The sequence below is a fragment of the Anolis sagrei genome, chromosome 3 (genome assembly GCF_037176765.1).
Source record: "Anolis sagrei isolate rAnoSag1 chromosome 3, rAnoSag1.mat, whole genome shotgun sequence".
In the NCBI taxonomy this organism is placed as follows: domain Eukaryota; kingdom Metazoa; phylum Chordata; class Lepidosauria; order Squamata; family Dactyloidae; genus Anolis; species Anolis sagrei.
In genome coordinates, this window is record NC_090023.1 from 202008153 (window position 1) to 202116558 (window position 108406).

Here is a 108406-nt window from a genome sequence, read left to right on the forward strand (position 1 = left end):
TGCAATAAACTATATCCAATATATTGTGAGCAATCTCCTACTCTCATAACACGACTTCCCCTTGCTCTTGGCATCTGTTTTGTGTTGTTACCCATCTTGAGAACAAGATGGGTGATAACACAAAACAAGATGGGACATCTTGAGAACACGATGGGAGGAAGACTCCATTTCATCAATAGCTTCCATTCTTCTGATACAAAAAAACAGCCAGATATAACCCCATGGTGAATAATGACAGGACCATGAGTTAATACTGTCAGTAACCAATTGATAGCATTCAGTTTTGTTGGCCACTATACCCTGTGCCAAGAATTAGTAAGCAAATAAATAGTTATTACTTCAACAAGCATTTGAGTTTCATTGGCAGAAGCAAGACAGCGATTGCTATCTTCGTCAGCCAAGGAAAAAAATATTTTAGCATAACATTAAAAACCCCTAATAGAATGAGAAAATAAGAAAGCATGGCCTTGTTTATATCTTGCACCCAGGAAGTCACTGTGGCTGACTCTCCCTTTTAAAAAGGTATTCTTATTGCCTGATGACAGATGCATGTCCTCAACCAAAGTGGAATCTGCAGGAGTTTATGGCTGGCGAGCTCATGCAAAAACTATGCAGACACATTTATATTGACATGACGGCTATACTACCAATGAAGGTGTAGAGCTTGGAATATAACCTTGCTGATTCTTAAAGTGAAACTAAAATAAATGACTCTGGTCTATGGAATGGCTTTCAGCTGTGACCACAAAGAAATTATTATAGTCCAAGGAACACTCCAAATCTTTTTTTACTCATTGTCTCACAAGCTAATAGACTGGACCCTCTTCAAGCTTGCCATGATAGGCGATGGCAGTGCTCTCAATGAGTGCTCTATTGGCATCTAATGGATTTCATGTCAAAGTGGTGAGTCCAGTCCATGTTGACAGACCTCACAACCTCTGAGGAAACCTCATAGATGCAGGCAAAACGTCAGGAGAGAATGCTTCTACAACATGGCCGTACAGCCCAAAACACTTTCCTCCAAAGTGTTTATTTATCCAGTTGCTTTAGGGTTGCATACAAGTATTCCTAATCCAAAACCAGATTTTTTTATTACGTTGTGTCAAATAATACTCATGGTGAGATACCAGGTTACTAGAGTGTCCATAGAAGAAAAAAATAAATGGGGACTTAATTTCTCCCATAAGCTTCATTCTCTCCTGAAAATGTCACCCAAGGCTTTTCCATCCAAACAAGCTTATAATGGAAGCATGCGGACAAAGAAAACGTGACATAAAACTGCTCTGCTGCCTCAAATATCCTTTCCACATAGTATCATGAGTGAAATATGTGCTTGGCAAGTCCACGTTTCCATCTTGATAGCAGGTTTGGCTCTTGGATCACATTTAATGTTATTGTTCAAAAGATCATTCTGTTCTCTTGATTTGCCGTACCCTCCTGAGCTCTTGGTGAAAGAAAGAAGGATTAGAAAGAGTATATGTTATGTAAAAGATTGTGTAACCATTCCTAAGCAAGAGAGACTTGGAGAAATCAGATAGTTGGTATTTCTGAAGTACTGCTGTATGAAATGAAGACTTCAGTTCTGATGGGATTATGCAGTCAGTAATGAAAACTTCTAATAACGTTAAAACTGTTGCCGAAGGTTTCATGGCTGGAATCACTGTGTTGCTTACAGAAACCCAAAGATAAAACTAACATTCCAATTTCAAGAATGTTTGCATTTTAAGCATATTTCTCCTAACTTGCATTATGGCACAGTTGAAATTATGATTTTGTTTCTACTTTGAACAGGAGAGGAAAAATTGGCTGATTAAATGCCTTATTTCTGTATTTTAATGTGCCCCATCATTTTATTATCCAACTACAAATAGACCATGTTCCTAGCAGGCTATACAGATACATCAAGATGGTCTGAATGTAAACTTGACATATTAAAGAACAAACCAACGACTGATTAGAAAGTATAAGTAAGTGGACATTTTAAAAAACCTAGTTAGAGCATTACAAAAAAAATTCTGATTTTCAAAATATATAATATTGGCTTGAAAAGACAGCTTTTGAGTTTATAAACCACACAGGTTCATCAGGTTTGTACAGAATTTTATTTTTTTCCCATTTAAAATATAGCACTAAAGTTCTCAACACATATAAATATATCTATATTTTCTCAACACGCTTTTTCAAGGCATTGTTACTTTAAAGTGCCTAACAGTAAAAATAATCTTTCCTTTCAAGAGTGTTTATTTTTTTTAAAAAAAATTAAATCCTGATGTGTTTAGGTAAAATGTTTTACATTAGTCAGTATACTTGCCAATATTAACCCAATTTCCACCTCCCCCTCCCCAAAGGGTTGACATCTATTTTTAATAAGATGATCTTTGGACCAACCCTGCGAGCAACAGATAGAATATACACTAAATGTATTTTCCTTCTGCCTCCACATTTCCCTCACCTGAGTGTTTACAGTGTCCCAAGCTGCTATGTTGATTAAAAACCAATTGGTGCAAAGCTCCTGAATGCATGCAAGTTAAAATTCACTTAACACACACTTAATTTAAAGAGTTCAAGGATTTTAATTTTTGCCTCTGGCTATGGTTCAGTTGCATATTCAGATTTGTTTGTTTCTTTGGCAAGATTGGTAACTACTCCTTCCTTGTTTCCAGGTTGATTCATTTCGACTTTGATTTGTTCCTTTGCATTCTCATTACTTATATCCTTAGGAAGGTTTTCCACCCTGGGATCCACATCCATTTTTTCCTGTGATGATGGAGTATTCTCAGGCAATTGTGAATGAAGTCCATCCCCTTGATTAGGCTCTGCAACATCTTCTGCTTTCTGTTCAAGTCTTTCCAAGATATTCTGGACTTTCCTTACGCCATCTCTCCTGGCCTGTCGAACATCGGGACGACCCTCAGGGTCCACAGAGTCCAAGGCTAGCAGCTCTTTGGTCAAATACTCTTCTATCATTAGATATTTTTTGCCATTCTTCTTACCTTGAAAAGAATCGACTTCCTGCTCCAGTAATTGTACTCTGTTTAGAACAGCTTCAACTTTCAAAAGTCCTGGATGTTTTGGAGGCTCTTCTGCCTCTGAAGTTTTCTGTGGTTCACTTTCTTGTGGGGAAGATATTTCTTCTACAGGAGCTGCTTTAGCAGGGCAAGGAATCTTTTTATCAACATTTTCTGCTGCGGGGGGTGGTTTTTGTGGGGGTGGCTTAGTATCTGCATCTGTACGGCTGACTTGAATGGGGATAGAAGCAGCAGGCATTGGGACTGCCTTGTTTTCAAACTTAGCATCAGGCGGTAAAGTCGGTGATGCTCTTTGGGTTGGCACTTGTTGCTGAGAAACCTGGAAAATGAGAACAATAGAGTGACTAATGGTAGCTGTGCACCAAGAAAACAATGACAAGGATTGCACCTTTACACAGTTACAAAACCAAGTTCAGTATGTCCAGATGCAAGGCATTTCTGGGATTCATCAGCCTTAAAAGTTCTATGACTATATAATGGTCAATAATGATAATAATACAAAGCTTCTGGCTATTAGCTGGTTGTACCAGAAATAATGATGATGATGATGATGATGATGATGATGATGATACCAGGTGACAGTCGCATTGAGGAAAAACAACAGGAAAACTCAGCCATTACTAGGGCCTCAAAATCCAACTGCAAAGGCTCTGGCATAAACCAGTACAGGCAGGCATGTAGCCGGGGGGAGGGAGCTTGAGGGGCTTCAGCCCCCCCTGAAATTCTCATGGTGGTCTGCGAGAAGGCCTTACTGGTACATTATTTAAACTGTTATGTTTATTCATATCATGATCTGATCACCATGCTTAATATATCCCATATGCATGGGGGTATTGCGGTAAAGGATACAAAAGGTTTGCTAGGGATGATCCTCTCTCACTCCCCCCCCCCCCCCCCCCGAATCAAAATCCTGGCTACGGGCCTGAGTACAGGTGGTCCCAGTGGTAATCGGCACACTGGGTGCCATGCAAAAAGATCTCGGCCAGCATTTGAAAACAATTAATATTGACAAAATCATGATCTGTCCACTGCAAAAGGCCACCTTACTTCGATCTGCACGCATCATTTGAAAATACATCACACAGTCCTAAACGCTTGAAAAGGGTTCGGCTTGTGATTTTATGATAGGAAATCCAGCATAGATATCTCATTTGCTGTGTCATACTGTGTTTTTGTGTCAGTATAATAATACTTTATTTATATTCCGCCCCTATCTCCCTGAAGGGACTCAGGGTGGATTCCAACAAACAAAAAAGGCAAACATTCAATGCCTCATTACAATAACAAATGTAGATATAATATCCTGGAATAACCCCACATGTGAAAAGAACATACAACGTGGCATGTAAAGAGTAAATAAAACGTAACCTATTAAAAATGTATCTAATGTATAACCTAAATATAAAACATCAACATAAATTCACAGGAGCCAACGAAGGTTCACACAGATATATGGGTTGGTTTCATGGCTGGTGATATTAATTGGTTAATGGTTCATACAACCCAAAACAGAGCACAGCATTGTTTCTGAAGGAGCATCTGCACTGACATTTTATTCAGAAAGGAAGGGGGTGGGGTCTGAATCAACTTGCTACACTGACACACACAACTGATTTGGATTAGAATGGCCTCAAACCATGTTAACAGAAATTGTGGGATACTCTGGAGCTTCTCCCAAAATCCAGAGTATATTGCAACTTCAGATCCATGCAAGCAGCTGTACGATTTCATATTAGGAAAGAATAAATGAAATGAAATAAAAATGGATGACTTATATGAAACTAGCTGGGCCCTGCCACGCGTTGCTGTGGCCTTTAGTAAGAGTTTTGAAGTCTCTGCCTGGCCTCTCTTCCTTCCTTCACTCGCCCTCTTTCCCTCTTTCTCTCTCTCACACTCCTTCCTTTCCCCTCTTTCTCTCTCTCTCTCTCTCTGGCATCCCTCCTTCCTCCCCCTTCTTTATGCTTGTGTGTAAACTTGAGTATCTTCTGTTGGTCATGGGGGTTCAGTGTGGCATGTTTGCCCCAATTCTGTCGTTGGTGGGGTTCAGGATGCTCTTTGAGTGTTGGTGAACTCTGAATCCCAGTGACTACAACTCCCAAATGTAAAGGTCTCCCTCAAACTCCATCTGTGTGGATATTTGGGCGTATTGAATGCTTTGGTCCGGATCCATCATTGTGTCTTCAAAGTCGCCCCCTCCCTTCTTCCCACCCCTTCCCTCCCTGAGTCACTCCTTCCCTCCTCCCACCCCCTCCGGAAAGACACGCCCCCTCCCTTCGCCCCACCCCTTCCCTCCCTGATTGACTCCTGGAAGGAAAGGGGTGGGGTGAAGGGAGGGGGCGTGTCTTTCCGGAGGGGGTGGGAGGAGGGAAGGAGTGACTCAGGGAGGGAAGGGGTGGGAAGAAGGGAGGGGGCGACTTTGAAGACACGCCCCCTCCCTTCGCCCCACCCCTTTCCTTCGTGACTCACTCCTTCCCTCCTCCCTCCCTCTCCGGTTAGACACGCCCCCTCCCTTCGCCCCATCCCTTTCCTTCCAGGAGTGTCTCAGGGAGGGAATGGGTGGGGCGAAGGGAGGGGGCATGTCTTTCCAGTGGGGATGCGGCACAGCGAGGCTTGGAGTGTGTGGAGCGGGGCTTGGAGGCAGCGTGGGAGGAGTAAGATGAAGGAGGGGGTGGAGGGAAGGGGGCGGGGGCAAGTTGCATTGTTTGTGTGTGTGTGTGTGTGCCGTGGGGAAGTGCGGTGACGTGTTTGCGCTGGGCGGGGTGAGGGAGGGAGGGAAGTGCGTTGGCCGTTCGGCCATGTGTGCACGTGCGCTGGGGACTTTGTGCCAGTGCGAATGCTCAGTTGTTTTGCCGTTTTTTCTGTGTGTGGTTGTGTTGTTTTGATTTCTGACTGGATTAGTTTGTACCTAGTGTGTTATCCTTGGGGCATGGCAATTTTGGTGGAGTTTTGTGGAGGGGTTTTAGAGTTTTGCTTCCCCGTTGGACGCCAGTAGGAAATTTATAGATATAGATGGGTTAAAAAAAGGGGAAGCCAACACAAGCATCTTACAGAAATGAAGAAAACTGTGCATGGTTAAAGATAATAGTAGAGAATAAATATGTGGCCAGAGCAAGGAATGAAGGGTGGGTAACATGGGTGGCTTTAATTTTTAAAAAATAGTTAAATGTTAATTTTTAAAAAGATGTATATAAGAAGACTTATGTTAACAGCCTACTGATTGAAAGTGGAATGTATCATACAACAAATGTACAACCACGAAGGTTGTAGTTCAAGTTCAAGTTCACTTTATTATGGTCATTGATCAGCTCACGAGAAGAGGGACACAGTCGGGAGATCGAAAACTTTAAAACAGGTGTAACATTATTAGGACATTATGACAATTAACTTAAGAATCTAGGCTAAAAGCCATATATATATCAACGCCCAATATAAATTATGGAATTAAAAGGAAGGGGGTCTGGGGTGCTCATGTGGCACAGGGAAGAGAAGTCCAGTCAAACAGAGAAGGGAGCAATGTTCATTAATTAAAATACTATAATCCCAATTTTCTGCTAGTACTAGCTTGTGCTATTAGACATTGACTGCCAGATTTTAATTGCTGCTGTGCAGAACTTGGTGACATTACAAGTTATAGCCAAATTAGTATTTGAAAGCAGCAGGGAGATGTAAAATTGTCCAGCGTGTCCTGGGTGTTTGTATAGCCATGGCGTAATGAGAAGGGATTGAATATCTCTATAGAAAAGGCACTGAAGAAGCACGTGTTCCATTGTCTCTATGTGTCCTGGTTAACAGGGGCACAGTCTCTCAGAGTTTGGGGTCTTCCAGTAATGCCCTTCCAATATGGCAGATGGGAGGGCATGGCAACATGCCAGAGTGAAGGTCCTCCGATGGCTGGAAACCTCCAGCATGGTTACATATTTCATAGAGGAGGTACAAAACCTATGGACTCCAACGATAATAAAGGATGGGGCATTGGCTAAGTTTAATTGGCGCTCAATGTCTGTTATTCGTTGTTTAATCAGAGATTTGGCTTGATCGTAGCCCATACTGGTTAACCGACCTGGAGAGAAGCCCAAGGATGAAATTTTGACTGCTATTGCTTTTTCTCATCTGGACTGAAAGTCATTCGGCATAGAAAGTGGTGCAAGGCCAGGAGGAGAGAAAAATGGTACCAGCCAAGAGTTCAGTATAACCACCCACACACTAAGGTTTTAACCACCCTTTGGTATTTTGTAGAACTGTGCATAATTACATAATACATCTCCAGGGGATGGCACCTACCTTGCCCTGTTGATCAGGTGTTTGCAGTACCCATGAGGCAAGAAATGATATTGGACAGTACTTGGTGCCTGCAAAGATGATATTCAGAGCGACAAGGCAATTGCAAAATGGAGGGGGAAAGGAAGGAATTGTTCCTTCCCCACATCCCCTACTGCTTTGTAGCTCTGGATATCATCACTTTGGGAGCTGAGTGGTATCCAGTACCATTTCTGGGGCCAGGGCACTGCAACTATTAGATCGCCCAGGGCGCTACAACCACCAGATCGATGGGAATAAGATAAGAGTTGTGGTTGAGCAGCGCTGAATCAATTCCGCTGCTGCTTGGCCATGCAGCTGCCAGGCCAGTTTGGGGTTGTGCAGTGCAGCTGCTATTCACCCCTTAAGCGGTTTGCGAGTATGCAGTACAGCCTGTAGCAAAGCCAACCTGGAGTACCCCTCCCCAGATGAGCATTGCCTTTTATGGCTGGTGAAGATGACCCCTAAGAATATGACCAGAATTAAGAAGTATCAAAAGTCAACAAAACACCATCACTAACCCTATCCTCTTTTAACTGTGAAAATCAAACATAAATGCTGGATCACTTATCTCACAGCTGTGCTACAACCTAGATATCAACAGTTTCAGTTTTAAAAAGGCAGAGGTATACTTTGCTGTCAGACATGAGGTTACTAGCCAGTTTATCATAACCAATTAATGGGATATCATTTTCAGTACATCTCTCTAAAACAAACCAAGGAATTAACTGAACAATCTCTAATGAAAATTAACTAGGTTCACCACACTCACTTGAGGTTTAACTGATTGTACTCTGATGGGAGTTGGAGACTGGACTCTGCCTGGTGAACTTTCACGACTTCCCGGGCCTCTCTGTGATGCTCTAAATGGGGACTGCGCCCTTTGTGGCTTCTGATCCACATTATCGACCTGAATTTGATGGTATACTGGTTGGTGAGCTTGGTAATCACTCTGCTGAGCTGGATAATGTGTCTTCTGTGCTTGATGATAGGCCTGTGATGGTTGTCTTGGAATATTTCCCTCATGGATGACAGGGATAGGAATATATCCACGAGGGAGCTGTTGGCCTCCTTGGCTAGGCCTTCCTGATAGCTGAGGAGAAATTGTTGGTGACTCAGAAGGTGCAGTTGATGGAGACTGCTGGAGTGGAAAGAAAGTGCTATTAGTATTCTATGTTCAGTTTCAAAAAAAGAAGTCAAAAGTGTTCAAACAGAGGTACCTGATGTTTCACAATTCTACCAAGTTCCAACAACAAAATTGAGAATGACAATAACCACGTGGTATACTACTGACTGACTAAGCAGATCTGCATAACTTGACCTAGATGCTAGAAATAACTTGTCTCAATATACTTTTTCAACTAATAGATCTCCCTTGGGGATTGAAGAGCTATCAAGGATCACAACAGGTTGAAGCAAGTATACTTAGTAACATCTTTTAATCCTAGGAAAACTCCCTCTGAGGATTTTCCCAGGCCCTTCCAAAACTGGGAAAACTCCAAAAACGATTACCATAAGACTATTTTTCAATTCTATGAGTTTCTGTTATTACTTTAAATAGTTTTAAAACAATTAAGTATAAAAGAAAATTAACAAAAAGTAATTCCAAAACCCTCAAGGAGACATGTAGCTCCTGAGCCAGTTAACACCACAAACAAGGAAGTGGTTTAACAATATGCATTGTCAGAACTGTGACTCTAAAGACTGTTCTGCTTTTTGTAAATGCAAAGTGAGACACTACTGTCTGCTACACACAGCCATCAAAGGACTGACAAGTGATGTCACTTGTGCAGAAGGTATACACTTGAGGTGCATTCTCTAATTTACAGCATGTTTTTCTGGCTATGTTAATACAAATCCAGTTAAAAGTGCGTGTTATGTGCATATGTTGACTAAACACTTAGATTCCTACTTGAGGAAAAATGAACACAGTATTCATGTTATGCTAGCTTAAGATACTCCCAATGCACATCCACTGCTTGGTATACACTGCAGCTACAATCAGAATCAGATGCAATGCACTCATAACATCATACTATTGCTATTGCTTTAAGCAGGCAGAATGTCGCACTACCATTGTTCCTATGTTTAGCAGTGGAAAAATGACAACTTAACAAGTACTTTTTAGTTTTAAAACTAATCAAACATAACAAAAAGGAAGGATACCAACAATCTGGAGTCAGAGCAGCTGTGTGACAAATCTCAAATATCATGTTATGCTGCCAGTGAGACAGCTATGACAATCTGGGGAAACTTGGATTTCTGTTTTGCAGTGCAAACAGGAAAGGAATCAGGTGGTGCCATTAAGACTTATTAATTTATTTTAGCATGAACATTTGTGGATTTCAGACAGAACCACTGATGAAATGCCATCTTTAAACTATATGTATTTAAATGACAGATAAACTTCCCTGTCATTTGATGGAAACATTCATAGCTGAATAAGCCTTGCAGCTTATATTTCAGCATTAAAAATTCCTCTTTTGAAAGGAAAGGTTTGCACCTAATGCAGCAGATACAGTTTCCCTTTACTGGTGCAATTGTGTACTGCAGTACTTGATGTACTTCAGTGAACAAAATACTCCTTTTTCTTGATTTTATAGATTTCAGAATGCTTTGGGAGAACAGATGTATTAGTAATTCAGTTGTACATGAAATTTCACTTGTAATCATATTGCTTTTCACTATCTGTCGCTAAAAACAGTAAATGCAGGCACAAATTTATTTATTTATTTACTATATTTATACCTTGCCCTCCTCACCCTGAATGGCTTATGGACTCAGAATGGCTTATAAGTAGGCAACAATTCAATGCCACATAAACAGACATACAAATAAAGCATATACATAAAAACCGAGGAATTTAAAACATCTAAACATTAAACTCAGTAATTAAAACCACACAATCCTAAATCATAGTCCAGGAGCCATTCCAGCAGCAAATGCACTTCTTCCATAACAACTTATGGCACTGAATTACTGTTCAAAGGCTTGGTCCCACAGCCACAGAAGGTCAGAAGGGAGGGAGCTGATCTAATTTCGCTGGGGAGGGAGTTCCACAGCTGAGGGGCCCCACTGAGAAGGCCCTGTCTCTCATTCCCACCAATCAGACCTGCAAAGGAGGTGGGACCGAAAACAAGGCCTCCCCAGAAGATCTTAATCTACAAGATGGTTTATAGAGGTGGTTCATACATTCGGACAGGTAAGCTGTGCCAGAACTGTTTACGGCTTTATAGGCTAAAGCCAGCACTTTGAATTGTGCTCAGTAGCAGACTGGCAACCAGTGGAGCTGACATAACATGTGAGTTCGTATGCTCCCTGTACGCTGCCCCAGTAGTATCTGAGTTACAACATCCAATTTACATATGACACCTAGTTACAAATGGGAACGAAACAATAGAAAGGGATATTCACTCCTGTACTATGATGGGAAAAAGGTGTTTCCACTGAAGCTTGATCACCAACTCTTGTTCCCACAACAACCCAAAATTTCAAAATCCAGTTGTTGTAAGGACAGAAAGTTTAAGATATGTTCTTAACTGAAGATTAAGTGAAATATTATGAACAGGGGCAAAGATAGCAAAATAAATGTTACAGGGGTGTAAACCCTTCCCTATGCAATTCAAAAATAAATAAATAAAAATTGGCAGGGGATACACTTAAAATATACCTGTTCTGACTTACATATGAATTCAATTAAGAACATATATTGTTTATAACTCAGGGACTGCCTGTATTAGTTCAGTTCTGTTTTAGATTTAGGACCATCTTTTTCAGAACTACTCAATATGCAGAAAAAGAACAATGTCTTGCATATCTACATATTCAATAAGTAACAATTTGTGTGCATTTACCTTTCTGCACAAACTGCTAGAGATAAAAAAAATGGTCTGCTGACTATCATCTCAGAACATATGGAAATGCCTGTACAAAATGAGTCATAATTTAAACAGCCAATTTTGTGACCAGTATAACTCAGTCCCATGCTATCATTTAGATCTTAAGCCTTGTAAAGATTCCAATGTAAAACATACCACAGTAGTTCTGTCAACTTACCTCAGATCCATGTGAGGAGGGAACTTGTGTTGGGGCAGCTGCTGTTGTCTGTCCACATTGTTTATCTGCCTGGCCAACTTCTGCCATTCCCATAGCTGGGGACTGTGAACGGGCAAAATTTCCCCTTAGAGGTGATGGGGCTCGCATTGTGGGAGGAATGGTTTCTGTCTTGACTCGTTGCACGCCAGGCTGATAGCCAGAATAATATGAATGTTGCTGCCTGTTGTCCAAACCTTCATGTATTACTGGAATGGGGATGTAACCAGCACGAAGCTTTGGGTATCCCATGTTTCCTTCTCTTGCTTGAGACAGGTTTGGGCTATTTCCAGATAGACCATTTGCTGATTGGTTTTCCTAGACAAACAGACATCACAGTACAGATAGAGAAGTTAGGATCTTTAGAATTCAGCAACAATGTCACATTTATGCATCAAGCTACACTCCTTGCTGTCTTATATGGACGCATTTAGATGATCATATTCTAATTATAAATAGGGTATCAATAGATGCAGATAAAATAAAATCTCATAAACCAGGGGAATTTTTTTATTAATATATATTTATTGATATTTCAAGGTTAAGTATTTGCAAACGTATTTTGAAGCATATGGAAATTACAGTGTGCCTTTATATGGTAAATTGCTAAGGATAGTCTTCTTCAACTAATTATTAGATGATACCAGTGGTTCCCAACCTTTGGGCCTTTAGGTGTTTTGGGCTTCAACTCCCAGTAATCCCAGCCAGCTTACCAACTGTTAGGAACTGTGGGAGCTGAAGTCCAAAATACCTGGTGGCCCAAAGGTTGGGAGCCACTGGATTACACAAACTGCAACAGCATTAGAAGCATGGCCCTCAATGTTAAGGGTAAGATATAGTGGCATCACTAGGGGGTTGCGAGCTGCTCAGACCACACAGGGAACATCATCAGAGAAGGTGACACTAAAATCACTGTATATGCAAATTTTGTGTGGAGTGCATCTTTCTCAGGCATAAAAGTATTTGATTATTGTCCATATGATGTGAAAAACACAAGGCTACATGTCTGCATTAACATAAGAAAGTTTCAGCAAGGCTCTGGAAAAGTACAGAGAAGATCCTTTCCTTCAGTAATAGAGATGCCAGCAATTTCCAGTACTGTATATCACAGAAATACTGAAAGCAGTTACACATCCCTGCTCTGGCTTTGCTGAGGGTGGGAGCCTTTACAGAGTCTCAAGCTCATAAGTTCCTCCCACTTTCCCTTCCTTTTCAGTTTTTATTCCATCGGTCTTTCTCTCCTTTTCTTCTTTCCAATGATGGGACATTTTTTCCCTTCTCTCTCCAGCAGCATCTGGATAAGTGAGATAGGCAGCAGGGTGGGGTTTTGTTTGCGTGGATCAAGAAAAGGCTCAACAGTCACCTATGTATCCACCGTCAAGACACTATACTTGGAATGCCATCATACTTGGACAACAAGGGATCGCTCAAGTTAGTAAGTAAAGTAAGTAGCATGATGTGCAGGAATAAAACCATCACTATTCCATTGCCACTTGCTATTGGTAGTTGCCTTGTCAATTTATGATTTTGGGGAAACTGGTTTGCTAGCTTGGTCAGATTGGAGTAATTATGTCAGAGAAGGAAAACATGGTGGAAGAATGAGAAGAGAAAGAAAAAGATGAAGCCAAGCGGTGTACTGACTGCAAAGAAGAGAAGACCAATAGGTATGCGAGGGGAAAAGCAATTGAAGGGGGAAAGCTGGGCAGGATGCAGGAGTGGGTATGTATCTATGGGTCAAAAAAAGGCAAGAATTCTCACCGCTAAGCCCCGTTTTCCTCTTAGCAAAGAAGATTTTACTTCAAATTTTGAGTCTCTTTTATATAACAATGCAAACAGCAGTAATACATGCATTCAATAGGTTAGGGACCAGAGAACTCCACAGTAATGTTCATAATGGTACCTAATGATTCTGGAGCTTGACTATTTCCACTTTTTTACAGTGCCCTGTAATATATATATATATATATATATATATATATATATATATAACCTCATTTCTACCTTGCCTATCTCGACCCCAAAGGGCTCAAGGTGGCTTACAAATCCTGCAACAATTCAGTGCCGCACAGGGAAACAATAAACCACATCTTCTCAAAATATAAAACAATCTAAACATACAAACAATTAAACCAGGTATCAATCAATCAAACAGATTAAAAACAATATAAAAAGTCATGATCTCCTAATAGCTGATTGACATATTTTTGACTATTTTAAGCTACAGTATTAGGGTATGATCTGGCATGGCAGTCACACCATGAATTATCATACGAAATGAACCAATCCTAGTGACTGTCACTGGCAGGATAGAATAATCACGTTCTCTCATTACTGTGGAAGCATATGGGCAGGGGTGGTGGTGGTGATGGTAGAAGTTATGTTTTGCAAATGGTCGATATGTTCTTTTCAAAACACCATGTCAGAGAGGTTGATTAATATTTAATAGGGGACTTTCAACAGTACGGCAAGTTTTGGTAAGAATTTTCCAACAGAGGTTGCTGAGTCAGGACTCATTTTCTTCATTTCTACAGCAGCCATATCTACTTACTCACTTTCTGGTTGAAAAAAAAAATCTCATAGGTTTAAAAATATTCCAAGGTCTCCCAAAACAAGACAAAGTTACCTTCAAGGCTTGGAGGATGTAAGAATGTCCACAGGGAGTTGCAGACAACCCAAAAATCATGTTTCCCCCCACTCCCAGTTATAGAAAGAACAAAAAGTATCATAGTTTATGGGGAAATTGGGACTAAAATAATTCAGTCAGCCCATCCAAAAAGCATTAAGTCACATGGGGGCGGGGGGGGGGGGGAGCTTGTGGTCTTGATTTGCTGACCAAGACTTGTCCCTATTTTAATAGACACAAACTGTACGGCCAGCAAGTGCATCCTGAGGATACAATTCATCCCAAAGGCACAGAGAGCCTACATTGTGCCAACGATCTTATAATACTTTTTGTTCTTTTTGTTCCTCTGTTGGTTTTCCTTTCCAAGTGTATCTGCAATGCAACCTTCTAGACGAGCATTAAAAACAAACAAACAGAAAACAGATTTATGCCACTTCCAGATGCCATTTTCGGTCACTTCTGTTGTTGTTTGAGGTGAAGGTGTTTTGAGACATGAGTGAAGATGTTTTGAGTTCACTATTTCAACTATGTTAATAAATCCTGACAGGGTTACAGCTTTTCAAAAAGTATTCTTTAGGGCTAACTACTTCCTAGCTAGCATGCCCCTCACCATCAACTGAAGAAACTATTGCATGTGCCTTCTTAATCAGTCCTATTGTTAGCAACTATGCTAGTCCCTTTGTACTTTCAAGGCAAAGAGATAAAAGGGAAATGACATAACACAAAGGTCCCATCTACACTGACCATTTAATACAGTTCAAAGCTAGCTTCAAACTGAGGTGACCAGACAACAAATGTCCACAAAAGTGAAAGAAAGACCAAATATGCACATGTGTTCTATGGTTTGTGTAATGACTATCCACATCTCAAACCCATTCCAGAATTTCATGGGTCATCTAGCCTAACTCCCTGCAATACAGAAAAACACAATCAAAACACCCACTACAGATGACCACCCAGCCTCTGCTTAAAAACCTCCAGAGAAGGGGACTCCACCACCCTGCAAGGCAGCATATTCAATTACCAAACAGCTCTTACCAGAAGTAACTTCTTCCTAATGTTTAGGTGGGGTCTCAGTTGCTGCATCACACTGTTGTCTTATATAAAGTTTGTGGTCTACTAAGACAACTAGATTCCTTTCACATGTACTGATTACAAGCCATCCTTAATCTGTGTGTTTCATTTTAATTGCCTAGATGTAGCACTGAACATTTCTCCCTGTTGAAATTAGTTTCGGCCCAGCTCCCTAATCTCTTAAGATCACTTTGGATTCTGATCCTGTCTTCTGGAGTATTTCCTATGCAATCATCTACATACCAAAACCAGTCTGAAACTGCATTTAATAGCCAGTGTAGGTGGGTCCAAAAACTGGGAAAGTATTGAAGAAATATGGAGGGGGGGGGGGGGGAGTGAGAGATAAAAAAAGTGAAAACCTGCCACCAGCAATGATTACCATGGTAATGCTCAGAATCTGAAGCACTCCAATGTATAAGGCCATGATAGTACTACCAGTGTTCATTTGTTTCCTGAGCTTTCTTCTTACTTAACTAAAATAAAATCTAATTTGATATACGGTACTTTCTCTAGACGCATCTACACTGACCACTTAGCACAAAGGGCACCTGAATCAAGCCCAGAAACTGCTACAACAAGGAGAATAGGAGGCGATGGTAAGTGTAGCCTTTTGATGGTGTCGAATGGGATTTGATGCCACTGGACAGTCCGAATTCCCACCTGCCTCTGCAGTAGTCAGGCAGTTGGGATGGTAGCAGTATAAACCATCCTAGAGCCAACTTTGGATCATCACTAATATAAGGATTCAGTGTAAATCTGTTCTGTTTGGTGTATTGAACTAGATTACCTTAAAAATCCCTTCTAATTCAATCATTCTGCAACTCAGAACAGAATCAATCTGAATAGTATTAGTAAAGGTAAAGATTTCCCCCCGACATTAAGTCCAGTTATGTCTGACTCTGGGGGTTGGTGCTCATCTCCATTTCAAAGCTGAAGAGCCGGCGTTATCTGTAGACACCTCCAAGGTCATGTAGCCAGCATGACTGCATGGAGCACCGTTATCTTCCCGCTAGAGTGGTACCTATTGATCTACTCACATTTGCATGTTTTCGAACTGCTAGGTTGACAGAAGCTGGAGCTAACAGTGGGTGCTCACGCCGCTCCTTGGATTCGAACTTGTGACTTTCCGGTTAGCAAGTTCAGCAGCTCAGTGTTTTAACCCACTCCGCCACCGGGGGCCGAATAGTAATTGACAACTACAATGTGGAATGGTAGGTAAAGGTAAAGGTAGTCCCCTGACATTAAGTCCAGTCATATCTGACTCTGGGGTGTGGTGCTCATCTCCATTTCTAAGCCGAAGAGCCAGCGTTGTCCGTAGACACCTCCAAGGTCATGTGGCCAGCATGACTGCATGGAGCTTCAGTTATATGGTAGTTTCAATTGCTCAGGCTCCATGCATCTATTCCAGTGAAAGACAAATCTGAAACTAAAGACACAGCACTTGCTGATAGCCATACACTATGCTTTCTCCATTCCTACTTTTCAAATTGGGGATTCCAAAGAACATATGGAGCAGTTCAACTTTGAGGAGAACCCCTCTATTGAAAGGATGAACTTCTGACCCCAAAATATCATAAGAATCACACTGGTGGACTTTGAAAATCTCTGGAGAGGACTTTTTTTTTCAGGCACTAATAAATTAAGCTGCCGATACCTGCCTTACAAATATAGGGGGCATACTGTACTAGTAAAGCTGAAACCTGTCAAGTTATGTAATGATGTGTCTAAAAGAAACCAACAATCGGCTAACAAAAGGAAATGCTTTTAACATTGTTTCCTAAATTGGCTTAAACTGAGAACTCTTAGCTTCTCCACATGCTCAATTCAATAAATGGAAGCCAGAGCCATGGCAATTCTTGTCTCTTAAGAATTAATTTTTAAAGTGGAATGGTATGTTTTCAACCTGTGCACATTCACACATCTGAAGATTAATTTAAAACCTAAACCAAAACGTATGCCCTTATAAAAGTCTGCATCATGTCCTTAGACACCAGCAGTTTATAGATCTGAAAGCCATAATAATAATAATCATCATCATCATCATCATCATCAGACAGTCCTAGACACTTGGGAAGTGTGATCTAATGCAATAGCCAGCAGAGTGATATTGTTTGCTGTGTACTAATCTTGTTGTGTTTCAAATAATAATAAAAATCATAATCATAATCATCTTTATTTGTATACTGTCCTATCTCCTCATGGGTATTCAGGTCGGTTTCCAACATGTAAGGCAAAACATTCAATTGCCGGACAGAAACCATACAGACAATTACTTCAACATAAGCACGTTTGATAATATAACAGACCTAATTAAACTTAACAGGCAAAGTAACAGCAAGTGAACTCCATAAAATACATGAGCTAACTCATTCAATTTTCTATACAATGACACAAGATAAGGGGTGGGGGAGCATTTTCCCCAGCTTACAAAAAATTCCTACATTTACTAATTTTAGGGATTTAAAAAAAATGGCAAAAACTTTTTTTAAAAGACACAACAGCGATACCATTGAATGTCTCTCATATTAATCAATAGAACTTCAATTTAGGCATTTCTTCCCAGCCAGAGATTTACTTACTAGTAGTATCAGTCAGTTCTTCTCTTTGTAGAGTCAACAATTTATTGGAACTCTAACTGGCTCCTGCTATGGAGGGACAAATCTTTCCCCTTATTCTGACTGGGGTTTTCTGATGGTGAGCAGAATTCTTAGAAATGTAGTTTAGGGCAAGGCCTTTTGAATTCTCTGGTACAGGATTCCTCACCTTCCCAAACTACATTTCCCAGAATCCTGTGCTTTCTCTGTCTTTTTCCCAGCGAACTCTGCTTTCTCCCTGTGAGAGACCATTAATTTAAAGAGGAATGGCAGCCTTTTTGGCTTGGCTTTGCTTGCTTGTGCTGAAAACAAAACTGACTTTGGGAGGCTTCCGAGGTTTACAAAATTCAAATGAAAAAGTATTGGGTAAGTTCTGATTCTTAAGTTTTTGTAGCGGGGTACGCACACATGTTGGATATGGCGTTGTAAATACAAATTTAATCCAACGAAAAACTTGCACAGTCCTAATGCAAATGGATCTACCTAAAATCAAATAAATATTTACCAGCTACAATAATGTGAGACTGAAGCTGTGGGAGAAAGGAAGGATGAGTAGGAAGATGAAAAGAAAATTATTGGGAGAGATGTAAGATAAAGGCTCTCATGCTTAAGTATGCTTGTAACATAACCCTAACACTCTACATTGGATAGAAATGGAATTTGTAGAAGAGATTCCCCCATTTAAGTCCTCTAATGAAGCTCTTCCTGCAGTGGTCTTTCTATTTTTGGACTACATTCTAGATGAATCTCCAAGTAAGATCAGGTAACAAATATTTCTGTTGCTTACAGGACAAATATCATTCAGTAGGGGCCAAACTACATGTGACAGTGAAAAACACACATCTTTAAAAGCAAATCTAGCTATTAATGTGATAATATGCTAAACCCTTCCTATGGAGTTTATTTTTCTGGATCTTCTCCCTACTTTCTGGTTTAGTTCTTACACTGGAATTAAGAGTGGAAGGAGAAAAGAAGCAGATGGGGTGTCTCTCATACATTTATATTGTACACAACTTTATACTGCACTTAAACTGAGTTTTATGTACAATTGAGCCAGACATGAATTTAAACTAACGTACCACCATCATGCACTCTGATTGTGCTTTTCCTGCATAGCAGGGGGTTAGACTAGATGCTCCATGTGGTCTCTTCCAACTCTATTATGCTATGATTCTATTGTTTGGTCCTATGTGAAGGCTCTAAGAAGAGTGCTATGCAGCCATATCTCAATTAACAAGGCAACTGAAAAATCATTTTATTTTCATAAAGTCTTTTAATACTCACTCATGCTCATGTTTACAATAGACAATGTAAATAGGGGACCCTTCTCCACTGACCCTTTAAGCAAGCTTGATCTAGCATCCCAGATGCTGGATCGAGGCCTCTGGCAACCCAAAAGGGACTCCCTGAGTCACCAATTTGGCGTTGCCGGACAAGGGCTCAAACTGCCCCCCCCCCCCCAAAATGAGAGCTATGTGTTCTACTTATACTAAAGCATAATTAGATTCTGGTCTTATTCCCCCCTCCCAGACAATTAAGAGGAATGACAGACACATTTCTGCTCATGTATGAATACTGAAAAAGTTCTCATACTAATGTACAAAGAATTGTACATGATACACCAGTGCTGTTTGTCAATGAAATTTGTGGAAAAAATAAATTTTAGGAATGATTTTTTTCTTTAAAAAAAAAAATAGGGTTAAACCCTTGTGCCGGCTGAACTGCTGACCTGAAAGTTGGCGGTTTGAATATTTTGCATCCTATACTATTAGCTAATTCTTTCCCCTACAAATCATGTTGATAACTTTAAAATGCAACAATAATATTAAAATGTTTCATAATATTTGTTTTCATAACAAAAAAAGAGACAACCATTCTCTCTTGTCTATATGAAAAATGAAACTGATAATTTTCCCCCATTTCATTCAAAGGAGCCATGGTGGCACAATGGTTAAACCCTTGTGCCAGATGAACTGCTGACCTGAAGGTCGGCGGTTCGAATCAACGAGATAGGGTGAGCTCTCATCTGTCAGCTCCAGCTTCCCATGTGGGGACATGAAAGAAGCCTTCCACAGGATGGTAAAACATCCGGACGTCCCCTGAGCAACGTCCTTGCAGATGACAAATTCTTTCACACCAGAAGCAACTTGCAGCTTCTCAAGTTGCTTCTGACACACACAAAAAATCAATAGGTTTATGACTCAAGCTTCTCAGAATCAATAATTCTCCTCCAAAGATTAACAAATTAACCATCAAAAATGTACCATATTTCAAATGTTTAATGTCTAAAGGCAGATCTTATACTTTCACATAAATTGAATAAAGCTTTTGATTCAACATTTAATAGGCTTTGAAATATTACAGGTAGGCCTGATGGTAGCATGACTTTAGTAAATTTTCTACAACAAATTATCATTTAAAACATGACAGTTGTTTCTAATATCCTACTCCCCCATATCTGTATCGGTGACTCATCTGAATTCTCTCCCCTGCAATACCTTTGGAACAAGGAAATAGCTACTGTGTTTGCTCTGAATGTGCTTTTCCTTCAATTATTATGTGTGCATATTTTCAATTTCAGAAATAAATGTAAATGTTACTGATATGCAAGCAAGAATCATTTGCCCTAAGTTTCTGCCAGGAGTAAAATCTGATTGGACCTTTAAATACTAAATACAGTATTTACCGGTATAATGGAAATGCTGACAACACATTGAAAGAACATCATAAACTCATTATTCTACTTGAATGGTACAACTACCAAATCTGCAATTGCACCATACAGATTTAAGTTTAATCACTGTATTTCTATACTTCACTATATTCTAAAAAAAGAATTAAATTGATACAACTTGTGAACAGCATTCATGAAATAATTGTCAAACAAAACACAGAATAAACAAGTCATGTTACATGCCCTTCCTTTCTCAACCTGTTGAAACAGAATTACTAGTATGCCTGGCCAACATATTAAAACTATGTTTGAAATTTAATAGTATATCTGAATCACTTTCTCTTACTTTCTTAAACCTAGCAAGCAGGATGAACTTCACCATATACCCCAATATCCTTAGAATCACTTTTGCAGAAAGGGAAATGGTTGATATTTTCATCTATTCTTTGCCAGTTCAATTCTCACAGTTATAATCACATTGTATTGTCAAAGGATTTCATGGCAGGAATCTTTTGGGGTGTTGTGTGATTTCCAACCTGTATGGTCCTGTTCTAGCAACATTTTCTCCTGCATCTGTGGCTGACATCTTCAGATCTTCAGATCCTCACAAGAATTAAAGGCACAGAAACCTCATGAATGTAGAAACACTGAACATATTTCTGGTGGCTGGACAAGGCTTCCTTATATAGTCAGCAGGTAGATGTGTGTGAATGCTGTAGTGCCTTCCTCAAAGCTGCGGGGGAGTGGAGTAGCAGGAATTTCACACACACAAACACTCCCTCCCCCCAAAGCAAAGTCTACAAACCATCAGACTTCACTCTCCAAGCTTTCCATATACAACTGAAAACATGACTTTTTCGACAAGCTTTTGACCATGTTTCGAAATCCTTAATGAAAGTATTGGGGGACCTAGAGATTATTTCACATTGCATTTTATAAGACTGATATTGATTGCAGTTGTTTTAGATCTGCAGCTATTGTTGCATTTTACTGATCTTAACAGGGTGTGGGGGGAGGGGTTGTGATGTTTATATTGGTTGTTACTGCTCTTGTGTTTTGTGTTTGCACCTTTGAGTGCTTTGTAAGCCGCCCCTAGTCCTTCTGTGAAAATGTGGTGGGATATAAATAAAGATGATGATGATTATTATTATTATTATTAAATGGGATGGGGTGGTGGATGATAACTAAAATCACTGCTGGTTCAGAGATTTCAATGGGATTGCAACTGAAATTGTCACTACTCCACTCCTTGAAACCTTGAGGACTGGAGCAGCAACCATTTGAGTCACCCGCCACCCTGTACTTAAGTCTACAAATCAGCAGCCTTCAAGGGGGGATGGATGGCAATGGAAATTGCCTCTACACTGCTCCTGTAGGTTCAGAAAGAGAAATAGCAGCAATGACTTAAATCGCCATTTACCCACCACCAAAGTTCATGAACCAGCAGACCTCGTTCTGGAGAGTGGACAAACATTTAAATCTGAGCTAAACACTGCTTGCAAGCTCCTCACTGCTACTTCTCTCTCTCTCATAACTTTGAGGAGAGGAGAGAAAGCAGCAATGCTTTTGACAACTGCCCCCTGAAGCCTACGCATCAGGAGACTTCGATGGGAGCAGCAAACACATGAATAATGAAAACTGTGAATGCCAAACCCACGAACATGAAGGGCCAACCATACTGCACATCAACCATACTTGAAACTATGTAAAAGCTGCTACACCAATAAAGTTGCATTAAAAGAAATAGATGCTATGTGGATTCTTTCCAGCCACTTTCCCATGCTTTGAAGTGATGAGTGGTAATAGAAGGATGCGTCAAGATATCCGGTTATTTACATGCCCATCTGTTCCTCTTGATTTTGATAAATATCCTTACCCTACACTATCTATTCTATTTGCCTGTCTTATCTTTGCTTTTCTGAATCATCTGGTAAAAGCAAAATGAGAGAAAAATATAGAAGGCAAAAGTAAGAGATTTCTTTCTCACATACCTTTTTGCAATTTAACACATAAATACGCATATCTATCTTTGTCCTTTCATTTCTTTTGCTGGAGGGGGGAACAGCTCAAAATGAAAAGAAAAATAGAAGAATGTACTTGGAAAAAAATACTTCTCATAGCTCTTTGCCACTTTCCTCTCCTTACACGTGTAAATTTATGTGAGAGATTTCATCTGCCAGGCCACTACATGCAGATGAAGGAATGGATGGCTAACTCTTTCAAGTACAAGATGCAATCAGAGGACACATCCTAGAGAGACAGAACATGAAACAAGAGTTGCTAGAGAAGAAGTGGAAGAACTGTCTTGTTAAAAAGGGTAGGGTTGCTTGCTAGTATAAGGTCATCAGTAGGATAAACAAAGGTGCAGCTGGCATGAATTGTGCAACCAGGAAAGGATAATGTTCAATCTTTGTATGTATGCTTCATATGACTTCTAAGGAAGATGGCATAGTAAGATATAAAAGAAAACCTGAGCCTTACTTGACACATCTAAGTCTGTTTTTTCAACAATTAAAACTAAATTAAAAGGGCCTTCTAAGTGGTGGCCCCTCAGCTATAGAACTCCTTCCTTAATGAAAACATATCAGCCCCCTCTGTCCTAACCTTCAGAAAAAGGCTAAAGACCTGGATGTGGGATCAAGCATTCGGTTAGTAACCCACTCGAGAATATGGAATATTGCAATGACAATTTGGAACTGCCATGGATTATGATTTTGGATAACATGATTTTAATAAGTGTTTTAAGGTTTGATATGTTTTAATGACTGTTTTAATGTATATGCTTATTTTACTATGTATTTATATTTACATGGAATGGAATCATTGCCTATATATGTAAGCACCTTGAGTCCCCTACAGGATTGAGAAAGACGGGTATAAGTGCAGTAAATAAATACATATAAAGAAGAGGAAAAGCTGACAAATTTGTTCATTTTAGACTAGTTTATTCATTTTAGAAGATGATATTTTAAGTTATTTGAAATATTTTTTTCCTACTGGTAAGGCAAACTTTGCTTGGGTTTCACCTGTTCGAATGTATCTTCCTCTATGATCCACCTCAGAGGCTAAGATAGTCTGAGGAGGCCCTGATCCTGGTCCCACCCAATTTGCAAGCATGACTGGTTGGGACGGTAGACAAGACCTTCTCAGTGGTGAACCCTCATCCGTGGAACTTTCTCGTCAGTGAAATTAGATCGCCCCCCTCCCTCTTGACCTTCAGGAAAAAACTAAAAACATGGCTTTGGAGCCAAGCTTTTGGTGAGTGAAGTGGAGCAATTCAATAAGAGATTACAATTATAATGATGACTTGGACCAACCTTGGAACAAGTCTTGGATTGTGTGATTTTAATTGTTTAATATTTGCTATTTTAATTGTTTTGGATTTTAATGCTTTGTTTATTTCTCGATATGTGTGTGTGTGTGTGTGTGGCATTGAATGGTTGCCTTTGTGAGGCTGCCCTGAGTCTCCTTTGGGGTGAAAAGGGCGGGGTACAAGTGCTGTAAATAAATAAATAAGTTCCTTATGTAGGCTGCATCAAGTGAAATTGTATATTAGTATGTGATTATTAATCTATGAATATGGTTCAAAGAAAGGAGATTTGCTGTTCCAGACAGTGCACCATGCAAATTTGAAAACATGTCTGAACTAGTAATTTGAAAATCAGAGCTTCCACAATGTTCCTTCCCAATACACAGCTAAACCCCCTTTTGCCTCACTCCATTGCCTCGTGTCTTAAATGATGTGTAATTTTCCTGGCTAGGACTGTGTTTGTATAAACAAACAGATCAGATAAGTAGAGCAGGATGAGGAAGGAAGAAAGGTCAAAGAGCTGCTGCAAAGATGAAACTGTAACCTACTTTCCTGTCCTTATGGTAGGTTATTGTCTCCCTTAAATTTTAGTCTAGAGTTTTCTTTCCTACTTGGCACCATTTCTCTATGATTTTCTTATTCATCACACTTATACTATACTTCTCTCATTAAATATGCCCAAGACACTGAGACCAATGATATTACAGACCTGTATTGTGCTACCAGAGATGCTTTACATTTATGTTTTTTTATTCAATACATTTTAAAGTATCTGGAAAAGCCAAAAGCAGGATTCTTAAACATTTATCAAGAATACTAATTTTAAAAGTTGACTCATTCATAATCTTTATTCACTTTTTTAGTAAATTCTATCACATGTGAGGTTTATACAATTCATACATATGCTAATTCAGTGGCCTTTGTGATTGTTTCCTGAATCAATATCACTGCAAACTTGCTGGCAAGAAAGGGGCAGGACCTTAGGCAGTTTAAAAGTTGCATATGTCTTATTTCATATTCTCGCTACAACAATAATAATACTTCATTTAAAACCCGCCCTCTCTTCCCAAAGTGACTCAGTCATCTACTAAACTCTAATAGTCAAAACAAAATGATTTGCTCTGGATTAAGATGTGCCCTCACTGATAACAAGGCGCTGTATTTCCTAGACCATACGAAGTCATTCATCCCACATGCCTATAAATGGAAGCAGAGCTTAAAGACTCCACCAGAAGGTGATGAAATAAAAGTTGCATAAAGAGAGCTTCCATCATTTATGCACTGTAGACCTTAAAGCAAATATTAAATTAAGGCGCCTTAAAAAGGGCTTTACAGTCCTTGTTGAAGAAGAGGAAGGCACACATGTTCTAGCAAGATGTTTACCATGCATGTGCCTCAAAGGCAGAACAGTGGACCTATAATTTTCATACTCACTGAAGCAGAGTAACACGCTTGCAATGAAACAATGGAAAAACAATAAGAAGAAATAATTCTAGCATGAAAATTAATTATGGAGCTTTCAAAATATTAATCAGGGCCTGCTAGGACAGCATAAATGAAGGGAGTGAAAATCCTTGATTCAGGGCCTGTGTAGAGAAAAAGAGAGAATGTAAATAGGATTTACACAAAAGGAAAGCTAATTTGGAAGCTGTCTGGTATTAGAGGCACCATTGTATATGTTGGGAAAAGACTGAAATATGGGAAGAAGTCGCTTTCTGTAATGAAGAAAATACTTATTCATATACCGGTAATTACTATTTATGCAAAGGAAGCGCATGTGTTTGTTATACTGATTTTCCTAACTCCAGAAACAATTAGTTTACCTGCACCCTGCAAAGACAACATAAAATAAAATCAAACTGTTAGCTGATATCATTCTTGTCTCAACCATGGATTTACAGAGATGACAGAAATGTGATGTTTAGGGTGCTTTTAAGGCTCTCTCAATAAAGGACCTCAATAAAGTAAAGGCAAAACAATGAACCGAAAAATTCCTCATTTGTTCCCTAGCAGTTCTAATCAACATATCAATGTGCGGGGCAAACAGTTACTATTAGTCATGGCCCAGTATCTGTATAATTTGTTTAATTCGTGTTTTTGTTTCGTTCCATTCATTCCATTCATTTGGCCCCTTATGGGACTACAATAAACTTGATACGATAGGTGGGCAGGAGTGGGTACCGGTTTCAAGCCTGCTTTGCAGATTGATTGCCGTGCCTGGGCCTGCCAGGGCCTGCAACCGAATACCAAGTAAACGGCGCTGCTAACTCAGTGCTCAGGTGCAGACCCTTGCAGGCCCAGGCACTTTGGGCCTATACACCTGGGCCTGCAGCTGAGTGCCAAGCAAGCAGCATTGCTTACTCGATGCTCAGGTGCACGCACTGGCAGGCCGGGCGCTTTGGGCCAATATGCCCGGGCCTACCAGGGCCTGCTCCTTGCTCAGCACTTGCGTGTTGGCCCTTGCAGATCCAGGCAAGTAAGCTTTGGGCCTTTGGCCTTGGTTTTTGGAGCAAGACCACTGGCAGCAAAAGTGATGGGTTTCAGCTCCAGCCAGGGAGCCCTTCGGGGAGCCCCAGATGAAGGTGAGGCAAACCCCATCCGAAAGTGCACACTGGGAAGAAGAGCCTGGGTGAGAAGCCTCCCTGCCCCAATTATGGGTCTCAAGAAAACAAGTATTTCAGCACCAAAAAATCAAAAACAAATATCTGCCCTCTTGATTTTGAGGAAGTACTCAGTAGAAATGAATTGGGGGCCTCATCAAAAGCTGGAACATGGAACGAATCTGGTTTATCCCGAATGTACATGACTAGTTACTATGTTAATCCTCTTGAATTTAGTGGAATGCATGTGCATTTTTTTAAAAGTTTCACTTCTTTGCAAAGTCAAATACATTTAAATCAAGTGATGGGCAACTGTGGTTCTCCAGATATTTCAGATTTCAATTCCTATCAATCCTGGTCATCATAGACAAGAATGAGGGATTATGGGAGATGCAGTTAAAAACTATTTCTGCTTGAAACCATCACTCCAACATGGCTGTGGCCTAACTTCAAAAAGAGAAGGTGATAAACAACTTGTTATTACTGCTGAGTCAAGCTTGCCTACTTTATTGACCCAATCATTTCCTATGATTGCTATATACACAGCGTCTTTCCTCTTTTTATTGACCTAATGAATTCCCACTCTCAATCTAATCTGACACATTGGACAGCTTGTACTTTGGTTATTCTGGTTCAATAGTCCCTAAAATATTTTTAAGCAGTACAATAAACATAAGCATACAAAATGATAGCGATTTCATGGCATATTCTACCATTTGCCTTAAATTGGTGAATTAATTTCATTTATATGAGTATTTGCTTCTGTAAAGTATAATCAGTGGTCTCAAAGGGAATTGCTGCCACATGCTATTAGAATATGTACGTCCCATCCTATATCTAAAGCAGCATATGATAAAACCAATGCAGCATGTGATAAAACATATTAAGGAATTTCAAACAATCAAAAGAATAAGAATAATTTAAAAGACTAAAAGCATTTTAAAATTACAGTATCTTCATGAGCGATTTGGATGAAATCAATTGGACTCTAAAATACTATCTGTCTGTCTATCTTATAGGTTCTTTTTAGTTGACCATATTCCCTTGTACGAACCTGCCCAGGCCCTGAAATCTTCAGGAGATGCCCTTCTCTCGGTCCCACCTCCATCTCAAGTTCAGTCGGTGGAAATGAGAGAGCAGGCTTTTTCGGTGGCTGCCCTGCAACTCTGGAACTCCCTGCCCAGAGAAGCCAGAATGGGCCCTCCCTGATGTCTTTCCGGCAGCAGGCTAAAATGTTTTATTCAGGCAGGGTTTTAAAGATGAAAATGTTTAAGACCATCAAGGGATGCTGAGATTTTGTGCTGTGATTTTATATGCTTTTTTTAGTTTTAACCTGGATTTTTAATACCAATGTTGTTTCATACTGTTTTAATATTTCTATATTTGCATATTTTAAGTTGCATTGAAATGTTTTTAGTTGTGAGCCACTCTGAGTCTCCGTATGGAGAGATAAAGCAGGATATAAATAAACATAATAAATAATAAATAAATCTCAATTTCCTTCAAGAACAACCATGTTGGTATGATCCAAGTCCATTCTATTAGTATATGAAATTACATGTACCCCTAAGCTTTACTAAGGGTACCAGTTGCAATCAACATAATTTGGATAGTGTGACATACTGGAAATAACTGTTAATATTTAAACATATCCAGTGTACAGACTAATAACACAACCTCAATTCAACATATTTCATATTAGCTCTAAGAATATGAAAGATTGTTCTACAATTGGTCAATTATTTCATTTTCTATTTGAAAAACTAAAAGCGATATCACTAATTTACTAATATAAGGTCAATCAAATGCTGTATAAGAAATGTAATTAAAATCAATAGAATAAGCTTTCAAGTATGTATGACTGCACAATACTGTAATATGATAACTATTGGTATTGCAATTCACAGTACATGTTGTTTTATTTATAGGTTACTGTAAATAGTATACTCATGCATAAGTCAACCACATGTATAATTTGAAGGCAAGTTTGGGGGCCAAATTTATAGATTTTGTTATGACCCATGGATATATCAAAAGTAGAACTTGGAGGAGTACACTTAAAACTAAGTGACACAGAAGTGGGAATCTGTTTGTGTGGGGGTGGGTGTTGTTATGGTGAGCCCTGCCAAAGTTGTCGCTTCTATGCCCACAGCTTCCGGGTGCCCATGACAAAGAACAGCAGTCCTCCTTTCTCATCTTTTCTGGTCCAAGAAGCGTTCGGAAACAACATGGAAGAGCTTACAGTTAACTTCCTATTAAAAAGGGCCACCACCACCCTGCTCCAACACAAGTGTCCAAAATAGCAGTGAACATGAGCCAGCATCTGTTTTCAGCATTAAACTGTGGACAAGTTGAGTCAGATTTTTTTTTGTCAAAAATGTATATATGGTATATGCAACAGCAATACCTCTCACTGTTGCAAATGAAAAGCAACATACGGATAAGATACAAAATATTACTGTTTAAAACTGCCATCTCATTTTCCCCACACAGCAAAGTTATGCAATTCTATAACTGAAATAAAGTTTTTGGATAAATTTTAAAGCCACTATAACAAACTTTTTTTGTTCATAAAACAGCATTTTTAAGTAGAGATATTTCAAATAGGATTTCCAATTTTCCAGTTGTTCCCTACTTGTGGTTCATGGACCACCACTGGTCCGCAAGAACTAAAATATGGTCCACAACCTCACTGTTACTACTACAGATAACAACACAGCCCAACCAAAAAAAATTTTTTTTTGGTGTGTTCATTTTTAGGTCTGTTTCTGGGGTTATTTGGGGTGTTGATTCAGAAAATTGCATTGGATAGACCACATCAGCTCTAGATTATTAAATATGGTGTTCTGTGGGCAAGCAGATGGTGACTACTGGATGGCACATATTCTTTATCAGAAACTAGAGCGGATGTGGTCTAGCCAATGCAATTTTCTGAATCAGCACCCTAAATAACCAAACCAAATCTAAGGTTGACCAAAAACTGATCCGTAACCCTGTTGGTACTAATGTTGGAACGTGGTGCCTGGTCAAAGTGGTCCCCGTAAAAAAAAAATTGTTGGGAACCACTGTAGTATGCTATCAGACTAATACAAGGGTCCCTAAGGATCCCTGGAAAAATTTCAAGGGATCCGCGAGTTTGAATTGGAAAAAATCATATTTATATTTTGTTCTCTGACCTCTAATTGATATCTAGCATTTCCTTCTTTTCCAGTCCCTAAAGTACAGACAAGATGGGTTCTGTAGGTTTGTCCTTGAGTTGAAGTAGGAATAAGCACATTTTAAATGTAATTCCAGATAGATAGATAGATAGATAGATAGATAGATAGATAGATTTTTAATAGCATAGGGAAAGGTTAAAAACCCTGTGGTGTTGTCGGATGTTAAGTCGGAAGTCTGTGACTTGGGAACTGCAATAAATTACAGTCGTGTTCATTTTGTATATCATAACAGTTGTTACATATCTCAAAAATCACTAATACTCTTTCGTACTTTGAATTATGATAGTTGTTAGACCCATTGTTAGATCACACATGATCACAGCCCAGTTGTGAGCAAACAAAAATGTAGTTTGAAGACATGCCAATGTTGAGTGTCATAAAACTATCTGTTGCTACCTTCTGAAAAGGGGGGTCCTTGGTTTTCACCTTTAAAACTGGCTGGCTAAGACGTTCATGAAACAAAAAAGGTTAAGAACCCGTGGACTAATGGGAATGCTTTACGAATATTTGCTCTAGAACAGAACAATCAATGCTCCAACTTCTTAAACCACATGGTAGAAATAAAGCGTTCTCCTTGTCTGCCTTCCAAGAACATACCATAGCAAAGTTTTATATTAAGACCATATTGAGAATGTCAATGCACTAAAGATCTATTCAAACTTACAAAAGACTAGAGAAGGCACTATAGTTATTCTATTTGACAGTGACTGCATATAGCTTCTGCACTGAGTGGTAGAAGGCAATGAGATGTATCAGCATCATTGTCTGCATGCAAGCACTAGTCACTGCCAGAATGTGCAGTATTTATCAAAGACAGTCTTCAAATGTTGGTATGAATCCAAATATTGCACTTTTTCTTCCCATACATGGGCCACAGCTATATAGAAATACTTTGACTAGTTGTCACATGGAAACTATAAGTGAGGCTTTAGTAGGTGGTAAAATAGTGCATATCTCCACTTGTTACAGGTATTTTAGCCGGAACTCCGGTGATATAAATCCTAATTTAATCTGACATTAATGTAACATAAAATGCCATTATACCAGTAAGAAGACAATATATAGTCTTCCCATTATTTCCAATGATATTGTGAATTCTCAATTGCAATATGACATTCCTCAACTAAAATTCACAAAATAAAAAAGAAACATTCCTTGATATCACATTTAGAGCATGGCCATCCAGGTTGTTTTTCTTCCATCTTCTTCTTTTTCATGGCATTTGAATCTGTTGATTCATCCAATTCTTTGCATGCCACATGGCAGCAACACTGATCCCCAGAGCAGACAGACAAATGTTAAATTATAAAAACTGGACGAAGTCCTAAACTGCATTACTTCATTAAGAGAAAATAAGTAGTAAAGTACAAGAACAAGTGCAAAGTTCTTATCTGGACCTGGCCTTTTGGTCAGCAAGTTCAGCAGCTCAGCAGTTTAACCCACTGCACCACCATTTAAGGTCAGATTTTATTAAATTCATTCAGATTTTAATAAAATATTACTTTAAATGGGTTAGAAAAATTATTGGGATCTTTCCTAATGAGTTAGAAGCTTCAAAATAGGTTCAAGATACCCTGGTCAATAACAGAATCTAATAGTGGGGGAAAATACAACTGTTAATGGCTCTTCCCAACATATATTTTAAAATGGACAGATAGTCATGTCCTTGTTTTAAAATTTTGAATTGCCTGTAAATCCATTGGAATTGATTCCTCATGTCGCACCTTTCAGTTATATTCCCACAAAGAAATGAGAATTTTCTGAAGGAATTATCAATGCAGCATTTTACAATTCATATGAGGCATACCAGGATGTTTCCTTGAGCAAATGACCATGTAAGGTGATGAACATAGCAACCAATTTCTTGTGTGCTAATTTCTACAAGCAATTCTGTCCACAATCAATTCTGTATATCTCTAATCTATTGCCTGTAGGGCACAGCTCCCTTCAGCTGCTTAGGTAGAATTAAATATTAAACTAAGGCTGGATCTACACTTCCCTATATCCCAGGATCTGCTCATAGATTATTTGCTTATCCCAGATTATCTGGCAGTGTAGATCCAGTCTCATATAATCCAGTTCAAAGCAGATAATCTGGGATCAGACCCTGAGATACAGGGCAGCATAGATCTACCCTAAGGAAGACATGCTCTACTTTGGATGTCATTTGTGGGTTTTTTGTGCAGAGCCTAAGGCATTTATAACATGAGAGTGATCTAACTAGTTTCAAAAGAAATATCATTGTGGTTTGTTTTAGTGAAGGGTTCCCAAACTTCTTTTGACCAGGGACCACTGTCCAACATTAGTACCAAAAGGGTTACAAACCAGTTTTCAGACAACTTTAGATTCCGTTTTGGTTATTTGGGGTGCTGCTTCAGAAAATTGCATTGGATAGATCCCATCTGCTCTTGTTTCTGATACAGAACATATGCCATCCAGTAGTCGCAATCTGCCCGCCCACAGAAAACCATATTTAATCATCCAGAGCTGATGTGGTAATAGTAATCTTTCGTCAGCTTCTCCCCTCCTGACATCCCTGTTGCCTTGGCACTATAAGAGGGTTTCGCGAGACTGGCCGCTCTCGTTGCTGCCTGGTTTCGAGGAAACAGTGTAGTAATGGTGAAGCCGCGGACCATATTTTCATTCTTGGGGACCACTGGTGGTCCATGGACCACAGGTTGGGAACCACTGCTTTAGCGAAAGCATTTAGCTTTCTAACTCTCAGACTAGAAACACTGTCTCATGTTTAGGCTACAACCTCTTTTCCAGAACATCAGAAACTTTATCCGGTAATTGAAAATATGAGACTTTCAGGTTGAAAGCCAATCTTTTTCCAGTTTAGAAATAATCCATCTCTCTAAGTAAACACTTAGTGGATTTCTGACAATCTCAAGAAACCAACAAAAATCCCCCAATCTATGCAAGTCATACTCCTGACCATTATAAATATGTGTCTCCAAAAGGTAGGCCTTTATTCCACCCAAACACTACTGAGCTCCAAACAGGATAGGAAAAAATTGTGAAGAGAAGGAATCCCAACAATCATTTTCCACTACGATCTTTATTTCCTATCCATCCTGTCATTGCATAACCAGACTATGGAAAAAGGAAATAAAAAACATTTGCTTTTACATAATCTACACATCCGAGGATCTATGCAAGTGAAGTGAAGTAAATGCAAAGTATTCTTTTCCACTGATCTATTAGAAGATAACCTTTCCCATCTCCACTTTTTCCTCTCTTTTTTCCTTTCTTTTTAACTAGAAAAGTTAAGAAAAAGAAAAAGAAAAGAAAAGCTATTTATAAGAAATCTTGCTTGAGCTGCATACTGGGGCTCCCAAATACACCAGAAGTCTGCCTGGTCTTTCCAAGCTGAGAGTTCAACTTCGCCAACTTTAAATAAACACTGCGAGGACTGAGGTATCAAATGATTTAAGGCACAAAAAAGGACTGCAGTGCGTCAGAGACAAAAGCCAGCTCCTAGCCTCACTGCATTGCCATGTACTGAGGGAGGGCGAAGGGGAGGAAGGGGGTGAGGGAGGAGGACAGGCTTTTCCTGGCACTGCCCCGATTGCGGCGGCATCATCATCATTGCATTGGCAAAAGAAGCGCTGGCGTGCTGCTGCCCTTCAAGCGGCGCCACCAGGAGTTGCAAGAGCAGCAGGACTCCTTGGGCACTGCCCTTCGGAGCCCCTTCCCTTGCCAAGAAGCAGAGAGAGGAGGGCCTCAAAGCACTACTCCTGAGTCACCACAGCAGTGTCACAGAGAAGGGAGTGAACAAAGCTTTGCACACACAAAGATACTTTGGGCCATAGGCACACACTCCCCTCACGTACAAACTCACGAAGTCTGCCTCAAGGATCTTGGTCTACTCTCTGAAACCTGTGAGGAGAAATCAGGGTCATGTTTCTCCCAGGCACTCAACTTTGGGGGTCAAAAAATAAATGCCCTATACCCCAGGATCTGATCCCAGGTTTTCTGCTTTAAACCAGCTTATAGGAGTCCGCACTGACAGATAATGTGAGATAAACAGAAAACCTGGGATCAGATCCTGGGATATAGGGCCAGAAGGGCCCGAAGTGGGTTCCCTCAAAACACACACACATCACTGCCCCACGTTTAGTCCTCCCTCCTCAATCTCCTTCACCTTTACCTCCAAAGAAGGCAAGTAAATACACTGAATAGCCAGCCATAAAGGTAAAAAAGGCAAATCACTGAGAGGCTGGCCATGAAGGCAAAAAAGTAACTGAAAGACCTGCCATAAAGGTAAAAAAGGCAAATCACTGAGAGGCCAGCCATGAAGGCAAAGAAGTAACTGAAAGGCCTGCCATAAAGGTAAAAAAGGGCAAGTCACTGAAAAGTCAGGCATGAAGGCAAAGAAATGAAAAACCTGTCATAAAGGTAAAGATACTAAGGTAACTGAAAGGCCAGCTATGAAGGCAAAGAAGGCAAGTAAGCAAAAGGTCAGCCATGAAGTCAGAGAAGAGAAGTAAGTGAAAGGCCAGCCATGAAGGCCAAAAAAAAAAAGTAAAAAAAAGAAGTAAAAAGCCAGCCATTAAGGTAAGAAAAGGCGAGTCACTGAAAGGCCAGCCATAAAGGCAAAGAAGAGAAGTAACTGAAAGGCCAGCCTCGAAGGCAAAGTAAGGCAAGTAATTGAAAAATCTTTCATAAAGGTAAATAAATCAAGTAAGTGAAAGGCAAGTCATGAAGGCAAGGAAGTGAAAGGCCTGTCACAAAGGTAAAGAAATCAGGTAACTGAAGGTCCTTCCACACAGCCTTATATCCCAGGATATCAAGGCAGAAAATCCAACATTATCTGAGTTTGTAGATTCAGATAACGCAGTTCAAAGCAGATATTGTGGTATTTTCTGCCTTAATATTCTGGGATAATAGGGCTGTGTGGAAGGGCCCTGAAAGGCCAGTTATAAAGGCAAAGAAGAGAAGTGAAAGGCCTGTCATAAAGGTAAATAAATCAAGTAAGTGAAAGGCAAAGAAGAGAAGTAACTTAGGGCTCTTCCGCACAGCCCTATATCCCAGGATATCAAGGCAGAAAATTCAATATCTGCTTTGAACTGGGTTATCTGAGTCAACACCGCCATATATTCCAGTTCAAAGCAGGGAATGTGGGATTTTCTACTTTGATATTCTGGGATATAGGGCTGTGCGGAAGGGCCCTGAGAGGCCAGTTATAAAGGCAAATAAGAGAAGTGAAAGGCCTGTCATAAAGGTAAATAAATCAAGTAAGCAAAAGGCAAAGTAACTGAAAGGCCTGTTATAAAGGTAAAGAAGACAAGTGAGGAGGGCCCTTCCACACAGCCTGATATCCCAGAATATCAAGGAAGAAAATCCCACATTATCTGAGTGTGTAGATTCAGATAACGCAGTTCAAATATTCCAGTTCAAAGAAGGGAATGTGGGATTTTCTGCCTTGATATTCTGGAATATATGGCTGTGAGGAAGGGCCCTGAAAAGCCTGTTATAAAGGTAAAGAAGACAAGTGAGGAGGGCCCTTCCACACAGCCCTATATCCCAGGATATCAAGGCAGAAAATCCCACAAATATCTGCTTTGAAGTGGGTTATCCAAGTCCACACTGCCATATATTCCAATTTGAAGCAGATATTGTGGGATTTTCTGCCTTGATATTCTGGGATATAGGGGTGTGGAAGGGCCCTGAAAAGCCAGTTATAAAGGTAAAAAAGACAAGTAAGGACCTAATCACACTAGAGAATGAATCCACTTTAAATCTGGTTGCTTCCTCCTGAAGAATTATGGGATTGGTAGTTTGGGGGGACTCTTTAACAGCCTCACTAAACTACAAACCCCAGAATTCTGCAGGAGGCAGAAACTGGATTTAAAGTGGATTCATTCTCTAGTGTGATGAAGTAGTGAGCGAAAAACCTGTCAAGTAAGTGAAAGGCCAGCCATGAAAGGCAAAGAAGGCAAGTAATTACAATGTACTAAGCAAGGTTCTTTCCCAAATGTCACAACTAATTCCATTCAAGACATAGAAAGGTCAAAGCAAGTTGGGGAGGAGTTGTATGCCAGGGGGAGACTCTGGGGTCATGTTTGGGTTGAGAAGAAGTCGCTACAAAATGACATTTCCCAAAGGAAGTTTCTCTGAGCCTGTTTCCCCGCCTCCCTTTCCCTCTGGTGGAGTTTCCCCACTCAAGGCGAGTCTGGGGCGAAACCCCTTGCCCTTGGAGTCCTCATCGGAGCCTCTTCGCGTCTTTAATAAGGACGGGAAGCCGGCCTGGGGGGAGGTTTGTGTGTGTACCTTGCGGTGGTCGCCCTGCTGCGGCAGCCTGGGGTCGCTCCAGGTGGTGGTGCGGCTGTTGTGGTCCACGAAGAAGGGCCAGCCGGTCTGCGGGTCGATTTTCACCTCCCAACCGGGCGGTAGCGGCTCCCGCTCGCCCGCCCCACCGGCCTCGGTCGGCCGCAACGCCGGGGACTGCGCCGCCGCGCTCATCCTACTGCTGCTGGTGGTGCTGCTGCTGCTACTGTTGCGAGAGCGGCTGTCCCTGCTCCTAGCTCTGCCTCTTCTGCTGCCTCTTCTGCTGCTGCTGCGACTGCGGCGCCTCCTCCTCCTTCGCCAGCCATGCACTGGGCAAGCAAGCGAGGCCGCCCCACCCGCCAAGCCCCTTTATGGCTCGGAGGGAGAGAGAGGGAGGGGACGGCGAAGGGGGTGGAAGGGTCTGGAAATAGCAGAGGAGGAGAAGAGGAGGAGGAGGAGACAGGGGAGGAGGAGCAGCAGCTGCCCGGCTGGAAACTTCTGGGCGCCTCGCCTCACAGCTCCTCCTTGAGTCACGCTCCCGCCACTAGGATTATTGTCACGGCGGCTATTACTCGCCACCCGCCGCTCTCCGCTCCATTATGACGGAGCGCGCCTCCCGGGACCGCCCCCCGCCTCGCCGCTCAAGGAGAAGCCAAGCCTCCCTCTTCCCTCTTGAGCGCCCATGAAGGGGGACGGCGACCCAAAGTCAGGCCGGAGCTGATTTGGTCATTTATCGTGCCAGGAGCGAACCAAACAGTTGAATTGCATTTTAAAAACACACACACACACAAAACCCCCACAAAGTTCGCACACTTGGCATTCTATTATTTGTTATTATTTGAGACACAACAAGATGAGTCCACAGCAGACCATAATAAATAATAGAATGCCAAGTTTGCAAACTTTGTGGGGGGTTTTGTGTTTTTAAAATGCAATACAACTATTTGGTTCGCTCCTTATTTATTATTGTTGTTCATTCGTTCTGTCGTTTCCAACTCTTCGTGACCTCATGGACCAGTCCACGCCAGAGCTCCCTGTCAGCTGTCACTACCCCCAGCTCCTTCAGAGTCAAGCCAGTCACTTCAAGGATGCCATCCATCCATCTTGCCCTTGGTCGGCCCCTCTTCCTTTTTCCTTCCACGGTGGTCCACGCTTTGGTTACATCCCGTTTAGATTACTGCAATGCTCTCTACGTGGGGTTGCCTGTGAAGACTGCCTGGAAGCTCCAACTAGTCCATAGTGCGGCAGCGAGAATGCTAACACGAGCAGGGTACAGGGAGCATACTACTCCTGTTGCGCCAGCTCCACTGGCTGCCAATTAGCTTCCGAGCACAATTCAAAGTGCTGGTGTTAACCTATAAAGCCCTAAACGACTCCGGCCCTGTTTACCTGTCCGAACGTATTCTCCCCTATGAACCATCTAGGTTGTTAAGATCGTCTGGAGGGGCCCTGTTCTCGGTCCCACCAGCCTCTCAGGCGCGTCTGGTCGGGACGAGGGACGAGGGACTTCTCGGTGGTGGCCCCTCGACTCTGGAACTCTCTCCCACTGGAGTTCAGAACTGCCCCCTCCATTCTGTCATCCAGAAAACGGGTGAAAACCTGGCTATGGGGTTTGGCTTTCGATGAGTGAATCAATATTTCTGTGATTGGATAGATGATGATGAATGATGGACAACAAATTCACTATGACGACTGACCATTGTTATTATGTGATTGCATTTTGCTGTTATAACGTTTTAATTGAATATGTTATATGATGTTTTTAATTATTGTTTTGTGATTTTATTGTTGGAAATCGGCCCAAGTCCCCTGATAGAGGGGAGAAGACCGGTATACAAAATTGCTAAATAAATAAATAAATAAATTTTCCCCAGCATCATTATCTTCTCTAAGCTTTCCTTTCTTCTCATGATGTGGCCAAAGTACTTCATCTTGGCCTCTACTATTCTTCCCTCCAATGAGCAGTCTGGCTTTATTTCCTGAAGTATGGACTGGTTGGATCTTCTCACGGTCCAAGGCACTCTCAGAACTTTCCCCCAACAGCACAGTTCAAAAGCATCTATCTTCCTTCACGCTTTCCTAAGGTCCAGCTCTCACATCCATAGGTGACTATGGGGAATACCATTGCTTTAACTATGCAGACCTTCATTGCCAGTGTGATGTCTCTACTCTTCACAATTTTATCGAGATTGGACATTGCTCTCCTCCCAAGAAGTAAGCATCTCCTGATTTCCTGGCTGCAGTCTGCGTCTGCAGTAATCTTTGCACCTAGAAATACAAATTATTTATTATTATTATTAATTATTAACTTTATTTGTACCCCGCTAGCATCTCCCGAAGGACTCGATGCGGCTTACACAGGCCGAAGCCTCAAAACACAATACAATAAAGGACGTAACATCACAATAACAAAGCAAATCAAACAGTAAGCAAAATATCATAACTCCACAATAACTAAGCAAATCAACAGTAAGCAAATAAGCAAATAACGACAATGGCAGAACGTCAGGACATTATTAAAACAGGTTCGGCCGGCGCAATGGGGTACAAGGGTTAAAAGTGCTGAAATGGTAGGAGGCACGTAAGGTTGAAAGTGCAGTGTGCAGCGACAATTTATTATGCTAAGGTGCTACTAGGACTTAGGTGGGGATTTCTAGTCTGGGAAGGCACAACGGAACAGCCAAGTTTTTAAATTCCTTCTGAAAACGGCTAGAGTGGGGGCCTGTCTGAGATCTTTTGGGAGGGCGTTCCAAAGTCTGGGGGCCGCCACAGAAAAGGCCCTGTCCCGCGTCCCCACCAAGCGCGCTTGCGACGTGGGTGGGATCACGAGCAGGGCCTCTCCGGATGACCGTAACGAGCGTGTGGGTTCGTAGATGGTGATGCGGTCACGCAGGTAGGGTGGTCCCGAACCGTTTAGGGCTTTGTAGGTAAGCACCTGCACCTTGAATTGGGCTCGGAAAATAAAAGGCAGCCAGTGGAGCTCCTTAAACAGAGGGGTAGACCTCTCTTGATAATGAGCCCCGGTTAGCATCCTGGCTGCTGCCCGCTGGACCAATTGAAGTTTCCGAGCCGTCTTCAAGGGCAGCCCCACGTAGAGCGCATTGCAGTAATCCATTCTAGAGGTGACCAAGGCGTGGACCACCCCGGCCAGATCAGCCTTCACGAGGTATGGTCGCAGTTGGCGCACAAGTCTCAGTTGCGCAAAGGCCCTCCCGGATACCGCCGACACCTGAGCCTCAAGTGTAAGCGAGGAATCCAAGAGGACACCCAAACTGCGGACCTGTGGCTTCAGGGGGAGTGTAACCCCGTCCAACACAGGTAACCACCCTATACCCCGATCCGGTTTACGATCGACCAGGAGGACCTCTGTCTTGTCGGGATTGATCTTCAGCTTGTTCTTCCTCATCCAGATCGACACAGCGGCCAGGCACTCACCTAGCACCTGAGAAGCCTCCTTGGAATTAGGTGGAAAAGAGTAGTAGAGTTGCGTGTCATCTGCGTAGAGATGGCACCCAACTCCAAAACCCCGGATGACCTCTCCCAGCGGTTTCATGTAGATGTTAAAAAGCATGGGAGACAAAATAGAGCCTTGCGGGACCCCACAGGTCAAAGGCCAGGGGTCAGAGCAGGCATCTCCCAGCTTCACCATCTGAGTTCGTCCCTCCAGGAAGGACTGGAGCCACGACAGAACCGTGCCCCCAAGGCCCATCCCGGAGAGACGACCCAGAAGGATACCATGATCGATGGTATCGAAAGCCGCTGAGATGTCCAAGAGAACCAGCAGAGTCACACTCCCCCTGTCCAGCTCTCTGTGGAGGTCATCCACCAAGGCGACCAAGGCTGTCTCGGTGCCATGACCAGGCCTGAAACCAGACTGTGACTGATCTAGGTAGTTGGTATCGTCTAGGAAACCCTGGAGCTGAGAGGCGACCACCCTCTCCAGCACCTTACCCAAAAAGGGGAGGTTGGAGATCGGCCTGTAGTTATTCAGCACCGAGGAGTCAAGGGAAGCTTTTTTGATAAGTGGGCGAACCACGGCCTGCTTCAGGTTAGATGGAAAAATTCCTTGCTCCAACGATGCATTGATAATCGGTACAAACCAGTCAAGCAACCCCCCTCTGGCTGATTTAATGAGCCAGGATGGGCATGGGTCCAGGGATGAGGTGGTCGCTCTCACAGCCCCAAGGATCTCCTCCACGGTTTCAGGAAGAACAAGCCTAAAAGAATCCCATAAAGTTAGACAAGCAGGTGCCTCCGTCACCTCTTCTGGCACTGCGATGGAATTGGAGTCGAGCTCGAGGCGTATCTGGGCGACTTTATCTGCAAAATGGTGTGCGAAATCGCGACACCGAGCTGTGGGGTCGTCGGGGACCTCCTCCACCGCTGGTGGGTGGAGGAGTTCACCCACGACCCGAAACAGCTCCGATGATCTATTTGCTGCAGATGCTATATGAGCGGTCGTGAATGACTTCCTGGCCGCCCGTATGGCCACGGAGTATGCCTTAAGAGAGGCTCTAGCCCGTGCTCGGTCAGACACGTCTCGAGATTTCCTCCATTTGCGCTCTAGCCCCCTTCTCGTATGCTTCATCACAGCCAACTCCTCGGTGAACCAAGGAGATGGCCTGTCACAATGCAACGAGATGGGGCGTTCGGGTGCGATCGTATCTAACGCCCTGGCCATCTCCCCGTTGTAGAGAGTTACTAAGGCGTCGATAGAATCGCCAGGCTCCAAGGCAGGAAGAACCCTAAGATTCCTCAGGAATCCATCCGGATCCATCAGTCTCCTAGGGCGGACCATCTTAATTTGTCCTCCACCCCTGCGGAGGTTTAGGGTCGCAGTAAGTCTAAATGTGATCAGATGATGGTCAGACCATGACACTGGAAGGATGTTTTGATCTTCCACTCTGATCAATTCGTCGTCCGCCACAAAGACGAGGTCGAGAGTGTGCCCAGCTTGATGCGTGGGGCCAGATATTATCTGTGACAGTCCTATGGCCGTCATGGTGGCCATAAAGTCCTGAGCTGCGCCAGATAAAGTGGTCTCGGCGTGGATGTTAAAGTCTCCCAGCACCACCAGGCGCTGGGAGACCAAGGCCGAATTAGAGACCACCTCCGCTAGCTCAGCCAGGGAAGCTGCTGGATCTCGGGGTGGGCGATACACCAGCAGGAACCCCACACTGTCACGGCTCCCCACCTTCAAGTGGACGCATTCAAACCCAGCAGCTTGCGGGACAACGCATCTGGTCACGGCGATGGATTGCCGGAAGACCACTGCGACCCCTCCTCCCCGCCCCCCTTGTCTGGCCTGTTGATGCACTCCGAAACCTGGAGGACACAGCTGGGAAAGGTTTACACCCCCCACCTCGTCCAACCAGGTCTCGGTGATGCATGCCAGATCCGCCCTCTCATCCAGGATCAAGTCCTGGATGGCTGCGGTCTTACCATTAACGGATCTGGCATTAATCAACAGGACCTTAAGACCAAGGGGGCTGCCAAGGAGCCTACCACTACCCACCTTTTCCAGGGTCGCAAGGACTCTGTTGCGCTTCTCCCTGGGATGTTTATGATCCGCAAATCTCCTTCCCCACACGGCTCGGATAGCACCCCCTTTCTCTGGAACCTTCCCTCCCCCCGCTCGGCCGGAATCTAGTCAGCTCTCAGGGGAGGAAGTTGGGCTGGGAAATAGTCTACCTTGGGCATTTGGTAGGGATGTCACTGCCTCCACATTTTCTCCCTCTATTTCCCAGTTATCAGTCATTATACAGATTCCTCAGGGGAGAGACAAGGTGATTTGATATGCCCATACCACCAAGAACTTGCCACAATTTATTGTGATCCACACAGTCAGAGGCATTCTATTATTTATTATGTGTTTTGGAGTGCTACTCTTTACCGGCTGTTAAGAATTGTGGGAGTTGCACTCCAAAACACCTGGAGGGCTAAAGTTTGCCCATGCCTGCCCTAAGGCATCAGACAGAAAACTAATCCAGGAAACTTAACTTCAGACTGCTTACTGATCTGGAATAAAATGATATCCTCATGCTTGTTCCTTAGCACAGGGACAGATGGGAAGGCCTCGGGACAGATGGGAACACACAGGGACAGATGGGGGAGGCCTTGGACTGCTAAAAAGACCAATAAATGTGTTCCACGGCATCCAGACAGCTCAGGATTGAACTTCAGGTTGCATATTGATCTGGAATGATACCCCCACAGGTTGTTTTTTTCACACTGAAACAGATGGGGAAAAACAAGACTGCTAAAAAGGCAACCAAATCGAGCAAAAAGGGACCTAAATGCCCTAAGGCATAAGATCCTGCCTAATCTAGGAAATTTAATTTCAGGCTGCTTACTAATCTGGAAGAAAATGATACCTTCATGCTTGTTCCTTAACAATACACACAGGGACAGATGGACTGCCTTGGACTGCTAAAAAGACAACCAAATGAAGCAGAAAAATGGGACCTGAATACACTAAAGCACCAGATCCCTTCTGATCTAGGAAACTAACTTCAGGCTGCTTACTGCAGACTTTGTTCCTTAGCAATACAGCACATAGGGAGGTCTTGGATAGCTAAAATAAGACATATACATGTGTCTCACAGCATCCAGACAAGTCAGGACTTACTGTCAGGTTACATATTGATCTAGAATTATACCAACAGGGTTGTTTCTTCGCACTTCAACGGATGGGGACAGATCAGGAGGTCTTGGACTGCTAAAAAGACAACTGAATGGAGCAAGAAAAGGGACCTAAATACACTAAGGAACCAGATCCTGTCTGATCTAGGAAACTGACTTCAGGCTGGCTTACTGATCTAGAATCAAATTATGCCCACACAGTTATTCCTTAGCAATACAACACATAAGGACAGATGGGGATGCCGTGAACCGCCAAAACAACAAATTAATGGGGCCCACTGCATCCAGTCAGCTGAGGACTGAACTTCAGACTGGAATAAAATGATACCCACACTTGTTCCTTAACAGACAGGGATGAAAGAAGATGCTTTTGATTGCTAAAAAGACAGACAAATGGGTTCTACCATATCCAGTCTGCTGAAAAGACAAACGGGTCCTACAGTGTCCAGCCAGTTCAGTACTAAATTTCAGGTTGCTTACTGATATGAAATAAGATTATATCCACACTCTTGTTCCTTAGTAATACAACAGATATGGTCAGAGAAGAAGGCCATGGATTAGCAAATAAATTAGTCCTACAGTATTCAGTCAGCACAGGACTGCTGAAAAGACCAATAAATGGACCCTATCCAGTCAGTGGAGTACTGAACTACATACTGTTCACTGATTCAGAATAAGATGATAATCATATTCTCATTCCCTTCCATTACAACAGTTAGGGAGAGAGTAGAATGCCATGGACTACTGAAAATAAAAAAAATTGCTCCTGCAGCAGTCAGGCAGCACAGGACTGCTGAAAATACAAATAAATAGCACCTACTACAATATCTTGTCATGGCAGGACTGAATTCCCGGCTGCTTACTGACTCGGAAAAAGAGTATACCTACACACTTGTTCCTTACTATTACAATATACAGGGACAAATGAGGATGTTGTGGATTGCTAAAAAGACAAACAAGTGGAACTAAAATGTATTGTAGAAAACTTTCAAGGCTGGAATCACTGGGTTGTTGTAGGTTTTGGGGCTATATGGCCATGTTCTAGAAGCATTCTCTCTTGACATTTCACCTGCATCTATGGCAGGCATCCATAGATGTAGGCGAAACGTCAGGAGAGAAAATGTCATGGATGCCTGCCATAGATGCAGGCAAAGAGTCAGGAGAGAATACTTCTATAACATGGCCATGTAGCCCGAAAAAACAACCCAAAAAAGGAACCTTAAAGGCACTAGATCCCATCTGAGCTAGGAAACTGACTTCAGGCTGCTTATTGCGCCAAATAAGATGATGCCCTTATACTTGCTGTTTACTACTGCCATGTGTAGAGACAGAGGCCATAGAGTGCTAAAAGGACAAATAAATGGATCCTGCAGTATCCGGTCAGTGCAGAATCACTAAAAAGACAATTTAATTAGTTCCGCAGTATCTAGTAAACACAGGGCTGTTAAAATGACAAGTAAGTGGAGCCTACAGCAGTCAGTCAGCACACGACTACTGAAAAGACAAATAGGTGGGTCCTACAGTATCTAGTCAGGACAGGACCAAATTTCAGGCTGCGTATTGATTTGGATTAAGATGATAACCGCATTCTTGTTCCTTAACATTACAACCCATAAGAGCAGGTTAGGATACCGTGGACTGCTAAAAAGACAAATAAGGGGTGGGGGATACCCCAAAGACACCACTTACCATCTGACTTGGGAAACTAACATCTGTCTTTGTTGTTGAAGGGTTTCATGGCCAAAATCACTGGGTTGCTGTGAGTTTTCTAGGCTGTATGGCCATTTCCAGAATCATTCTCTCTTGATGTTTCACCCACATCTATGACAGACATCATCAGAGGTTGGGAGGTCTGTTGGAAACTAGGCAAGTGAGGCTTATGTATCTGTGGAATGTCCAGAGTGGGAGAAAGAACTCTTGTCTGTTGGAGGTAGGTGTGAATATTTCAGTTGGCCACCTTGTAGCTTCAAAGCCTGGCTTTCTGTTGCCTGGGGGATTCCTTGTTAGCTGGCCCTGATTGATTATTGTCTGGAATTCCCCTGCTTTTTGAATGTTGCTCTTTATTTACTGTCCTGATTTTAGAGGGTTTTTTAAATACTGGTAGTCAGATTTTGTTCAATTTCATGTTGAAATTGCCCACATGCTTGTGGATTTCAATGGCTTCTCTGTGTAGCCTGACATGGTAGTTGTTAAGAGTGGTCCAGCATTTCTGTGTTCTCATATAATATGCTGTGTCCAGGTTGGTTCATCAGGTGCTCTGCTATGACTGACTTCTCAGGTTGAATTAGCTGCAGTGCCTTTCATGTTCCTTGATTAGTGTTTGGGCATTGCTACATTTGGTGGTCCCTAGGTAAACTTGTCCACAGCTACATGGTATATGATAGACTCCTGCAGAGGTGAGAGGATCCCTCTTGTCCTTTTGCCAGTTTCAACATTCACACTTGCCTCAAGCAGACAAGAGTTCTTTCTCATACCCTGGACATTCCACAGATATATAAACCTCACTTGCCTAGTTTCCAACAGACCTCACAACTTCTGAGGATGCCTGCCATAGATGTGGACAAAACATCAAGAGAGAATGCTTCTAGAACATGGCCATACAGCCCAAAAAACTCACAGCAACCTAGTAACATCAGTCTCCTTACTGATCCAGAATAAGATGATGCCCACATGCTTGATCCTTAGCAGTGCAACACATAGGAATGGATGAGGATGCTCTGGTCAAATAAATGAGTTTTGCAGCATCCAGTCAGCACACAACTGCTGAGAAAATAAATAAATTAGTCCTACAGCATCCAGTCAATGCAGTAGTTTGTGTTTTGACTTGGGTTCCATATCAGTCTTTGAAGTGGGAGCTAGGTCTGAACACAAAATTCATTTATGTTTCATATACACCTCGAGCCATGAGGAGAGGTGGATAAGAAATAAAATTATTATTATTGACACAAAAGCACAGTATGTCACAGCAAATGAGAACTATATGCTGGATTTCGTATCACAAAATCACAAGTCGAACACTTCCCAAGCGTCTAGGACTGTATGAAGTATTTTCGAATGATGCGTGCAGATCCAAGTAAGGTGGCCTTTTGCAGTTGACAGATCATGATTTTATCAATGTTTATTGTTTCTAAATGCTGGCTGAGATGTTTTGGCACGGCACCCAGTGCGCCAGTGACCACCTGTATTGGTTTATGCCAGAGCCTTTGCAGTTCGATTTTGAGGTCTTGATAGCAGCTGAGTTTTTCCTGTTGTTTTTCCTCAATGCGACTGTCATCTGGAATGACAACATCAAAAATCCAGACTTTTTTCTTTTCCACAATCGTGATGTCTGGTGGATTGTGTTCCAAAACTTTATCAGTCTGGATTCGAAAGTCCCACAGTATTTTTGCATGTTCATTTTCCACGACCTTTGCGGGTTTATAATCCCACCAATTCTTTACTGCTGGCAGGTGGTACTTATGACATAAGTTCCAGTGAATCATCTGGGCCACAGAGTTGTGTCTTTGTTTGTAGTACGTCTGTGCGATTTTCTTGCAACAGCTGAGGATATGATCCATGGTTTCATCAGCTTCCTTGCATTTTGGGTCATCTGCTGATTTTTCGATCCTGGCCTTAATGGCATTGGTTCTGATGACTTGCTCCGGGGCTGCAAGAATCAGGTCTTCTGTCTCCTTCTTCAGGGTTCCATTCCTGAGTCATAACTAGGTCTTCTCCTTGTCAACTTTTCCTTCAATCTTCTCAAGGAACTGCCGTGCCAAAAGATCTCAGCCAGCAATTGGAAACAATAAACATCGACAAAATCACGATCTGTCAAATTATTGTTGTTGTTGTTATTATTATTATTATTATTATTATTATTATTATTATTATTGTATACCCTGAAGGTAATTTTATACAAAATGTTTTAAATAATTTTGTGTATAGTGTTTTATATTGGACAATTGGAAAGCAGAAGTGTCACTATCTCAGCAACCCATATGGACATTCTGGATTTTGTAGTATTTTGAAATTCTGGATAAGGGATAATCAAACTTTTATTTGGATGGGAGATGCAAATCAATTCCAAGTGCTGTAGGCTATATTTCAGAGGAAGGAACTAGCAAAGTCATCACTGAAAATTCCTTGCCAAGAAAACCATGTTAAATTGATAGGATCGACGTGCAGCTTGAAGGCACAGAGAGAGAGGGACAAATCAAGCACAAACTCTTCATAGACGTCAATATGACTAAATTGAGAGTGTTGTACTTTGGCCGTATAATGAGAAGGCATAACACACTAGATAAGACAACAATGCTTGGTAAGGTAGAATGGGCAGTAGGAAAAGAGAAGGACAGGGGACCCTTCTACACTATCATGCAGGCCCAGGCATGTAGCCGGGGGGGGGGGGGGGCTCGGGGGGCTTCAGCCCCCCCCCCCCCGAAATTCTCATGGTGGTTCGCGAAAAGGCCTTACTGGTGCATTATTTAAACTGTTATGTTTATTAATATCATGATTTGATCACCATTCTCAATATATCCCATGTGCATGGGGGTATTGGGGTAATGATACAAAAGGTTTGCTAGGCTAGACCCTCTTTCACTCAGACTCAGCCCCCCCCCCGAAACTCAGCCCCCCCGAAACCCCCCTGAAAATTTTTTACCCCCCCCCCCCCCCGAAACGAAATCCTGGCTACGGGCCTGTGCAGGCCACTTCTACCTGCCATATAAAATCTAGATTATCTGATTTAAACTGGATTATATGGCAGTGTAGATTCATATAATCCAGTTCAAAGTAAATAATATGGACTATCTGATTTGATAGTCTGGATTATATAGCAGGTAGAAGTGGCCTAGGTTGCAAGTTGATAGACTCAATCAAAAAAGTTATAGTCCTGAGTCTGCAAAATCTGAGAAGGGCTGTTGACGTTACGGTCATTTTGGAGTTGTCTCATTCATGGGGTTGCCCTAAAATGAAGACAACAACAGCAAAAAGATGAGGGAGAAATTGCCTCTTTAATTCTATTGATTTTTCAAAACAAACAAAAAACTCAATAGGATCCATGAGGTCAGGGAGATGAGGGAACTAATCTGAACAAGTGGTCTTGTGTGTTTGTAGACTGGTTTCTATTTCTATTTCAAGTACCTGCCTTTCATTCTTACCCTGTTGCATGTTTGTGGCACAATGTTCTGTATGATTGTTAATCCCGCCATCCTCACAACAGCCTGAGGGATAGGTGTGGGTAGGTCAGGTTAACATTGCATCGGTTTTAGCCAGTAGATCATGTTTTTCTATTAAGCAGCCTGAGGCAACTGCTCCAGGTGGTGAATGAGGTGAGGCAGAAATGGAATGTGGAGCATTTGTCTCTCTTGGAGAAGAGAGGTATACTGGCCTTTCTTACCCACACTAAGGCACACGTGTCAAACGCAAGGCCCGTGGGCCAAATCCAGCCCAGCACATCATTTTATGTGCCCCGTGAGGCTTTCAATGCCAGGGCAACATAGTTACAAACAACATTACAATTGGTTGTTGAAGGCTTTCATGGCCAGAACCACTAGGTTGCTGTGAGTTTTCCAGGCTGTATGGTCATGTTTCAGAAGCATTCTCTCCTGACATTTCGGCCACATCAATGGCAGGCATCCTCAAAGGCTGTGAGGTCTGTTGGAAACTAGACAAGTGTGGATGATATATCTGTGGAATGTCCAGGATGGGAGAAAGAACTCTTTGTCTGTTTGGGGCAAATGTGAATGTTGCAATTGGCCAGCTTGATTGACATTGAGTGGCCTTGAAGCTTCAAAGCCTGACTGCTTCCTGCTTAGGAGAATCCTTTGTTGGGAGGTGTTAGCTGATCCTGATGGTTTCTTGTCTCGAAGTTCTTTCTCCCATCCTGGAAACTCCATAGATATATAAACTTCACTTGCATAGTTTCCAACAGACCTCACAACCTCTGAGGATGCCTGCCATAGATGTGGATGAAATGTCAGGAGAGAATGCTCCTGGAACATGGACATACAGCCAGGAAAACTCACAGCAACCCAGTCTTACAATTAACAACTGCTCCTTTGAAGGCAACCATAAAGCTGATGTGGGCCTAAATTAAAATGAGTTTGGCACCCTGGTCCTAAGGCATAATGGAGCCCACAATCCCATTGTGAGTAAACTGCCAACCCACATGGTGTCTATACATGGAGTGTGTGTGCGTGTCTGGGTAGTGGAGAATCTTCCTTTGCCTCAGGTAGCAACATCCCTTGGTTGGTCCTTGGTTGCTAATGGTTATACTCTTGCTCTGCAAAAAAATAAATAAATCATAAATTCATGTCAGAGTCTCTGCTGCCTGGCCAAGATTTTGGGCAAGGTGCCACAGTGGCAGTGACTCAGGAAAACAGCTGCAGCATCTTAGTGAAGACCATGCCTTAGCGCTTCAGCTTCAGCTCCTCTCTCCTCCTTTCCCTGCCAAGAATGGAGGGCCTCTACGCATTATTCCTGAGTCACCACAGTAAGGCACAAATGCTAGTCCATATCCCACGCCCTGAAACTAGCTGCCAATTTGTGAACACTAACAGAATGAATCCAGGGAACAATCACAGTGATTCTCTGTTAGAACCACAGGATTTCTTTATTTCCAAATGACCTTGCCCCTAAATTGTTCTGGGAAATGAAACAATTCGTATCCTTAAGGTGTATTAAGATCAAGTGTCTACTAGACTCTACACAATAGACAACTGATTGTTTGCAAGGAACCTTTATATAACCTGCCAAGTGCTGATCGCTTATCTAATTGGATGCATTTGAGATATGTAAAATCCTTTTATCTGTGGATGTTGAAAGATAATGGATGGAGGAATCTGTCTGAAACTGCAATTGAAAATGAGTTTCGTAACAGCACTGCCATTACAAACCAAAGAGAATAAAAAAATGGATGTTTGTAGAACACTGTTTCTCAACCTTGGGGTCAGGACCCCTGGGGGGTCATGAGGGGGGTTTCAGAGGGATTGCCAAAGTCCATCAGAAAACACATATTTCTGATCGTCTTAGGAACCCTTTTGGCAGAGAAGGCTGAAGATCTCTCCGTCTGTCCTTCTCTTCCTTTTTGGTGTTGGTGACCACAACTCCCAGAATTAAAACCCCGCCCCCCCACAACCCCACCAGTTTTCAATGTTGGCCATATAGGTAGTGTGCCAAGTTTGGTGCAGACACATTGTCGGCTGGGTTCAGAGTACTCTCTGATTGTAGGTTAACTATAAATTAACTACAACTCCAAAATGTCAAAGTCCAATTTCCCCAAACTCCACCAGTGTTCACATTTGGGTATATTGAGTATTTGTGCCAAGTTTTGTCAAGATCCATCATTGTTTGAGTCCACAGTGCTCTCTGGATGTAGGTGAACTACAACTCAAAAACTCAAGATCAATGCCCATCAAACCCAGTATTTTCTGTTGGTCATGGGAGTTCTGTGTGCCACATCATTGGTGGAGTTCAGAATGCTCTTTGATTGTAGGTGAACTATAAATCCCAGAAACTACAACTCCCAAATGACAAAATCAACCCCCTTCCACCAACCCCACCAGTATTCAAATTTGGGCATATTGGGTATTTGTGCCAGATTTTGTCCAGTGAATGAAAATACATCCTGCATATCAGATATTTACATTACGATTCATGACAGTAGCAAAATTACATTTGTGAAGTATGAAAATAATTTTATGAGGAACTGTATTAAGGGGTCACGGCATTAAAAAGGTTAACAAACACTGTTGTAGAATGATGGAGCAGCCTACAAGACCAACTTGTTATTGTTGTGTGCCATCACACCCTCCGCTTATGGTGACACATTATTTGATTTCATCTTATTTGGTTTATTGCAACACAGTGAGAGCTTACCTTTGGAACCAGTTCATTAATTTAAGTGGGTTTAAAATGCTTCAGAAGGTACATATTGCTCTACTACAGCCTCACAGGCATCCTGCTGTTTTGGAAAACACTCATAGTGGCTTACAATAATATTATTTTGAATGTAATTTTAAAACACAGAAAACAATAGCAAAATGTCAGAGTAACCAGAAGAATATGTGACAGCCACCCAAATAAATTATTTAGAGCTTTTCAATTATCTTTCCAGGAGAAGAGTTAGTCACACATGCTCACCCACTTCTACCCTATGATTCTTGTCAGAGCTAGCAAGTAACTGATAGATGTGGGTAGTTGCCAGGTTCTTCATTGTTAAATGGTATGTCCAGGTATTTTTTAAATGAAGGTGGGCTTCAGGATTTTCATATCAGCCTCCTTCAACCCAATGCCCCTTAGATATTTTTGGATAAAACTATCATAATCCTAAACTGGTGGCCATGTGGGAGAGAAAATGTACTCTCGAATTAAATGTTTTACTCCAAATTCCTCAGTCTTGGGTTAGGGAAGAAATAATTTTAAAGTGTTATTTAAAATTCATCAATGGAACATTGTCATGCTTTTGAATAGTGAAATCAGCTTCTGAGAGTTGACTGGATTGATGTCCAAATGGCAACACTGAAAAACCAGTGAGACAGGTACGTGTACTCAGGGAAGATTTCCAAGGTCTGAAGAGCAGGAAGAAGGGGAGGCGTGCACAACTTGTGAGTAGTAAGGGGCTAAAATTAATAGGCATAGACCCCTTCTACACTGCCACATAAAATCCAGATTATATGCTTTGAACTGGATTATATGGTAGTGTGGACTCTGATAATCCAGTTCAAAGCAGATGTGAGTTAACTGCTTTGATAATCTGGATTATATGTCAATATAGAAGGGGCCTAAGACTCTTGGGGCCACAAATAGGTTTTAAACACCTCACTTTTTAAGTAAGGTATGGGTAAAGGTAAAGGTACCCTGACGTGTCGTGTCCGACTATGGGGGTTGCTGCTCATCTCTATTTCTAGGACAAAGAGCCGGCATTGTCTGTAGACACCCCCAAGGTCATGTGGCCAGCATGACTGCATGGAGTGCCGTTACCTTCCTGTCGGAGCAGTACCTATTGATCTAATCTCTTGACGTTTCACCCACATCTATGGCAGGCATCCTCAGGGGTTGTGAGGTATATTGGAAACTAAGTGAGGGAGGTTTATATATCTGTGGCAGGTCCAGGGTGAGAGAAATAACTCTTGTCTGTTGGAGGCAAGTGTGAATGCTGCAATTAATCACCTTGATTAGCATTGAAAAGCCTTGCAGCTTCAAGGCCTGGCTGATAACTGCCTGGGAGAATACTTTTTGGGAGGTGTTAGCTGGCCCTGATTGCTTCTTGTCTGGAATACCTGTGTTTTTAGAGAGTTGTTCTTTATTTACTGTCCTGATTTTAGAGTTTTAAAAAATACTAGTAGCCAGATGGTGTTCATTTTTATGGTTTCCTCCTTTCTGTTGACATTGTCCACATGCTTACGGATTTCAATGGTTTCTCTGTATAGTCTGACATAATGTTGTTAGAGGATGCCTGCCATAGATGTGGGTGAAACATCAAGAGAGAAAGTTCCTGGAACATGGCCATACAGCCAGGAAAACTCACAGCAACCGAGAATTTAATTTTTTCTGTCCTTTGTCTTGGTCCTAGCATGTCAAAGAAGGGAATGGCTTTGCCTGCAGAGATCCCTGCAAACAACAGAGACAACATCTGATACAAAACGTAGGTTGTGATTATAATATCATCATTTTCCACCTTTTCCTGTATGACTTTTTAAAACATAATTTGCCTGATGAAGAAGCCAATAGAGCTTCAAAAGCTTGTATGGTGTCTTGAGCATTTTGGTTGGTCAATAAAGGTATCAGTATTTTCTGGACTTGGTTCTCTAAGATTTCTATCATCGTTGCGTCCTTTTGGGAATAAGAATGCTGCTTGTTATCTATCCTGTGTGCGCTAACTTGGAAGTAAACTCCAGTGAACACACTGAGTGCATTTCTAAGTCCCCTAGGGGAGATAGAGCAGTATATAAATAAAGTATTATTATTATCTATATAAATAAAAATGTAATGTTAGTTTGAGGGATTAACATAACTCAAAAACCACTGGACGAATTGGCATCAAATTTAGACACAAGACATCTAATAACCCAAGGAATTACCTTCACTAAAAAAAATGATTTTGTCATTTGGGAGTTTTAGTTGCTAGGATTTATAGTTCGCCTACAATCAAAGGACATTCTGAACTCCACTAACAATGGAATTGAACCAAACTTGGCACACATGACTTCCAAGACCAACAGAAAACACTAGAAGGTTTTGGTGGGCATTGACCTTGAGTTTGAGTTGTAGTTCACCTACATCCAGAGAGCACTCTGGACTGAAACAATGAAGGATCTGGACCAAACTGAGCATGAATATTCCATATGCCCAAATATGAACACAGATGGAGTTTGAGGGAAATAGACCCTGACATTTGGGAGTTGTAGTTACTGAGATGTATAGTTCACCTACAATCAAAGAGCATGCTGAACCTCGCCAACGACAGAATTGGGCAAACTTCCCACACAGAATCCCCATGACCAACAGAAAATACTTAAGTCCAACTCCCTTCACCAGAGCAAGAAAATGTAATCAAAGTTCTCTTGACAAACAGCCATCCAGCCATAGATATAGATATAGATATTCACACACAGAGATATAGTATCATAGATTTGAAAGGGACCCGTAAAGAAGGACAATTGTATGTTGCATGTTCCAGAGTAGGCAAATCAGACAATCTCCACATCAACACTGACAAAGAAACAGCAAGGAATACTGTTTACCCACAAGCATAAAGAAATTACATGAGAAAACAACACTTTCTCATTACTTTATTTTCCAGATCAACAGGCTGGACTACAGCAATGCGTGGCAGGCGACGGCTAGTATTATATAATTTGCTTGTAAGAGTCTTCATAATTAAGAATGTTTCGATGATAATAGATGGGGAAAATAATTTACTCTCCCCTCAAGCTGGCAAAACTAATAACACCTTGGCTTCTCCTTTGCCTCGCACCTTAAAGTTCTGGGGTCTCTGTCTGTTCGTGGAAGATGAAAATGGGATTCACTCTCCTGGAAGAAGTCATGGCTAACTGGAAGCCTGAAGGGAAGCATTCCACACTGCAATGTATCACTGCAGATCCCATAGCTATAAATAGCAGGGAATGTTAGTGATGTGGCTGGGTTCACTCAGCTCCTGTCCACTTCTCACCTCCCTGTCCCACTTATCCTCAGCATGTTTGTTTCTGTATGATCTCTCACTGTTTGATTACTGAGTCTGAAAGATTGGAAGCACTGTAGCATTATCCATCACGTTGGATGCAGACAGCATTCTGTGAATTAGAAGAACGGAATTCCATATCTTCTTGCATGCTAGGAAGTTACACTATTTATTTTTTCTGTCAGATTGGAGAATCTATGGCCTTCCGGATATTACAGTGCAACTAATCCATGGGCAGACTAAGATGACTGGGATTGATGGGAACAAAAATGGATCAGGGATTCTCCACTCCTGTCACGGGAGCTGTATGAGTCACTCTCCCATTGAAGTGGTACAACATGGTAAGGAACAAGCTTTTGAGGGGGAAAAAAGATAATATTCACAAAACAGTGTGAAACCAATTATCTGGGACTGTCATTGAATAATTTTGACAGCAACAAATACAGCAATTTAGGAAGCAGGACAGCAGACAATTCCTTACAGGAAGTAACAGGCTCTTTTCTTTGGAGAAAACTTTCCTTGGATTTCTATGAAGGTGAGCAACAAACAAGTCGCAGGTTCGAATCCGGGGAGAGCGCGGATGAGCTCCCTCTATCAGCTCCAGCTCCTCATGCGGGGACATGAGAGAAGCCTCCCACAAGGATGATAAAAACATCAAAACATCCTGGCGTCCCCTGGGCAACGTCCTTGCAGGCGGCCAATTCTCTTACACCAGAAGCGATTTGCAGTTTCTCAAGTCGCTCCTGACACGACAAAAAAAGAAGCAACAAACAAATATTCATTATGTTAAACCTTTAATGATAACAGCCCTCCAAATGCCATTTGTTTTACTTTACTTATTTACTTATTACTTATTTGTTACTTTATTTATTTACTTACTCACTTTATTTATTTATTTACTTTAGATTTGGCCAAATATTGATTTGCTGAGAGAAGAGCCACAATATTTCAGCAGCACTAAGAATGAACTGTGTCTGTTTAGATTATTTTGCAGAGGAGTCATATTCTGGCACAATGCTTTGGTTTAGTTCAACTGCATAAGAAATGAAGCAACCATAATTCTTCAGTCATCCAAAGCCACAGGGCCCTTCCACACAGCCAAATAACCCAGAATATTAAGGCAGAAAATCTCACAATATCTGCTTTGAACTAGGTTATCTGAGTCCACACTGCCATATATTCCAATGCAAAACAAAAAATGTGGGATTTTATTCAGCTGTGTGGAAGGGGCCATAATGAGGTTGTAGGAGAAATCCAAGATGTTTTAAAACAGATTCACACAACTGTTGGCAAGGTCCAAGAGTGTCCTTTTCTGTTAGCTTGAAGGCAGAAAGTGGTACTAGTTTATACTTCACAGACTGCTTTTTGGCAGACTGCTTTTAGGTTAACTACATGGGAATACATCCAAATGAATGTCTTGAATTAATGCTCTTATTAATTGGGAGCAACACTACAAATCTAAGATTCATTATTTGCATTTTATGTAGTTGGGAATTTAATCAGTCAGGGATGATATTCCTTTAAACTGCCAAGAACAGTGTGTTTATTTATGGCCCAGTGACCTTCTTATACATAAGAGCCCTTAGATGCTTCCTGATTGTTTCTTGATTAAGTTATACTTTCAGTCAAATAGCCTGGTAATTTAAAACATTCAGAAATGACGGAGTCTTTAATAATAGGCTTTCCTAGTACAGCATCTGAAGGGATTTAAGAAGGGTATATGTAAAGAATGCAGGTTTAAAGCATTTTATCATAAAACTTTCAGGTTGTCAGTGTTATAGGTAGTTGAAAAAAAAGACACAGAATTTAATTTCTTTTGCAAACCAGCTTTATTTAACAATATGTTGAGCAAAGAAAAAAATGTTGAGGAATGACTTTCTAAAAGAATACATTTTAAAATTCAATCATTACTCAACTTGTTTCTTTAACTTTCACCCTCTGTACTTTGGACAACTTTTTGAGAGCTAGATATTCCATTTGTGAAGCATCTCTCAAAATGGAACAGGGAGGGGGAAAGTATAGCTCAGGTGGAATTCATCCCTCTGGCAAAAGGTATGGAAAATGTAAACAGAGATACAAATGCTTTTGTCTGTATGTTAACCAACCTTCATTTGCCTTCAAGTTACTATATTATTGGTCTATTTTCAAAGTGAATGATAGCCAAGACAGATATTATCTGAAATTTGGATTTGATATGGCAGTATTGAAGGAACCTGAGGGCCCTTCCAGATAGGCTCTATATGCCAGGATCTGATCCCGGGTTTTCTACTGTACACTGGATCATATGAGTCTACACTGCCAAATACTCTGGGATAAACAGAAAACCTGGGATCAGATCCTGGGATATTGAGCCTGACCCTGAGGGCCCTTCCACACAGCCATATAATCTAGAATATCAAGGCATATAATCCACAATATGTTTTGAACTGGATTATCTTGAGTCCACACTGCCATATAATCCAGTTCAATATGGATTTTAAACAGCTGCATGGAAAGGGCCTGGGATAGGCTTCTGTTCCATTTGCTGTTCAGAGATGCACAGCAATCATGTTTACCTTGCCTCCTGCATTCTCAAACCACACCATTGAGCCCTGGCAGTTGAAAGTGGCACCAAAATTGCATCGTAGACGTACCTGAAGTTCTCTTCCACACAGCCATATAACCCAGACTATCAAGGCAGAAAATTCCACAATATCTGCTTTGAACTTGTCATCTGAGTCGACACTGCCATATATTCCAGTTCAAAGCAGATGTGGGATTTTATTCAGCTATGTGAGAGGGCGCTGAGATTGATGTCAAAGTGCAGCCTGAACAGCTTTATAAATAGAAAGCCCCCGAGGGCCCTTCCACACAGACCTATAACTCAGAATATCAAGGCAGAAAATCCCACAATACCTGCTTTGAACTGAGGGCCCTTCTATACAGCCATATAACCCAGAATATCAAGGAAGGTAATCAGGGCCGTAGCTAGAAAAAAAAATCGGGGGGGGGTGGTTTGAAAATTTCAGAGGGGGTTGAAAATTTAGGGGGGGGGGGGTTGAAACCTGTCTCCTAGCTCATGCTGAAGCAGAGAGCACAGCAGGGGGCAGAGCAGCCTTCAATAGCCTGCAGCTCTGCCCCTGTCAACCACCTCCACCAAGTCTGGCCTCCTTAATGAGAGGATTCAACACCACCACCACCACCACCCCAACTTGGTTGCTTTGCTACATCAGCTATTGCTGCCAGTAATGACAGTGTGAATAAATTGTCAATATTTGCTTGAGATAGTGCTTGCAGTTCTGGGGGGACTCTTTAATTTTTTTTAACCTGAAACATTTCGGGGGGGGGGGTGAACCCCTAACCCCCCTCCCCTCGGCTACAGGCCTGAAGGAAATCCCACAATATCTGCTTTTAACTAGGTTATATGGCAGTGTGGACTCAGGGACCTTTCACACAGCCCTATATCCCAGAATACCAAGGCAGAAAATCCCGTAATATCTGCTTTGAACTGGGTTACCTGAGTCCACACTCAGATAATGTGGGAGTTTCTGCTTTGATATTCTGGGATATAGGGTTATCTGCTTTGAACTGGAATATATGGCAGTGCAGACTCCAAGATAATCCAGTTCAAAGCAGGTATTGCAGGATTTTCTGCCTGGATATTCTGGGTTATATGACTGTGTGGAAGGGCCCCGAGTCCACACTGCCATATAACCCAGTTCAAAGCAGATCTTGTGGGATTTTCTGCCTGGATATTCGGGTGTGGAAGGGCCCTGAGTCTACACTGCCATATAACCCAGTTAAAAGCAGATATTGTGAGGTTTTTTGCCTGGATATTCTGGGTTAAATCACTGTGTGGAAGGGCCCTGAGTCCACACTTCCATATAACCCAGTTCAAAGCAGATATTGTGGGATTTTCTGCCTTGATATTCTGTGTTATATGTCTATGTGGAAGGGCCCCGAGACGCAGAGGTCAATAAAGCGCAGCTTCCTTGGGGCTCATTCAGCAGCGTCCCTCCCACGCCGCCCAAAATGGAGAAGCCGCCTCTCCGCCTACTTCAAAAACACCGGAAGCCGCAGCTCCTGGGTCGCTCTAGCGCAGCATTTCCGCAATCCGTAGTCCTCCAGAATTTCCGGACTCCCTCTCCCAGAATTCCTTCCCGGCAGCTAGCCTCGCCGAGGCTTGTGGGAGTTGAAGTCCGCAAAGGTGGAGGACTCAAAAGGTGGCGCTCTGGCCCTTTTTCCCCGGCAGGAAACGGAGGGGGCGGCTTTGGTGGGCCGCGCGTGCGCAGTGCGTGGCTTCCTGAGTGGTTGGCGGCAGCGGCCATTTTGTGGGTCTTTGGCTTGGCCCCCTCCCCCCTTTCCTTCCTCCTCTCCTTCCTCCCTTCCTTCCTTCTTTCCCCGGCCTCTCTCTCTCTGTGTCTCGGGCCTGGGGAGCCGGGCGCCTCCTCGGGCCCTTCCCTGCCGCGTGTGCGAGCCTCTCCCGCGGCCTTCCTCTGTGAGGGGCCCGGTCAGCCCTTCGCCGCCGCCGCCATGGAAGACGACGGGCAGCCCAAGACACTGTGAGTGAGTGGGGTGGGGACCTGCTTGGTAATGGAGGAAGGAGGAGGGAAAGGGAGAGAGGCCTCCCCTGTGGAAGGAAGCCATTGAGGAGGCGAAACTGAGCGAGCCCTTTGACACCAGAGCAATAAAGCCGAAGAAGGAGAAACAGATGAATCTTGGGTCAGGCTTTATTCTTTTTTAAACACCCACGTTGGACGGCAGGAAGGTGTCCAACGTGAACAGGAGGGCGTTCCTCCTCCGCCCCATTACCTCACTGCTCTACCTTGGCCTCCCACGCGAAGACACACGTGAACGGCGAGGCCCACAGAACGAGCAGCAGGGGACGTAGTTCAAAACGTAACAAAATGCCTTTATGCCCCACGCGAGTCTCTTCTGTGAGGAGGCCTCGCATTCCCACGGCTTGTATCCTGGCGCTGGGAAGAGTTGTACATGCGCTGCTGCCAGTCCAGCAGGGAGACTCCTGTCAGTCATCTTGATTGGCTGTATGGGCCATACTTGTAAGTGCTGGGGAATATAATAAAGCTAGAGAAGAAAGGAAGGTGCTATATGGATCTAGTACAGGTTGAGCATCCCTTATCCAGAATCCTCAAATATTGTATAATAAAACTGGAGGGGGAGCAGAGAAGAAAGGGAGATACTATATGGATCTGATACAGTTTTAGCATCCCTTGCCCAGAATTCCAAAATATAGTATAATAAAACTAGAGGAAAACCAGAGAAGAAAGGGAGATGCTATATGCATCTAATACAGTTTGAGCATCCCTTATCTGCAATACCCAAATATCATATAATAAAATTGAGCAGAGAATAAAGGGAAATATGCTATATGGATCTAATACAGGTTGAGCATCCCTTATCCAGAATCCCCAAATATTGTATAATAAAACTGGAAGGAGAGCAGGGAAGAAAGGGAGATACTATATGGATCTGATACAGGTTGAGCATCCCTTATCCAGAATTCCAAAATATCGTATAATACAAGTAGCGGAAAACGGGAGAGGCTATATGCATCTAATACAAGTTGAGCATCCCTTATCTGGAGTACCCAAATACTGTATAATAAAACTGAGCAGAGAAGAAAGGGAAATACTATATGGATCTCATACAGGTTGAGCATCCCTTATCCAGAATCCCCAAATAAGTATAATAAAACTGGAGGGAGAGCAGAGAAGAAAGGAAGATAGTTTATGGTTTTGATACAGGTTGAGCATCCCTTAACCAGAATTCCAAGATATCGTATAATAAAACTAGAGGAAGAGGGGAGAAGAACAGGAGATACTATAAGGATGTAATACAGGTTGAGCATCCCTTATCTGGAGTACCCAAATATTGTGTAATAAAACTGAGCAGAGAATAACTGGAAATACTATATGGAGCGAATACAGGTTGAGCATCCCTTATTCGGAATTCCCAAATACCGTATAATAAACTGAGCAGAGAAAAAAAGGGAAATACTATATGTAACTAATACAGGTTGAGCATCCCTTATCCGGAATTCCCAAATATTGTATAATAAAACTGAGCGGAGAAGAAAGGGAAATACTGTATGGATCTAGTACAGGTTGTGTGCATCCTTTATCCAGAATCCCCAAATATCGTATAATCAAACTGAGTAGAGAAGAAAGGGATATGCTATATGGATCTAATGCAGATTGAACATCTCTTATCTGAAGTCCCCAAATATCGTACTACTATTCTGCTCCTGAAGCAGCTACACTGGCTCCCAGTCTTATCCAGAATTCCATAATGTCATATAATAAAACTGGAGGAAGCGAGAAGAAAGGAGATACTATATGGATCAAATACAGGTGGAGCATCCCTTATCTGGAATCCCCAAATATCGTATAATAAAACTGGAGGAAGAGGGGAGAAGAAAGGGAGATACTATTTGATTATAATACAGGTTTAGCATCCCTTATCTGGAATTTCAAAATAGAGGGTGCTTAAAAATGATTGACCTAATTTCAAAGCAGTGTTTTTCACGATGACAACAAGTTACAAATACACAAAAAATTGCAAACCGTTTAATGAGCTTTACTAACCACTCTGCTGAACTTGTTGGAAAAGATTAATCTGTATACCATTTTGAGTCAGAGACAAATCTAAGAAAGAACTCTGTATATGGAGAATAGCTTACCATTTTTGACTGACTGAGGCTAAGAGTTGTTTGTACACTTAGAGAGGCTTCTAGAGGCAAGACCTTCATTCATGAGCAGTTCGTGGTTGCAGAGACGTAGCAATTTCAGGTCTATCTTTTTGAAAAACTGGAGGAAGAACAGAGAAGAAATAGAGATCCCATATGGATCTAATATAGGTTGAGCATCTTTTTTCTGGAATTCTGAATTGCTCTAAAAGCATCCACTTGGGTAGCCACAGTAGTGAAACCTTTGCTTTCTGGTTGTTCGATGTACTAAAACTTGTCACAAAATCACAAAAACATATTTTATGAAATTACCATCAGGCATGTGTCCAATCTCTCAATTATCTCATTATGTATGTATATGCAAATATATAAACTGAATCAACCCCAAACACAATCCCAAACACATCTAGTCCTCCAGTATTTGGATAAAGGATACTCAACTTGTGCTGCAAAGAGACATCAGATGATGTATATCTTAAATTAAAGATGAAAGATTATAGAGAATAAAATGGAATACTATAATATGCCAAAAATACTCTCAGCCTCAAAGGAAATGAAAGGCAAACCCACACTGAACAAATCATGACAAGGAAACCCTGTGCCTTAGGGTTGTCATAAGTTGGAAATGACTTGAAGACACATAATTTAAATGATAGTGCAAGTATAGTGATGCAGAGTGGAGATAGTAGAATGAGGAGGAAATTTGAAAGCTGATTCTTTGGAAGGCATGGTCAAACAAGAGAAGTCAGAGATCTAAATGAGATAGGAAATATTTTGTTCAATAAAAGTAAAATGACACAGGGTTTTCTTCATTTGGGAAACTGAATGTGAACTGTATTCTTCCCATATGAATCCAGATAAAAACCTCTTTTTCCTCCTTCCTGCAGAAAAAAATGCATTTATGAACAAAGTGATGCAATTGTTTCAGATTTCACTGTGAAAAAAAATCAATTTTTTCTAAGTTCTCATGTTCCGTTTCCCCTTTCTTTTTTATGAAAAAGAGATTTTTTTTGGGAGCACTGATATTGTTTCTTGTGTTAATTCACTGTGCTTCTGCCTAATACATATAACTAAAAAATTCTAACAAAGACTGATAAAGCAGTTGTTGCACAAATCTTTTTTACATTTTGAAGCAGTTGAGTGTTTTTAGCTACTTTGGGGGAAAATGAAGAAAACGAATGAAGGCAATCAAAGCATGGAAATCAATAATATACATAACTTCCTTTTTGAGATAGAGATGTGATAATAGTGAATATGGTATGCTCATAAATATCTTTAGATGTGAGGATGCAGTTGCTTTAGAAAATACTTCATTTTAAAATCATACTGATTTTGGACATTTAATAGTTTTACCATCAAATTTTCAAACTTCCTACCTTGATGACTGGAAACAAAAATGTGGAAATTTGGAAATCTCATTTTTGTTGTGTATGGCTACCTTGGCCTGCATTTGGCAAAGCTGGATTCAAATGCATTCTGTAATTCAACGTTCTATAGGTTTAGTTTCACACAGGGTGAGCTGAGAATGTAATCTTTTCTATGTTTTAAAATGATCAGTTTCTATTTATGCTGTTGCACGCTGGTCCTGTACATCAGGCTGTAGACAGGACATAAATTCTGTGTGCCCAACGGGATGCCGGGGCTGCCTCAGATTGAAGGCCTTTGGATTTCCTTAAAACACAGAGTCTTTAGATTGCTTAAAGGTTCAACAATGTTCTTTATTAAGGAAAACAAACAGGTACTTTAAAGCTTTCTTAACAGTCTATAGGCTCTTTCAATCTTGTCCACAGGGAACAGGCACTATCTTCTTAACTGTAACTAATGGGGAAATCCTTAACTTCTAATTTAATCTAATCTTTCCCTCTGTTGGCGTAGAGCCCCTACACCCGGTACCAACTGCTTCTGGCTTCTGCGAGAGACCCTTACCAAGCAGAGCTTTGTAGACTTCCAGGGAAAAAGGAGTTCAGGTTTCGGTGATGGCTGGCTGAAGTCCCTCAGCAAAGGAGCTGTAAGGCTGTATGATCCTCAGCCAGGCTGTGGGGCTGTATCTCCCCGGCCAAGCTGTAGAAGACGAAGCTTTCTACAGGAGCTCTTGGTTTCATGTCCTGTATGGAAAGCTGCTCTGTGTGGACTGAACCAAAAAGGCTCGTATTCCCTCCAAAACCCCAAAAAGGCGGCGGGACCAGGGAACCTAACTATAATAGACAGGTGGCTTGCCCTATGATTGCAGCCAAAAGAAGCCACCTATCTGCAGAGTCCCCGAAACGTAGGACTATAACAATCATTAAATGCAAAGCAAACAAAATTGGAGCCCCTGGTGCAGTTGTACCTGCACACTATTGTTTATTCAGAATATTTTGGATGTCTTCCATTCCCTCTCCCATTCAACAAAATAATACAGTTTCTTTGGCCAACTTTATTTCTGCTTTGGTTGCATGTTTGGAAACAACTTACTCTAATTATTGTGGATCTTTATGCAATGACCCTAAGTGGCTCAATTGCCTGAATTCTGAATGTTAGTTTGTTGGCAAGCTAGAGAACCAGCATGGTGTCATGATTTGAGCAGTCAACTATGACTGGAGTTCAGAGCTTGGCCATGGAGACCTACTGATTGCATGACATTTGGCAAATCACACCCAACCCCCCCCCCCCCCCCGCCCTCCACATCTTGCCATGAAAACTCCATGATAAGATTAATTTAGAGTTTCTATAAGTTGGAAATGATTTGAAGGCACAATACATCAACAAAGAAAAAGAATCACAGGCCCAAGGAAAGGAGGGTTGAGTGGGATGTAACTGGGATGCAGCTTGCATCCATCTGGCATACATTGGTAAATGGTTATTGTATGGTTGTATTTAAAAATGAAGCATAACCAGTTACTTTACTATTTCTACTCCTTGTCTTCAAGTTTTTTTTTAATAAATGAGAATTTAGGGAGTTTCAGCAGAATTGAATTTATTCAAAATGTTACTTTTGCTTTATAGTACTCAATTGGTGCCTTTGCTTTCTGCCTTGTAGTTGAACGATTTCTGATGTCTTGATGCAAGAATAGGACCCAGGTGTTCAAACTGCAATACAGTGTGTTTACTGAGCATGAGTCCCATTGAACTCAGTGGGACTTTTGAGTAAATAAACAGCACACTATTAGAGATCAGGATTATTCACTTGGTCTTGCACGAACAGTTGCCATAACTTTGTTGTGTGTGTGTGAGTCATATGTCACTACTAGAATTTTGTTTTGTTTGCCAGAACAGTACAACTACTTGCATTGTTTGCTTTATGTATCTTAAAAATGAACTATGGTTATAGAAGTTAAATTGCGAACTTAGACTGATAATGTTTGAGTAAACTATACTTACTGGAAAGATTAGAACCACTTACGTGTGGCATTTTTGCATGATTCTCATCTATCACATTATGTAACTTTAAATCCATATTGTGGAACACTTTGCACCATGAAATGCAAGAAACCTCCTTTCTGGATGTATTTTTCAGTGGCAAGTTTTGGCTTCCTAAATGACTGCTTTGTTCAAAGGGTGTTTTATATAAAGATGACCACTTTCTCTGTATTCTTATTTAATGTATATTTTAATTGTGATTTTAAGTCGACGTGAACTGGAAATGGTGCACAGATGCTAGAAGAACACTTGAAATCATGCAAGTTCATGTGTAAATAAGAAACTGTCTCCTGTTTTTAAAGAAGTAGACATATAGGCGAATAGCGTAACTGTCAAGACCCAGAAGCCTTAAGTAGAGCCAAACACAAGATAAAGAGTTCAAACACAGCTTTATTGTACAAAAATAGTCTTTTAAAGCACTTAACTTCAGTGCAGAGAGTCAAAGTAGCAATTTGGCATCAAAAACGCAACGAAACCAGTAACAAAAATATAATCCGGATTATAACGCTGTTTAATCCGGGTTAAACTCAAAGTTCAGCAATCTGCTTGAAAATTGACACAGCACAAAAACACAGTCACAGAAGATGGAAAACGAAGTCCCAAAAACGATGTGATGTTCAAGCCCAAAGTTAGCAGAGTTTAAAGTCCAAAAAGCCAAAAGCGATAGTCAAACCGGTCCGTGGTCAAGCCGTAGAGAAATGTAAACACTGGAATGCAGTAGTCACAGGAATTCAGGAACACTGGAAGCTGTAGCCAAGGACCCAAGCTCGAGAGTTGGCAGTAACAAAGATTTATGTCCCATAAAGACACTTTGCCTTCTGCAAAGTATCATTCAACCAGAACCCACTTTTATCCTAGATTTCCTCATTAGAGGATGATGAGCTCCCCACCCTTTCCTCATCGCTCTCAGCTACATCCAACCCCGCAGCTGAACCCGAGCGCGCATCCCTCCACCCCTGCCAGCATCTGCCAAGACTTAGATCTTGCCAAGTGCTCCCCGGTTGCCAATCCCCAGTGAACGCCTCAAATTCATCACTGGAGGTGGGTTGGTTACAAATGTCCCTAATCTGTTGAACACGGGTCCAATCCAGCTCCTCTTCCTCTCCCATATCACTCCCAGACCCACCACTCCTTTCAAACCCGGATTTCCCAGATGCGCTTCCTCTGAAGCTCCTCATCGGACTCCGGATTGCGAGTAGCCCTCTTTACTCCCCTGCTCTCCTCCCCATCTCCCATTTCACAGTCAGAGAAGCCTTCAAACGTCTCAGAATCACTTGGGGCCATGATTATTTCCCTAATGCGCTTCCGCTGTTGTTCCCCCTCTGACTCCTGTGCAGACCTCTTCTCTCTCCTACCAGTAGTAGGAACGTTACTATCACGCTGAACTACAACAGTAACTGTGTGGGTCTTGCTGCGCATTCTTTTGTTACACTGTGCTGAAGTCTAGCAATAACATGGCAAGAAGGATGTAAAGATGCAATCTAGGAGTCAAGTTCACATTGACAAAAAGCAAGATGCGAAAGCAAAGGCAGAAGCAACTTAGAGAACTATCAACTGTTAACTGGCTTTGCTTTTAATGGAAACATTTTTTGTTCTGTAATGAAGGGTTTTTCTTGGATCCATATCTTGAGGAATTAAAGCTTTAAAAATACCAAGCATGTGGTTGCATGAGTATCTATAATGTGTTAGTGCATGAGTGTTTGAAATACATTTTGCGAGTTCTTTCATAGGAAACTGCCTTATACCTAGCCGTGTCAGGTACAACTTGTCATACATTTCAGATGAGATTAATTCTTATCCCTAAACTGGAGAGTCTTGGTCTTCTCTTGTGGGGTTTCATTGGACTACTTACCAAGTGTGAGCTCATTTAACTTTTGAAATCGGGCAAGATCAATTCTAATCACCACCTTCCTTAAGTGTTAGAAAATTGAGGAACAAGCTTGTGGTTCTGCTACTTCTGCATAAAATTGTAGCACTTGAATGTCCCACTTGATTCCTAATAATGTTGGTCCCTTTATCGTCAAGCATTTTAAAATGACAAGCCTGTGTAGGCGATTACCACAAGTCTTACAAAAGTGTCCATAATAGCTTTCCCTAAAGAATAATAAATGATGCAATCAAGCAATAAAGTAAGAACTTGGATTAAAATTGTTCAGTTTAACAGCTCTTTACTACATCTCATCAAAAATATGGAACTGCTACTAGGAACCCTGAATGCTGCTTAGGATGATGGGAGAGAAGAAGCTGATTACCATAACCAAGCTTCTTGGTTTTCCTTTGAAAAGATTATTTAAACTCTCAGTTGTAAATCTTATAAGCCATTAATTGTCTGGGGTGTTCTGTGGTTTCCAGGCTATATGGCCATGTTCTAGCAGCATTTTCTCCTGATGTTTCATCTGCATCTATGACTGGCATCTTCAGACACTACATTACGTATTTGTTTGTAACTAGTCTTCCTCCATGTTGAACATTTGTTAATAATTCAATTGCAGTCAGCATACTAAAAGACCCAGGTTTCACTTTGTTGGTCATATTATATAAGTCAAAATGTGATCATAACATGATAAATGCAAAACATTCATCATGTAAGGTAGATAGATTTATTTCTATTCTATCTCCATAAATTACCAGTGTGGTACTAGTAATTGTTTACTTTTTAATTTGAATTAATTCATTAGGAATTATTCACAAGTGAGGTAAGTGTGTATTGTCATCCTGCCTGAATTTATTTTATTGGCTGGGCAATTTTCCTTCTATTTTATGGAGTTTATATGAATGTTTTTCATATGCAGAACAGTACCTAGTATTGGAACCTATATATGTCAGAATATAAACTACTTCTGTTATCTATCTAGGTTTCTATACTATGCCTGTCAATGCAGCATAAGTGATGTCTCATGAATTAGGGAGACAGCCTATAGAGGTATAGTATATGCCTTTATTTCATTATTTATGGTTTTGCAAATTATGTGTTCTTAGGAAATAGTTGGAAGAAAAATTGGATTTTATACAATTACTTAGTTTACTTAAAATCCTGTATGACAGTCTTTTGCAAGATTATGATAACTAAGTCAGACTAAACATTTCTGAGGTTTAAAATGTCCTTTTGAGAACAGAAAGGAAAATACATTTTGTGCTTAATGTAGGCTGTCTTCATATTCCCAATCATTTTCCCAATTGCAATTAATTATTATAAAACTTTATTTTTCTACTATGTGATTTCATAAGAAAGGCTTATAGATTATCCTGTATTGAATAACATCTTCGACTTTGTATATGTTTTTCCAGGTATCTTTCACATCTTGTGTGAGACATCTTTTTTAAAGAACTGCCTTTAGTATACCAAATATTTTTAGTATTCACTTCCTCATCCCAACTAGAGCAAGCCCATTGAATCAGAAAGGTTTACATGAGTCTTGATCTTTCATTCAACAGTTGAGTCAGTGACCTATTCTGGTTCAAACTTGCAAGTGAATTTAGGTGCAAGGGAGTTACATTAAAAATTCTGATGTAGCAGTTTTCCTCAATTAGCAAAGCACCTGAGATTTTAATAGAAGAACCATCTTAAGCAAACATTATTGTCTTGTGCGAAATAGCAGCTTAATAAGGTTGTTCACGCTGATTGCATCTAGTTTAATATTTTGTGAATTCACAATTGTAGTTCAAAGATGAATAATCTACCTGGTTTTTTAAGCATAGATGCTGAAAATGAGTTTTGTATCTGTTGAAAGTTAGCATATTTCATTGTAGAGATATTAGTGGTTCTTGTGGTTTGTAGGGTTAACATTTTATTTACAGCAAAATTATTGAGACAAGAACAAAACAGCTAGTCTCAGGGCTGTAACAGGTATTGAGTAATAGTGTGAAGGCAGCTGCTAATATTCTGTGTTGATTCTTCTTCCTGAATTTCACCCCACTTCATTTCTATGCTGACCTTGCAGCCTTATGCAGAGAACATACTAACTCATTGCCTGTCAGATCCTGCACAACTCATTTTTGACATCTTTCTCTGTCTTAAATTTTATTACTGAGTCTTACAAGATGTTTAAATGCCACTTTCATAATTGATCAGTGGCAACTTCAGCTGAGTAGATACAGGAGTTCTGTGATTCTTCATTTAAAGTATGCATCCTCAAACTGTGGCCCTCCAGCAGTTTGGCCTCCAACTCCCAGAAGCCCTAATGAGCTTATTCAGTTGTCAGGAATTCTGGGAGCCAAAGGCTCAAACAGCTGGGGGGCCGTAGTTTGAGGATGCCTGATTTAAAGGTAGACCAGTCAAAACAAATGGCCAGTTGGCTTCTAAAATACAGTATTCCTTTTAATGCCATTATAACACTAACAAATATTTTATGATCTAATTCTTTTATTAGTCTAGTTACAATTCATAAACTTTTTTTATTTTCTCCTATAATCATTAAAAAGCATAATGTATTCAAATAAGCACTTTGAAGAGGATTTATTTTCTAAAGAAATCGCAGCTGTCACCCTGAAATACTTAATAAGTAAATAAATACTTACTAAAGCATGCCATCTTTGCATATTGTCTGCTGCTAGATAAAAGAATAAGAAAAAAAAATTTTTGGTGTTAACAGAAGAACAGTATGAACTATGACCTGAGATTGTTGTGAGGTCTGCATGGTCTCAGCAATATCTAAACGTAGGAGCAAAGTGTTATGTGTGGTAAAGTAATCTTAGGAGCCTTGAGGGAGGAGAAACATGGACAGAGAGGTTACATGTGGAAACACTTCATGAAAGTTGAACAAAAGAAAAGTGATCTACCTGAGCTAGATCACAACAATGCTTGGAATCTGTGTTCATCTATTACAGAAAAGTCTTGCTACGCTTTAAAGCCAAGGATATGTATTATGGCAGGTGGTTTAATCATCAAAGTAGACTCCAGATATGGGAGACCAGGAAAAAACAGGAAAATTGTAGGTCGAGTGCTCCAAATTTTTCAGAAAAATTGAAAATGTAGATTCAAAATTATGAATAAAATGTTTACTATTAGGTGTTTGTACTATTTACTACTCCCAAAAGTATTTCTAAACACTATACAAGATAAATACTTTTATCTAAAATAAAATGTCAGATTACTATAATTCCTAATCCTGATTTCCTTTTATCAGTTCATTTTATGTAAAGGGGTACATTTACAGGTATACCTGAGTTAACAAAGTAAATGTGTTCTTGGGCATTTCTTCTTTGATAGAAGATTTGGTTCTAGACTCAGGTCAATATGTGCAGCGATTTTATTCAAAATTGTATGTGCATGTGAAATGAAGTCACTGGTCATATAAGCCTTATATAAGCCTATTATAGGAACAGAAAGTAAAGTGAACTCTTCTGAATAGGGGCAGAGACAGCAAAACAAACACCACAGAGGTGTTCAGCCTTCCCTGTGCTATCCAGAGTTTTAAAAAAGGTGGCTGGAGTTACACTTTAAAAAGTATCTGTTCCAACTTACAAACAAATTCAACTTAAGAACAAACCTAAAAAACCTTTCTTGTCCAAAACTTGGGGACTGCCTATGTCTATATGTGTCTATATGTGAATGATTCATTGATGCAAGAGCAACATTCCTCTCCTTATGGATCAGGGTTCCTGTGTTATAGCTTTGATACTAATGGAGAACTAGTAAAGACAAAATAATTTGATCTGGTTTTTTTTATAATGTTGATGTCATGGGATTTTGGGGGTTGGGGTCATGGAGGTTACCTGGTCTGCATACTGGTAAAACCAAAGATATACTTCGTAGTTTAGATATCCCTTACGATTTCAGACCTTGTAGTGTTAAAAAGGCCACTTCATATACTGAATAAACTTTTACAATATCAAACACTATAATTTCATGCAAAGCATATTTCATGACTATTATATTCCTAAACTAAGAAAAAGGATATCCGTCTGTACTTGAGTGGATGATCATTGCATTTTTCAATTATTCAGTTTTTTCTGTAAAAAAAAATCTGAAAAAGTTATTTCACTACAACTTTGGAATTTCCAGAAATGTGTGATTAGTTAATAGATGTATGTGAGTTGAAGATTCTACCCCACCATGCTGCATCATTTTATTTTTGAAATATATTTATTTATTCTTTACACTAGTACTTCCTAGATACAGAAGTTTTGATTTTTTAGTACAGTCATAAATGATTACTCAGAAGGAAACTTCACTGAATATACATTACTGTTGCCCATTCTCCAGATATCTGAGAGTACTTTTGAGTGATGTCAGCATAAGCAGGGTGGTATTTATGTTCATTGTTAAAGTATCCATACAGGTGTGAAGAACTCTTCCAAGTTTTTCCCTTGGAAGATTTCCTCACAGAACCAGTAATTTTTTCTTGCCATCTTCTAAGGTGATGCTTGTATATGTATGTTAAAAAATGACATGTATGTGCTTCTCTTAAAATCTTGAATTACAAGTGATATTATTTTGGTTTCTAGGGCTTTTTTTTGGTTGCCTGTTTTTTTGTGTTCTTCAAAGATTCAAAATCAACATTTTATATGAGCATAGGTGCATTCAGTATTGGCTCTTCCTGCACACTTTGGGTGTCTAATAATTTATGGCTATTTTACTGGCATGACATCCTTTTAACTTTAAATGCAATTGACTATTTAATAAAGGTTGAGCACCCCATACCTGAAATTCCAAAATATTCCAGTATTGTCCACATGGGTAATTGAGGTAGTAATACCTCGGTTTTCTAAGAGTTAAATGTACATACATTTTGTTTTATTTACAGCATGATTAAAATATTGTGTACAAAATTCTCCTCAAGCTATTGTGCATAAGGTGTATATGAAATTAATTTCATGTTTGAAATTCTAGTATCAAGGATTTTGGTTAAGGGATGCTCAACCAGTATTGTTTGTGATGTAGCGTTGGATAGCATCATTCTATTTATAAAACTTGGAACTTATATTTTCATAAACTATTTGGAATATCATTGGCAAGGAATGTATTTTTGGATTAATACTATGTTTTCTTTTGTCTGTCTAGTTATGTAGGAAATCTTTCCAGAGATGTTACTGAGGTGCTTATACTTCAGTTGTTCAGTCAAATCGGGCCCTGCAAAAGCTGTAAAATGATAACAGAGGTAAGGTATTCTACATAGTTCATATAAAGTATTATTTCATTTTAAAAGTAAGTTATTTATTAGTTTTGATACTTAGAATATTGTGTTAGGACTCCAGTCTTTACAATGCCATATTATTCTTGTTTATTAAGAAATAAGCCCTATAGAGTTCAGTGGCGCTTTCCCCCAGGTATGTTTATAAGATCATATTCTAAGCCAAATAATTGGGAACCCTGTCCTTCCTGCCACCTGTGCATTCTAAAATCTACTTTAGTGGTCAGAACAGTCTGGAACAGGTCTTGATGCCACAAAAAGCCTCAGTAGGGTGGGAATAAAATCTTGGTTCTACTGATGTTGGCTGTAAGCATTGGAACTTGGCCTATAATTACATATTTCTTTAGAATTCAGAAATAGTTTTCAGATTTATGTTCAATGTTTATTTAACAAAAGGTGAAGAAGATTTCTGCCTGGGATTTTCATTCTATTATTGACAATTTAAGTAGGAGGTATAGAACATTAAAACTTCAATGAAAATTTTGAATCAGGACTCTGTTGCATATTGGCTGGAGAATAGCAAAGTCCTTCGTGTGCATGCAGAATGTTATGTGCATTTCCGAAGTGTATGATTTCCTTCTTCTGAGATCTTAGGAGTGGAGGTGGGCAACTTAATAATAATAATAATAATAATAATTTTATTTTATATCCCACCACAAAATCCCCAAAGAACTCGAGGCGGCTTACAGACAGCACAAAGTGGCTAAAAACAAACTTAAAAATGAAGCACAATATAAAATACAATAAAATAAAACACATATGCATATAAAAACATCAACTGACAAAGAAAAACTGAGGTCATCAACCAGTGGTGGTAAGCTGCCGTAAACATGCTGTAAATAATAGGAATGGAATAAGTGCAAGCTGCAACAGTGGAGAGAGGGCAGAGGATAAAGTGCAAGGATGTGCGACTACTGCGCAGAATAACTAGGGACAAAGCCAGTGGTTCTCAACCTGTGGGTCTCCAGATGTTTTGTCCTTCAACTCCCATAAATCCTAACAGTTGGTAAACTTGCTGGGATTTCTGGGAGTTGTAGGCCAAAACACCCTGGGACCCACAAGTTGAGAACCACTGGACTAAACATTCTCAAAAGTTTGTTTGAAAAGCCACGTCTTCCCTACGAAAGGAAAGTGTTGAGGCCTGTCTAATCTCCCTGGGGAGGGTGTTCCAAAGTCGGGGGGGGGGGTACCACCGAGAAGTCCCTCTCCCTTGCCCCCCCCCCCAGCAGAGCTCGCGTCAGTTCATTGGGGGGCGGGGGATGTGGTCATGAAGATAGGCAGGACTCAAACTGTTTAGGGATATATAGGTGATAATCTGCACTTTGAATTGGGACCTGAAATTTATCGGCAGCCAATGTAGCGGTTTTAATAGGGGCATCATGTGCTCTAGCAGTTCTTCACATATTTGACAGCAACTCCTGTCTTTGTGAGAGATTGCTAATGTGTTACTATCCAACCTCTAAAAGTCTATAAGTTACCCATCTTTGACTTACAGAGCTAAGGTTTTCGTAATGATAAATCTAATAAGGTTTCATATTGAAAGTCAAGGAATTTTCCTACTTCTTTTCAATTACCACCTACTGTGTTAGTAGATTCTTCTATCATGTAAGACTTAGGTATAGATTGCCTCTAATTTTCTTCATATCAGTCTGAAGATATGTGAGAAAATATATGATTTAGTAGTTTATTTTTGTATAAGTACTGAGATCTACCCCATGGTTTTCATGGTTGCCTTACAAAAGTCCATAATCATTTTTCTGTCAACTCCAAACAACTACTTAGTATGATTGATGTATTATATCCAGGAACAGAGTGAGTTATTAAAAGGAACAAGGAAATCTGTACATACACAACCCAATCTAATGAAGGTAATAATCCCTGCCTAAAAACCTTTTTGAAAGATTTGTTTTTGCCCTAGCCTCTTTTGAATCCAGTCCAATGTGTGCAAAAGGGGGGGGGGAGCCTGGGGGAGGGGGGGTCAATATCCTGCTGTGTTCTTTGTTTTGTTTTGTTACCTTGGTGTCACATTTGTGAGTCTAAGATCATTACTGTCAGATAATGGATTCCCTCTTTCAATGGTATCACTAACATTGCTTCAGTTTGGAAGAGACATTCTGGTTTACAGCAATAAACCTACAGTTTTATTTGATGTTCATCTCTAGATTCGGAGTACAAGTGCAGTTTTGTGAATGTTATTAAGCACTGAGTGTGGTGCGGACAGCAGTTCTTAATAGTTATTTTATCAGCATTTATAATTACATTTTCTTTTCTAGTTTAAGTAATATATTTTCCCGGATTTTCTTCTCAGCAACCCGATAGCAGAAGGGTCAACTCTTCTGTTGGATTTTCTGTTTTGCAGCATACAAGCAATGATCCTTATTGCTTTGTGGAATTTTATGAACACAGGGATGCAGCTGCTGCATTAGCTGCAATGAATGGGAGAAAAATTTTGGGAAAGGTATGTTGCATTGAAAAAAAGATGTAGCAAGTGAAGTGAATATGTTAATTATGACTCCTGGCAAACATTTTGATTCTGTTCTTAGATTAAACTCAATGTTTTATAAGGAGTAAATAAACCTTTTTGTTGTTTTGGTTGATGCTTGCTTTCTAGAATTATGTTGGTATTTATTTGTTCCTTCTTTTCAGGAGGTAAAAGTGAATTGGGCAACAACACCAAGTAGCCAGAAAAAAGATACATCAAGTAAGTAACACTAATTTGCTGAAACAGTTATACCAAAGACAACTAGTTACTCATTTTGCCACTTTTCTCTTGCATTTTGACTTTGTGCAGTAGCTAAATCTCTTCACATTTGCACAGTGTCTCTCTTTCTCAAAATATCCTAATTAGTGATTTGTTAACCACATCTCGTGAGGCAGGTAACAAATGAAAATTTATTATTATTATTTGAAACACAGCAAGATGAGTCCACAGAAGACAGGATCACTCTGCTGGCTGTTGCATTGGGTCACATGTCGGACACTTCCCATACTTTGTTTTTTAACACGATCGTGAGGTCAGGAGTATTGTGCTCCAGAACTCTGTCTGAATTCAGAAGTCCCAGACGTGTTAATTTTCTGTAACTTTTTCCGGCTTGTGATCTCACCAGTTCTTTGTTGCAGGCAAATGGTATTTGTGGCACAAGTTCCAATGAATCATCTGAGCAACGGTGTTATGCCTCTGCTTGTAGTCTGTCTGCATGAACTTCTTGCAGCATATTATTATTATTATTACATTTATGAGATTGTTTGAAATGCACTCATCTTCATAAATAGTTCATGAGTTGCAAAACAATAACAGTGGTTTGTGTATGTTTTTATATAGCAACGACACAGCTTAAATGTCGTAAGATCTATCTGAATTAAAAATAACAATTACATTCTGTTTTCCTTTAGATCACTTTCATGTGTTTGTGGGAGATTTAAGTCCAGAAATAACAACAGAAGATATCAAGTCAGCATTTGCTCCTTTTGGCAAAATATCGTAAGTACCATAGTTTTTACTTTAAACCATTCATACAGAAAGAGTCATGATACAAGATTGCTGTTCTGTTTATAGTTAATGTCCTTAACTTTGTTCAAACTGTTCCTTTAAAGTTTGTGGTGATCTTGTGGTGGGAGTGGGCGTTGTATCATATTGTCCCATACAAATATAAACATGGTTTCAGTATCTTTTGAAAGCTGGGTGCTTTCAACATTTGCAATGTGTTTGCGGGTGGCAAAATGAATAAAACTGTGTTTTGGGAGTTCTATAAAGACATGTTAGAAGCACCAAAGTATCCTATATCTTTCCTGATTATATAGATAGTGTTGAACTGCAGAGAAATTATATTATGTAGGATAGCAAATTATAAAACCCAGTTGTATGCATGTATTCTTTTGAAAGTGGCATTTATTAAGGGCTTTTGATTATGGAGATTAAAACTCACATCTTTCTGGTAAGTTTTTAACTACATCAGTGTTTTTCAATTCTAAACATACCTTTTCTTTGTATAAACCAATATAAATTGAGATTAATTGCCAAATATCCATAGTTTTTAAACTGCACATTTTAACATTGCAAGCTTTCCTGTAAGTGTTGTAGCAATATCTGTCTTCTTTGTTGCATAATCTAGCTTCTACAACAAAACTTGACCATTTTGTGTTAACTTTACAGGAATATATTTCTTCTAAAAATAAAAATAAATCTTTTCTCTCTATATATTCTGTACATATTTACAAATGAAACATAAATCTTATTTTGTCTGTTTTGTTTACTTTGCTTTTTATCTCAGTGTGGTAAGTAGTACTGTTTATGAGCCAATATAAAAAGGTTTAATACAGGTTGCTATTTCTCACTCTTTATTTATACCTGAGACCTGCAGTTTTTCTAAAGTCCAAGTCACAATTAAAAGTAATAGCATTCTGATTATTTTACAGAAATGCTCATAAGAATGGACAGGATCTTGAAGCTAACTGCAAGGAACTGTGCACACTGGAACTCAGTTGTAGATTTTTTTTCTCATTTCTATTTATTCTTATTATACATTATTTATATATACATATTTTAGTATTTACATTTTAACATTCTATATTCAGTGCAGTTCTATATTTCCAATCATTTTAACTTACTCACTAAAATTTATGTGTAAAATTTGTTGTTTTCGTACTGGTGTGCTTAGCATTGTTGTTAGTTTTATTCTCCTTTCTTAAATTTCTGAAAATGTCAATTTTTCAAAATTTACAGCTGCCCAAACTCCAAAATGATGGTAGAGAATTGACCAAGAAAAATAAAGAAATCTGTTAACAGGCCATGTATGCCTTTTAATTCCTATTTTTTTCCTCTTTTTCAATTTTTTAATATTTCATATTTAATATCACTAGGCAGAGGGCATTTATTTAGAAAATGCATGGTAAAAATAGTTAGAAATGTTACAGTAATTTATAGAACAGTGAACCTTAGTGAACCCTAGCCAATAGAGTATTAGAAAAGGAAACTTAGTTCCTTTTAAAAATTTCAGATCTGAACAGTCTAGTTATAGAAAGTGTAGGTTATATGGATAGGTTGCATGTTTATTACATGTTATTTTTGTCCTACTGCTTTTTTCTAACAGGTAAAGAAGGATTAGGGAGAGTATAGGAATGGTGATAGTGATAGGAGTTACTGAGATTATAATAGGGAAAATTATGCTCACAATACCGTGTGTGTGGTTCCTTTTAGTTTTTATTTTGGAAATATTTAATATTTTCCTCATATAACTGTGCTTCTCTTCCCAGGGATGCACGGGTAGTTAAAGATATGGCAACAGGAAAATCAAAAGGATATGGCTTTGTATCGTTTTACAATAAATTAGTGAGTAATCAAAAGTTAAAATCTTTCTCTGTGAAACTAATTCAAAATATGTGATATATTACAAGCAAATGCTTAATGGGTGCTACTGTAAATCATCTTTCTATATATATCTTGAGTGTTGAGTATGTGAAGAGCAGAATTTCATATTGAGATGTGGTTTATTAAAGCCTTGTTATTGCTGGTATAGGATGAATATCTCTTATAGCTTGGGACCAGAAATCTGCAGGATTCTGAAGGTTTTGGAATACCTGTATTTGCATGGAGATGGGACCCAAGCCTAAGCACAAAAGTCATTTATGTTTTAAATTTTATACTATATGTTTAATGATTTTGTGCATATAACTCAGTTGGACCATTTATCTTCAGCCACCCATGTGGATAATTTCAGATTTTTGCTTGCATTTAGTAGATCGATAATGTGAAAAATATTCCTGTTGTGTGGAGGGGGCATTGGTGGTGGCAGAAAGTTTCCAGATTTTTGTTGATCCGCTTTCCTGCAGCGTTACCATATATACTCGAGTATAAGCTGAGTGTTTCAGCCCCCTTTATGGCTGAAAAAACTCCCCTCAGCTTATACTCACGTGAGGGTCTTTCCTCTTCCCTCCTTGCGCACGCTTGCCTTTCTATTCCCCTCTCTAGAGTGCCTTCTTTCCTCTTCCCTCCTTGTGTGTTCTTGCCTTTTCTTCCCTTCTCTAGCGAGGGGAAGAGAAGAGCAAGTGCACACAAGGAGAAAAGAGAAAAGAAGGCACTCTAGAGAGGGGAGGAGAAAGGCAAGCACGCATGAGGAGGGAAGAGGAAAAACCCTCACCCAAGAAAAGAAAAAAAAAAGGGAAAGAAAGAACAGCTGGCTTGCTGTGCCTAGAGGGATGCCTTCCTCTCCCAGTACCTGCTGCATTTCCCATCCTCTGGTTATACTCAAGTCAATACGTTTTCCCAGATTTTTTTGGTGGTAAATTAGGTGTCTCGGCTTATAGTCAGGTCGGCTTATACTCTAATATATATAGTACTCCTATGTATTTTAGTACTCTTGGTTTATTCTTTTTTATAGTTGACCCAGATGGTAATCTCAAACTGTCACTGAGACAGACTTTGTCTAAAACCATGGCTGAAGAAATTAAACAGCCTCACATAACAGAAAAAGCTATAGCATAATACACAAAAGAGATTTTCATATTAGAATAAGCATGAACAGGACAAATGAATGAATTTGTCTCATGTCTGATATTTGTGAGATACTTAAGCATGTGTATATTTGGAAAACATCACTCTTCAGTTTTAATTTCTTCAGTGAACTACTTAGAAACTACATTATTAAAAGTAAAGCAAATGAGAAAATAATGACTATGTACATAATTTGTTTCCAGATTGGAGGCTATGAATTTATAAAGTACACAGAGTTCTTCCTTACACTTGATTTTTGTGCTAAAACAGAGTAGTGTCTGACTTCAAAGACTTTTTAGTTGTTAGATGGAAATTGACTTTGCAGTTCATGCATGGGAGAAGGAGAGGTTTTGGATAGAATAGCTTATGAGTATGGAAATGGGTATTTGTGTTCACTTGAGTTTTCATACATTCTCTAACATTGCCAAGTTGACAAAGATGTTTCATGTAATTGCGCCCTGGAAAACTTGGCAGTCATGAAGAAAGATAGTTGGCCATCCTAAAGATTCCAAAGTGATCAAAATCCAGGAAAGAGAGAGTATGGATAAACTAATTGAACCCATGCTTTTGAATGCGATTCGGGGGTGCTTTGGATGCGATTTTCCTGCTTCCTGGCAGGGGGTTGGACTCGATGGCCCACGAGGTCTCTTCCAACTCTATGATTCTATGATTTTGAACTCCAACATTTACTGCCTAAAAGTGCCTTTCTTTTCCATTTGATACCAATCCTTGGTTTTCCTTGCAGGATGCAGAAAATGCAATTGTGCACATGGGAGGCCAGTGGTTAGGTGGTCGTCAAATCAGGACTAACTGGGCAACACGAAAGCCGCCTGCCCCCAAAAGTACACAAGAAAGTAAGTGAATTGATGGTGGACAGGGATGAAACTTCAGTCCTATATTTTAATGGGAACCAGAAGTGGGGACCTGTTTCACATAATATAAAAACTTACAGAGTAACACCATAGTCCTGTTTGAGCTTCATATTTCAGACAAAAAGGAGGAAATTTGTCTTTCACGTATCTCTTGGCAGTTTTGGCCCAATCAATTGTTTGGAATCAGAACTATTCAAAATGCCATGTGTTTTATTATCAACTGTAATATATACTGGAAACATGTTTATGTTTTCATATGTAAACCAATTTAACAAAAATCTCAAAACAGCCTTAAAGAAATTGGTCTTGTCTTTAGTATAATTCCTGGTTGGCTCAGAAGATATGCGAAGTCTTTCAGTAGTTCATGTTAGAACGAAGCCACTGAAATACAAATACTTTTCACCAGAAAGCACAGGACAAGTCTAGAAGCAAGTACCACTAATGCTTTGTGTTCTTTTTGCTTTGTATTAATGCCTGCATGAGGAAGTTATCTGATAGAACTAAGATCCTTTAGCCTGAAGCAAGCATTTTTTTGTTCTTTTTTCAGTTGAAAGAATCTATATTGAGGTTGGGAAAGTTTCAGCACAGGAGATATTGTTGGAGGTTTTGCTTATTTGTCACAAGAATAATTGAAGTTATAATGTAGTAATCTCAGGAGAAGCTGAGTTGGTGGGTCCATCTAAAACTGATATTTTACAAAATTGAATAGTAATAGTAGATGTTGCTCATGTGGCATCATCACATGGAAATGTAGTTTTAAAAATCTAAATAAACATGGATAGAATTTAACCATTGGTGGCACAGTGGGTTAAAGCACTGAGCTGCTGAACTTCCTGATTGAAAGGTTGCAGGTTTGAATTCGGAGAGGGGCATGAGCTCCTGCTGTTAGCCCCAGCTTCTGCCAACCTAGCAGTTCGAAAACATGCAAATGTGAGTAGATCAATAGGTACTGCTCCGACAGGAAGTTAACTGCGCTCCCTGCAGTCATGCCGGCCACATGACCTTGGAGGTGTCTACAGACAACGCTGACTCTTCGGCTTAGAAATGAAGATGAGCACCAACCCCCAGAGTCAGACATGACTGGGCTTAATGTCAGGGGGAAACCTTCACCTTTACCTTAATAATAAAACTTGATTTATATTCCACCCTGTCTCCCTGAAGGGACTCAGGATGGATTCCAATCACAAAAAGGCAAACATTCATTCGCTGAACATAACAACTAATAGACACATAATAACAAAAATTAAACTCCACAGCACATAGAAACAAATTATAACTTAACTAGATAGAATAAAATGTAAACAGCCTATTATATCAGCCATAAAACAAACATAAAAACAGAAGCGTCAATTACAAAATTTATTATATCAGAGGTACTGAAATGACGAATTCTGTTAATTACAGTTTTCCTCACTGTATCTTTGCCAGTGTCTTTTTTTAAAAAGTGACTATACACCATTATAATGGATATAGACGATATAATACATTACTAGCTACTTACAGAAATGATGCAGTTGTTAAGGTCCCTTCACATTGTGATATAAGACGCATGATAATTTTTTTGACTTTAGTAAAATTTTATTCCAGGCACTTCCCACCTGAGCACTAGACTATAAAACACTATATTATTCTAGGCCATTTCTCCATAGAAGTAAGTGCTAGTATTCCTAAAAGAATGCTAATATTCCCATACTTGCAGTTTCTGCAAATAACTTAATAGCAATAATTTACAAAGTCTTTTTCTTCCAGGCACCACAAAACAACTGAGATTTGAAGATGTCGTAAATCAGTCAAGCCCCAAAAACTGCACAGTGTATTGTGGAGGAATTGCTTCTGGATTAACAGGTAATAATCATGTTTAGACTTCCAGCACAGTTACTGAAGCCATTTAGCACAAATGCAACTAACAGAAAATTCTACCATTTTTAGATCAGTTGATGAGACAGACGTTTTCTCCTTTTGGACAAATTTTGGAAACAAGAGCTTTTCCAGGAAAAGGCTATTCATTTGTGCGGTAGGCCAATTAATATCACATGTTTGGACCCATAATATAGTAAAATAATATATGGAAAAGACTGTCTAAAATCATTTATGCCTAAAGAATTTGGGAGGGGGGTTACCTTTTTTGAATCTAGAATAAAGGTGTGTGATTAGAATTCAGCAAAAAAAATGCTATGACAATGGAAGTTGTGTATATATCCTTTTTTGTTTTTTCCATTATTTAACACATCTTTGTATTAGAAGTTTTTGAATATTTGAATCCTTAAGTTACGACTTTATATTAGAAGTTTTTGAATATCACTAAGTTACATCCCTGGAGATGGAAGGTTTGAATGTTGCCTAGTCCCACTTGATCCATGCCAAAGGCTGTAAGCAGAAAGGAGGACAAGCAAAGCAACACTAATATATTTGTGATTTAAGGCAGTTTTCTCTTTGACTGGTAGCATATCGTTTGTAAACTTTGTAAAGGTAATGCCAGAGGACATGTCACTCTACTTATGGTAACAAAAGCTCTCTTAATGTCTTTTTAGGTTTTCAACTCATGAAAGTGCAGCACATGCTATTGTTTCAGTCAATGGCACTACAATTGAAGGGCACGTTGTTAAATGCTATTGGGGTAAAGAATCACCTGATATGACAAAAAACTTCCAACAGGTAATTGGAGTGTTAATGTGATAAAGGGTTTCCCCTAGGTATTTTGACCGCATTTGAACAAGTGAGTGAAATCAGTGTGTGGATTCTGGGGATAAATGCAGTAAGTCTTAAATTTCTGTTCTTCTTTCTGATAAACAGTTGGTGACTAGTGCTAAGTGCTAGATATTTTTTTTCTGAAATAGAATCTTTCTATCATCCACCAGGTAGATTACAGTCAGTGGGGACAGTGGAGTCAAGTGTATGGGAATCCACAACAGTACGGGCAATACGTGACCAATGGGTGGCAAGTCCCATCTTATGGAATGTATGGACAAGCATGGAATCAGCAAGGATTTGGTGTGGAGTAAGTTTTTCCATTTCATATTTGTATTTGTATTTGCATTTTTCCAAGGGTGTAAATTCTGTTTTGTAATCTTTACTGGGACAACCTAAACACTCTACAGGCACCCAGATCTCATCTGATCTTGGAAACTACTTTGTGTCAGTTCAATTTGTATTTGGATGAGGGACAACTAGCAAATATCAGGTACTGTAGGCAGTATTTCAGTACTGTCTCTGAGTATTCCTTGCCTCAGAAAAACCTATGAAATTTGTGTGATTCTCAGAAGTCAACAGGTGACTTGAAGACACATGCAGGAACACAGTCTTTGCCAGTGTCTTATTTGACATCACTTTTTTCTAGTGAAGCTGAATACTTTTTAAGTTTTTGATTCGAGGCTAGTCACTGTCGTGACTATTACTTTTTTATTAATATCTTGAAATAAATGTAAATGGAGTTCAAATGTTTATAGTCTTTAATTTTGAAACATGCAAACTTGTTTTCCATTTTATTGTTAATTGTTACTGGCTTTCTCTATTCCTAACTAAATATAAAGTTATACACTTTTTATATGTATGAGAGAAATCTCTAAAATGTGTTAATTTGTTCCAATATTGTAGAGAAATCTTTGATTTTTTGTCATTGAAATAATTAAATGGATTCAGATTGATTAAATATACAGCAGTTACAAACATGTTCAAGTATATTAATACACTTAAGAGTTTATTCCTTCCCATATGTTCTATGTTATGCTCAAAATAATCAGAAATAACCAAAATAATCCATCTTGGAAGATACTGTTTAAATCCATTTCAGTTCAGCTCCTGGCCAGCTGGAGAAGGGAATCTGCCTTGATGGGTGCGACAGAAGTGGAGAGTATGGCCCTGATATTTCTGCTGAACTTCTCTGGCTTTAAAAGGATAACCTGTCTTATCCTTCTGCATTTCGTCTAAGGAATAGGATGGAGATAGTGGGTTTGCGTGGTTGTTTGGAAGAGATTACGCTGAGGATTTTGTGATTCACATTTGATTATTTTGTTTGAAACTCTTTCCAGAAATGATGGAAGTTATATAGGTTGAAAAATCTGCTTATCTTGACGGAAATGTGAAGCTGCTTTTAGATAGGGCTGAACTCCTATTGGGCTAGGTTCACGGTTTTGATAATATCCAGGTTTGGGTACTGCATTGTGTCCCATGTAGAGCTACCTTTAAAGATGGTCTAGACATGTGTCCTCAGACTTTTAAAGCAGAGAGGCTGGTTTGCAGTCTCTCAGTCTGTTGGGGGGACGGATTATAGTTTGGAAAAAAAACCCACAAACAAATGCACAGTGCAAAAACACATGAAAGAACAATACAATATTTAAAATGAAGAACAATTTTAACCAACATAAGCTTGCCAGTATTTCAATAGGAAGTGTGGGCCTACTTTTGGCTGATGAGGTAGTCGTTAATTAGGATTGTTGTTGTTGTGTGCCTTCAAGTGGTTTCAGCTTTAAGGTATCCCTAAGTCTAAAGTTTAGGGTGGGGCCAGGGAAATTACTTAGGAGGGCCGCATCCAGCTCACAGACCCCTGTTTGGGGAACGCTGGTTTAGAAACTTCACCTGATAGGAACAGAGCTGTTGTAAAACAGTGTTCCAAGTCCCTTCTTTATAATGTGGTCCAGAAGGCTACCATCGTTGATGGCACTAAAAGCCTTGGGGATGTCTGTCAGAATCAACAGGAACACATTCTGCCTGTCTATGTCATCTATAAAGGCAACCTTTGCAGTTCATATTTAGACAAATTCTGACTGTATGGATTACTAAATTATTTTATTTTCTGTTATCATCCAGTACTTTTTTTAATAATCTGGAAAAAAAAGAAACATCTTACCATGACTGTTAAGGCTATAAACTAAGTTTTGAGGGACATTTCCTGAAATACCATTTCAAAATTTATTAAATTAATGATCAAAATTCACATCTAACAAGTTCATCGATGCATTGGTTTACCTTTCCAAGCTGTTGTAGTGTCATTGTTGTTGGAAACAGCATACATAATGGATGTGTATCTGCTACTGTATTGCCTTGTTATAGATAGGTGTGAGAATAGAGTGACTGAACTCATTCAATATATTAGAAGTTTTGTGAAGCATCCTGAAGATTAAGTGAACAGAATTTGGTGTGGAGACTAGTGTCTCCAAATTGTAGGTGAAATATATCTTTTAATTTGGTTGCTGATAGGTTTTCCTGATAAATCATTTGTTGCCTTTTTTTCCCCTCTTCTCACTCTCACACTAAAGTCAGACGCCATCTGCAGCCTGGATGAGTGGATTTGGTGCTCAACCCGCCCAAGGACAAGCGGCTCCTGTAATACCTAATCAGGCTGGATATGGTATGGCAAGTTACCAAACACAGTGAGCTGGGACTCTGTTTAAAAAGTGTGATTTCAAAATAGGTTTCAATTTCCAGTGATTATTCTGAAGACTGGAATATAGACATTGGCGGGGGGGAAAGAATATTTATTTTGAAAATGGAAACTGTTTGGAACCTTTAGCACAGCATTTGCTTTGGTGAAGGACACAAATATCTTCTAGTTACACCTTTTTAAGTTTTGTGTTCATGATGGATATGAACATGTTTTCTTTATGTACAAAGTTTAAAATAAAGTCAATAAAGACAATTCTGACTTCAAATTTTGGTATATTAGGAGGAATTGTTTAACAATTTGATTCTTAGATTACCATTCCATTTTTTTTGTCTTTAGTGTTTTACATCACAGATTTTAAGAAAAATGACATTAAAGATGCTTTTAGTTGAACATTAAAACCTGGCGTTTTGACTGTGGACCAAACATTACATCAAAGAAGACAGTGTTTTCTTCAGTAACCACAGAGCCATCAGAAGACATACTCATGGAAATAACTCTTTATCTTTTTTTCTGTATGATTCGAAGAAACTGAAGCATAATATAAATGCTTCAGTCTTTTGCTGGAAAACATTGTTATCTGCAATACTTGAGCAAATAGTTGCTATCCACATTCAGGAGCATATTAAAAAATTTCTAGTTTGCTTGAAGTGCAAAATTGCTTTTGATTTGGGATTTCTAAAAGTATGGCACTTGGGTGGCCATACTCATTGTGTTACGTGAAAGTTTGTACCAAACTACAATGTACAAAAGCATGCTCAGACATAGAAGTAGCAATGTAATTATTCAACGTAATGCTTTGTTACATAATACTGAACATAATTCTGCTCTGTTTGCAGTGGAATTGTCACGAATATGCAAGTCTGACACTTCCAAAGTTAAATACTATTTAAAATGAAAAGTTTCTCTACAAAGAGCCTTAATTTTAAATTCATAAACTTGTAATTCAATCCTTATGTCACTAGAATCTGATTTATTTTGCTTTGTGTTACTCATTATGTAAATATCTTGGTTGACAACCTTGTATACCTACCTGAAGGTCCTATAAGTTGTATAGTATCTGAGTGTTAAGAACTTGGGGTTTTTTAAAGTCTAGAAATATTTAGCCCAATGCTTTTTTAACCAGATTGTTTAAAATGTTATTTTAGAAATTCCTCGATGTGCCATTTGGTTAACAAATACAGTTGAAAGGAGTATACTCAGTTGTGACTTAAACTTAAGGGGTTTATTTGTTTTTATTTTTGTATTTTTGGATGGCTTGCATGTGACAGACCTGTACAGAGGCTGGGTTGCTTGTGCACTGAGTAGTTTCGGGATAAATCATGAAGTTGCTCAAATGGTATATCCTGGGATGTTTCTCACTCTGTGTACACTGACCCAACTGCCTCCATGAATTTGAAGTTGAAAATGAATGTATGTTAAGATACAAAAACTGTGTGTTAAACATATGACAGCTAGGTGGTGCAGATGTTTCATCTCTGAACATACTGATGCCATCACCGAGCTGAATAGTCTCTTCCATTAATAAAAAAAATAGACCTCTGTTTTGGTGGACTCCATTCCCAGAAAAAAAGGAATCCTTGCATATTTGATTTTTTATTTTTATTTTTGAAAAACTATATTAATGTGGAGTACAGGTTAAATATTCCTTATTTGAAATGTTTGGGGCCAGAAGTGTTTTGGATTCCGGAATAACTGTATGCAATACGTAATAAGATATCTTGGAGATTGGACCCAAATCTAAACATGAAACTTGATGTTTTATACAAACTTTATACACACTGCCTAAAGTTTATGTATTTTTATACATAATCTTTTCCATAATTTTGTGCATGAAACAAAGTTTGTGTATAGTGAACCACTAGAAAGCAAAGGTGGCACTATCTCAGCTACCCCTGTAGATAATTTTGTCTTTTGCAGGATTTTGAAATTTTTGATGTTTTTTTCTCGTGTCAGAAGCAACTTAAGAAACTTCAAGTCGCTTCTGGTGTGAGAGAATTGGCCATCTGCAAGGACGTTGCCCAAGGGACACCTGGATATTTTGATGTTTTATTATCCTTGTGAGAGGCTTCTCTCATTTTTGATGAAGGATGCTAAAGCTGCATTAGGTTGCTGTGGCATAGGCTTGCATATAGCACAATTCCATTCTGTGGAAGGATCAAGTGTTCTCTTTATATTCTGAGGTGATCTCTGAACTGACACAAGAGTTGATATTTGATGCTATTTGCAGTACACTAAATTCTGTCCTTTATTTTAAAATATTTTTAGGCATTCTGAATGATTTAATATTTTAAAAATTGGAAAAATTAGGGGAAAATATCAAAACTGAATAGCAAAGTCTTCATTGGTACTGAACATTCCTGTTCCTGCTAAAGAACATTTTGTTCATCATAAAATATGCAACTGCTGCGAAAAGGATTTATATAATCAACCTTCAGTTTTCAAACTGTGTACCAGTACAATGAAAAATCACACATTTTCCAAACTATCGGGTCATAATCTGGCAGATTTTGTAAGACCACAGTTATCTCTTGACCCTTTGCTTGCACCTTACAGAAGTTGTCCAAAATATTTAGAGAAGCATCATGTGGGGTAAGGCTGCATTAGGCAAATACGTGTTATCAGCCTGAGAATGATAGTTAGAAATTTGCCACAGGAAGCTAAGCTGAGCTTCTAAGCCTAATGTAACATTCTTAATATGCATATATTCACATCAGAAAGAATGATAGAACACTAGAGGGCTGCATCCTGGATTGCACCCTCTCAGTATTTTAATAGTGATCTGTGCTATCTGTTCAAGCTGCAGGGTTCATAGGGTTGCATCCAGATATTCGCCTGCAGAAAGGATGGTTGGCAACTGACCCGGTTCTTATTTTTGCAGAGACATTAGAAATGATCCCTTGTGGGGTTTGAGGGTCTTGCTGACTGGAGTAAGAAATTGGATGGAGTCATCTGCTTTCAAAATTTGCTTCTCTCGTATTTTCCTTAGTCGCCTTAGTACTCTCAAGGCAGTATTTTGATGGGTATAGTAGGGAGAAAAGGGCAGATTGTTATCTTCTGCATGAGATCTTCTGTGGGTGTGTATCTGGATCCAAACTTTTGTGGCTGAACAGCAGTGCAATCATATACTCTGATCAGAAATGGGCATTCCTTTGCAGCCTAGCAAGACTAAATTGACAATTACATTCTTTGAGCACCAAGTGTTAGTTTCTTCAATAACTCACCAAAAGAGTTGAAGATACTGGCAGCAAAGTATTTTGGATGTCATACTGTTTCCCTCTGGAGTGCTATATGCTGTTGAAGCAACTGGCTGCAGATATCTCCTATTCCATTTAATATCACTGGAATATGAAACACTTAAGAAATCGGGGAAACTGGGAGTGCACATGGTAGCCTAAATTAAGGTTTCCATCTGCCTCTGGAAAATATTTCAATAAAACAAACATAAGACATACCTTCTTTCTTACACGATCCCCGTCTACTACTGATGGGAATGTATGTATTAATAGCAAAGTGTTGAACTGCAACTCCCAGCAACCCTGACCAGCATAAGCAATGAAGTGGAATTTTGAGCATTGCAATTCAACAATACATGTAAGGTCAGACAATTCCTGTTGTTTGTGTCACATGGCCTTGTAGGGCGAGCAAGCTGGCTTACTTCCCTGGTTGTGCTAGCAATATACAGTCCCTATATCACTCTATCTGTGAAGATTCTTGAATAAACTTCCTTTCGACACCCAGATGCCTAAAACAATTACATATATTTAAAAATATTTCATATTGGATGCAAAGGCGTCTGTAGCTATTTCAAAAGAGGACCATCTTTTAATTCCCTATGTGTTAGAGTTGGCAGTTGTTGGCACCTGTGCTTAGAGTCCCAGTCGCCATATCTGGGCTTGAATTGGGAAGAGGTAAGTATCTCAAGAACTTTTGTTTGAGATTCACATGTAATATTTTTGATCATTTTTTTCAACAGCTGTGTGCTAGAAAAGTGATCTAAAATTTGGATCATTAAACCACCATGATGTGTTGCTTTGAGCATTGGCCTGTGACTCTGAAGACCAGATTTCAATTCCTCTCTTGTCTGTGGAAACCCATTGGGTGATTTTAAGTGAGTCACACTCTACCCCAGGGCTTCTAGGCCCCATGATAATGTCAAAACTTTAACATAAAGCCTTTGGCGTCCTGCATTTTGAAAACGTTTACATCTGTGCAGAGGGATGAAAATACTGCTGAAATTTGTAGGAGGCAAATGCTGCTTCAAACTTGAAGCAGTCTTCAGTATGCAGAAGAGCATTTTAAGAATGGGATATACTGATGGAAAATCCTTCCAAAATACCAGCCCATAAACAGTTGTTCAAGAATGAATGTATAAACACACATGGAAATCTAAGTGGTGTTTAATGAGAATGTCCTGGAATGGAAAACCATTTATTTTTGGAAATAATAACAGCGATCAGACTTGCTTATCCTATACTGGCCTCCTTATTCTCAGGGAATGGGACGTTTCTCAAATTAAAATGAAAGGTTTCACATCCCATGCACTAAAACAAAGGTATTAAGGTTTTTTGTGTGTGTATTTACTTATTAGTGTTCTAATATTTTAATATTACATGGATACATTTATTCCTTGATCACCTGGAAAATATAGGATAGGTTGTAACTGGATAGAATGACTTCTTAACTAGCCTACGCACAAAAACCGAATAGTTCGTGGAATTCATTATATAATTTACGCAGATAGTCATTCTGATAATTATCTATGGGGGAGGGGAACCTACAAATACCATTTGCTCTTGAGGTAATATAGTAGATGCCAAGAACAAGAGGTGAATGGATATTTCCATCTTTGAGACATTTTGCTGACAACTCTTGGAAAATGGTGGAACACGTGAACTGAAAACAACCTGTTTTGTCTCCTAGCTCTTGTGATTTCAACAAATGAACAAAAATGATATGCAGTTATACAAAACCTAAAAGTCAAAGGCGAAATATCTAAAACAATTCTGAAAAAAACAAGGTGAAGCCATCAGCCATGCAGAACATTGGAGTTCAAAAGGAGCATTATATCAACTAGTACAGCGTTTCTCAACCTGCGGGCTGGGAACCCTTGGGGGGGGGGTAACGAAGGGGTGTCAGAGGAGCCTCCAAAGACCATCAGAAAACACAGTATTTTCTGGGGGCCCTGTGTGGGAAGTTTGGCCCAAATCTTTCGTCGGTGGGGTTCAGAATGCTCTTTGATTGTAAGTGAACTATAAATCCCAGCAAATACAATTCCCAAATGTCAAGGTCTATTTTCCTCAAACTCCACCAGTGTTCACATTTGGGCATATTGAGTATTTGTGCCAAGTTTTGTCCAGATCCATCATTGAGTCCACAGTACTCTCTCGTGAACTACAACTCCCAAACTCAAGGTCAATGTCCACCTAAGCCTTCCAATATATTCTGTTGGTCATTGGAGTTCTGTGTGCCAAGTTTGGTTCAGTTCTGTTGGTGTAGTTCAGAATGTTCTTAATTGTAGGTGAACTATAAATCCCAGAAACTACAACTCCCAAATTACAAAATCAGTCCTCCACTCCAACCCTACTAGTATTCAAATTTGTGCCAAATTTGGTCCAGTGAATGAAAATGCATCCTGCATCTCAGATATTTACATTCCGATTCATAACAGTAGCAAAATGACAATTGTGAAGTAGCCACAAAAATAATATGTCTGGAGGTCACCACAACATGACGCATTAGAAAGGTTGAGAAACACTGAACTAGTAGAAACAAAGGTGTTAACGATTTCCTAAGGGTCCCTAATAAAGACTTTAAATCTAAAAAGGCTGGAGGGTTTATTTATTCAGGTGTGGGGTTTCTACATCAGTAATACCAACTTCAAATTATGGGTATCTTCAGAAATCTGGAAGTGCCTTCCAATAGAGTCCAAGGCCCAGATGGTTCAGTGCGTAAAGACCAGGGTACTCACTGGTACTTAGACTTGCCTCGATGACTATTTCTCCTTCCAATTAGTTTTGGAGCAACTCCTGTTTTAGTGGTGTTTCCTTTTATGCCGTATGTCAAACATCCTAATATATTTCTAGTCTCATACCATTGTTGTGCTAGTGCCCCAACCTCCACAGATTGCAGCTTGCAACAGCAGATTGCATGTACGTGGCAACAAAGGTAGAGATGTTGGAACAGTTGTTTAGGGGTGAATGGTGCTTACAGTGGGTAGATCCAGATTGGAAGGTGATATAGCATTCACATATTTTGAAAAAATCCTAATCTAGCCTTGGAAGTGCTTTTCAAATACAAATAAAGCACTGTAAAGTCCTTCTGCTCGCCCATCGAATCTATATTTATAGGAAGGTCTTCTATAGCGACTTTGATTATTGGAAGGTGGCAAATATAGATTGAGGCGTTGGTTTAGGTATCCTAAACTTATTTTACAATATTTGCCTTTAATAATTTCAATTTCCTAATACATACATAATAACAAGTGGGATCCAGGGCGATGTTTTATTGCTGCAAGAGAGTCTTAGGCGATCCCTCGTTGTCCAAGTATGATGGCCTTCCAAGTGTAGTGTCTTGGCGATTGGTCCGTAGGTGGCTGTAGAGCCCTATTCTTCATCTGCATGTTCTCCTGCAGTGCGGATATCGGATTTCCAAACGGAATGCAGTCCCGGTCCTGGTCAGGCTTGGCTTGACACACCTTCCTCTTGACACGTTTCTCCCTTTCACCCTCCATTTATGCCTCTTCAAATTCTGCAGCACTGCTGGTCACAGCTGACCTCCAGTTGGAGCGCTCAAGGACCAGGGCTTCCCAGTTCTCAGTGTCTATATCACAGTTTTTAAGGTTGGCTTTAAGTCCATCTTTAAATCTCTTTTCCTGTCCACCAACATTACGTTTCTCGTTCTTGCGTTGGAAGTATAGTATTGCTGCAAGAATCCATTTCAAATAAACTTAAATTATTCTGGTTTTGGTGTGTCCTTGAAATAATTCAAGATACAAAGAGTCATGTAACTCTGGATTTATTTTCCTTCAATTAGAATTATATTCTGAATTCTCTGCCACCTAGGAAGCAGCTTTTGAAACAGTTTCAGCAGAATTGCTTAAATCCTAGCCTCTCCAGTTTTTAGGAAGCCAAACTAATTCACGCGTGCGTGCTAATTCTGCGTTCTTTTGGATAAGTACTATATGCAGAATTTCAGGAAAACCTTTTTCTGACTACAGCTCCCAGAAACTGTCAGCATGGCACCTGGGGGAATTCTATGGGTTAGTGGCCAAAGATAGAAGCTTTCCAGACTCAAGACTTTATTTTGGAAAAGCTATATATTGAGTAGCCGGTTCTGTGACTTCCAATTTAAATATGCAATGTCTTTTCTTTTTTTTGTTTTAAAAAAGTGCTTTAAAGCCAAGCTGACATAAAGTGTTTTAATTAAAACAATGGAAAGTGCAGTACTCTTGGAAGATTTTCTGAGCAACAAACAATAAAGCTGCCAAGAGAAAGCCTGAGTGTAGATATTCCAGATGTAGCTGTGTGGGCATGTTTCATGTTTTACTTCACCCTTCTTTGCCATTTCTATCATGCTTGAGTATTGACACGAATCTCGAAACTAGCTCAGACTCCTGGTCAAATACTTATAGTGGCAATACCTCAGAAAAAAGTAACTGTTCTGTACAATGATCTAAGCAATGATCCTGTGATAGGTAAAAGATAAAGGTTTTTCCCTGACATTAAGTCTACTCCTGTCCAACTCTGGGGGTTGGTGCTCATCTCCATTTCTAAGCCGAAGAGCCAGCATTGTCTTAAGACACCTCCAAAGTCATGTGTCCAGCATGGCTGCATGGAGCGCCGTTACCTTCCTGCCGAGCGGTATCTATTGATCTACTCACATTGGCATGTTTTCGAACTGCTAGGTTGACAGAAGCTGGGGCTAACAGCAGGAGCTCACACCGCTCCCTGGATTCGAACCTGCCACCTTTCGGTCAACAAGTTCAGCAGCTCAGTGCTTTAACCCACTGTGCCACTGGGGGCTCTGGTGATAGATAGGGTGTTCTTAATTACTTGAATGATGGTTTAAATGGTAAGTACAGTCCTTGCAAACTCTACTGGAAAACCTGTTTATATTATAGATGGCTAACTCATATGGGAAAGCTTATTCTAATGCATGCCTGTTATATGTGTTCACAGTCTTCGTAGTTTACCAGTTGGCTTTAAATTTTATAGCACCTGTGTTGAAGAGGTGCTCTCAAACTGTCATGTTTATAGCGCTGGAATGGTGCTGAAGAAGTGTTTTTATGAACTCTTCGACCTATAAACCTGTAGGAGTAGCTCTACCATTTGGCTAATTTCTAAACACACTTTTATGGCAAGATGAACAGGCAGCACAATGTTATTTGAACTGTTACTGTATTTTACACTGTTCCTGATTTCATAGTGTGAAGCTCGAGCACAACATTTATGTGCCAACTTGTTGGGCTGTAGTTGACAACAAAGCTTTAAAAATATGTGAAATTAGCAGTTTTTAAAGGATAGATCTTTTTTGTAGTTGTTTCATTGAGCTTTGCTACTCAGTGTTGAACTATTGGTCTGGAGATATTTTATCCTCTGTGTTTTGGGTAAGAAAAAATAACAGCTTATTTCTCTTAAGAGATGCCTTTTCTTCCAATTTATTAATATTAACCAACTATTATATATACCAGATGTTTTCTATATTTTGACACACAATTGGTGTTAAGAAGACTTATTTTATCAAGGCCTCCAGGTCTGTGATGAACATGTCCTTTGGAATACCAGCATCTCTAAAAGACAATAGATTAAACCCCATCTTGATCACACTTACAGGAGACCATTGAAATAACTGGAAATTAAGCAAATAATGGCTAACAAATCTCAGGTCAATCCTAAATGCAAAGAAGTTTGGATCTAACCCAGGCATGGGCAAACTTTCTAACTTGGGGGCCGCATGCTAGCACTCCCTGCTAGGAGGGCTGGCTGCCCAATGATGGAAGGAAGGGAAAGGGGAAGGAAAGAAAAAGAAGGAAGGAAGGTAGGATGGAAGGAGAAAGAGGGAGAGAGGGAAGGAAGGATGAAAGGGAAGGAGGAAGGAAAAAGAAGGGAGAGAACGATGGAAGGAAGGGAAGGGTAAAGGAAAGAGAAGGGAGGAAAGACAAAAGGAAAGGAAGAATGGCAAGAGGAAAGAAGAGAAGAATGGAAAGAAGGGAAGGATAAAGGAAAGAAGGAAGGAAAGACAAAAGGGAAGGAAAGAGAAAAGGAGAGGGAAGGAAGGAAAAAAGGGTGGAAGGGAAGGAGGGAGGGAGAAGGCGGGAAGGAAAGGGAGAGAAGGAGGAAGGAAGGACAAAAGGGTGGAAAGGAAGGTGGAAGGAAAGAGAAGGAAGGAAGAATAGGATGGTGAGAAAGGGGGCCTGAGAAAAGAGCCCAAGGGGCTGCATCCGCTCCCAGGCCTGGGTTTGTCCATACCCGATCTAACCCATTTCCTAGCCATCATTTTTACTAAGATGGCAGGTTTTGCATAATTCTTGCAATTTCTCAAGTCATGTAATGTTTTCACTAGGCTAATGCTATTTAAGAGGAGACAGAAAAAATACTTCAGGGGAGAGAAAACAGAATATATCCTACACAACAGAATTTGAGCAGGAGAGAAAGGGAGGGAGCCAGGCAACTGGGCAGAATAGGCACCAAGGGGTATTTAAAGCTTAATTAATTCTGGATACCTATATGGGAACATAAGTTTTGATGTTATTGGATGTAATACAAGGGGACTAAATGTGATGATTCTGTGTACAGAGAAAAAAAACAGCTGGATGGAACAGAAAAGAAAAGTTGTGAGAGGGGAGCATGTGTACATAGTATTGTGGAGAAGAGAAGATGCATTATTAGAGAAATCGCATTTGGTCTTTTTTTAGGGGAAAGATTAAAACAAAGTCAGCTTTGTCAAGCAAAACTCTTTTTATGTTAGTGGTATAATAAACCTTCTGTATGACTGTTAAAAGCACACAGAGAAGTTATTTGTTTAGACTTAGTATCTAATTAATTATACAGGAAAAATAAAAATAATGGGATAACTGGCATGGTGGTAAGCTTGCTCAGTCTTATCCTATATACCAATGCTTCTTAAACTATGGGTTCTGGTCCCCAATGGGGGTCCCTTTACTTCAATGTTGGGGTTGCAAAAAAATTGGTAAAATTTCTAAACATCATCTAGACATTTACAACTACATGCAGTGTTTACAGTGGACTGTGCAGAAAATGCTTCAGCTGTACTTAGGAAAAGAATTAGCCTCTTTAGCAAGCCTTTCAAATGTTGATTTATTATCAGTAAATGTTTTATTTTTATTTCTGTTTTATATAATCGAGGTCACATAAAAATGTCTTGGACAGAAAGGAGTTGTGAAAACGTTCCTCAGGCAGAAAGGGGTTGCAGGTGGAAAAAGTCTAAGAAGTGCGGCCATATAGCAATAGTGTTTCAATCTTGTTTCAAATGAAATACTTTGTTGCCCCCTTCTCTTCCAATTCTCTTCTATGCAACTAATGTAGCATGTGGGGCTCTCTAGAGCCCAAGTTTAAATGAGCTGAAGTATCCCTATTTTTCCCATTTTGTTGGCTTGCTAATGCTTTGAAAGCATTTGGTAGAGGCAAGCCTTTGACAAAATGATCTGGGCTTAAATTCCTAACGTTATGTTTTACTACAGTACAGCAATAAAAGTATCTTTGTATTCATTGCAATTCTGGCAAGCACAAGCTTTTACAGGAAGATTCATGCTGGCTTGTATATGGAGACCATGAATTCAAAAAGGCTTTCAAAAATATTTAGAATAAGAGTCTATTCTCAGTTTATACATAGCAAACAGTGATGGATCTCTGCTGGCACGCTGCCTCTTAAGTAGTATATACTGTTGGTTCACAGTGTCTTATTCTTCAAAGCAGCACTCTGCAATCCTTTGTACACTAAGACAGCATGTACATTGTAGATTTATTGCAGCGTGACAGCATGTTAACTGCCCTGTCCTATACATTATAACTGTATTCTTTGTTTGCTTCTGACACGATAAATAAAAACTGCCCTGGCTCAATGTTTTGAAATCCTGGGTTTGGTAGTTTGATGAGGCACTAGCACTCTTTGGTAGTGAAGGCTAAAGAACTTGTGAAACTACAGCTCCCAGGATTCCATAGCATTGAGCCATCGCAGTTAAAGTGCTGTAACACTACATTAAATCTACAGAATAAATTCACCTTTAAATGGGAGTAAATCCAACTGAACTCAGCAAGACTTGTGTTTCAGTAACTATACTGAGGTGCATGAAAATTAAACATATAGCTCATAGCTGGGCAGTTGTGGTCTTCCAGATGCTAGAATGCAAATCAGTCATAAGTTGTTATATGTGCACACATCTGCAATAAAATAGCAAGTAGTTCATTTACTGTAAGCAGACTTGGGCAAGTGTGGCCCTCTAAATCTTGGATTGCAACTTCTGCCATTCCACACCATTGGTTATGATCGCTTGGACTTCTGGATGATATAACGTCTGGAAAGCTGTGTCTTGCCCACCCTACCTTAAAGGTCAATAGCTGTGTTGGATCTCATACTATATGGTAATGATAATCCTGTCTATGGTATAGATGTCCATATTCTTTTTGTCACAGACCCTCTAGAGTTCTCCTTTTGTTCATTTTTAGATGGTCACTGTTATTATCCTGCTCCAGATTAATTCCGGGGGGTAAGGGACCAGAGGCCCTTCCACACAACCATATAACCCAGAATATCAAGGCAGAAAATTCACAGCATATGCTTTGAATTGGGTTATCTGAATCCACACTGCCATATATTCCAGCTTAAAGCAAATGATGTGGGATTTTATTCAGCTGTATGGAAGGGGCCCAGGAGGAAATTCCCACTGTTTTTGGTTCCAGATGATGTAGGAGAATAGGATAGCAATCCTTCTTCCATTTTAGTCTCATGCACTTACAACATTTTCTCCTTTTTGTTCAACCATTGTATTAACTTGAGGAATGTTTCTCCTTCGGCTTTCACCTTAGTCAAGGCAGAATCATTATTTACTTTCTCCATGCTGGAAAGATGGGGTTGGACTGAACAACAACAACTTAGAGAAAATTACACATGGGACAAAATGTCCACAGAACAGCAAATTAAAACTGAAGGGAGCTCAACCCAACACTTTTGGAGATCCGGTTGAATCCAGACTTCAGGACATAACCACTGTGATAAGCCACTGAGTTTTCACAATTCACTTCACTCTTTCACCTTCCCTGTTACAAAATCACTTATTTTCCTTATTTAATAATGGATGGATGATTGGTAGAAACTTGGTGCTCTTCAACATGGCCAGTTTTCACAAAAGTACAGTGGACCCTTGGTGTTTGCTGGGGTTTTATTCTAAGATCTCATAGTGGGTACCAATATCCATGGCTGCAAAAGGCCCATTAATTACACTGGCACAGTACAGTGGTGTCCATTATATAAAATGGCTAAATCAACATATGCTATTGGGAATTGTTAGGGGGTGGGGAGGGGAATATTTACAAACTGTGTATGATCCATGGATACAGAATCCATGGATACAGAATCCTATAGAGCCTGATTGTATTCACATTTGCTGTCCAAGTGTGTTGCAGGAAAATAGATGTGATATAAACAGTTCTGAAATGGAAAAAAAGCAAAATTTGCTTACTTAATATACCCTCAGTATTTTGTAAGAGAAGGAAGGCTGTATCAATCAAGTCCTTTCTGACTTCTTCCCCAGGAGGTTATCCCGGCAGTAGTGACTCTCTTACCCTTCTTTCATCTGCTGAATCACTTGGCTTGGTCTTTTTTCAGAGGTGGCCCACAGGAATCCTTCCTGCCTCGCCTGATCTTTCAGGAATTTTGCATAGAGATCTGCCTCAACAAAATACTAAATCAAGACAAGAGTGTATACATGCATATGTGTTACTTGCTCGGATATAATTTGAGACTTTCAGAAACCTCTGTGAATTTTTATTCAGGGGTAGTCACGTGTGGCAAAATACAACAAAATCCATCAAAAAAACAGTGATACCACTCTTGCCTGATGAAAAAACTAGGAGTGTACTGAAAGCTTGCGTGATATATTTTGTACTGTTTTAGCTGTTTTACTTTTTGGAGGGAGAAGGAGAAGCAGCAGCAGCAGCTGTTGCTGCTATTTTGAGCTCTGCCTTAAAGGTATTTGTCTTGCAGAAGTCAACCCTTGACCCTCTTGAAGATCGCTTTCTACATTATATGACAAAAACATATGAAAGCGTAATAGGATAAAAAAAGGAAAGACACACTCAGTAAGTGTAAAGCTTTAATTTCTCACATCGCAAATAGGCTACAAATGCTTACATTATTGCCTTTTAACTTTCCTGACTCAATCAAGAAAGTCACAGATTGGAGTCTGTAAGACTAGAGCAAAACTGTTGATGGCAGAGTGGCTTGGGGGTCTCTCATTTTGAATGTCACCATTAGTCAAAGACAATTTGACGACAATGAACAACAAACAAAAACAAAAAAATCAAAGAAAGATGGTGTGTTGCTACATTACCAAGTCTACAGCCCTTAAGAGAATACTGAAACTCCATACCAACTTAATAGTATGGTGAGAAAGAGCTGGAGAATCCCTTTGCTGGCCAGTGACTTGGAGCTGTTTTACCCAATGATTATGATGCTATGATTCTACTTTAACTGCCATTGCTCTATCCTACAGAATCTTAGGATTGAGTTTGGTGAGGCACTACAGCTCTCTCTGAGAATTGTAGATGCCCTCCCCATAATGCAAGTTCTAGAAGATGCAACTACGGCAGCTTTTTTTTCATGTCAGGAGTGGTTTGAGAAATTGCAAGTCACTTCTGGTGTGAGAGAAAAGGCTGTCTGCAAGGACATTGCCCAGGGGATGCCCAGATGTTTACCATCCTATGGGAGGCTTCTCTCATGTCACCGCATGGGAAGCTGGAGCTGACAGATGGGAGCTCACCTCGCTCCCCGAATTTGGACTGCCAACCCTTTGGTCAGTAGTCCTACTGGCACAAGGATTTAACCCATTGCACCACTATGGCAGCTGAAGTGGAATCATAATGCTATTAATATATAGCATTAACAGCTCTTGGTCTTCTATGCTTTTATGCCCCAACAAGGGTTTTATATATAATACAGCATTTCGATGTAATTTCTTAATCCCATCATGGTACAGGTTGGTTGCAGACTGGACCAGACTGTGATACTTCTGATGTTGTCACCAGTAAGGTGGTTCTATTTAGACATGTTATTTGTGTGTGTGTGGTTATTACTTGGATAAACAGGGCCTGAGGGCCGAGCTCTCTGCTGAAATGTTTATCCTAACTGACTTGTATATGTTTCTAGAACATGCAAGGTTACAATAAATGTTTCCATAAATCAGCTTCCATTTTGTTAGTTTACATTCTAAGGTCAACTGGACAGAAGAGCAGCATCCAGATTTAGGAACATGCAAATACATTGCTGCAAGTAGACATGCTTCTCTTGCCTTCCCCTCCAGCTCCTGTTTGAATTTTACACTAAGGTTTGGAGGGCCCTGGTGAACAACATATTGTGTTTATGCAAACATTGTGAGAAGGCATCTTCAGGGAGCAGGTACTTTAGTCCAACTCCAGTTACAAGTCTCAATTCAGCAGATGCATGAAAACAATAGCTAAATGTGTTGTCGATGGCTTTCATGGTCAGAATCACTGGGTTGTTGTGAGTTTTCTAGGCTCTATGGCTATGTTCCAGAAGCATTATCTCCTGATGTTTTCCCACATCTATAGCAGGCATCCTCAGAGGTTGTAAGGTTTGTTGGAAACTAGACAAGTGGAGTTTGTATATCTGTGGAATGTTTAGGGTAGTTGTTGCAGTGGTCCAGCATCTCTGTGTTCTCAAATAATGTGTTATGTTCAGGTTAGTTCATCATGGGGGAATTGGAAACAGGGAGCAATCAGGGCCAGCTAACACCTCCCAACAAAAGATTCCCCCAGGCAAGTAGCAGGCAGGCTTTGAAGCTCCAAGGCAATTCAATGCTAATCAAGTAGCTAATTGCAACATTCACACTTGGCTCAAACACAAAAGAGTTCTTTTCAGGTTCAGCTCATTTCATCAGGTCCATCACGGGGAATTCGAGACAGGGAACAATCAGGGCCAGCTAACACCTCCCGACAAATGATTCCCCCAGGCAGGTAGCAGTCAGGCTTTGAAGCTGAAAGGCAATTCAATGCTAATCAAGGTAGTCAATTGCAACATTCACACTTGGCTCAAAAAGAAAAGAGTTCTTTCTCCAACCCTGGACATTCCACAGATATCTAAATCCTATTTGCTTAGTTTCCAACACAACTCACAACCTCTGTGTCATGGGAACTGATGAACTAACTTGGATACAGCATATTATCTGAGAACACATAAATGCTGGACCACTCTAAAAACCACCATGTCAGACTACACAGAGAACCCATTGACTACACAGAGAATCCACAAGCATGTGGACAATTTCAGCAGAAAGGAGGGAACCATGAAAATGAACAAAATCCAGCTACCAATATTTAAAAACTCTAAAATCAGGACAGTAAATTAGGAGGAATACTCAGGGCCAGTCAAACAACAGGGGAATTCCTGACATGAAGCAATCAGGGCCAGTCAACAATTCCCAACAAAAGATTTCCCCAGGCAGGAATCAGCCAGCCTTTTAAGCTGCAAGGCCATTCAATACTAATCAAGGTGGCCAATTGCAACATGCATACTTGCCTCAAGCAGACAAGAATTCTTTCTCCCACCATGGGCATTCCACAGACATATAAACCTCTCTTGTCTAGTTTCCAACAGACCTTACAACCTCTGAGGCTGCCTGCTATAGATGTGGGTAAAACATCAGGAGAGAATTCATCTGGAACATGGCCATACAGCCCTGAAAACTCACAGCAACGTAATCAATTCCTTTCTGGGCACAGATAAGTGATTAAACCTTAGGTCTGTCTATCAAGAAAGAGGATGGATTCTTTTCCCCTGGGGAGAGATATGTAACTGGATTTTGCATCTCTCCATAGAAGAAGGAAATTGACTCCTTCCTTAGGCAACAGAAATGCAGTCAGTCTTTCGTCACCTCCGTTCACCAACAAAGGGGACTATCTAATTTTTTGCTAGATAGAAGTGCAGCCAGACTTCCATTGCTTCTGTATGCTGAAGGAAAGAGATAGGTTCCTTTTTTGGACAATAGAAATGCATCTCAACTTCTATTGCTTATCTTACAGGATAGCTAGCTAGATAGGAATTGTGCATTAGGATACAGTGCCCTTAATCTCTCTCTCTCTCTCTCTCTCTCTCTCTCTCTCTCTCTCTATATATATATATATATATATATATAGGGAGAGAGAGAGAGAGAGAGAGAGAGAGAGAGAGAGAGTTTAGGGGCACTGTATCCTAATGCACAATTCCTATCTACTGGATTACTCCAGCAGGAATTTCTGGAAAGGCAAAGTTTCCAATATTGCTTAAGACATGCATGAAATTGCTAGTCAAAGTATGAGGGACACGATGTCATCAGTACACTAATGACACATCAGTATGCTGATAACTCAGAAACCATTATCTCTATCTTAAGGTATGACTTGTGAAGCCCTGCTGTAAAGTTTGGAATTGGTAACCAGATAGAATGCAGTCTATAGAGTGAAGCTCAGTCAAGATAAGACCGAAGTACTACATACATTGAGGCACAATTGGCCAGAAACTGAGATTTTAGTCTATTCTGTTCCAGATCCCCAAAAACTAAGGAGGAACATGTGTTCAAGTTAGGAATGGTCAAAGTGAAAAAAATGTGGCTGCTTGTATTTTCTTTTTCTGAGACCTCCCTGCCTGTCCACTCAACAGCATACTGGGGAAGAAACATATTTCTCTTATCAGAAGCCAAAAACTGATTGCTTGTGGATCTCTTAAGACTTTAGATTGTTTAGACTTTCGATTGGAGGGTGTTATGGTATTTTCTCAGTGATGTTTATTTACTACATAAATAAATTACATCTGTGCTTATTCACTGAATTAACCCAGCCACCCTAATTTGTAATTAATTACTACATACTAATTTACAAAATCAAATAACTATTTAGTATTAAATTTACCTTTTTCAAAAACATTTTTGCTATATAGCATTATTTTTGTTCTTGGGTTTAAAATGTAATTTCCCAATTAGTTATATCACAAAAACATGAGAATAGTGTATTAAACTGCAAAACCTTTGGTTTTGGGGACATCCTGCAGCACATTTTGCTATAGTTTTTCAATGAATATATCATAAGGTCTCAACCAATTCAACATAGTTTGTGGCAGTCACAAAAACAAAGTTTCTTGAGTATACAACTGCTTTCAAAGTATGCACAATTAAACAGGAAATAACATTTTCAAACCAGAAACATATTTTTCCAGTGTTTGTTACATAATGTTATTTTTCAAGTGATGTCACAGTTACAAGTTGCCTGTGGAGGAAAAAAAACCCAATCCTCTTAATACATTATTTGAAGATAGATGACTTTGTGGAACTGATTTTGAGGATTATACCACAATATGTTAGAAATCACAGTTGTAAGACAAGTAGCTGATATTAATAAGAGGGAAAATCTTGCCAAAGACTCTCATTGAGTAGTCCTTTGCTTCCAGCTACAGTAGAGTCTCGCTTATCCGACATTCCGTCTTATCCAATGCTCTTATCCGATGCCCCCTTTCCTCCAGTATTTCCCCTGCAATTAAGGAATGCTCCCCAACTCTCTCTCCATTCCCAATAAGTGAAAAAGGCAAGAAGAGGAGGAGGAGGAGGAGGGAGGAAAAGGGGAAAAGAGGCAGGACTGGAAGCAAAAGCACTCTCCTTCTTTTCCTCTATGATTTCCACGCTCCTCTACCACATCCAGGCACTTCCTGCTGGGCTACTTAGCCCCGAGGCATTGTCTTGCCTTAATCCTTTGAGTCTCTATTGTTAGTATTCTAGGTGTCTAGCCCCACATCAGACGGGTAACAGTAGGAAACTCTGTATTATCTGACATTTTTGTTTATCCAATGTTCTGTCAGATAAGCGAGACTCTACTGTATCTTCAGAGTGATTGCTTTTGATCCAGAGACCCCTAAGCAGTTTGTAATTGTATCAGAGGTAGAGGTACTTTCCATGTCAGTGAACAATGAATCCACTCTGGGTTCAAGCCTAAACTTTAAAGAGCTGTCCAAGGTGCCGAACACTTTTCAAAGCAGGTTCTGCCCTGTGAACCATTTTTTGGGGATTCAGACTATAATCCATGGCAGATTTATCGCATTCATTAAAACCGCCAGCCAGCAAGGACTGCCTGTGTCCATGTGAGTTTCTTTGATGATTCAGATTCTCAGAATCCCTGCTTACAATGACACACAATTTTGAGATAAAAATAATACTTAAGAGGCATTGGTAATTGCCTTGTGGCCTTGAATGTTCAGTGTGACTTGACTGTGAAACTTTTAATGAAGTTACTGCATCTGATTCATTATGTTATGCTATGATGGTCCAGGAATGCCTGTGATGTAGAGTGCAATAGTGATGCAAGTACAAAGATTATAACTAAAGAAAATATAAGATTGTGGTGGAGTTGTTGGAAACAAATTGCACTGATGTCACCTTAATTCCATTTAAAATGTGTTTTTATATTAAATCATTTGGAGGACTAATTATTTTAATAATTTGTATTCTGTTCTATGCCATAAACTTCAGTGGGAGTTGGACAGTGACACCTAGTTTTCCATGGAAGTTTTGTCTTCTTTGCTCTCTAGCTCTTAGATATTTATTGGGCAACATTACTTATCTCACAAAGTATCCCAAGTCTTGCTAAAGTTAGCCAAAGTGGAAAGTGAAGCTCAGCAGCTTCAAAGTTTGCAATCAAAAGGAAGAAGTGAAGAAAAGAGAGAAGTGAAAAAGCGACCCTGCAACTTAAAAAGCCACCACACAAAAAGGCTTTTGACTGTGGTTGGAATGGAGAAGTGATGTTGTATGTTTCCCTAGCATTTCAAAAGTAGAAACCTCTGCCTGGAGGGGTTGGAGCGGGGAGCAGGGTTGTGCAGAAGATAACACATCTTTTAGTATTCGACATCTGGAGAAAAATAGCTGTGATTTCTAAATGTAAGTCTTGACAAATTCTTTCTCAGTTCTTTCTCAAGAACTGACAACTTGAGTTCTCAACTGAGAGACATATGCAAAAAAGTGGAAACACTCCTGAGCACACTGAATGCTGAACAAAAAGTTAGCAGCAAATCTCAATAGAAAAATATAGTACCAGCTATGGGATTTTAAACTGCTGACCTAGTGATCTATTTCAGTGGAGAGCCCCTAGATGCCTTCTTCCCTCCTCCTCTTCCTTTGGTTGACCCCAAGGGCCATCTAGTTCAACCCTTCTTTCTGCCATGTAGAAAGAGCACAATCAAAGCACCCCTGACAAATGGTCATCCTGCCTCTGAACAACAATAACAACAACGACAACAACAACAAAGAAAATATGTTCCCAATTTGCAAGTGTTATTTCCTGTTTAATTGTCAAGTCCTTACTTTGAAAGTCATTGTGGTTCTCCAGAAACTTCATTTTTGTGCCCACAAACTATGTTAAATTGGTGGAGACTCTACAAGACATTCACTCATTGAAAAGGAAGAGCAAAATGTGCTATGGCAGATGTCCCTCCTGCAAAGGCAAAGTTTTTGCAGTTTAATAAACTTTTCCCATGTGTTTATGATAGAACCAATTAGGAAATAACATTTATAACCCAGTAACAAAAATCATAGTCCAGATGAGGTTTCTTTTCACAAACAAAGCAGGGAAAGGACAGTGGGCAGGAACAACTCTCTGCAATGTGATGGCAAATCAACTGAGAACTCCTGAATAAAATAGATAGTTTGCTAGTGTGAGATGGAGGTAGGAAAATGTTGGGCACTGCAATTGAAGGGAGTGTTGACAAGCTGGGATGTGTCCAGAGGAGGGCAACTAAAATAATCAAGGGTCTGGAGAACAAGTCCTATGAGGAGCAGCTTAAAGAGCTGGGCATGTTTAGCCTGAAGAAGAGAAAGCTGAGACATGATGGCCATGTATAAATATATAAGGGGAAGTCATAGGGAGGAGGGAGCAGGCTTATTTTCTGCTGCCCTGGAGACTAGGACGCAATGGAACAATGGCTTCAAACTACAGAAAAGGAAGGAGATTCCACCTGAGCATGAGGAAGAACTTCCTAACTGCCCCGGAGTGTGGTGGAGGCCCTTCTTTGGAGGCTTTTAAACAGAGGCTGGATGGCGATCTGTCAGGGGTGCTTTGAATGCAATATTCCTGCTTCTTGGCAGGGGGTTGGACTGGATGGCCAACAAGCTCCTCCATCACACTAGAGAATAAATCCACTTAAAATCTGGTTTCAGCCTCCTGCAGAATTCTGGGGTTTGTAGTTTAGGGAGGAGCCTTTAACAGGTCCACTAAACTACAAACCCCAGAATTCTTCAGGAAACTGAAACCGAATTTTAAGTGGATTTATTCTCTAGTGTGATGAATAGTCTCTCCCAACTCTATGATCATCCATTTAATTTCAAAATGGAACATGACTGAACTGTATGGTTAACCTACTCTGTCAAACACTTGACATGTTTAGTGGGATGAAGTCAATAGAATGGTGAGGTGTGCAGTTTTTGTGTGCTATTTATTACTCTTCTCTGGCAACAAAACAACCTAGAAACCCCAAATTCTTTTAGCATGAGCCATATGTTCCTCCTCATCTGGACTACAATTTTTGTTCCTGGGTTATAAATGTCATTTCCTAATTGGTTCTATCATAAACACATGGAAAAAGTTTATTAAACTGTGAAAACTTTGCCTTTGCAGGAGGGACATCCTGCAATAGCACATTTTGCTCTAATTTCTCAATAAGTGAATATTATTATTATTATTATTATTATTATTATTATTCAGAGGCAGGATGGCCATCTGTCAGGGGTGCTCTGATTGTGGTTTTGCTACATGGCAGAAAGAAGGGGGTTGAATTAGATGACCCTTGGGGTCAACCGAAGTAACAGGAGGAGGGTAGGAGGTGTCTGGGGGCTGTCCCTTTCCTGGCAATGCTCCTCTCTCTCTTTCTCCTTCCAGGTTTTGGAAGAAGGAAGGACTTCAACTCCAGAATGGTGAGGTGTGTGGTTTCGTGAGCTATTTATTACTCTTCTCTGATAACAAAATAGAGTGGAAACCTCCCCCCCCCCCAAATTCTTTTAGCATTAAGCCATAGCAGTGAAAGCTATGTGAAAAGAAACACCTCCTCTCCTGGACAACGATTTATGTTCCTGGGTCAAAAACATCATTTCCTAGAGCCCCCCTCCGCCGCAATGGGTTAAACCAGGGGTCTTGTAGTCTGAGAATGAGAGAAGGTTCCCACAAGGATGGTAAAACATCAAACATAGGGTGTCCCCTGGGCAACGTCCTTGCAGATGGCCCATTCTCTCACACCAGAAGCGACTTGCAGTTTCTCAAGTTGCTCCTGACACAAACAAAAAATGTTATTTCCTAATTGGTTGTATCATAAACATATGTGGAAAGTTTATTAAACTGAAAAAAATCTTTGCAGGAGGAACATCCTGCTATAGCACATTTTGTTCTAGTTCAGTGTTTCTCAACTTGGGGGTCGGGACTGCTGAGGGGGTTGCAAGGGGGTGTCAGAGGGGTTGTCAAAGACCATCAGAAATATTTTCTGTTGGTCATGGGGGTTCTGTGTGGGAAGTTTGGCTCAATTCTATCGTTGGTAGAGTTCAGAATGCTCTTTGATTGTAGGTGAACTATACATCCCAGTAACTAGAACTCCCAAATGACAAGTCTAGTTTCCCCAAACTCCACCAGTGTTCACATTTGGGCATATTGAGTATTTGTGCAAAAGTTAATCCAGATCCATCATTGTTTGAGTCCACAGTGCTCTCTAGATATAGGTGAACTACAACTCCAAAACTCAAGGTCAATGCGCACCAAACCCTTTCAGTATTTTCTCTTGGTCATGGAGGCTCTGCATGCCAAGTTTGGTTCAATTCCATCATTAGGGGAGTTCAGAATGCTCTTTTATTTTAGCTGAACTATAAATCCCAGCAACTACAACTCCCAAATGACAAAATCAATCCTCACCAACCCCACCAATATTCAAATTTGGGCGTGTTGGATATTTGTGCCAAATTTGGTCCAGTGAATGAAAATACACCCTGTATATCAGATATTTGTGTTACGATTCATAACAGCAGCAAAATGACAGTTATGTAGTAGCAACGGAAATAATTTTATGGTTGGGGGTCACCACAACATGAGGAATTGGATTAAGGGCTGATGGCATTCGGAAGGTTGAGAAACACAGATCTAGTTCGTCCTCACAACCTTTGTCTTGTGGGGTCCCGCAGGGTTCAATACTGTCCCCCATGTTGTTTAACATCTACATGAAGCCGTTGGGAGAGATCATCCGGAGTTTCGGGGTGCGGTGTTATCTGTACGCAGATGATGTCCAACTCTGTCACTCCTTTCCACCTACTTCTAAGGAGGCTGTTCAGGTCCTGAACCGGTGCTTGGCTGCTGTGTCGGACTGGATGAGGGTGAACAAATTGAAGTTGAATCCAGACAAGACAGAGGCACTCCTGGTCAGTCGAAAGGCCGAACGGGGCATAGGGTTACAGCCTGTGTTGGACGGGGTTACACTCCCCCTGAAGACGCAGGTTCGCAGCTTGGGTGTGACCCTGGATTCATCGCTGAGCCTGGAGCCTCAGGTCTCAGCGGTGGCCAGGGGAGCATTTGCACAGCTTCGGCTCGTGCGCCAGCTGCGCCCGTACCTCGGGAAGTCGGACTTGGCCACGGTAGTCCACGCTCTGGTCACATCCCGCATAGATTACTGCAACGCGCTCTACGTGGGGCTGCCCTTGAAGACTGCCCGGAAGCTCCAGATGGTCCAGCGCTCGGCAGCCAGGTTGCTAACAGGAGCAGCTCTCAGGGAGCATACCACTCCTCTGTTGAGCCAGCTCCACTGGCTGCCAATTCCCTACCGGGCACAATTCAAGGTGCTGGCATTAGCCTACAAAGCCCTAAACGGTTCCGGCCCCACCTACCTCTCCGAACGCATCTCCTCCTATGAACCGACACGGACATTAAGATCGTCCGGGGAGGCCCTGCTCTCGGTTCCGCCTGCGTCACAGGCACGGTTGGCGGGAACGAGAGACAGGGCCTTCTCGGTGGTGGCCCCTCGGTTATGGAATGCCCTACCAAGCGACATCAGACAGGCCCCTTCGTTGCTGGCATTTAGGAAGAAGCTCAAAACCTGGCTTTTTGAGCAAGCGTTTGGCTAATCAGCGCAATTGTACACAGAATGACGGTAAACTGAACATAGGAACGGTATAAGGATATGAGACTGGATCTTGGTTGCGATCGAGGCACTGTATGAATGGTTGTGTGTTTGTTATTGGGTATGCTGTGTTTTAATTGTTATTGTTGTGGTAATTAATATTGTGTAAACCGCATTGAGTCACCTATTATAGGTTGAGAAACGCGGTATAGAAATAAAGCAAATAAATAAATAAATAAATAAATAATAGTTCTTTAAATTATGACTAGCCATCCCCTGCTACGCGTTGCTGTGGCCCAGTCTGTTTTGTGTATGTATGTATGTGTGTATATATGTGGTTTTGCGCATGAATTGTAATTATTATTTTTTTTGCTTTTAAAGTCTCTTCCGCTGTGTTTTTCAGTGTTTGTATGAGTGATGATCACTTGTTGGCCTGATAGGTGTATTGCATCAAAATTTGGTGTTAATTCTTTCAGTTGTTTTTGAGTTTTGTTAATCCCACAAACAAACATTGCATTTTTATTTATATAGATACTAGCGATCCCACCATGCGTTGCTGTGGCCCAGTCTGTGTATATGTGTTTTATGTGTGTTTGTATATATTTGTGTATATGTGTTTGCATATATATATATATATGGTTTTGCTTATGCGTTGTAATTTTTGTTGGGTTGCTGTAGGTTTTTTCGGGCTATATGGCCATGTTCTAGAGGCATTCTCTCCTGACGTTTCGCCTGCATCTATGGCAAGCATCCTCAGAGGTAGTGAGGTCTGTTGGAACTAGGAAAAAGGGTTTATATATCTGTGGAATGACCAGGGTGAGACAAAGGACTCTTGTCTGCTGGAGCTAGGTGTGAATATTTCAACTGACCCCCTTGATTAGCATATATTGGCCTGACATTGCCTAGAGCAAACTTTTGTTGAGAGGTGATTAGATGTCCTTGTTTGTTTCCTCTCTGTTGTGCTGTTTTAATTTTAGAGTTTTTTAATACTGGTAGCCAGATTTTGTTCATTTTCATGCTTTCTTCCTTTCTGTTGAAATTGTCCACATGCTTGTGAATTTCAATGGCTTCTCTGTGTAGTCTGACATGGTGGTTGTTGGAGTGATCCAGCAGTAATTTTCGTTTTTTTGGTGTTTTAAGTCTCTTCTGATGTGTCCTTTGATGTTTTTATGAGTGCCTAGCTGTCCCCTGCCACGCGTTGCTGTATCCCGGTCTGTGTATATGTGCTTTATGTGTGTATCTGTGTATATAGGTGTGTTTGCATAGACGTATGGTTTTGCGTGTGTGTGTTATAATGTTTTTTTTTTACTTTTTAAGTCTCTTCTGTTGGTTTTAAGTGTTTTTACGAGTGATGGACACTCATTGGCTTGTTACATGTATTGTGTCCAAATTTCGTGTTAATTCGTCCAGTGGTTTTGTTAATCCCACAAACTAACATTACATTTTTATTTATATAGATTATTTTCGTGTCAGGAGCGATTGCAAGTTCCTTCATGAGTGAAT

General features: G+C 40.3%; 2 protein-coding genes across 6 annotated transcripts; one reads left to right on the forward strand and one right to left on the reverse strand.

Annotated features, from left to right (window-relative positions):
* Window positions 1-2083: 2083 nt before the first annotated feature.
* BAG3 (BAG cochaperone 3) lies at window positions 2084-36285 on the reverse strand. Of its 2 annotated transcripts, none has more exons than XM_060768534.2 (4): window positions 35787-36285; window positions 11382-11735; window positions 8098-8463; window positions 2084-3348 (listed from the first exon to the last, which is right to left on the reverse strand). In XM_060768534.2, the coding sequence occupies exons 1-4, from the start codon at window positions 35976-35978 to the stop codon at window positions 2590-2592; spliced, it is 1671 nt and encodes a 556-aa protein (XP_060624517.2). In that variant the 5' UTR covers window positions 35979-36285; the 3' UTR covers window positions 2084-2589. The 2 variants fall into 2 exon arrangements, with proteins under 2 accessions (XP_060624517.2, XP_060624516.2); XM_060768533.2 differs by having other exon boundaries at window positions 8098-8466; window positions 35787-36280.
* Window positions 36286-57852: 21567 nt separating this feature from the next.
* Window positions 57853-85088, forward strand: TIAL1 (TIA1 cytotoxic granule associated RNA binding protein like 1). Of its 4 annotated transcripts, XM_060768531.2 has the most exons (14): window positions 58042-58127; window positions 66526-66593; window positions 70674-70770; window positions 73112-73261; window positions 73450-73504; window positions 74197-74284; window positions 76057-76132; window positions 78039-78147; window positions 79915-80010; window positions 80095-80179; window positions 80697-80820; window positions 81024-81163; window positions 83421-83512; window positions 83885-85088. In XM_060768531.2, exons 3-14 carry the CDS (start codon window positions 70759-70761, stop codon window positions 83935-83937), a joined length of 1080 nt encoding a protein of 359 aa, XP_060624514.1. In that variant the 5' UTR covers window positions 58042-58127; window positions 66526-66593; window positions 70674-70758; the 3' UTR covers window positions 83938-85088. The 4 variants fall into 4 exon arrangements, with proteins under 4 accessions (XP_060624515.1, XP_060624512.1, XP_060624513.1 ...); XM_060768532.2 differs by lacking the exon at window positions 66526-66593 and having other exon boundaries at window positions 57853-58131; XM_060768529.2 differs by lacking the exon at window positions 66526-66593 and having other exon boundaries at window positions 58010-58127.
* The last annotated feature ends 23318 nt before the right edge of the window (window positions 85089-108406 follow it).

Coding starts and splice junctions, on each gene's coding strand:
- TIAL1 (XM_060768529.2), top strand. CDS start 58,099: ATGGAAGACGACGGGCAGCCCAAGACACT. Junction 81,164..83,420: donor CAGCAAGGATTTGGTGTGGA/GTAAGTTTTTCC, acceptor CTCACACTAAAG/TCAGACGCCATCTGCAGCCT. Junction 83,513..83,884: donor ACCTAATCAGGCTGGATATG/GTATGGCAAGTT, acceptor TTTTGTCTTTAG/TGTTTTACATCACAGATTTT.
- BAG3 (XM_060768533.2), bottom strand. CDS start 35,978: ATGAGCGCGGCGGCGCAGTCCCCGGCGTTGCGGCCGACCGAGGCCGGT. Junction 8,467..11,381: donor CCTCCTCACATGGATCTGAG/GTAAGTTGACAG, acceptor TTTCCACTCCAG/CAGTCTCCATCAACTGCACC. Junction 3,349..8,097: donor TACAATCAGTTAAACCTCAA/GTGAGTGTGGTG, acceptor CTCATTTTCCAG/GTTTCTCAGCAACAAGTGCC.